General features: G+C 40.4%; 6 protein-coding genes and 2 pseudogenes across 7 annotated transcripts; 3 read left to right on the forward strand and 5 right to left on the reverse strand.

Moving 5' to 3' along the window:
* Positions 1 to 11,113: 11,113 nt before the first annotated feature.
* LOC129779501 (uncharacterized) lies at positions 11,114 to 12,893 on the reverse strand. The gene is made up of 6 exons (XM_055787004.1): positions 12,669 to 12,893; positions 12,488 to 12,603; positions 12,157 to 12,419; positions 11,818 to 12,096; positions 11,509 to 11,761; positions 11,114 to 11,448 (listed from the first exon to the last, which is right to left on the reverse strand). Exons 1-6 carry the CDS (start codon positions 12,710 to 12,712, stop codon positions 11,276 to 11,278), a joined length of 1,128 nt encoding a protein of 375 aa, XP_055642979.1. The 5' UTR covers positions 12,713 to 12,893; the 3' UTR covers positions 11,114 to 11,275.
* Positions 12,894 to 16,550: 3,657 nt separating this feature from the next.
* Positions 16,551 to 16,632, reverse strand: LOC129780852 (U4 spliceosomal RNA; annotated as a pseudogene).
* Positions 16,633 to 20,951: 4,319 nt separating this feature from the next.
* LOC129779498 (enolase) lies at positions 20,952 to 29,595 on the reverse strand. The gene is made up of 3 exons (XM_055787001.1): positions 29,439 to 29,595; positions 22,599 to 22,872; positions 20,952 to 22,397 (listed from the first exon to the last, which is right to left on the reverse strand). The coding sequence occupies exons 2-3, from the start codon at positions 22,863 to 22,865 to the stop codon at positions 21,363 to 21,365; spliced, it is 1,302 nt and encodes a 433-aa protein (XP_055642976.1). The 5' UTR covers positions 22,866 to 22,872; positions 29,439 to 29,595; the 3' UTR covers positions 20,952 to 21,362.
* Positions 29,596 to 39,294: 9,699 nt separating this feature from the next.
* On the reverse strand, positions 39,295 to 70,914 carry LOC129779493 (structural maintenance of chromosomes protein 4). The gene is made up of 6 exons (XM_055786985.1): positions 70,615 to 70,914; positions 69,937 to 70,555; positions 68,603 to 69,877; positions 55,053 to 56,127; positions 39,835 to 40,434; positions 39,295 to 39,779 (listed from the first exon to the last, which is right to left on the reverse strand). The coding sequence occupies exons 1-6, from the start codon at positions 70,727 to 70,729 to the stop codon at positions 39,423 to 39,425; spliced, it is 4,041 nt and encodes a 1,346-aa protein (XP_055642960.1). The 5' UTR covers positions 70,730 to 70,914; the 3' UTR covers positions 39,295 to 39,422.
* LOC129779503 (plasminogen receptor (KT)) lies at positions 45,202 to 54,998 on the forward strand. 2 transcript variants are annotated; one of them, XR_008743683.1, is made up of 4 exons: positions 45,202 to 45,486; positions 45,558 to 45,798; positions 45,866 to 46,223; positions 53,880 to 54,998. XR_008743683.1 is itself a non-coding variant. In XM_055787010.1 (3 exons), the coding sequence occupies exons 1-3, from the start codon at positions 45,403 to 45,405 to the stop codon at positions 45,997 to 45,999; spliced, it is 459 nt and encodes a 152-aa protein (XP_055642985.1). In that variant the 5' UTR covers positions 45,202 to 45,402; the 3' UTR covers positions 46,000 to 46,484. The 2 variants fall into 2 exon arrangements, 1 of the variants encoding a protein (XP_055642985.1); XM_055787010.1 differs by lacking the exon at positions 53,880 to 54,998 and having other exon boundaries at positions 45,866 to 46,484.
* Positions 70,915 to 74,454: 3,540 nt separating the features above from the next.
* On the reverse strand, positions 74,455 to 75,132 carry LOC129773637 (succinate--CoA ligase [GDP-forming] subunit beta, mitochondrial-like; annotated as a pseudogene).
* Positions 75,133 to 82,319: 7,187 nt separating this feature from the next.
* On the forward strand, positions 82,320 to 85,057 carry LOC129779494 (probable ATP-dependent RNA helicase DDX23). The gene is made up of 3 exons (XM_055786986.1): positions 82,320 to 82,429; positions 82,490 to 82,520; positions 82,577 to 85,057. The coding sequence occupies exon 3, from the start codon at positions 82,580 to 82,582 to the stop codon at positions 84,968 to 84,970; it is 2,391 nt and encodes a 796-aa protein (XP_055642961.1). The 5' UTR covers positions 82,320 to 82,429; positions 82,490 to 82,520; positions 82,577 to 82,579; the 3' UTR covers positions 84,971 to 85,057.
* Positions 85,058 to 141,754: 56,697 nt separating this feature from the next.
* LOC129778888 (uncharacterized) lies at positions 141,755 to 143,624 on the forward strand. Its single transcript, XM_055786042.1, has one exon. It carries the CDS (start codon positions 142,028 to 142,030, stop codon positions 142,784 to 142,786), a length of 759 nt encoding a protein of 252 aa, XP_055642017.1. The 5' UTR covers positions 141,755 to 142,027; the 3' UTR covers positions 142,787 to 143,624.
* Positions 143,625 to 144,179: the final 555 nt, after the last annotated feature.

Below are 144,179 nucleotides of genomic sequence, written 5' to 3' on the forward strand. Positions count from 1 at the left end.
CATTCGTTCGTCTCGTTGGACTCGCCCCTCTGGCTGAGTTTGCCGATTTGTCTCTATCCTGTGAGTGTGTACCGCTAGTGAATAAAACGCGCGGACCCCAAAAAAATATCTTAATTTATTTCAAACCGTAAACCCGTGTGGTTGTACGGCATCAGCATCGTGGACGTAACAAAGGAGGACAAGTTAAGGGAAAGGCAAAGACCCACTCGAACCGTGCAGGTGTGCAGTTCTTCGTAGGTGTATCCGCCAATTGCTCCGCAAGGGTAGCTAAGCCGAGCGCGTTAGTACCAGTGCACCAGTCTACCTAGCCGGCGTTATATAGTTTCGGCCGCCGAAGTGTTCGAGTTGGCTGGTAAAGCTGCTCGCGACGATAAGAAAAACCGCATACAGAACCGACACTGAGTGGTGATAATGCGACGTGCCATTGAATGTAATTTACTGAACAACATGTCACAAGCTGGATGGGAAGAAATTTTCCAACTGTGAAAGCTGTGGCGAGTGACAAACGCAATAGCTAAACAGGAAGGTTTAACCGAACAAGATAGGAATATCGAGTGATAACAAAAACACAACACCAAAGGTTCTTTTCAGAACCATCAACATGTTCATAAAGAGTAAACAGTAAACTAATCCATTTTTCAGGTAGATAGGTAGGTATTCACGTAGGAGAAGAAAATAAAACAATATATTTAAAATATATATTTAACAAAAGCTGTCCCCTTTGTATAGTCCTACGTCACTCCGGTTATGTCCCCGACATTACCCACCCGTCTTTTTTTATCCGAATTACTTTATTGAAGATCAATGTTTATTTACTTCACGTTTACTGCAGAACTTTCAATATGAACGTGAACGTGAACAAAATCATTCTATTCACCACGATTTTTTTAGTTGTTTGTTCGCAATGTAGTTCACCGTGAAATGATCGTACTATTCCACCACCTGTTCAAGTTCACGTTCACGGGAACTCTAAACCAGGCTTTAGATCGAAGCGCAGCGAAAGCAAAGCGAACTGGATTGCTCAACAGTCCGATGCCGAATGAAAGTTTGCCTCAGCGAGATCCACTGTTTATACTCTAGGCAAGTATTCCCCTTCATTCTTCTACCTTTTCCTTTGTTCACGGAGACTTTAAATCCTACGATTTCCCCTCCTTTGGTCGTCGATAAGTTGCTCTTTATTGACAGCTCTGTTCGGGAAAGCACACAAATGGACAGAACAAATGTATGGGAAAATGGAAACGCTTAAAGTTTTCATGAATTTTAACCATCTACAAACCAGGGGAATCTAATGTATAGCATATTAAACAAATCTTACGGAATTTCCGGTTGGCTTAGTATGTAAAGCGCCGAAATCCGTTCGTGACAAAAATAGTTATTAACTTTATTTCATAAAAACGTGACCTGTTTTCTGATTTGGCACCCTTAATGAAAGACGTAGTTCTACGTCAAAAATCAGCTAAGCTTCTTGTTGACCATATTGCCGAGCCCTTCGTTCAACTCCTACCTTCAAATTTAGCCACTTCGTCTACTTCATTAGACTTCCAACAGTTTTTGGATCCGCTCGATGATGACCCAATATTCCTCGATTGGGCAGAATTCTGGTGTGTTGAGATGATTCCTTTCCTTTGGCACCACTCCATGGCTTTTGTTCCGTAAATACAGGATATCAAGTCCGGCCAAAGCAACACAGACAAAAAAAAAGATTTCGAATCATAACTTGAGCATTTCTTAACCCTTTCCCGTACAACATCGAGTCTCACTCGTGGGTACTTGAACAATATAGAGCGCTAGAACGCTTAGCAGGCTAGTGAAATCACTTGATGTGTGACGTATTAAATAATACGGGAAGGGGTTAATAGATCACAAAGATGTTTGCATCAATTGATAGGAAATATTCCTACGCATCTATCACAATGCAAAGCATTTTATTTTTCTTGAGATAAGCAATTGAATAATTATGAAATATCAAGCATTATTCAAATGCTTGACGTGCTTATGGTTTCCCTAACACGGACTTCTAAACCAATGTGTCTGTGATGGTCGGCATCTATATAAATGTGAGGCGAATGAACTTTAAGAGTTTGAAGCCTCTATAAGTCAACAACGAACGAACGATCTATATGAATGGAAACGGTACGCCAAATGTGTTGCAAGGAAAGAATCGTCCAATTTCAGCCGTCTTTATTTTGTTGTATTCGTCTCTGCCCGTGGATCAATGTTATGTAGAGAAAAATCGGAAAACTCTGAAGGAAAGTCGAAAAATTCAGAAAATTGGTTCCCATATGTTTTACAATTACATCGTGATAAGCGTTGCTCCTGCATCCGTCGTAGGTGGTACCGTGGTGAGCGCTGGTATCTTATGTTATTGATGAATGACAGTTTAGAACGCAGTTTGACCATCATCAGGTAGTGGTCTGAATCGATGTTAGCGCCACGATAGGTTATGACGTCGATGATATCCGAAAAGTGCCGATCGTTAATCAAAACGTGATCAATTTGTGTTTTTGTTTGCTGAGATGATCCCCTGGTGTAACGGTATTGGAGGCTATGCTGGAAGAAGGTGCTACGCATGGTCATGTTCTTGGAGACAGCGAAGTCGATAAGTCTTAGGCCGTTTTCGTTGGTTCGTGGATGGACGCTGAACCTACGAATTACCGGTCTGAGCTCCTCCTCTTAGCCGACCTGAGCGTTCAAATCACCGTTGACGGTTTTTCTGTCGTGTTTTAGGCAGCGATCGTATTCACGCTGCGCGTAAAATTGGGGCTGTGGACGTTGATAATGCTGATGTTAAAGAAGTGGCCTTCCATTCTCAGTCTACATTCTTTGGTTGATCGGCCACCAACGAATCACCCGTTTCTGTATCTTCCCCAGCACGATAGAAGCTGAACCTAGTTCGTGTATGTTGCCACAGCTCTGGTTGATGGTATAACCATAATGAAACGATCGCGCCGTCGCACCTTTCTAGCACACCTCCTGCAGCGATGTTGAAATTGCGAGCTCTCAATATTTCCGAAAGAATTCAGATACTCGCAAAAAAGTTGAGAGGTTTCAGGCCACATATACAGAGAGCCTGCCAAACCAGACAGGATAGAAAGGGGCAATATGGACCCCCTAAGAACGAAACGTCCTAAATCATGTAGGAACATTTCTAAATTATGCTACATGTTAAAACCTCATGATTTGAAACCTTATTGATCGATGTACATTGTATGAACATGCTTTAAAAAAGATTTTTGTGGAAAATCTACACTTATAAAACTGTGTCCAAACACCTCGCTCGCTGGGCTCCTCTCTTTCTTGTTCCTACCGGATTCGATGCGAACACCATCTTTGCAACGCTGCTCTCCGGCAATCTTGCAACATCCCCTGTCCATCGCACTCGTCCAGCATTGGTGACTTTCTGGATGCTGGGTTCGCCGTAGAGTTGCGCCAGTTCGTGGTTCATTCTCCTTGTACACACTTCGTTTTCCTGTACACCACCGTATATTGTTCTGAGCACTCGGCGTTCGAAAACACCAAGCGCATGCTTCGTGCCCATAGAGAACAACCGGTCAAAATAGGGATTTGTATATGGTACACTTCGTACGGGGTCGGAGTTTGTTGGAACTCAAAGATTTGCGGAGCCCATAGTAGGCACGACTTCCATTGACTATACGTCTTCAAATTCCACGGCTGTTGTTGTCAGTTGTTATGAACGAGCCAAGGTAGACAAATACCTCTACCACCTCGAGCTCGTCGCCGTCGATCACCACACTACTATCAAGAAGAACTCTGTTGCGATCAGTGCCTCCTGCTAGCATGTATTTAGTCTTAGACGCATTGATCACAAGCCCAATCAGCCCTGCTTCGTGTTTCAGTCGGGTACACAAGTCGGCTACCGTCGCATGTATTCTTCCGATTATGTCCACGTCGTCGGCGAAGCAGATAAACTGACAAGACTTGTTGAAAATCGTGTCTCGCATGTTGAAGCCCGCTTTCCGCATAACACCTTCCAGCGCCATGTTGAAGAGCAGACAGGATAGTCCATCGCCTTGCCGAAGTCCCCTGTGAGTCTCAAATGATTCCGACAGCTCACCTGAAATCCGCACACTGCATCGCACACCGTTCATCGTTGCCTCAATGAATCTTGTCTGCTTTCGTGGAAAGCCGTGTTCGTCCATGTTCCTCCACAGCAGTCGTCGGTCGATTGTATCATGCGGCCTTGAAGTCAACGAAGATGTGGTGTGTAGGGATCTGGTAAATATTCACTTAGTGGTATCGATAGCATTGGTTCTGTGGGGTCGGCCGTTTGCCACTGGCAAACGTCCGAGCATCACGGAGCCGTCGAAAGCACGTCTTACCTGTAGAACTGCTGATGAAAAGGAGGCAGAGCCAGAACGATGCAAGGGAGACGTAAGGCGTCGTTCGGTTGTGTGCTGCCTCGAGCATTGGTGTATGTCAACTGACGTGCACACAGTTGAACTCATGGTAGACCCTCGTCGGGTTGTCTTGCTTAAACCCCACAGTAAGCACATCAGGTGACAACTTTCGTGCACACAGTTGAACTGATAGTAGACCCTCATCGGGTTGTCTTGCCTATGCCCCACAGGTTCCATCCTCAGTGAATCCTAATTCTAACTCTTCCCACTAAGCACTACACCTTCCATGATATTCGCTAGGGAACCACGCTATAGAGGCGACCCTTAGTACGATCTTCGGGTGGTGAATGTCATACTAACAATACTACCATGGTGACTGTAAGGATGCTGCCAGCGTCGTTATTGGTCATTAAAAGTTCGGATCACTGAAACTTGCACAATGAGAATGGTTTGCTACTCCCAAGCGCCATTAGGTGTGTTCTTTGTGCAATTCTGCTGGTTCAGGTCAATCACGGAGAGCAACTACGAATTGTACAGTCTACCCAAGCTCAAGCTCGATAGCATTGGTTCCATCCATCGCCGTAGAGGAGCTGAATTGTATCCCACAGTAGCAGCACAGGGTATCCTGTGGACGATTCTATAATCGTTATTCCGTGCTCAGCACCCAGCGCTCAGCTGAATTTATAGCGCTCATCTGCCTTTCTCCCCGCATTGCTAGGATTTTGGAATTTTTGGTCTGCACCTTTTGAATGAAGATGATAATTTTTAGTTTACTTCCTTCTCCTATCGTTGAAAGATAGTTACTGGAATCACTGATGTCTCATCGACGTTGAATTGCCTTACTGGTGGAATGTTGTATTTCTGCTGTACATCGTCCAGTAAATCGTAAAGCTCCCGACTGCAACGCGATTGAATCCTTGTGCCCTGGTGGCAGAAGTTGCTTTTGGTGTCGGAAGTGAGAATTGTGGGTGGTGCTTTCCAAAACCAGCCAACTTATCTATTCCGGCCAATTGCTTTTGGCTATTGAAAGGGTGATAAATATAATTTGTTCCGGCCAAATCATACGCCAGCTTCGGATTTCTTTCGTCGTAACACCGTAAAACAGTTGTTCCATAGAGAGAATATAATATGACATGGAAACGGACAACATGCGACACTAAAGGCTGACAGTCGTGCTATTCTGCTCCCTGAGTAAGGAAGGGTGATACCTTCTTGAAACGGCGGGTGGGGTAATAGTGTGATTGCCCCTGTCCCGGTAATAACTTGACTAGTCTTCGGGTACGTTCGATGCTCGTCTAGGCTCAGGCACTAGGTACTAGGCATCAGATGTCACATTCCTGACTTGCGCTGATCCGGCTCTGAACACGGTCCCCATGAAGGACCGTGGCAACCCCTGCATGGCCTCACTGCTTGCATAGATAACCATGGGATCACAAAAAGGCGACTATGTACAACGAGCGGAGATAGCGGCCCGGAGTTGGGATCCAACCAAAATGGAGACAACTAACAAAACCAACGAAGAACGAAGAAACAGTATGATGGATACAGGAGACCAAGCCAACGCGTTCGCTGGTAGTAAAAAGCTGCTGCGATCGCCAATACTGAAACAAGTGGTAACACCAGGTCCTAGTGGCAGTAAAGGAGGAATACCCGAGACCCAGCAAAGTCGAGGGATCAATCCCCTGTTCCTGCCAAAGTCCAGCGGTAGTTTAACCCAGGAAGGAGGGTTGACTGGAGAAAGCATTCTGAACACGATCATGATAAGGGTCAAAGAACTAGACACATTCGTGCAGGACAAACCCAACGTGCATAAAGAAATCAAGACCAGGCTGTCGGGTATAAGATCCCTCTTGGGACGAGCTATGAAGGAGCACGATGGACTCGTCGAAAGGACGAAAACTGTCGAGAAAACACTCGCAGAAGCGTTGCAAAAAGCTGCAGCTGGACAGGTGACGCCAAAGATTCCTCGAAACCGTTCGGAAAAAAGAAAAAACGATTCACCAGCAGAAGAAGAAATGCTCAAAAAACGCAAGGACGACCACGACAACGACGATCAAGGCGATAGTGCCGCCCAGGGCGACAGCGACGACCAGAGCGGCACCGATAGCAAACGAAACGACTGGAGCACGGTCACGAGAAGAAACAAGAAAAAATTAGTGAACGAGCAAAACGAGAGGGAGAGAAAAGAGAAAACGGAGAAAAAAAAGAAGAAAGAGGATGAAAAGAAACAGGGGCCAAATGACAAGAAGCCCAATCCTCGGCGGGCGAGAGGCAAAGGCGATGCACTCATCGTCGAAGCCAAGGGCGACGTATCATATGCTGACCTCTTCAAAAAAATGCGAGAGGACCCTGGCCTCTAGAAACTGGAGGAGAGCGTGGTGAAGTCTAGGCGCACCCAGAATGGCGAAATGCTGTTCGAGCTGAAATCAGGAGCTCTGCATTTAAGGATCTTGTCGAAAGGGCTCTCGGTGACGGAGCGAACGTAAGGGCCTTATCCTCCGAGTCATCGATTGAATGCAGGAACCTCAGTCTGTTCACTACCGAGATGGACGTGCGTCAGAAGTTGGAGGAGGAAAACATCGTGGGCAAAGTTCCGATGAAAATCCGATTAAGAAATGCGTATCGCGGGACGCAGACCGCAACGATTCGTCTCCCAACGGACGCAGCGAACAAGTTGCTGAAGCTAGAGAGCATAAACGTCTGCTGGGCTGTGGGTCGTTTTAGAATCGTTCCGCCTGTTCCAAAGCAATTGGAGCGATGTTTCAAGTGTTTAAACTTCGGCCATCTGGCGAAAGGCTGCTTGGGGCCAGATAGATCCAAACTGTGCAGGAAATGCGGAATAGAGGGACACTTTGCCAGCGACTGCAAGGGAAAGCCAAGGTGTATGCTCTGCGAGGACAGTAATGACCATACGACGGGAGGCTTTAATTGCCCTGTGTACAAACAGGCGAGGGCAAGCAAACAGTGATGGAGATAATCCAAATAAATCTCAACCATTGTGACACCGCACAGTAACTGTTGTGGCAGTCAACGACAGAAACAAAATGTGATGTCGCAATTATCGCGGAGCCGTATCGCATTCCCCCCGGTAACGGTAATTGGGTGACGGATAAAGTGGGAATGGCCGCCATCCAGGTCATGGGCCGATATCCCATTCAGGAGGTAGTCTCGAGGACTCGCGAGGGTTTCGTGATCACAAAGATCAACGGAATTTTCATCTGCAGTTGCTACGCATCTCCCAGATGGACGATGGACCAGTTCCACTATATGCTGGATATCCTCACCGAGGAGCTCGCCGAACGAAAACCAGTCGTTATAGGAGGGGATTTCAATGCTTGGGCAGGAGATTGGGGAAGCAGATGCACCAACGCGAGAGGGACTTGCTTACTAGAAGCTCTGGCCAAGCTGGATGTTACCCTGTGCAACGAGGGTACCACTAGTACCTTCCGTCGAGATGGCCGAGAATCCATCATCGACTTGACTTTCTGCAGTCCGTCGTTAATGACAAAAATGAGATGGAGGGTATGCGAAGGATACACCCACAGTGATCATCAAGCCATTCGTTATACCATTGGCCAACGACACTCCGTGGCAGTACGAATAACTAGGACATGCCCGCGCAGGTGGAAGACAAAAATCTTTGACAAGGATCTTTTCATCTAAGCACTACGCGTGGAGAGTGGCGTCTTGAACATGAACGCGGATGAACTGACGGAAACGCTAACCAAAGCATGCGATATAACAATGCCAAGAAAAAGGGAACCCAGGTATAAGCGACCTCCAGCCTACTGGTGGAGTGAGACACTTGGCGTGCTCCGGGCCAACTGCCTCAGCGCCAGAAGACGCTTCCAACGGTCAAGCATAGACACCAGAGAAGAGCGGAGAGTGGAATTTAGAGAGGCTAGATCCACTCTTAAACGGGCGATTAAGCGGAGCAAATCTAATTGCTTCAGGGAGTTATGTCGGGACGTGGACGTCAATCCATGGGGCAATGCTTACCGAGTGGTGATGGCGAAGCTCAGGGGCCCAACGACACCTTCCGAAATGTGTCCCGAAAAATTAAAAACTATTGTGGAAGGGTTATTTCCGCAGCACGACCCAACGACCTGGCCACCCATGCCATATGGAGAGGATGAGGATAACAACGAACGCAGAGAGGTGACGAACGACGAGCTAGTTGCAGCTATGAAACGCCTCAAAACGAAGAAAGCGCCTGGCCCAGATGGAATCCCCAACGTAGCTTTGAAAGCGGCAGTCCTAGCATTCCCTGATATGTTCAGGACAGCAATGCAGAAGTGTCTAGACGAATGCTACTTTCCGGATCGATGGAAGGTACAAAAGCTAGTACTACTGCCCAAACCAGGAAAGACGCCGGGTGATCCAGCATCGTATAGACCCATATGCCTGTTGGACACTCTGGGGAAACTTTTGGAGAGAATCATCCTCAATAGGCTGACGGAATGCACGGAGGGAGTTCGTGGACTGTCCGATAGTCAATTCGGATTTCGGAAAGGGAGATCCACGGTAGATGCCATTCGCATAGTGGTCGAAAGAGCAAACAGAGCATCCAAACAGAAGCTAATAGGAAAACGATACTGCGCAGTGATAACGATCGACGTTAAGAACGCGTTCAATAGTGCCAGCTGGGAGGCCATCGCGACTGCGCTCCACACGATGAGAGTCCCTGAATACCTGTGTAGAATACTGAGAAGCTACTTCGAGAACCGTGTGCTGGTGTACGAGACAAACATGGGCCAGGCGCAGTTTAAAACTACGGCTGGAGTTCCGCAGGGCTCTATCCTGGGTCCATCGCTCTGGAACAGCATGTACGATGGCGTACTAAAACTGAATCTGCCCAGAGGTGTGGAAATCATTGGCTTCGCGGATGACATTGTTATTCTCGTGACCGGAGAATCCTTGGAACGGGTCGAAATGCTCGCGACCGAATCGATAGACATGATCGGAAGGTGGATGCAAAGTGTGAAACTGCAGATAGCCCACCACAAGACGGAAATATTGATTGTCAGCAACCACAGGGCGGTGCAACGTGCAGAAATCACCATCGGAGAGCAATTGATAACTTCGAAGCGAGATTTAAAATACTTGGGGGTGCAGATCGATGATCGACTGAACTTCAACAGTCACGTCGACTACGCTTGTAAAAAAGCAACGAAGACAATCAATGCACTGACACGAATCATGCCCAACAACTTTGGCCCAAGCAGCAGCAAGAGGCACCTTTTGGCTAGTGTCTCCTCATCGACATTACGATACGGGGGTCCAGCCTGGATCGCGGCGTTAGAAACTCAGCGGAACACGAGGAGGCTGAATAGTACGTACCGGCTCATGGCGATGCGAGTCGCGAGTGCGTACAGAACCATATCAACAGAAGCGGTCTGCGTCATAGCCAGGTTGGTCCCTATCAACATCATCTTGGCAGAAGACAGCGAGTGCTATATGAGGAGGGGAACCAGAGGAATCCGGAAGCTAATGAGGGCAGAGTCGATGGCTAGGTGGCAGCAAGAGTGGAGTGCGACTCAAAACGGTAGATGGACGTACAGGCTCATACCGACACTAATGGGCTGGGTAAACAGTTAACATGGAGAGGTGAATTTTCACCTAACGCAGTTTTTGTCTGGGCATGGCTGCTTCAGGCAGTATCTGCACCGTTTTGGACATGCAAGATCGCCTCTTTGTCCGGAGTGTGGAGATGTGGAGGAAACACCGGAACACGTCGTATTTGTATGTCCAAGATTCAGGCAGCGAGGGGCTGCCTACCCTTCATGCTGGGAACATCGTAGAGGAAATGTGTCGTGACGAGGGCACCTGGAACGCAGTAAACAGTGCAATCGTCCACATCATGTCCGAGCTACAGCGGAAGTGGAGGGCCGACCAGCGTGCGGATAACGTCAAGTTGGAGGGCAATTCCTAATCGGTACACGTCTCGACGGGTAAGCGGAATCTGGCAAGAAGGATTGACAAATTGCTGGCAATGCCTCATGGTGGATTGTAAAGAAGAATACTGCGAGGACTTCGACGAAGCGAGCGCCTAGGAAGGCGTCACCAAATCGGTGTGTGCCTCACGACAGTTGCTGTGACGGAGTGCGCGTCATGTTGGAGGGCACTACCTAATCGGCGCTCCGTTGGGAAGCGAAATCCTGCGAGGGTGGCTGTGACGGGGCGCGCGTCAAGTTGGAGGGCGCTTCCTAATCGGTGCACGTCTCGACAGGTAACCGGATACTGCCGCGGAGAACAGCAAAAATGCCTGCCTGGCAACGCCTGATCGTGGCCTGGATGGAGAAACACCGCGAAGGATGAAGCCGTGATCAAAATGGTGTATACCCCACGAGAGTAGCTGTGACGGAGTGCGCGTCATGTTGGAGGGCACTACCTAATCGGCGCTCCGTTGGGAAGAGAAATCCTGCGAGGGTGACTGTGACGGGGCGCGCGTTAAGTTGGAGGGCGCTTCCTAATCGGTGCACGTCTCGACGGGTAAATGGATGCCTGCAAAATGGTCATAAGCGCAGTGGAGAGCAACGAATGGTGAATAAGAATATAGAGAAAAAGGGAAGGATCAACGCTAGCTTGCGTTGAAAACTCGTGAAGTGCATGAGCACAGCCGCCCCCTGAAGTAGTCGCCTAGATGTGGTCCCGGGGGGAATGAGGCTACGAGTAGAGGGGTTGGTTTTTGTGGGTGCGATCTCCACTCGACGTCTAGGTTATGAGTTTTGAATGAGTGAATGAGTTTTCAATAATTTCAAATTCACAAAAATTCCACATTTTATTGTTCGCACAAAATGAAACTAAAACGTGTATAAAAATCACAATCTTTGTTGCCACTTTTGGTCTTGAAAAATTTACTAATACCATTCTGGAATACGAGAAAAAAAAAACCAGGTAACTATGCCGATATGTACTCAAAGGGGTAATCTGGAGTGTTTCCTTCTGCACACGCAAATTGACTTTAAAAATTTAGCTAGCATAATCGAGGCATACAAAACAATCGGCGCCGAAAGGATAACCGCATAGGAGATCAACTGATTGAACCGTTGTGTTGCCCAAAGCACCGTATACTTCAGGGTGGACCCATCTGAAAAAGGAATTTCCCTTACATTCGTTGCATTCACATGAACATATGAATATCATTTACCAATAACTGCGTAACCGTAACCGATATCGGGTTCCCCCATCCTGTAGGAACACGTGGGCACCACTATTTCCAGCAGTTCCTGTGTATCCTGATGATAGTGCAAATCGAAGCTGTGTACTTTATATGCTGTTTTCTTGTCACTGCTAAGTGGCTTATAAGTAGCGGTTCGTAAGTGTTTTCGATGTATGCGGACATAACGGGAAGCGTGCAAGTGGCCAGAGAATATAATGTGGGGTCTAAGTCTTCCAATTGCCTGGAACAAATTTTTTTAGACGGTATAAAACGCGCAAATTTCGTGTTTCAACTCACATTGTAAGTGAAGGAACCCGGTATACTCAGGAATGGCATGTGACTCAGAAATATTCTTATATACTGATCCGATACTTCCTTTCCTTTTTCTTTCACCAACCGAGGGTCATTCATGACCATTTCGTGGGTAATCCTATTGACATTGTAAAACGTAATGTTTTCATTCACAACCCACGCGGGTTTCTCCCGAAAATACTGCCGGAATCGTCTTACTTTTGAAGGCATCACTTCTTCTCCATACTCTCCGCCGATATCATTGTCGCCCGGTATGTAAATGGTCTATCGCATATAATGACATCAGATGATCATCAATGTGAGTTATAACGATAACTAACTCACCTTAGCTGTTGTATGTGTTGGAAAAATGGTACCGAAACGGGCGTAATATTCCTCAAAATGGTCCTCGTTCGTAGTCATCCCATCGTCCATCAAATCCCCGAGGAAGCATATTATATCCGGTCGGACATGCTCGACGGCTTTCTCATAGTACCACGCTAGATATCGATCCGAGTCGTAATTCGCTAATCTCGCATAGAAATGCCCGTCGTGAGATTTGCCCAGAATCTGTGGATCACTTACTAGCAGGATTCGAAGACAATTGTCTGTGGAGAACAAAAATATGTTGTTATGAGTAACTATCTTATCTACCAACAACCAAAAGCTAGCTTACCATTTTTGCAATATATGTTTGACCATTTGAGTTTCTGCAGAACGTAGATCAAAATCTCGTTGAACAAAACAAGAAGAAATAATCCAACGAAATATATACGCCAAATTGGATGCAATCTGAAAGCAACCAACTCAAAAATAAGAATGATTCATAGAATCCCTAAACATAAGAGCCAAAATACCTCATAAATTTCTTCCTTAATTTGGTAAATGAGCTTCGTGCCATTGTGCCTAAACATGAACGTTACATTTTGCAAGAAAACAACAAATCACAAATGTGATATGATATAATGAAAAGAATTTGCAATCACTTTAATTTCACACCAAAACGCATTGCATCTATTCTGCGATAGAATACCACAATATTATCGGTAACGGTAAATAAACAAACGAAATCAACACAACCGAAATGACAATGTGTGTCAGTAAGTAGGTGACAAATGGAGAACAAAACAACACTGTCACGATTTCAAGTATTGCAGGTAGGGTACAAGAGGTATGCTGCTAGTATTCGTGCACAATTTTGAATTTGCGCAATAATATTGTTTTCAAAGCACAAAACCGGAGTTCTATAGTGCGACTAGTGAAGCTTCACTAGCGAAGCAAGTGAAGTATTTTTTTTCAAATCACAAACTTAATGTTGTTTTCTGGGGCGAAAGAGTAGATAAGAATTTTCTTCCTGATATATAAATTTTCTAATTCAATAGAATGATTCGCATACTTGCACAACAAGTGCGTCAACAGCATGCTGAAATACAATATTTATGTGATCATTCTTTCTTGGATATTTATAGAAAGGATTTAGCTCAGATCGATTGGGCACCTCACACGATCCAAATTATTGACAATAAGTGTTTTCAAAGTCGTGACAGCTAGACTTTCGACATCCGATCTAACCTCAATCAATATTTTGTCACCTTACACGGTCAATATCGGCCTCAGCCCGAGACAACGAAAGTATCCACGATGGCTAGTGGCGACATTCGAGTTTGGGTCCCAAACTATTCTCCATCAGATTAGAAGGCTAAAAGTCAATTTTGAATTGGTAAAATTTAAATGAAAATATCTACTTGATATTATTTAATTACTTGAAGCGCGTAGTCCTAACCCTAAATTAACCTATTTCCTCCGAATTTTCAGATATTACTACTAAAAATTTTTTATTATAATATAACGCCAATTTCAGACACAATTTTTGTATGGGATTTTCTCACCACTTGCAGAAAAAAGTGATTTGCAGTTATATTTATATTTATAAGTTATATATTATGCGCAAGCAAATGTTTTTATTCCATAAATAAGACTATGGCAGTAGAACCCCGATTATCCGCGAGCGGGTGATCCGCCGTGTGGAATTTTTGCGACTGCGAGTTCCATAGTAAATCAATAGGCCTTTCCGGAGTCCATTAGTGAGTAGTAGACCTATGCTCTTTTGTTCTGGTCATGGCTTTTACATTATTTAGCCACTGATATACACGACCTTATAGATGGGTAGTTTCATTTTTTCTGTATTGATAAAACATAGTTTGTATGTTGTAACATCTTGTTTTCGTGTTTGTATCTCTTTTTTTGTCCTTTAATGGGTCATCCACGATTTTCGTTATTCGCGGTGAGTTTGCCCGACTATTCCGCAGATAATCGGGGTTCTACTTACCTTGAATTAACACATGATGTGTTTTCCGCCTGTGATTTTCCCAAATCTTCTCATTTTCCAAATTCCCTAGCGGTGTGTGAAGAAACCCACAACTTAGGCTAAAGTAGCGGCTTGCTAGCACAAAAAAAATGACCGAGTTCAGAATACTTAAACGTTATTACGCTTCATCCACATCAAATAGGTACTTTATTTCGAGGTTTTAAATTGTATGCGAAAAGTACCGTATTTTGCCATTAAAAAGTGTCCGTTTTCCAAACAAATAGTTTTCATTTATGCTTCCTAGAATTTCAGAACTCGCAGAACTTTTTTGCAATCGCAAAAAAGACTAAGAAAAATTGAATGTCCGCAAACTTACAGGCAAGCTTGCAAATCTGGCAACTCAGTCTCGAAGTCCGTGAGGTAAAACGTCTATATCATGGATTTATATGAAATCTATATATATAAAATTGGATTTCTGTCTGTCTGTCTGATTCTTATGGACTCGGAAACTACTACTACTAATGGACTCGGAATCGACATGAAAATTGGTATGTAGGGGTTTTTGGGGCCGGGGAAGGTTTTCGTGATAGTTTGAGAAACCTCCCCACTCTCTAAGAGGTGGTTGCCATACAAATGAAACACAAATTCCAAACAAACGAAACCAAATTTGGCATGTGAAGGTTTTAGGGTGCAATAAATGTTTTTACGGTGGCTAGATACTCCGCCCCCCTCTCTAAGGGGGGGCTGGCATACAAACGAAACACAAATTTCTACATTACTCGAGAATTAATCAAGCAAATGCAACCAAATTAGGCATCTGGAGGTTTTAGGGCGCAATAAATGTTTCTATGGTGGTTAGACACTCTACCCCCTCTCTAAAGGGGGGCTGACATACAAATGAAACACAAATTTCTGCATTACTCGAGAATTAATCAAGCAAACGGAACCAAATTTGGCATGTGGAGGTTTTAGGATGCAATAAATGTTTCTACGGTGGTTCGACACTCCTCCCCCTATTTTAGGGTGGGCTGTCATACAAATGAAACACAAATTTCTGCATAGCTCAAAAACTAATCAAGCAAATTGAGCCAAATTTGACATGTTAAGATTTTAGGGGGGCACGAAACGTTTCTATGGTGAATAGACACTCCTCCTCCCTCTCTAAGGGGAGAAAAGGGGAGGGGTGTGTCTTTATTCTATCATGTTTATTTATTTATTTTCTGTATCAAACATCTATTCCATGTAACGGAGAAACATGTTATTTGGAAGTGGTTGAAATTTTGAACGAGAATTGTGTCTGAAAATAATCTGATATTATAATGATGAGTCTAGGGGGGTCTCCGTAGCCACATTGGTTGCGCGTTCGCTTAGTAAGCGATCGATCGTGAGTTCAAAACTCAGGGCCCTCATTGACCATCTTTGTGTTGTTACAGAATAGCTACGTCCACGCAACAATCATCAGCGAAGGAGATCGATCCACGGTCGAAATAAGATCGATTCATCCATACAACTGCTCTGCTCTGCCAGACACATCGGGCTACTGTTCTATAAATAACTCAACAATGATCAAAACAACTGTCTCCGCTGTCCGGTGGTCCAACTGGATAATGGAAGAACAGAAAGAATACCCTTACGCCTAAATGGCTACTGTGTGAATGTACCATATGTAATGGTATAGAAGGAATACTGGCGAATGGCAACTGTGTAATGTGCTAATTATAGATATGATAACCATGTGACATGTACACGATTTAAATTCGCCTCTGTTACAGCTAAAATGCTAATGAGCCTTAAATAAATAAATGGGATAAAAAAAAATAATGATGAGTTTTGGTAGAAGTACTAGGATTTTCTTAGTATAAGGTAAATTCAACGGGGTCGATTAGAAGATCAATCAATGAACAGTTCTGCGATTGCACTCATGAACTTGCGCTTAGTAAGAAAACGTGAATGTTTGTAGGTATTGATAACAAAAAACAAATTTTGGGCGGGACGAAGTTTGCCGGGTCAGCTAGTGTCACGATATTGATGATGGAAAATCAGAAAATCCGGATTTCTGCACCGTCGGCTGTGTTCAGTTCTCATTATGCTCTCAAATGTCATCATATTTTCAATAATATTGACCGTGTAAGGTCCGCTTATGGAAAATCGTTTAACACAATTTGTGAATGGATTAACCGGAATAACTTCTTCATTTTGAAGACATTTGACTTACTGTGAAGACATTTGATTTTGTGAAGACATGAAATATGTGAAGACATTTCAGTATGATAGCGTATGTGAATTTTTGAGAGATATTATTTTCATAAAGTTCTATTGTCCGGAAAGATAGTCAATAGAAGTAGGGCTTTTGTATCAGTGTCATTCGATCGCTTTTTTATCAGTGTCACTTGTTTACTTTTGTTCTCAGTAATCAACAGAGACTTTTGCCTCGGGTTTTTTTAGTGTTCAACCAGCAATAATCACACCTCTGATAAACCTCAATGGTTATGGTATCGCCACTGCGCAAAGCTAATCTCGGGGTCATTCATTCGCTTTTCTTCAAAACCAAGCAGAAAATCCACAAGTATATAGAATGAATTCAACACAAGGCACTTTTAATGTCTCTAGAAGACATTAGTTCATATGCACTAGAACATTTAAATGATTGTGACATTGTATTTTTATAAATTTGGACCCATATTATACAATAGATTAACTTAGATCTTTCAAACGACCACTTCACAAAACGAAGGTTTTCCGGTTACACACCGATTCAATAATCAGTTTTATGGATAAAGTTTGAGCTACAACCAAAACTTCAAAGCTGAAGTAAACAAATTGAGTTATCACAGTTCCGTTTTTGTGGAAAAACCGGGGCGATATTCACACAAAAAACGGTATATCAGGCTAATTATCATTTTTAAACTCATGAAATTTAGTTCGCAGCTGTGAAATATATTCTTTGTCCACATTTATTGAAATAAACTTCAAAATTAATATAAACATTGAATAAGCTATCAAACTTTGTCCAAATGTATGCGTTGAATTCCAGTTTTTTCTATACCGTTCGAATATCTGATCTCGTAGAGACGGTATTTTTTATGCTATGATGGCCTTAAAATATTCTAGCAGATCGATCGAGCTCGCCCCGGCTCGGAGGTTGTTCCTGATACTGTTCTGCACGAGAACAGTTGGGATCCTCCAGTCGTTCGCACCAAACCAGGATAGTTTTGCCACCGGTGGGAGGTTGGAAATCGCCACCCACTGCAAGATCGTGTTGCTAAGGGCGGTCAGGTGGGTCTCTCCCCTACCGCTGGTTTTCGACAGAAAACTGGCGACGATCGTCGAGTCTATGATTAGATCGAATTGAGGTTCTCCAATTTCAGTGCAGACAGAGGCAGCTGGTGCTGGTGTTGGCAGGAGGCCGGAGACAGTCCGTAGTGCCTTGTTATATATAGGTGCCAGAGTTTTTGGGAGCTTGTCTCCAGCCAAACACGTCAGTTCGAGACCATAGGTGAGGCGGCAGCTGATGATAGCCTTGGCCAACCATAGCCGGATCTTTCTGTTGTTGCTCCGGTGCGGTTTGGAAATAATTTTCAACAGATTCAATCGGGTGGCACAATTCTTAACTTCCTTAAAATGGCGGAGGAAGCTAAGTTTTTGGTCAAAAAACACTCCGAGAATCTTTAGCGTTTTTTGGCGAGGGATGTTGTTTTTGTACAGCTGGACCCTGGAGTTGGGACCCTGATGTCTGTTGCTAAAATTCTAAATCCTCTCTCGACCGCCCACCGGCCGATAGGATTGGTAGCTATCAGTATCCTGATGCTTGGAATCCTATGGGTGTCACCCCCTGCCATCAGAAGAATGTCGTCCGCGTAGACAAACACAAAGACTCCCCCAGGCAGGACTTGGAACAGGCTATTCATGGCTACGAGAAAGAGGGTGACGACAAGAACAGAATCTTGAGGTACTCCCGTTTCCTCGTGGCAAACTCGGGAGCTGATGTTACCAATTTTGACCTCAGAGGTTCGGTGTGTGGCGAAGTTCTTGATGAAGTGCCGTAATTTACCATGTACCCCCCAATCTGCCAGAGTTTTCAGCACTAACGGAATCCATGTTCTTTTGTATGGCTTTTCCAGATTCAATGCTACCATCTCCATGTGCTGACGGTTTCTGTTGGCTTCGGCTATCACGTCTTCGAGGGTCGCGAAGAAGTTGTGGGTGTCCTGGTCGGAAGGCGAACTGTCGATAGTCCAATTTCCTATTTTCGGCTAGAAAGGTGACCAGGCGTCTGTTCTCCCTTCTTTCCAGGATCTTGGATGAACCGGAGATTAACGAAATCGGACGGTAGCCCTGTACGTTGTTGCTGCTTTGGCCGACCTTAGGTATGGGTATTACTAGGCTGTGTCTCCAACCATCGGGGAATTCGTGTATGTCAAAGGTCGTTAAATATGCTGAGAAACTGAGAAACCGTCCCAGCAGGGACAGCTGTTTCAGCATCTTATAGCCGATACCGTCAGGGCCAGTTGACTCACCTTTGACGGAACGTAGGGCGACGGAATGTGCTCCCTTGGCCGAGTGGTTAGCGTCATAACTAACATGCCGGGTGTTCGAGTTCGATTCCCGTTCTGGTCGGGGGAATTTTTCGTCAAAGAAATTTCCTCCGATTTGCACTGTGATCACGCGTATTCTAGAACTTGCCACCCAGAAAGCATTCAAGGCGTGTTATTTGGCATAGAAATCTCAACGAAGTACTAATAAAAATGACGCAAGTAATACTACGTTGAGACGGCGAAGTTCCCCTAGGAACGTTAGTGCCATTGAAGAAGAAGAAGAAGAAGAAGGGCGACGGAAAGTTCCTCGATGGTGAAGTTCCGGTTGAGAGGATCATTAGGGCGACTCACAGGGACCACAAAGTTGCTGACCGAAGTGATTTCCGCTCCCTGTCGACGGATGAACTCGGGCTCATATTCGGAGATCGAGGACAGTCCCGCGAAATATTCCACGAGCGTGTTAGAAGTATCTGCCGGATCACTGAGGGTAATACCATCCACTCGAAGATTGGGATTGTGTGCTCCTCTCTTCCCTTTTAGTGCGTTTACTCTGTGCTAAAAATCCGCAGAGGACTGATGTTCGTTGGTAGACTCCAGAAAACCGGTCCAACTGTCCAACTTGACCTTCCGTGTTAACCGCCGTACCCTGATGTGTTGCGTTCGGTACCTGTTCATGCCAGCTTCCTTCATCGGGTCTCCGATTGGTAGTCGTTTGGCCGCACGCAGAAACTTCCTCCGCTTCTTAATCTCCCTTTTGATGTCCTCGGACCACCAATGCAGCGTTTTTTCCCCGGAGTGGTTTTCGTTCTTGGGATGGAGGCTTCGGCCGCCTCCATAATGATTTTGTTGGAAGTGGTAATGATGATTGGGTTGTCTCTAGATAGCAAGAAGTTGGAGGATGTTTGAAAAGCTGTCCAGTCAGCTCTTCCGAGGATTTATCTGCAAGTCATGAGCGGCGGCGGACCGTTGAAGCTGATGGTTATCGGGTGATGGACAGCTACATTCATTCATATTCATGAATTAAAAACAGAATGTCTTAAGGTGAAGGTGGAAGCTAGCTACAAATGGCACTCATTTCATTCATCTCCCTCCTTTACCCCTCGCTCAAAAATCAAAAATTTTGCGAAACAGTGTGAAGAAAATGATCGTTTTCATACACTTCCCATCAAGTAATATCAACCAAACTCTAATCGATTACTCACAAGATATTAAATTTTCATCTGCTATCGCACTGTATAGTGAAAAACGTCGGAAAACTCGAGCTAGTGCTCTGAAAGTTAAATTTTCATTTTTCAATCTTCGGCAATGGTTTTGTTTGTATTGATGAAAGCATCGTTATTTTTTCGTCACTGATGTCAGACAACATCATCGCAACAGCTTTAAAAACCACTCAATAAAATGTTATTCCTGAGTCATAGCGTTATAAAATCAATAGAATAAAATTATGTTGATATCAATACATTTATTATTTTTACGTTTATTGGGTCTATAATGTAAGTTTTAGCAACTTTAACATAGGTTAAGCAAATTGTATTGCAGAGCTAGGAACACTGCCACGGCTACCTATGCTTTCAAAAACAGTAAACGGAAAAGTATTACATTCAATCAAAATGCCTCAGCCAACGAAGAGAAGGGTTAAGACTCTCCAACGTGAATATGTGAAAACAAAACGATCAACGAAGGAAAATATCAACATCGAGTTACCCCAATTCGCATGTGTTATAAATTTGCTCATGTTACGCTCGCGTATAATCAGAATTTTACTTCATATGCAAATGCACCTTCTATATATATTTATATTTGCAATTGTTCATCGGAACATATCGTGCATACATTTTACTTTAGTATTGAATTTTTTTTTCAAATGTATTCAAAGACTCGTGTCAATAAAGCGCCACACAGTCTGATAGGTGAATTGATCTTTTTACGTGTGCTTTGCTCTTCTCTCACAAACACTATTACCCAAGTTTTACATGTGGGTTTACCTATACTACTACAATGGCTAGCTTCCACCTTCACCTTAAGCTGTGCTGCTCAGCTCATGAATTGTGGACCAGGGTTTGGATCAAATCTTCATTTTATCGATTTTATAATTTTCCTAAAGCAGATTCTCTAAATATTCCTTTATTTTAAAATTTGAAACTCCATTAGAATTCAATCAAATAGACAAAGGGTACATCAAGACGTGGATGAAACTTAAGGGATATACCGTAATATTTCGAGGCATAAAGCAAGTTCAGAGAAATCTCGATCTGTAGTGTGATATCGCTACGCACTGAAAGAGTTTCCTTTTTCCGTTGTGTATTTATCAATAATCATGTATTTCATTCTTACTTCTATTCAGTATCATTCGTTCAATTTAACAGTAACGATCATAATGAATTTAGACAAAATTCTCCCATAGATGCTTCTCGAGCATTATCAAAAAACGGAGGTACTTGGGGTGTGTTGTTTCTTGACAGAATACCTGGATTTTCGCTAAAAACCCAATTACGAAAGCTTCCGAGAACGCGTGCGGAGCATAATACAGTACACACTATCATTTGATATTTGTTAGGCGGTAATGTCTACTATAAGGTAGGTCGATTTTTAGTGTTTATTTTTTTTTATAACTTTTACATATTTATGACAGTTAGAGAGTGACAGACTACAAACTACGCGCGCGAATGGTATGTGCTAAGTTTGTTCAACTTTTATTATCGGGTTTCTTACTGCGGGTGGCGGAAGTTCTTACCGGCATACTTGGCATCGGCGCCAAGCTCTTCCTCGATGCGCAGAATTTGGTTGTACTTGGCCAGACGCTCCGATCGGCACGGGGCACCCGTCTTGATTTGTCCAGTGCTCAGACCAACAACCAGATCAGCAATGAAGGTGTCCTCGGTCTCACCAGAACGATGCGATACCATGGTTCCCCAGCCGTTCTTCTTGGCCAGCAAGTGAGCGTTGATGGACTCGGTAACGGTACCGATTTGGTTGACCTTCAGCAGCAGACAGTTGCAAGCCTTCTTCTCGACGGCGGTGGCAATACGCTTCGGGTTGGTCACAGTCAGATCGTCACCGACGATTTGAATCTTAGTGCTGGCGGTCATCTTTGCCCACGCATCCCAATGATCCTGATCGAAGGGATCTTCAATACTGATGATTGGGAAACCATTGATGAATGATTGGTACAGTTCCTGCAGGGCATCCGGAGCCAGCCAAGCGCTCTTGTCCGAGTTGGGGTTCTTGAAGTCCAGATCGTACTTGCCATCTTTGTGGAATTCAGAAGCAGCGACATCCATGCCAATCTCAACCTTACCGGTGTAGCCAGCCTTCGCAATAGCGTCCTGGATCAGGTTCAGGGCTTCCTTGTTTTCCAGAATATTGGGAGCGAAACCACCCTCATCTCCGACAGCGGTGGCATCCAATCCAAACTTGGCTTTGATGACGCTCTTCAGGTTGTGGTATACCTCCGAGCCGATCTTCATGGCTTCAGTGAAGGATGAAGCGCCGGTTGGCAGAATCATGAACTCCTGCATGGCCAACTTGTTGCCGGCGTGGCTGCCACCGTTGATGACATTAAATGCAGGCACTGGCAGAATGATGTTATCATTTCCGGCCAACTCAGCGATGTGCTTGTACAGTGGGACGGCTTTCTTGGCGGCACCGGCCTTGCAAACGGCCAACGAAACACCGAGAATGGCGTTGGCACCCAGCTTCGACTTGTTCTCGGTACCGTCCAACTTCAGCATCAACTCATCGATCTGAAAAGGAAATTGTTCTTTCAGTATTTTCATAGTTCATCGCGCTGAGGTTAATGACTTGCACTATTATCCAATCGTCTTACTTCATCGATCGAGAAGGAAGCGAATGTTAAAAATAACATCTCGACATTGCATCGTGAAGCACCACAAGTATGACTAAGGCGACAGCAGCAAATCAAAAATTCTATTAATAGCACTCACCTCCTTCTGTTGGGTAACACACAAGCCGGAGTTCAGCACAGCCGGAGCGATGGTTTTGTTGATGTTCTCCACGGCCTTCAGGACACCCTTGCCCAGCCAGTCACCCTTGACGCCATCACGCATCTCCAGCGCCTCATGGACACCGGTGGAGGCTCCTGATGGGACGGCGGCACGAAACAGTCCCAAGTCGGTGACCAGATCGACCTCGACGGTTGGGTTACCGCGGGAATCGAAGATCTGACGGGCCTTGATGCTCTTGAATGGCATTTTGGATCTGGAGGGGTCGAAACGGAAATATATGCTATAATCAGTTGAAGAATAACAGATTGTTTCGAGCTGTAATCGAGAGGTCAATTGGCGTCACGGTGTATATTATTCTCTTATCAGCTTCGATCGTTACATGTTACTATTTCATTTGTCGGACGTCAAAACAGAGGTAATGATGTTTATGCTTACATCAATCCGCGAATCATCGAAAGTTATTTTCAATCGGCGGCTGCTATCAACGAAAGTGGAGAGGGCAATGATGGTGATTTTTGATGGGAGCTGTTTTTCAAAATAATATGTTTCGTTCACTCATTTAATATGACAATCAAGGTACTTGTTCTTTACAAACAATTACAACCTTTTCTAAATTTATCAGTGTCATATTATTTCCAATCGAAATTATTCAACAACCATAATGCTGATGATAAGCTATCAAGTTATTTTTTCGATTTCAACAATTGAAATTTTTAATTCATTGTATGATTATAAAATTATGTACATTGAAACCATTTCACGCGGAATTGTTTGCTTGTGGTCATCACCTCAGTCTGGGGACATATACTGTCACTGCTCAAATGAGCAGTGTCAAAATTGCGCGCACTTATCTGTAAGCGCGATACGCTTGCCTTCCAAATAGGAGATAACATTTCTCCGAAGGAGCGTAGAAAGACAAAAATGAAACAAGATCTACGACCTCGAATGGAAAGAACATGTAAAAGGATCGCAGAATCACTCCCACGTTGTATGTAAAATAGCAAAGGGATGGGAACAATAAAAATCTAATTGCTGCTTTACGATCTTAGCGTACGAAACCGCTAGACCGCTAGACGAAAAAGTAATAAATATGTTCTAGGAAGGATCGGCCGCTTATCGGCCCGGGTAGATTATCGGTGGAGAAGGATGTGGAAAGGGAACATGTAAATTCCCTCATGCTTTAGGATGTAGATTTCTTAGGTTAAGCAGCGTATATATAAGCCAGAAAATCACTGAATAAAGCACTTGCATTCGGTGTGTCCCGTTGGACACACTGGAATTAGGAAAACGACTTCGCCTCGTTAATTTCTTTTTCCGAAACCCTTAGAAATCTTGCACCCACAAGAGTTCAAGCGAGTACGTACGACGCAGTAGTCCTCAAGTCTACCTCGACGTGTCCGTCTTGATCTCTTTCCCCTTCGGTCTCGCAAGATTTCTCTCTTCACCCCCTTCGCCCCTCGATTTTGGACGCCACATATACCAACTATTTTATGAAGAAATACAAAATTGCCGACTTAACAGCAGAGATTAAGCAGGCACCGATTAATGCATCTCGACGAACATCGCGGTAATCTACCGGAACATTATTTTGTGATGGCTGCTGAACATAAGCTTATTCCGTCTTTTATCACAGGATGCAAAATAAAGCTGGGGCATCTCGATCATGCTGAAGCAGTTGAATAAAGGGTGTGCGAGCTGCATGAATTCGAGATTATTCGGTATCAATGAATCAAGCCAGTAATCATTATTAATGTCGATCAAGGACCAGACGAGAACTAACTTCTGCACATATTTGGCCAATGTTCTTCTGGACTGATGATTGATTTACAGAATGTACGGCAACAACCATAGTTTCCATCTGCCACTGGAACGAAGTCAGTTCATATTTACAAACCATGACCATAATAAACACAACCACGCTTACACTTTTTGCGTTTGACAGATCGAATTCGAGGTTACGACTATGACATTTTTACCCCGGTAAGAATGGCTCCTTTTGCCCCGGAAGTTGAGAGATAACAAATTTATTTTTTATTGAAATGAATGCGTACGATTTAAATTAGTTCATACAGTAAGTTGAAGGAAAATGATTATTCTATTTGTATTTATGGGTGGAGCCATGCAAACATATAGAAGCTGAGGTTATTTCGTTAATTTTCGCCTGTGCGTTCTTATATAGATTGCAGTTCTAAGAAGCTCAGCCAGTATTTATCTGTTTTCCAATAAAAAATATTTAAGGTTCTGGCTGATAATATGTGAGATATCTGCAGTATCTGTATAAAACAAAGTTCTGTAGTTAAATATTTGTAAAAGATGGAAATAAGCAAAATAATCAGATGGGCACTCTTGCCCCGGGTTCCCATAGTTGCTATAAATGCTCAAGGACGCAGTGCTTCCAACCGAATTGAACGTCTAATGGCTCCTCTTTCCCGGGAGTTAGAAGGTACAATACTTCTTCGCAATCAGGAAGGATTCCACATGGATGAAAACTCAAAACTGTTTTTGAGAGAAATTCGCGTAAACTTGTCTTCATTGTGAAGCCTACAAAAAAGCTACAATTTGCAGATAATGCCGTAATGTTTCTGATTTTTGGATGAATGTGAAACAATGTTTGAACCTTTAATTCGCAGTTTTCGGACAGAAGAGAGAAATTTTTATCAAAAACCAACGAAATAGACACGCCCTTTTTATCTCCACCGATAAATTTGGAAGGGACCAGATATGTCGATTGCCCGATAATCTCGATGTGTTCGAAAATGACTTAGAAACAGATCCGTGAATCATCGTGTGGTTTCCAGGGTTTCACAACCGTTAGTGATTCAGTTGTTCCACTAGTCATTTTATAATGTCCAAGTAGAACAAATCATTCAGATGTGTTATATAATCAAGCATTGATGATACATCTGAGGAACCTAAATCGAACATGGGAGCTGATACTAAAACTAGGATTGCGCGGTCTTCATAAAAAGATCGATTTTGTCGAATCGATTTTCCAAACAGCGTAACGAATCGATCCTTGCCGAATCGATCTTTGAAAAATCAAAACCTTTTTTTTTTCAACTTATCTGCTTAGTCTCGTCGCGGAATCGACTTTTTTTTATTATATTCATATCAACGGGTACAATAATAACCCTAATAATGCTTATTAACTAGAGGAACTAAATTTAACAATGAATATTAAAATTAATTGCTGTCAAAAGAGTGTGTAAGTGCGTAGGTGTAGCGGTTTTTGAGAGAAGGACGAGACAGTCCGAAGTCGACATAGGTTTACTGTAGCCATAGTTAGTGCGTGAGAATTGTATTAGAATGAAAATGCGTGTCCGTAGGTTTCGTCGTTGAATATTCAAATTCAAATGCGACGATCCTATAATGTTTCAAGTCCGATGAAATAGCACCGATGCTCATAACTTGGAAGCTTTTGAGGATTATTCCAAGGTAGATGTCTTAAAGCGAACCTCACAAACATTCGCTGAACGGACTCCACACGTAATAGCTCGAGCAATAAAAGAAGTGTAAACAGTCAAATTTTTGGATGTGGATTGATTGGAAATAAATCCATGTTGGTGTTCAACTATGTAGCCTTTGCAGGCATGAGAGATGCAATCCATAGTCTATAGGAATGTCGTCTTTTCTTAAAACAGGGAACACAAATTACATATTTCTATTCAAACATCAAAAGCATTTTGTTTTGTTCCTCAGCATGAAGGCAAAAAAATTGAAAGTCCAAGTAAAAATATTTTAATGGCCGTCAGGGAATCGTTTTGTTGAATAAATTAATTGAAAAAGCATTATTAAAAATTCAACAACTGGTATCTGCTCAGAACTTAGCTAACAATCTATCTATCTATCTATATACACCCATACCTCGCTATACGGCCGTTCTTTATACGGCATTTCGCTATAACGGCCCTCTTCAATTAAGGCATGTTTTCGATTTACGATCTAAAATGTTTCGCTATAACGGCTAAAAAACTATTTTCGACGTCGATATACAACTGATTCTTTATACGGCTTTTCGCTTTGCGGCCAAGTTTCATGGAACGTATCTAGGCCGTAAAGCGAGGTATGGGTGTACATAAAAATGGATTTCTGTCTGTCTGTCTGATTCTTATGGACTCCGAAACTACTGAACCGATCGATATGAAAATTGGTATGTGGGGTTTTTTGGGGCCGGGGAAGGTTTTCATGATAGTTTGAGACCCCTCCCCCCTCTCTAAGGGGGGGGGGGCTTCCATACAAATGAAACACAAATTTCTGCATTACTCGAGAATTAATCAAGCAAATGAAACCAAATTAAGCATATGGAGGTTTTAGGGTGCAATAAATGTTTCTATGGTGGTTTAATACTACAGGAGCGATAATTTTACTGTTTTTGATTTTAAAATTATTAAGTAAACTGCTATTTCATCATTTCGAAACATATTTTGAGACAGTTCTTGTATAACAATTTAAAAAAAATGTTCGAATTTATATGGATTCGGTCGATGGTTTATTACTTTTTTTTTTGCATTTTTTCTTTACCTACCACTACTTGAACAAAGCAGGGAGGAGACTACCTTCTTTTTCTACGTACTTAGACAGAATGCAAACTACACGATTATACGAACTATAAGATTTACTCGAGTACAAAAGATCGATCCAAAAAATCGAAATGGAATCTTCTGAAAATCGATCCGAGCGAATCGAATCGATGGGCGGGACTAAATGGGCCATTATTGAACCAATAACACTTTTTTTCCAAGAATTGTTTTGGAAATACTCTTATTAAGTATGTCCATGAAAACGATATTCAAATATATCCATATCCATACTTATCATGATCGTCAGTGTAACCCCTCCAAGAGTGGCATCCGGCGCGGACCGAGCCACCCCCCCCCTCGTCCAACGTACACTACGTCACTGGTTTGGCCCATGAGTGTGTGTGCGCCGTGCTTGCTTACTTCTTCTTTAGTTTGGGGAGTAGACAATCCATTAAGGGCATCTTACAGGCCAAGAATTATATTAAAAGGTACCAAGGTGTAAACGCCATTCATCGGGAATGCACTCTAGAACACAAAGTGCTTCATATCAACATAATCAAATGAGAATATTTCAGAAAGCTTAACCTGTTGTAAAAAAATCTTCAACAAGGTTGATTTCTTGTTTACTGATGAAAAAGCTCCCAAATTCAGTTTCCCCCAGATTTGAGGTCAAATGCGCTACCTCACTTTTCAATCGAATGAGCTAAGCTTTTCAGAATAATTCTCATCTAAGGGCGCAAAATTGAAAAAAAATATTGTTCTTCCATGTTCTACCAGTTCAGTGTTCCAGTGCAAATTGGTAGAATCTTCATTGGCGAAGCAATCACTTGGTTTGAACGGGAGTCAAAATAGGCTTTCAAAACAATATGTGCGAGTGAGACCGAATCATACAAAAATAAAAACAAACTAATTAAATGTGCCACGTGAGTCACATCAAATTAAAAGCTAAGTATCAAGAAAAATTTGAAAATTATGATAATTGTTGCAACACTTGCACCCGTTATTCCTTATTAATATTCTTCCCCTTCATTCAGAGAATTCATAGAAAAAGCTACTCTCCCATTCTTGCCCTTGTTGACATGAACGAAAAGGATGAAAAATAAATCTACCCGTGACCTTCTGTACGCAATGTCACCTTGTTTTTCTTGAGAAAACATTTACGGTTGACATACATTGTAATTGAAGATAGGAGATCGTTTCATCTGCTGTTAGCAAAACCTACAAACAAGTAAAACAACTATCAACAAAAGCTGTGCCTGATTATATTTCAATGTAATATACGCTGATTCCAGTTTCACTTTCACCACCCCGCGTGGTGAGAAGAGCAGGGAAACCATGCGCCATGTGATACTATAAGCAGAATTTCCTTACAATGTCAGAACGTTATATATAGAAGCGAGGCACTGTATATTAACATCCGCAACATTTCGGAATTGATATCAATCTCAAATTCTGATTAGTATGCATTTTTGTACTCATTGCATTGAGTTTAATCATCTTAAGGATTTTTTCATTACGTTGTCATTTTTCCATACACGTACGAAAATAAGCAAATGTTACGAATACTTCCGCATTATTTTTCTCCAGAATAGGAATACTAGTGCTTGTGTTTTACAATTGTTCGGCATTTGAAGTCCTTATGGTTTTGTTTGGCAAAGAAAGTGTCCATCTCAACACCCCTTCCGCATCATTCCCTGTCCCTGTCCATGAAGAATATGGTTTGTCCTCTAGCTGAGTTTAGAGGTCAAATTTAAAGTATTTATGTGATCTCTTGGGTCTATGGAGCGCCTGTTAAAGAAAATTCAATGGTTCCGATATAGTAAACCGTTACTAGATTGTACTGACAATTACATTCTTAAAACATCGCAATTATATAATCGAAAGATAGAGTGAATCCTCCATTTTTTCCGCGAACAATTGCTCATACCAGCGAAAATGTGTCAGTGCTGGATTGCTAATTTCCCGGTTCATGTTTAGCATGTGCAATAAAACATACAAAAAAAAACGCCACCAGTGCGATAAACTGATTGCAAACCTCTGGCAACTCGATAAAAGGTATTTTTCATTCACCAAATTATATTCAAGAACAAAAATTTGCACTATATGCGTTTGAGTCCCTGATAGCCTGAAAACGCCTTCAATAATCACCAACAATTGAATTGCTTCGTTTTCTCGCGCACATTTCGAGATTTCAATCGCTCACTGAGATAAGAGAACGTTAAGCTATCACACATTTGCCCGTTATCCATTGCGCTAGCCGGCAACAGCTCAGGAATGGATGCAATTTGCAAACACTTACTTTTGGATTGTTTCACTTAACCGACTGCGAACTACCTTTCAGCACGAGCTCACTGGATAAACTGATGGATGAAATTTTCGCTCGGCAGCGAAGCCCCAATCGCGGGCTGGATGGCGGATGCGCGGAGACCCCCTTGATCAACAGAAATCGTCGCGACCTTGCTAGAGGTGAACAGAGTGGAACTCGGAACCGGCGTAATTTTGCTCACCACTGTGACAACTGGGCGCGAGCAGTGAGCTGATTGTGAGAGATGTGAGTCGTTTTTTGTATCGGTGGTTATTATTTCGCCATGTTTGAATAAAATTGCGCGAATATGACGGCACTTCCTTCTTCTCGTTTGTGTATTATTAACAAGTTCACAGGTTTCTAAAACTCGCATGGATAAGAACTAATAAGTATACTTTCATAATCCGAAACTATGACGTTAGTAGAACAACAGCTCACAATTGTCTTTTATGAAAATCATTCATACTTCAATTGTCTCAGTCATGCCGAACTGAGTAACATAGTTATGAGTCAATCGAACCTACTGCTCTTAGTTAGAGGCTGTCCACATACCACGTGGACAGAAAAAGCATGATTTTAGATACCCCCTCCCCCTCCGTGGACAAGCGTGGACATTCCCCCTGTTGTCCACGTGGACATTTCTCCAGTTTTCGGAAGAAAATCAAGAGAATTCTATATTTTTCGCTTAAATTTAATTTTGAGTTAGTTTCAATTTTCTATTACATGTTTTTATCAAAAGGAATAATAGCCTTATTAATAGTAACGATTTGTTTTAAATTCACCGATGTTGATATCATCGCGCTGTTCAAATCGTCTAAATCTTGTAAAGTATTGCTAGTTTCGGATCGTTCAATACACCCGTCACATTGTCACTCAAACGAATTAGCAGTATAGTATCCAATTTCTGTTGCTGTTCATTTAACTGATCCGAAGATTTAGTATAACCTTAGTTTACTATTCGCGTTTGTATTTGCATTGACTGCATTAAACTTTGTGCTTCGTTTATGGGAAGGGATAATGACAATGGATTGATGGATTGAACACACTTAGGAAATAAAAATTATTTATTAAAATTTACTTCTCCGTATCGAATATGTTTTCTATGTAATTTCAAATTATATTAATTTTCGAGTGGTAAAAAATGTTAAAGGAAGGTTATCTCTAATAATGATTTTATATTGTAATGATCAATTTTAGCGGTAATATCATAGTAGTTAAGTAGTCCGAGTCAGGACTACGTGTTTCGAGTAATCAAATAACACCAAGTCAAAATTTTCATTCTAAATTGAAAGTAATATGTCTCAGAATGCGGATGTCGCAACTAGTTGGTAGTAGCTCATAATGCAGATTTTGTTCCAGTCCTACTAGACCCAGAGAACCTACTTCGGGGTTATATTCAATTGCCCAATATTGTTTTAACTCAACATTATTGTGAATGATTTGCTCTTCACAATTTGCTACAAATATATATTTTTGTGCTCCCGTGGCCTAGTGTTATCGTCACACATTATCATGATAGGGGTTCGAGTTTGATTCCCGTTCTGCCCGGGGCCTTTTTCATCAAAGAAATTTCTTCCGAATTCACTGAGGTCACGCGCATTCTAGAGCTTTACACTCCCGAATACATTCAAGGCGTGTTATTCGGCAAAAATATCTCAACTAAGTACTACTAATCAAAATAACGCACGTAATACCTGCGTTGAAAAGCCCAAAGTTCCACTGGGAACGTTAAAGCTATCCAAGTCAAGTCATGCATTTTCGTTGCGTTAATGAAACGAATCGTAGATTGAAATACGTTCTTTCAAATATTTTTCGATTAAATAAACCCTTATTCCAGAATCCGGTTGGATTTCAAGTTAGCACAATATTGCGTTCTTTCATCTGATCGAGTCAAATCCAGCCGGGTTGTGCAAATATTGCTACCTTGAATTGCAGTATGTAAAAGTTGATTTCGTTCGGATTGCGATCTGTCAAATCCGATCGGGCTCCAGAATATGGGTTAATATGTAGTCCATACATTGTAGCGTTTTTCGTACCCATGCTGCACCAGGTGCTCATGAGCGGTTTCAGACATCTGTAGCGAATTCATTAATTCATGTGTCGTGTACCGAGGATTAATCTTGATGAGTGTCTCAATTTGATTGACATCAATAGCAGCATAGTAATAAAATTCGGCTCTGTTACAGCTAAATGCTAATGAGCCTGAAATAAACAAACGGAATCAAAAAATTAAAAAAATAACAGCATGGAAGAAGAAGCGTATTAAAAAAATTACCAGATAGCAATAAAGAAAAACATCATTGCAAGAAACAAATACGGCCCGTGCACCCATGGAAGATTTTGTTGTTCGTTTCAATTTTCGAAAAGCCTTGGGAGCTCTCGGTAAATAAATACGAAGCCGTTTTATCATCAAGAGCAGAAGCTAAATCGAAACCTGCACATATGTCGTGATTTTTAATACTACAAAAGTTCCAACATTCTTTGTGTTTTTTTTTTTTTTTTTTTTTTTTTTATTATAGTGACTTTCAACACATTTCGGCTGGTTCGTCACTTTTACTTCCATTTTTGGAAGAATGTCGGGAGTGAGAATTGAAGTCGTGATCTCTGCGTGAGAGGTATGGATGTTACCACTACGCCAGATCGCCTCCACTATTCTTTGTGTCTTTATCCTGACGGAATACATGGTCCTCTATTACCGATTGGAATAAATTGATCGATGCCAGTTCATGCGCGTTCCTTTCAGATTATACATCTCCGGGAATAAATCCGGCCATATAAAAAAATATGGAAGTTTGACCGGGCAGCACTCTCAGGCAACTCAGTCTTTTTATTGTAGAATAAAGAGTACTCAGGGTGGGCGTAAAGTTAAAAATGTCTTGTAAATAGAGAGAGTCAAGTAGAGTCAAAATTTAATGAGATCAAATTTTGACTATAAATATGAATGTTTTTCTTAAAAATTAATTTTACGTGTCCTCAGAGATTTGGTTCACTATGACTGAACAATTTAATGATTAAATCATATAATTTATCCTGTACGCAGTTGACGTGAATTTTAGACTGTAGAATTTCCTCCACTAAACCTATAGTGGAAAAGCGGTCAAAATGAACACCCTAAGGAATATGCCCATTTACTGCGTCCACATACTGCTACAATTTCCGTTCTTCGAAGAATATTAAAGCTTAATTAACTGTTGTTCAAGATATCAAACGGTTTTTATCGTCACGATAGGTTCTGACGTCGATGATATCAGAAAAGTGCCGACCAACGATCAAAACGTGGTCAATTTGTGTTTCTGATTGCTGATCTGAAATGATATTGGTCCTGTGCTGAAAAAAAATGCTATGTATGGCCATGTTCTTGGAGACAGCGGAGTCGATAAGACTTAGGCCGTTTTCGTTGGTTCACGGATGGGCGCTGAACCTACTAATTACCGGTCTGAACCAGGGTTGCCATAGTAAAATCTGTGTTTTTGGTCTCAAAAAATCTTTCTATCTGTGTTTCTTATAAGAAAATCTGTATCGAAATCTGTATGAACTCTTGCGGTCGTTTGTCTGCTTTCAGCCACCACAAAGAAGAATACTAATATTATAATTTATGCAACAATGTATCAGTTCACACTTTTTCTAAACGAATTTTAATGCTTTGTGAACCTATTCGCGAACCAAAACGGTGCTACTATAAACGGTACTCAGTAGATACAAAAGTTGTCATCCATGCTTGAGGAAAGGATTAATGGAAAAACTCCATGTTTTGCGCACTGTGTAGATGAAAAGAGCATTGTTCTGTTTGTTCAAACAAAAAATAAAAAGGTGAAAGATACGAAACAAATTATTTTTGTGATACATGCGAAAGAAGAATTATATCAAACATTTTTCTAACATAAACATAAAAACATTGTTTAGTAAATACTGATCAGAAATTTGCAGAAAATAAAGGAATCTTGCTCATCTTTCATGATTTCACAAAGTTATATATCACTGTTTTTTCATGTAAAAATAATTGCGACCAGAACGACAGACATGTCGAAATTTAATACGACCGCAAATGGTTAAATTTATAAGTTCAATCTTGAAGTATAATCTTAGCTTTAGTATCATTGATTGGCACATTTATTATGAATTTGACGAAGTTGATGGTATCCACGTAAAAATTCGTATTTAGTTGGAAAAAGATAAACAGTGTTATTTATAATTTGCAAAGCAAACCGAAGACGCAGACTTTTGCATCTTATTGCCTTAGATTGAACATGCGAAAGTAGTACTGCACGCCTCATATGAAGGGTAAAATGACTCTCATCCATACTGACACGAATTCTATATGAATAAAATTGGTGATTTGGGAAAAATATTATTGAGATCAAGCCATGACTAATACTGGATCGTTATTTTGAAAAATCTGTAAATCTGTATGAAAACCAAAAAAATCTGTAATCTGTATCTACAGATTCTTGGTTTCAAAAAGTCTGAAAAATCTGTATAAATACAGATTATTCTGTAGATATGGTAACCCTGGTCTGAAATACTCCTCTTGGCCGACCTGGGCTTCTTTCAAATCATCGATGCCGATTTTGACTTCGTGTTTTGGGCATCGATCGTATTAACGCTCTAGCTGCGCGTTGAATTATTTTCTATCGTCATCGGTGCTAGTTAGATGGGGGCTGTGGACGTTGATAATGCTGATGTTGAAGATACGGCCTCGCATCCTCGCTCGCTGAGCTGCTCTCCTTCTTGTTTCTACCGGACTCGATGCGAACACCATCGAACCTTTCTAACACATCTCCTGCAGTGCTACGATATTAAAACTGCGAGTTCTCAATATTTCCGAAAGAATTCGGGTACATGCAAGAAAGTTGATAGACTTGCTGTTCCATGTTCCGAGTTTCCGATCTCTAGTTCGTGTTTTTTGAATTTTCCTGTGCGTTCCATTTTTACGGATGGCTTGCAGGGCCTGCACCAACTCCCTGTCTGACCGGAGGGCCTTCGTGCACAGCTCTTTTTAGAGTCGCCGCAGGCACGACAGTGATCAGCCGCCCTTGACATGGGGAACAGTCGCACCTCCATGGTGAACAGACGTTCGGATAGACCTCCTTCGCTGTCAGCATACGACCAAGATCCCGCCAGGGCTGGTTACCCGATCTTCATTATGGTTACTCGTATCCCAGCCGACACCGCGGAGATGTAGGTATATGAGTTACTGGACAAGAAGCTAAGGACTACGAATGGAATCTATTTTATGCCTGCAGGTACGCGAAATACCAATGGTACGCTTGGTCCAATCGTTTATCAACCATTAAATACTATATACATGCTAGCAGGAGGGACTTATCGCAACAAAATTCTTCTTGGTAGTAGAGTTGTGATCGACGGCGATGTTTACCATCCATTGTATCATCATTTGTTCATCTATTTTTGAGCAATAAAACAAAAATTGAACGGAGAAAAAATATTCATAAATAGAATAGTTAAGAGCTGATGAAGTGAGAGGGTTCAAAAAAGTTGTACCATGGTGTACATGATTCCAGCCCTTCTGGTTGTCTGAAACAAATTCTGAATCAGTTAAGATGCCGCTATCGCATGAACCTCGGACAAGTCAAAAACATCTTTTTTAACAAAATGACCGCCGTTTGAAACACAAAATGTGGTTCAAAACGTTTTTTCTTACTATTCCCGGTTTTTTTTAAATAGTAAAACTTAAAAAATATTACATTTTAGAGGTTTATGCGATAGCGAGACGCCTGTAGATTGTGTCCATATAAATTCGACATGAATCGGTTCAGTAGAACTTCAGATATCATGTACGCCTGTTTGAAAAAACTAGTTTTGAGAAAAACGCGTTTGAAGTTCATTGTTATTGCCATACCAGGTTAGATGCCGCATCACTAAAAGGCATTAGCCCTGCTGCTTGTTTTTTTTAAAGCTGGGAAAAAACAATAACTTTTTTCGTGTTTTTCCGGAAGATTAGGCATAGAAACATCCTTTTGTGAAGGAAAGTGAAAATTGTCCAAAAGTAACATGGGACAACTATGCGTAGAACGGCAGCATAGTCAATGGAAGTTGCACTTACTGTGGGCTCTGCAAATCCTTAAAGTCTAACAATCTCCAACCTCGTACGAAGTGTACCATGTACAAATTTCTAATTCTTTATGGGCATCGACAATGCTCGAAGATGACTCCGAAGCACTCGGTGCTTGACTAGGACTTGACAAGAGTGCTCCGAGCAATATATGGCGGTGTACATAAAAATGAAGTATGAAGAAGAAGAGTGAACCACGAACTGGCGTAACTCTACGGCGAACCCAACATCCAGAAAGTAACTCAGGCTGTGCGAGTGCGATGTGCAGGGCATGTTGCAAGGTTGCCGGTCAGCAGCAGGACTTGACAAGAATCAGTGCGGTCGGGAAATTGAGAACTGCAGCTACGAACCGAGTTCATTGGCGAAACAATGTTGTGAATAAGATATAATATCTTCATGTGGTGTAGCATCATCTATAGTGGAAGTGGGGGTAAAACGGACATGTAAGAAGAACTTAAATTATATCCTTGGAAACTCATGTTTCCCAAAACGGTTCTCCTTTATATAAAAATGGAGTTATGTCTGTCTGTCTTTCTGACTTGAAAACTACTCAACCAATCGGCGTGAAAATTTGTATGTAAGAGTTTTGGGACCGGGGAAGGTTTTTATGATAGTTTGAGACCCCTCCTCCCTCTCCAAGGGGGGGAGGAGTGTTCCATCCAAATGAAACACAAATTTCTGCATAACTCGAGAATTAAGCAAGGTTCCAGGGGACAAGAATTTTTTTTCATTGTGTTTCCTCCCCCCTCTCTATGGGAGCTGGCATACAAATGAAATACAAATTTCTCTTCTTCTTGAATGGCGTTAACGTTCCCTTTGGAACTTTTGCCGTCTCAACGTATGCATTAACTAGCGTCATTTATTAATACTTAGTTGAGATTTCTTAGGCCAAATAACACGCCTTGAATGTATGAATGAATGTGTCCACCGTACAACATATAGAGGCAGTATTACGTAGTCCGGATAAGATAGAATCACTCATGGATATTCGATACATCCATCGGTTAAAAATTAGGGCTAGACTTTACCCTAAGACAAGATCAGACAACTGGCTTCTTACTCTTCTTCGACTTACAAAAACAAAGCCATGACATGAAGATGCCAGAGTTGCCAAATATTATAAAATTTCGATTTTTTAAAATTTCTGTTTTTATTAATCGTAACATTTGGTTGGTGCGAATTTAATGATTTTGCATAATTTCAGTAAGGCAATCTCAAAAAGGATAAAGGATAAAATAAGTCTTTTAAATACCCATACCCCTATAATATAATAATGATATCCATAACAACTCGTCCAAGATTGTCTGGAGAATCTTTTCTCGTTGATCCGTGCAAAACAACGGCTCTCAACTCCATTGTAATTCAGAAACAACTTGAAAATCGTGACTCTTTCGCAATACATGACCGTAGTACCGAATGCTTCGCATACAGCCGATACACAAGAACATCTTGTTGGATTAATGGACTTGCTATCAAAGCGGCGAGAAGAATGTTCAGCCCAGAAATTGATGGACAGTGAAGCAGCATCGATATCATATCGAAATGTGGATGACATGAATATTGAATTCGACTATGAGTATACTGTCGATGAAGCGAAAACTTTCCTTGACAGAACAGAACGAAATTCGTAGCTCTTTACATCATCAAAATAAGTCAGCGGGAAAGAACATGTGTTCGGTAATGGTTTGCCGGCAATGGTCCGGTCTAAAACTCACGATTTTTATTTACGAGCTAGAGCTAACAACTCTGCCATCTGCATAGTGAATGATGAGACTTTCCATTTCTTCTTAGCAATGGAAATTATATTCCGAAATATGAAATCGCATTAGGGACCTAACGAAGCTTAATTGACAAATGAGTGTTTTGCCGTTCACTTTACTCCATTGTGAAAAAACATAAACTAGCATATAATTCCTTCACATTTCCTTTAAACTAAATATCGTAATATTCATTAAATTCACCATTTCTAAATTAAATACAATCCAACGCTATTTTATTTTCGTTGGCAACACTGAAAAAGTCGGCTTTGTTTACAAAATTTATCGAAATCAGCCAATCAGAAATCAGAACGACTGACAGAAATTTGGTCCGTAAAAGACCCCCTATTGTCTGATCTTATCTTAGACATTACCATGAGCATCAGCATTTTGTTTTTTTTAACAAAAGTTAGAAATGGTGTTTACATCTGATGCTTTTGTTCAGAAGTATTGATCATTAGCCAAGAGCAACTTTTCCAAGATCATGTGCCCAATTATGTATATTTAGTCAAATGTAACTTGGAACAAGAATATGAAATCGCTAATATGGGATTATATAGGGTTGGGGGAAAAGAAATGTTGTATTTCTGATCGAAATTTGACGCTTTATTCAACATACTTAAAATTATCCAATTTAAGTCAAACATGCGCCGTTTTGTTCGCAAACTTATTGCCATTTAAAAGGCAACTTCATTAAATCGATCAAACCAACGCTGTGCTGTGCGAATCGTTACAGTATCGGGTCCATAAACTACACGATTTTTTTCGGCTGCCTTCGTTGCAGTTTTACCTCGCTGGTAGTAAAAACGTTAAATATGGCGAATTTCTTGCTTGGTGGACTCCATCTTTGACGCGCTATAACTTGAGACTGAAAAGGACAATCACAACACTGTCAAAACGACCCTTGTAGCCGTATAGTATGACCCGATGCGATAAGTACACAACACAAGATATGTTTAAGTGTTGCCATATATTGACAATATGTATACGACATTTCTTTTTCCCCAACCCAATATTATAATATAGTAGAAAATTTTGAGTTATTGATTACATTAGGTTGAGTGTTTTGTAAGCTACATTCCACATTAATCAAATCTAGAAAATCACGCGTGCAGCAGGAATAATTTATTGAAATTGTTTTGAACGCTCAATGAAAACCTCTTATAGCACCAAACTTCAAACTCGCTTTTCTTGAAATCATAATAATGTCACATGGTCCGGTCTGACTTAACACCTACCATATATAGTTCTGAATCATATTTCGGACACTCTAATAATAATAATTACATTAAATGCGTAATGCCCTGACGATATAACTGAAGGGTTACTCTAAAGAATCAATTGTGATATAACTTTCAGTTATATCATCATGGCATTAAGAATTTCAAATTATTATCACAGAGTGTCCGAAATAAGATTCAGGATCTTTAGCGCAGGAGAAACATTCCTAGATCCATGCCTGAAGAGCTGGTGGAGTTCGAGTAATGCCACTCTTAAACAGTGCAATATTCTGCGCATGTTCCATATAGAGACCCATTCTCATTAAACGCAATGTAACATAATACTTTCGCTGATGTTAGCAATGTCGATGCTTGGTAGCATTTGCAGTAAAGTATGCTTGATTGTACCGTAAATGTAGAACGCCATAATCTCTATCTAAAGTAATAATTTCGTTAAATGTGAACAGCTCTTAATTCATCGCAACTCATTGATCCGATCTAGTCATTCGATCTATCGTTTGCGAATGTTCGGTTCAATCGCAAACACGCGGAAGCAACTCAGTCTCCGTCGATAGCCACATCTGTTGGCGCATTGACACCGTTGCGCGTTCCTTTTTTCAACCTTTAACTCGATCTAAGATTAGATAAATCATCGGCCGAATTTAACATACGACATTTTCACTTTCCTACTTTACGTGGCGTTCGGTGTGATTCGTGGCAATTACGGTTAAGGAATTCCACATTACGTATGAATTGAATCATGTCCGTGAGGCTTTTCTTTCTTATTTAAGATCAATAGATTGTTCGTTACATATTCTTATGAGAATCAAATTTAGTCAAAAGTAAATCCTATAGCTAGCAACAAATAATATTAATAATCGTCAGTTCAATAGTAGTCACACAAATAGATCTAGATTTTTGTTTTGCTTCAGATCGCATCAACAGACACTTCCATGGGTTGGGGTGAAGTAATAGAAGATTGTTCCAGCACATTTCCACCGACATTTTCCTTCTGTGAATCGCTCTGCAGACCGCTTTCATCTTTCGAAGCGTCTATCTTCGACGGTTGCTCAATTTCGGGTTCCGAGGTGAGACTTAGATTGGGATTGAATGTAAACTGGTCTGGTTGCTGAGATCCGGTGATGTGGAATTTGGGCGGATCATTCTTGATCGTTACGGAGTTGGTACAATCGGTCACTTTGTAAATGCCAACCAAGTAGTCCGAAAGTTCGAACATATTGGATCGTAGCGAAATAATGATGAACTGGGCATTCTTCGTTCGTTCCTGAAAATAAATCCGAAATTAAATTTGTAAATTGAAGAACACCTAATAATCTTACCTTTATGTAATGCGCTACGATGGACACATTTTTGAAATCCAACGCCGCGTCGATTTCATCCATCACGTACAGAGGCGATGGTTTGTAGTAATGCAAGGCAAAAACGAGTGCCAACGACGAGAGCGTCTTCTCGCCTCCGGACAGATTGGAAATCATTTTCCACGATTTCTTCGGCGGGCGAACACTGAATACTATGCCCTCATTGAAAGGATCCATAGAGTCAACAAGTTCCAACTCGGCATCGCCACCGAGTGTAATCATTTGGTACATTTCCTTCAGCTTCTTGGTGATGATATGGAAACCCTGCATAAACTCGGTGAAACGCTTCTTCCGCACGTCGTCATACAACTGACGCATTTCATTACGTTTGGCGGTGATTTCCTCCAGAACGGCTACCCGTTGCAAGTAGGCTTCCTGTTTTTTCAGGAATTCTTCGATCACGGACAGATTCGGTTTGCTCGAGTTGAGTTTTTCCTCTTGGATCGATATTTGGTACTGCAGGTCGGCCAATTTATAGCTGTCCAATTCCTCCTCTGTGTATTCTTTCAACGGGTCGGGTGCCGGTTCGCCGGGGATCTCGTGCAGTTTCAGTGGTTTTAGCTATATTGTGTGAAAATGGAAAGCATCAACTTGACTGGTTATGCTAATGAAGTTTGTAAAAGTATACGATCGATTATTTTTATTCATCTTCGTTTATAATTACTACAGTAAAATCCATTTATTATGACTCTGCTCATATTAACCTAGTGTCTACTATTACGTAATTACTCAACGAAGTTTGTTTTTCATATAAAATTCTTTGTAAAAAAGTCGGATATAAAAAAAAACGTTGAAAAACATTTGAAGACATGTTGTTTGAAACTCCTAAACTCGTAAACAAACTCCTAACATAACTCCTAAATATGTATTTTTATCATAATAATGTAGTTGGAAAAGTTGTTGAAAATTATAAGCGAATTCATAAAATTCCACAAACATTACGGTATAACACGACAAACATATTAAAAAGCCTATTACTTTAAAAAGACAATAAATTAGAAATATTTTTTTGATCTCGAAAATGGCTGCATTTAGAAGGAGGTTGACGAAGAGTTTTTTTGTTTTTAATCATATCAGGATTCATAATTTGCGGCTAGAAATGACATACAAAATTTCGAAGTTTCGAAAATTCATAAAAATTCGATGTTCCACAAAGTTTGTCAAAAATAGTTTTGCCATATTGGACTATTTTTTTGAATTTTCTAAATGACTTCTATTTTATATGAAAAAATAAAAAAAAAATTAGAAAATACATATATTTGAAAAAAAATAATAAAAAGACAACAAATTAGAAATGTTTTTCTCGAGAATAGCTGCATTAAGAAGGAGCAAATTCAACCTTTCTTTAATCGCTCGCATGGCCGTTCGTGGGTTTTCCTTTACTTCCCGGATGATTAGCGTGTCCGTTTTTTGCATCAGTCTTACGTTTCGGTCCTCTTTCCGGTCGATCTGCCACGATCTGCCGAGCATCTGATGCCTCCGAACGAACAGCTGGACTGCACCACGGCCTACCCCATACTTTTTAGCAATGTATCGTTGAGAATCCTTACGTTGGAAGTCACGCACAATCAAATTTCGGATCTGCATTGAGATTTTCTTTCCACCCATTTTTCCGAAAGCTTCCCCAACGTTAAAATACGTTACTATGCACGAAAATTATGCTTGTGTTAAATGTAAACAACCAGCTATCAAAACCGAGGGGTGTATCGATGAAGAAAACACTGTAAAACAAATCTACGCAACTGGATTTTCTATGTCATACTCTAAAAGTACCCATTTAGGAACAGAAGTAATTTTTTTGTTCTTCTAAAAAAATTGTAAGGGGTTGTATCTAGGACACGACCGCATATTTTCGACGTAGAACTGATATTATGCAATCCACTTGTTCACCACTTCGAATATTATTTCAGAATGTATCGAAATTTTTGTAATAGATATGTTCTTCGTTACAAATGAATTTTATGAACGTCTTTTTACGTTTGTTATGATGCCTAGAACTACCAAAATATGTGAACGGAAGAATTGTCAAATGATTATTGTATTCTATATTTCTCTCTGAAATTATTGCACATCTCATGTTTCCGCAGTTCTCGAAGGAGGGGAGATAGCGGGAGGGAAATATTTACGGTAACGAATCTCTGCTGAGGCAAATATTCAGCCTTTTTCCCAGCAGTTAACATTGCTTGTTTTTTGTCATCAATGCATTGAACTGACGTTATGGTGAAGCAGGTGTATAAGGTTGTGCACCAAAAAGCTATTTGGGGAATACCAAGTTATTCATTAAATTATATTAAGTTATTAATTTATTTGGACTCGCGTGCCAGTCGCAAAACTGCTTTCAACTAGGATTGCATTTGCGCTAATCTTGATGCAGTGCTACTCTTTTCGAGTTTGTTGAGATTAACAGATAGAGTTTATTTCGTTTATTTAGTCACCAAGAAAGTAAATGCCGTTTTGAAAATTTGTATGTGATTTGGTTTCGCTTGTAGCGGAACTTTCTCCACTAAGGATGATAGCTGCGCTTACCACGAGCATGTATTGTTCTGCGAGCACAAGAATGACTCATCAAACAATTATCGTCAAATGATTTCACAATAAAAAACATTTCAGAGCGACCAAACTGGTAGAATGGTTATTTAAAAATTTTCGTAGTATTATAAAATAAAATCCGCTGTTATAAACAAGCGGCTTGAATTAAACTACAGCGTAGTTCTACGTTAACAACGCAGTCGTGTCTTGGACACAACCTCCTATAATTTTTTCGCCTGCTTTGTCATGGCTCGGATGGTTGTGTTAATTGCAATGCCAGATGCACTTCAAGTGAAATATTCGCTAGCGTTCACAACTCGAGGGGAAACATAAAACAAAAAATTAGCAAAATAAGTGACCTTTGTTGTTTGGGGCACAGAAAGATTCTAAGAATTATCCTCAGAGGAAATGCAATACTTATACGCTAGCGACAACTTACTATGCGAGGGTGAAAATTACTTCGCAAATATTGTTTTTTTGCTATGCCCCTTCGTTGTTTCTATCCTAGCGGCTGCATAAGTTGCCCGTTATTGACAGCTCTGTTCGGGAAAGCACACAAATGGACAGAACAAATATATGGAGAAATGCGAGTGATTCCAATTTTCATCAATTTAAACAGACTATGGGATTGTAATGTATAACATATCAAACAAATCTTGGAAAGTTTCCGATTCGATTGGTATGCAAATCGTTAAAATCCGTTCGCACCAAAAATAGTTATTAACGTTAATTTTATTTCATAAAAACGTGACCTGTTTTCTGATTTGGCACCCTTAATGTAAGACATAGTCCTACGTCAAAAAACTTATTGTTTGTTCCCAGCTTTGAAAAAAACAACATCAAGCCCAATTGTCCCGTGTTGATAGTCTAGGCAAAACTGTCTCACCATGTATTTTTTGTAGATCCATAATAAATGAATCGGTTGAAGTACGAGAATTTCATATCATGCTTTCAGCAGGGCTAATGCACTCATTTCCGATTTGGAAGAACGAACTAATTCTGAAACAAATAAAAAATCCACCTTGTTAACGAATGCGGTTTATATCTTTCAAATCAAAAATATTCATGACCTTTTTAAAACGAGGGTTCTCGTCTTTTTCTCCATCCACATTAATTATGATTACTGGCTTGATTATTCCTTGATACCGAATAATTCGAAATCAGGCAGCTCGCACACCCTTTTCAAATCGAGCCTACGAAAAATACGTTCGAAAAATAGTGCCTTCCTGAACGAACTGCAACGTATATTGGACCACTGTATTAAACTCCTTCAGCGATAATAGTCGGCTTATGTTTAGCAGCCATGACAAAATCATGATCCAGCAGATTAACGCGATTTTCGAGATGCATTAATCGGTGTCTGCTTACTGGCTGCTGATAACCCCATTACAACAAGTGCTTTATCATCTTGGCTCAGGAAAGATACCTTATTCGTCCTAGAATCGAAGCTAGCTGCTCCCACATTTTGACCCTGTATTCATTTCGAGTCATGCGGAAGGCTCTCCACTGCTCTCTAATGCCTTTCTCCTCGATTTTATGGCAGTGTTCACCTAGGGGAATCTCCATCGAGCTGACCAACTACAAGGTGTAGAACGGCATCTCGTTTAGAGCTGTATTGATGAGACCTTCTTCTTGACTTATGTTTGCTGGGGTGGCGTACCAGTTGAGACGTTTCAGAAGTTTTTCGAAACATGCTTAGTAGACTAGTTCAAAACTTTTCTTGTTTTGATCAGGTGTGAAAATTTTAAAAAAATGCTTGAAAATCTCTATGTGGAATGAAATTCAAATTTCAATATATCGTAGCATGCTGAATAGATTATTCGAATTGATTTAGGACAAAAGAGGCCTATGCTTTATGAACATACTGTAATTCGTATGAAAATAATGCTAATTTTGTAAAATTTAGTTCTATAGTTATTGAATATAGTGTGTTTGTGACTCTAATTATCCGGCCGACTTGAGCGCAAAATTCGAATTCTCTGAACATCACAAATAGTGATCGATGCAGACCGTTGTCGGAGAGACATTACATGAATTGCCAAAAAAAAAAGCTCGGAAAATAATGGAATGTCATCGATATTGAATAACATGTTCTTTCAACAATTCACTTATCTGGAGCCACAGAAATTCTTCGCGTCATGAACACATTTTAATGGTGCACAGCTACCCCGCTAAATGGAACACATCTTCTTCAATGGCACTAACGTTCATGAAGGAACTTCGCTGTCTCAACGTAGTATTACTTTTGTCAATTTTTATTATTAGTATTTGGTTGATAATTATATGTCAAATAACACGCTCTAATGATAGTCTGAGTGTCATTTTCGAGCATACAGTGTAAATCGAAAGAAACTTCTTTGCCCCCGATCAGATCGGGAATTGAACCATGACATATTCGAGTATACTAACCACTGAATCACGGCAGCCGCGGCCACTCTGCATGTTCCTTCTTGAATGGCGTTAACGTTCCCTGTGGCACTTTTGCCGTCTCAACGTATGCATTAACTAGTGTCATTTATTAATACTAAGTTGAGATTTCTTAAGCCAAATAACACACCTTGAATGTATTCTGAGGGGCAAGCTCTAGAACACGCGTGGCCACAGTGCAAGTCGAACGAAATTTCTCTGACGAAAAATCTCCCGGCCAGAACGGGAATCGAACCCGAACACCCGGCATGATAATGTGAGACGCTAACCACTCGGCCACGGGTGCACTCTGCATGTTCCAAAACGAGCGAATCAAACAGAGATTGTAAACAAACGTTCAGAATGCAATGGAGAGAGAGCGGAAGTCTGAGTCTGCGCAGACCACGTGAACCATGTGTTGCCGTGCACATAATTGAATTTTTGGAGGGTTAGCAGCTTTCTCTGTAGTATGTTTATCTAACATAGTCTCGTCATAACGTAATAACAAGCGAGCTCAGTTCTGCGGATTTCCGTACGGTTTCAAGGTGTTTTGTGATAGTGATAAGGAAAAATTGTCCAAAATCGACACGCACAATGGGTAGCTTTTTCTCGCATCCCACTGGAACGGAAGTGCTGAAGAAGAATCAGGAGTACATTTCGGAAATGAACAAAATTAAAGTATGCCGAACCGATCGAAACAAAAAAAGGAGACACTTCGTATTCCAATAGTATTTCTGAATTGTTTTCAGATGGAACGTTGGATCCAAATGCATTACCAGATCAAAGAAAGGGAATCTGCGATGGAGATTTCCCGAGCACGGGAACTTTTCTACTGGATTGCGTCATTCTATTGTGTTTCTACGGTTGGCTTGATTGGTCGCTTCAATATCACCCGACGGCCAGGAGCGCTAACACCAATTGTGCCGTTAACATTCCTAGTGGCTTACTATGCGGATCTTGCTTACGGGACGAAAGTTCATCGAATCATTGGTTGGTTCCGATCGAAGCGGAAGTGTATACCGAAACGAAGATAATCGCATTAATGTTTTTGTTTCAGCCGAGGCGGAAATGATAATGCAGCACGAGCCAGAACTGCTGGAGTGGCCCAGTGGGTTGCCCACAGTGTCGGAAATAGACTCTGCTCGATTGGAGAACGATGATAAGATTCGTCTGCATCCACACCAAATGTAAAAAGGGAGAGAGGACTTGAGTGCTCAAACAAAAACATAAGAATGGCTTATGTGTATACTAATGACACATTCATGTTATAGCACAACATACACGAGTGTCGTGCTGCCAACAGTATTGAAAATCGATTTTAATAATAGCGAAAGAGTTAGGGGTTTACACGTTTATTCGATAAGCGACAGGACGGGGGGAGAATTTACTATGCATGACGCAATAATGTTTATATCGTAAGTAACACGGAAACACATCATCAATGTTATTCAGTATTTTTCGGGAGTTGATGTTCAGAACTAAAACATAGATTTGGATATTTCAAATGGAATTTGGATGGACAATACAAAATATATCATGAGAGACTTGAACTTAGGTAATTTGTTGCAATTTTAAATGCTCACACGGGTTTTAGGAAGCGAGTTTTTTTTTCTAACATTCTCTGTATCTCTAATTGTTCTATTGTGATTCACTAAACTTCAAATATTCCATTGTAATTATGGTTCTATGACTTAAAGAAAACTATCCCTTCTCATACCGTTTCCACACTCTGACGAATTATGTCTTAAGATTATAGCCTTACATTTGCTTCACCTTTTTCACATTTAATCAGCAGGAGAATGCCTTTTATAAACTAGAACAAGAAGTACGGAAATCGAAATTTCGATCGATTGATCATCCGAAATTTAATATAGATGTAATTGGTGTGAGAATGTCCCGAAAAATAAGATAATGGAGAATCGGAGACCGTATATTGAAATGAATCGATTGAAGCCGGCAAGAAAAGTAAATATTCCGGGGAATCAAGTTTTCGATGTACCCTTACAGAGGTTTCCCCGTAGACTTTATGTTTTGAGCCCAATTATTAAGAACAGTTCCCATTGTTACGGAGAAGAAAAATAACAAAAAAATTTTGAAATTGAATTGTGTCAGGACTGCATTATTCAAAACCGTTATCATATGCATGGTTTGCCATCTAGTTCGGCCACAAGTTATTATCGTCGTGATAAAACAGAGAGACAGGTATAAAGCTTAGATCTTTTCAAAAAGAACAATTTCGAATGCATATGATTTTCAACCATTCTTTCAATCAAAACAAATATTCAAGGATGCAACAAAGCTTGGATTTAAAAAATGGACAATTTTCGGTTGGCGATAAAAAAACTACAAAAGGTGATGTATTGGGATGAATTTCCCATAAAACATAGTTTAATTGACCATGTTGCAAAAATATTTCGACGCATACGGCCATCCGGAAGTTTATCGGATCTTCCGCCAATGCTATCGAAAACATATTTGTTGGTATGTTTTTTAATTCTTTCTTAGCTTTATCTATTAGTTTCATTGTTTTTTTTTTTGCCACGAAATTGTTGGAGTAGACCCTCCGCTTCAGGTTTGCCCAGAAATTATCGATGGGATGCAGCTGGGGGACGTTTAGAGGGCGAAGGGCGAGTCCAGCAAAAATACCACAACCTCGTCCGGGTGATATTTTTGAATGAAGGAAACAATTTCCGGCAGGCACTTTATGCTATAAATCTCCCCGTTAACCACAAGTCCCGAACGGAAGAAGAGCGGCTTTGACATCCCCTTCTCGCTGATGGTCAGCCATAGGAACACCTTCTTTGGGAACATGGTTTGGGATACTTCACGTCGGAACTTAACTCCTTGGTGGGGGACGTAAAGTTGCTGGTTTCCTGCGAGTCGTTGCCAGTGTTAAATTGTTCATGACGACCGCGACGTTCCGCTTCGCCGGAAAAATTTTCTTCTCCGTCAGCCATTGTTTCTTGGTCACAGCTTGCTGTTCCGACACAGCCGGTCTTGACTCACGTTTACGCATGATGATGTCCATGTCCTATGTATTTTTTCACTGTTCTCATTCTTCTCCAGAAGTGTAAGGATGTTATAGATACCGGAACGGGCGTATCCGGCGGACTCAAAGTAGGGTAACACGGGGTGATTTGGTCATATGGGGTGATTTGGACCACCCCTTTATCTCAAAAATTACGGCTCAACTTGGATTTTCTATAATGTCATTTCCTTCTATTGTTGAACCGTATGTACCTAAAGTAAAAACACTTTGGTAAAACTTCACAAGTAGAGAGAAACGGTAGCATAAATACATCAAGTACTTCGAGCGTCAAAAAATGTGAGTTTTCCGATCGTGGTTTTAAGGTTTTTCCCGCTGATTAAACAAACTTTTCGTGTATTGTGCAGTAAAGTTCTGTTCGCCTACAGAAGAGGAAGAATTTGATGTAGCGAAACTATAAGTTTGATAACAATAAATGAAATTAATTGCATTTTAATTTTTGCGTGTTGTGTGGGGTGACATGGACACGTTTCTGTGGGGTGAATTGGTCCTACAGGTTTGAGACTTTTCTTTGGTCTAATTGATTCCAGATGACGCTGAATTACAAGAAGAGGATAGACAGACAACGTTGGAAGAAGGAGGAGCTTGAAAGAGCAACGCAGGCCATCGAGAAAGGATTTTCTTTGACCAAGCATCAAAAGTGTTTGAAAATGCTCGACCAACAGTGAAAAGATTCATGCAGAATTCGAGATGGTGTCAATCCAACTTTTCTGGTCTGGAATCTGGCCAAGACACCTGGTATCGATCCCAATTGTAACATTATCCCAAAATACTTTACATAAACATAAGTATGTTTTTTCGATGAAACACACACTGGTCCAAATCACCCCGCATCAAATTTTAATGTCTAAAAATCATCTCTTTTATTTTAATATATATTTGGTAGATTGAAGCTTTATATAATGATTAAACATTATTGATTGAGAGAAAACAAGTGTAGCTCAGTATACAATGTGACATTTTTTATTTAGACCGTATTGGTTTGGAAATATTAGGCGCTTTGCTTAGGTGGTCCAAATTCCCCCCTTTTCCCCTACTTGGCGATATCCACTTTCTTCACAACGGGATGGAGCTCCAATATGTTTTTACCAAGGATTGCAATGGCTTTCCTGTTCCCATCATAAATTCCGCGGTTCAACTGATAGCGCACTCAATTTTTGTTTTTGATGAAGTTATGGGTTACTGGTAAGATTTGTCCGTTTTTTTAATGCTAGCTTAATATATTTTTTTTTTGAAAAAAATGTCTACATTTCATCGTTATTACGACATTAAGTCGTTATTACGAAGAAATTCTTTCACTTTAGGCGTCGTGCACATATTACGTAACGCTAAAAATCCGGATTTTGGATCCCCTTCCCCCCTCCCCCCTACGTAATGCAATTTCTTATTTCTTCAATACACAATAAGTAACGCAACCTTGGCCCACCTGCCTCCCTTCCTTTGAATCACATACTTTTAGGATAATCCAACAGCATTCCGGCTCTCGAGTTGACGCTGATGGATTTTGGAGGTGACTGTGTACAATTATTTCGCTTTTCTCCTCTTGCATGATGAACATCTCGGAACTATGTTAGTATCAAGCTGCAAAAAATGAACCGTGCCGAAGTGTATACAAAACGCTGTCAAAAATTTGCATAATCGACCACTGGGAACACTGCTATCGCCAGTCTCATTTCCCAAATGTCCCAAATGTGCCAAATAATTAGCGTATAGTCGCAGCCCTGATATATGTGAATAGCTCCCAACGTAGCGGAAATGGACCTTCTTGGCTCATTAGACAAATGTCATTCTCTCGGATGCCTTCGTAGCCAAACGGTTACACATCCACTTACTAAGCGAACGATCATTAATTCAACCCCAGGCCCCCCATAGACCATCTGCTAATTGGCCTTTATCGATGAAAGTTTCAATATTCTCTGCAATAGAAAATCAATCAAGCGATTCTCTGGCCTGATGTCAGTATTGCGTGTCAGTGTCCACAAACCAATTTCTCGACTTCAGTATTGATTCTTTTGATGAATGTTGAGTCGGATCCGGCCGCAGATATCACGTTTTTGACGATGTCTACGCGGTCTCTTTTCTGCGTGAAATACAGGTAACAGGTAAATGTTCTCTGTCAGCTTTCCGATGTTCAATTCGTGGTTACTGACTAAACTGCCCATGTTTGCATAGGAGACGTAATCACCAACACCATTAGTGTTGGGAAAACGCAATTTTGTTGTTTTTTTCACCTACAAGCTTAACCATGCAAATTTTCAATGAAATTATATGTCTAGTTGAAAGATATTATCGGCAAAAAGAGGGCCTAGGAAATTTTGCGAATTAAAACATATTTTTTTCATTTGGAAAACGCTTACGTCTATTTATGCGGACAATCAATCGTTTCATCAACATTTGTTCGCATGTCTAGACGTAATCACCAGGTTGCTCTTTCTGTAGCGTTAGCATTTACATTTCCGATAATAGTCAAAACGTCTCCGTCGGTAGTTTCAGTTGTTATCGGATAAAACCAAAAAGGTTTGGAAGAAATTTAGTCAAATGTCTGGAAAAGGTGCTCTTGATTTGTTGCGAGTCTATGATAGTAATATTTTCTGGGATATGATAAGAACAGCAGGTTCGTGTTTTTCAATTAATTGGATTCGTAAAGGCAATCTGCAATGTTGGTAATTTTAGCAACATGATTTACCGATGTCACGATCAATCAATCGCAATTGTACTACTGATCTGATTGTTTCATTATCTACTTGAAGATTCAAATGCGGGAATTTAAAACATTAAAAAACACAATTACTTCTCTTTATTCATCGTGTACAGAAAATAATAATTATATGAGCAGCGTTTCAATGGTTTCTTATGTTCATCTTTTAAGAAACACTAAGTAATAAGACACTATCGTGACAGACATGTTTGGACTCTACAAAGAATGTGATTCAAATGTAGATTTAGCTTATAGCACATAATACTGACAATTGTTGATTTTCGAACGATGTATGAAAGCTGTATGGAACTACGTCTGTTATGCGGACAAACAGTGATTTTTCGGAAACGTCTTTTCAAAATTACTCAAATGTTTTCGAACAAAAAATGTTTGTTTGCATGTTGAGCAAACGTATTACATTGCGTACAATGCGAAACAGCGAAAAAGTCGATTTTGTTCATTTTGTCGTTTACGTGTCCTATACAAACATAGGCAGTGTAGTATATGTCAAACGACGTTAAACTCAAACATAGATGCATGCATACATGATACATGAGAAAGAAAACGAACTCATATTAGGAAATCACTTCAATATGCATTGAAGTCCATTTGACGGGGAAGAATGAAATAGTTGAGTCATAGAGTGAGATAGCAACTAATGAATGACCGAATGACTATTGAGTCATGATGCTGACAGAGAAACTGCTGGATAAAGCCAAAACTCATTTCTAATCATAGTCCGCTGACTATCTCAGTTGAAATTGACTTTGCCGACCCTTGCTGATAACTTTGATTCGGCGGATCCTTCATGCATCTGTAGGACACAACCAATTTCTTGATCCGTGTGTTCTGGATTGGCATATCTAACGATTCGATGGTGACGTGATTGGCACCCATCAACTTCGCAACGTTGAGAATTACGGCTTGCTCGATGGTCGTGTTCATTAACAGAAAGTCCTAGAAAAACTTGCGATAACCAGCCACTCATTTTGTAGTCAGTCGGGAACTTGAATGCTGAGTCCTTCAGCAGTCTGATTTTCTAAATGCTCAGAGAGGTCTGCGGCTATTATATGATCACAATTCCTAAACTCTATGAGCGTTTTCAGTCGGAGAGACTGACTTGGTTTGATCGATAAGGGATTCTATTAGCAGTTTCGCACGGCCTTATCGTATTCTCAGTGCTTCGATGACCCGTGGAACTAAGGCTCTCATGCATCGTCCTTTAAACAGTGTTGAAAGCGAATGGCGTAGCAAAGATTGCCCCAAAAACTGGTATTTGGCTGCTCAATATTCCTTCTCCAATTCCAAATCGAGAGCTTTTCTACCAAGCTCGAGCTGCTTTGTAAGCCGCTGCCTTGTGGGTGGATAGGGCGGTGACTGATACCGATTTCGTTTGAGACACACCCAATAACAATTCTCTACCGAACTGCTCATTCCTGCACAGATGTGCACTTATTGCATTTATTGCAGCACATAAAATCATCGATCAAAATCGGACGGAAGTTTTTATAGTTCATTACTTTTGAGGATTGCAAACGTTCATCCGTGTTGAATCTTTTGAATGACCGTTTCATTTCATCACTTCACTCCAGAGACCCAAAAACACTCGTCAGCTCATTGCCGAACAGCGTTACCCATTGAAAACCTATGTTTTAATATTGTTTAAAGCCATTTAAATTCATTAAATTTCAAAATTATGAAAGTAACATCACCTGCCTAACCCTCATGTATCCGCGCGCAAAATCATAACTTTTTTTAACTCAAGGCACGTGCAGGTGAGATTGGAATTTACGAAACAACACATGAACTGGAAAGCGGAGTGGGATGAGGTGATGTTTATCCGATGAAAAGAAGTTCAATTTTGATGGCCCTGACCACTGCGCGTATTATTGGCATGATCTCCGATAACATACTCAGGTGAAATTGAGTCGGAACTTTGGAGGAGACACTCTCATGGTATGGGCTATTTTTTCAAAGAGAGGAAAGGCGTCTATAGCATCAATTTCGACAAGAATGAATCAGAAAACATATTTGGAGCTGCTGGACAGTGGACTGATACCGTTTACCGAAGACGTAATGGACGACGGCTTTGTCATGGTTTTCCAAGAGAAACATTCTGGTTTTGAACTGGTCTGTTCGGACTTAAACCCTATTGAGAACCTTTGGAGGATTCTGGCGAGGCAAAGTTTACAGTGTTTACAAAGTTTAAAGTGGCGGACGACAATTTAAAACAGTTCGTGAACTGCAGACATTTGTTGGAGATGAGTGGAATAAATAAATTGATTCAATGCCAAACCGAATTCATGAAACGGAAAACCTATCAAATATTAAATTGATCAGTTCCATGTTTTAATCTATTTTTGAGACTAAAATATGAGTTGCGCTTATAAGAATTTCCACTCCGAAAATTGATTTCCATGATTAAAAATAACTATTGACAACTGGACTGGGACATTCAATAGCAAAATTTACTTGATATTCAAACTCTTATAGAGGCTATATTTAAAAAATCTAATTTATAACACCCAAGCAGATGAAATATATGAGTGCGCTTATAGGAATGGCATGCACAACATAAAAATTATGCTTTTGTTATCCCAAAAATAGGCACGAGTTTTTCGGCCAATATCGGCTATCCTGATTTCTTCCTGATTTTTATTTTCATACCTTATTTTCATATTTTTGAAAATTATAGTTGGCAACCCTGGCGGGGTCTTACATTTTTCTGTAACAAGGATTCAAGTTGACTCAAATGAGGATATCTGAGGAACAGACTTAACCCATTAGCGACCAAGCAGTACAAATATTTTATTGACACATGCAGTTTGATTTTGGTTAATGGCGCGACCTTCAATGCTCAGGAATATTTTTTCCCAATTTTCCATTTTCCAGGAAATGACCGTTTGGAAAAACGCACATTTTCCATAACGAATGGTATACAACCTACATCACAATGTGTGTTGTTTTGTCAAATTAATACTGAAGAAAGTCACATATTTTTGTGTGCTATTAGGTATTGTTATTGAAATTGACAACACCTTTCGCACATGCATGTTATTATAATTTATATAATTTATAATTTATTGCCAAAAAAGTTATAAAAAATTAATGAAAGCTAATACATAAAGCTATCATTTGGTGCGAAAACATTACTGTATGGTTGCTTTCCAAAGACATGAAAAACTATCGAATTTCTGGCCAGAACTGGTCATTGATGGGCTAATATTAAACGTTTTATAATTATATGTTTAGTTAACTTGATTATCATCATTTCGTTAAATTCGCTTATAAATTTCTCACAATTTATTTGCCTTTTACTTTTTTCAGGTATTTTTTACTTCTCCCAGCCACAGACCCGATTCCGATTATGATTTCCGATTCATATCCGATTGTAGAATATTTATAAGGGTGCACCTTTACTCTACAAGTATAAATTAATGAATAAATGAAATGAAACACTGACACTGTGGGCCATGACAATATCACCTCGCTATCGTTGAAATGATGATTTTCAGTAGTAATGATATTCTATGGAATTGCGGCCATCTTACTAACCCCCTCCACTATCTAAATCACCTTTGTTTCTAAACATTAGGCCACATGAACACAAAAAAGTCAGACACAAAAGTCAGCTTTACTTTACGTCAATCAAGCAGTCGAGCAGTTTAAGCAGTTGTTTAGGTTAGATTGTGCTGTCTTAGTAATATTTATATTTTGGATTTTTAGGCGTTATTGGTATTTATTTAAAGAAAGAGATTTAATTGAACGAACAAACTTCAGATTTTTTTTCTTCGACTTCATTCAATTTTACTAGTTATTTAACACAGCTTCCTCAAAACAGAATTATTGATTCTTGGTCTGCGAGACCGTATGCGCGATTATAGGGGGATAATGAAAATTTATCAGAAATTGGACGAACTCCGCTGGAGCAATTGGATTTTTTTTCAGCTTCAGGCAAAAGGCAAGGGACAAGGAGAACAAAAATTGGTATCAGGAACAAAGTGAACAGAAGTTGGCATCAGAAGTGTTAGTTCTGTTAGTTTCAAATTCTCGCGTAACACAAGAAAAAAGGAATACCAAATATTGAATAATCCTATGGAAACAATCCGGCAATGACAGATGATAACTTTTTCATGAGTAATTGAATTGCATAACTTCATCTCCTCATCTATCAAAGTAATCTTTAAAACTCATATCGTTGAAACTAAATCGAAACATTCCACATTTACGAGTGTTCCCCGAATTCTATCCATTCTAAAAGTAACGAAATACCATTATACAATAAGATTTGTGCATTGATCAGTAATGTTTTCAAACATTATCAATATTTCAAGTTAGTAAACATTTTTGATAACTTATTACCAAAGGACGATGTATTTGAAACGAACAAAACATATTAATGTTGAATTAAAACAATGAATCGTAAACGATGTTATACCATGTTATACCACAGTTGAAAAAATGTCAAAAGTATCAATTCATGTTATGAAAGAAACTTACCTTGTTCTTCCAATGTGGTATCGTGTCCTTCACCTCTCCCAACTTCTTCTCGATCGATTGCAGAATCTGCTCGAACTCCAACCGCTTCATTTTGCCCTCTGCTTCCTTCTTTTGGATTGCAACAATTTGCTTCTTGATAGCGGACGAACCTTCGTGAGCTTTCTCAATCTCCAGCTTGAGCGTGTCGACCTCCGTCTTCAGGGCGCTGGCTTCCTCGTCCAATTTTTCTCGCTCATCGTTGCCCTTTCGGATGGCTTCTTGTGCCGCGACTACCTCCTCCTCCATGCTCTTGATTTTATCCTCCGACTTCTTAACGTTCCGTTCGGATGTTTTGATCTCCACCGTCAGCTTCGAAATGTTTGTGGTCAACTTGTCAATCTGTTTACCCATGTTGGCAATTTTGGTCTGCAAATCCTTAACCTTGGTGTTGGTGATTTCGTTGATTTGCGCAGTAATCTTGTCGACCTTCTTCTGAATGACATTGGCCGCGTCACTGGAAGTTTTGTGCTCTTCTTGGCATTTTTTTACGGTTTCTTCGAGTGCCCGCACCTTCTCCGGATCGGAATGTGTTTGCGACACTCGTGCCTCCTGTCGTTCGACCTGATCCTTCAACCGAGGTAACTGTTCCGCCAAACTGTGCACATCCATTCGCAATCGTTTGGCTTCATTCTCCTGATGCTTGAGCTGCGACGAGAGCTTCTGGATTTCATGCTCCAGCTCGCCCTGCTGCTCCTGCAGATAGTTGATCTGGGACTGAATCTCCTCGGCCTTCACTTGCAGCTGCTCCACTTCCTTGCTGGAGCCGGACGTATCGGAAGCGGATGTTTTCGTCTGTACCTTGGTACCCATTCGACCACGCTGCATCGAGCGACCCCCACCGGACATTGTGCCTGATGTTTCGATAACGTCACCATTCAGCGTTACCACGCGGAAACGTTTTGGGCCGTACGCGATTCGCTGACCCTGGTCCAGATTGTCGGCAACTAGTGTGTCCCGCAGTGCGAAGTAGAACGCTGGTAGAACTCGTTCGTCCTCAACTCGTACCAGATCGAATAGGCGGGGAACGTTTTCCGGTCTGGAAAAGAAGGGCATCAATACATTGCGCGACAGTATATAATTTTTAAAAATATAAACAAAATACTGTTGTTGTTGCGGGAACAACAAAGACTTGTTTCCAAAGCGAATCGAAGTTTTTGATGTTGTAAACTCTACAATGTAGAGTGTGGTTATATTTTTATAGAATTAGCATTTGGTTCCGTCAGTTTTTGATTTGTACATTTAATTGAATTCTTTTCTATTATTTATTTAGGGAAATTCGTGTACTTTGTTTAATAATTTCTGTGTTTACATGTGAGTGCTGTAACAATAGTAAAGTGTGTTTCAATTAGAATTTGATCGCTTATTTTTATTCACTGCAGCGCCACTAATTATCACGCCGAGAAACTTTTGACAGCGTTTTGATTCGGATGGTGTTATTCAATAGAAAGTTCCATCAAGATTGAAGGACGCATTCAAAAGTTATCGATGATAGAACGCTAAAGGCAGGAAAGAAGTCTGCACATTCACGTTGAGAACCCGACGTGGTCAGGAGGATAGATCGCAAAAATTCCTAAAATTTCCAAAGTCAACTGTAAATACCGTACTCAAACCGGGCACCCGGAGACCCTTACGTTGGATCGGGCGAAACCTATCAGCCGTAGAGATGGAACATATGATCGGAATCTACGAGCAAAGCTGATTCGAGCAAGTTCACGACGAGCCACAGTACAGCTCGGCGAATTTATGTGCGAGAAGCTTTGCGGTCCTATCAAGCCAGTTAACACCCCAACAGAACGCTGAAACAAAACCTGGTTGCTAAAACCCGTGCAAAAAACAGCAGCGAGCATCGTCAAAAGAAAAATCCGACTTTCCTGAAGCAATTGTGAATAGTCTCAGATATAACCTTTTCGGTCCAAGAAAATGAATGTTAGAAAAGAAAAAACCGTCATATCCTCCATTTCTTGCAGTCTTCGTTTCACTAATTGAAAGCGATAGCACTGTTCCAGGTTCATGATTATGCCCATGTTCAACTGCTGAACTATTGAAGTAAAGTTCGATGAGAAAATTGTAAACTTATCGATTTGAGCTTTTTTTTTTAATTAAATCGTTTATTTTTACAGGCTCAGTTACATAAGTTTAAAGGAGCGAAACTCCTATCTGTATTGTTACAAGTATATATAATCATTTTTCATTAATTCTAGTGTTAATGAAGTAGAGAACCGATTACTCGCGGTTTGCTCGAGTTTAGAAGGGTGACATTTTTTTCAGGAAAAGGAAGGGATATAAGGATATGTTGACAATGTTCACACTCACATTCGCACTCACATTCATCATACTCAATTCTTAAACCTATCTTATATCTAATATGTATTTACATTTCACCTTATTCTATTGTTAGTAAGAAGGGATTTAATTTCTCGCGAAGGAAAAGGAAAAGGAAAATATAAGGATATAAGGACAATCACACACGAAGATCGATAACTTTTAAGAAGACGTATATTTGGGACATGTAATCAAGGTCTAACCGAGCCAACACATCTCTCACCGGCACATTGGGCTGTTTTCCTCTGGCCCGAAGAGAGTTTTCTAAATTCGATCTGGCAACAAGATACACCTCGCACGACCAAATAACGTGTTCGATGTCGTGGTAACCTTGGCCACAAGCACAGATATTGCCATCGGCAAGATTAAAACGAAAGAGTAGCGCGTCTAACGAACAGTGATTGGACATGAGTAGAGAGAAGGTGCGAATAAAGTCCCGACTCAAGTCCATACTTTTGAACCATGGTTTGAGGCTAACCTTAGGGATAATCGAGTGAAGCCACCGACCCAATTCATCTTCGTTCCACTTACGTTGCCAGTAAACTAGGTATTTTTACGGACTAAAGCATAAAATTCATTGAAGGCGATTTGACGCTGATAAATATCGCCTTCAATTGCACCTACCTTTGCCAATGAGTCAGCCCTCTCATTACCCAGAATTGAGCAATGTGAGGGGACCCAGACAAAGGTAATGACATAACAGCGTCTGGTTAAAGCACTCAAAATTTCTCGTATTCTCTCAAGGAAGTACGGCGAGTGCCTTTCCGGCCTCACTGAACGGATAGCTTCGACAGAGCTAAGACTATCCGTTACAATGTAATAGTGTTCAACAGGTCGTGAGGCGACGCTGTCCAGCGCCCAGTGTATTGCTGCCAATTCAGCAATATACACTGAGCAAGGATTCTGAAGACTGTGGGAGGTGCTAAAAAATTCGTTGAACACTCCAAATCCTGTGGACTCATTCATAGAGGACCCATCAGTAAAGCACATATTATCACAATTGATACGCCCATATTTTGCATTGAAGATCGTAGGAACGATCCCCGATCGATGATAATCTGGAATTCCATGGATTTTCTCCTTCAAGAACAGATCAAAATGTACAGAGGAATTGATGTAGTCAGGAAAACAAACACGGTTGGGAATATACGAAGAAGGATCAGCCTGCATGGAGATGAATTCATGATATGAAGTCATGAATCCAGAATGAAAATTTAGCCCGATCAGCTGCTCAAAATTTCCGATCACCAATGGGTGCATGACCTTACACCGGATGAAGAACCGAAGAGATAATAAATTGAAGCGATCTTTTAGTGGGAGCAGGCCTGCCAAAACCTCGAGACTCATGGTATGCGTTGAGGGCATACATCCCAACGCGATACAAGACAATCATTCATCCCCTTGCCCGTGCGGAACCCATATTGTGTATCTGAGAGTAGGCCATTCGTTTCAACCCATCGATCAAGGCGAAACAAGATCATTTTCTCCAATAATTTCCGTATACAAGACAGCATTGCTATTGGGCGGTACGAATTGAAGTCGGACGCGGGTTTTCCGGGTTTTTGAATAGCTATAACTCGTACTTATCTCCAATCATCTGGAACAATATTATTCTCCAGAAACCGATTGAATAAATTCAACAAGCGATGTTTCGCCACATCAGGGAGGCTTTTCAGCAAGTTGAACTTAATTCTATCCGATCCCGGAGCAGAATTGTTACATAAAAGCAGAGCAAGAGAGAATTCTACCATCGAAAACTCGGAATCAAGATCGCACCTACCTTGTGGTATATCTCGAACAATTTTTTGCACAGGAGCGGAATCAGGACAAACCTTCCGTGCAAAATTAAAAATCCATCGATGTGTTGGATATTCTTCGCTTTCATTCGTTGAAGAGCGATTTCTCATGTTTCGAGCCACTTTCCATAATTTTTTTCATTGACGTTTCTCGTGACAAATCTCCCACGAAATTTCGCCAATAAGCACGTTTTTTCCCTTTGATTAAGTTTTTAAATTGATCTTCATGGGCTAAATACGTTTGAAAATTTTCAGGGGTACCACGTTTCCGAAAAGCTTTAAATGCATTCAATTTTGCTACATAAAGCTTGGAACACTGGCTATCCCACCATAGATTGGGAGGCCTTCGGCGAATAGTGGAACCTGGGGTGGGTTTCGTTTGAGCGCGAACTGCGCTGTCATAGATCAAACGAGAAAGGAAGTTATACTCCTCCAATGGAGGTAATCCATCTCTGAAATTGATGGCTAGAGCAATCGCGTCCACATATTTTTTCCAGTCAATGTGTCTTGTGAGGTCATATGCCATGTTTATAGATTCAGAAGAATTCGACCCAATGGTGATGGAAATTTTGATTGGCAAGTGATCACTACCGTTGGGGTCCTGGATTACATTCCACTTGCAATCTAACGATAGTGAATTCGAGCAAAGCGAGAGGTCAAGAGCACTTGGGTTAGCAGGAGGTTTAGGTACACGTGTTGTTTCCCCAGTATTCAAAACGGCCATATTGAAGCTGTTACAAAGGTCGTAGATCAACGATGAACGATTGTCGTCGTACTGTTCCCCCCAGGCAGTTCCGTGAGAGTTGAAGTCTCCCAAGATCAATCGTGGCTCAGGAAGGAGTGAGCACATGTCAACAAGTTGCTTGCGGCTAACCGCAGCTCTCGGAGGCCAATACAAGCTGACAATACAGAGGTCTTTGCCTCTGATGTTTGCATGACAAGCAACAGCTTCGATCCCTCCAATAGGTGGAAGGTCAATTCGAAAAAATGAGTGGTACTTATTGATCCCCAATAGCACCCCTCCGTATCTGTCATCACGGTCCAAGCGTATAATATTAAAATCGTGGAAAGAGAGATCATCTCGCGAAGAAAGCCAAGTTTCGGACAGAGCAAAAACATCACAATTGGAGTTATGAATTAAAAATTTGAATGTATCCAATTTAGGGATAAGACTACGACAATTCCACTGTAAAACAGTGATATCTCCGACCTCTCTATTTAAATTAGACATCAAGAGAGATAATCATTGCAAGGAGGGGCCATGTTTGCATCAATTGTTGCAAAATTGTCTTTAATACTGGAAGCATTGAGATAACAATGGTTCTGATGGAGTCGGAAACATTAAGACACGTGAAGATTTGATCCACAAGGCCAGTCAACTTTATAAATCCCGATTGGGAAATTGAACTGGACGGAAAAACAGGGACAGTTGGGGTTTTTGATGTCCCCTCGAGTGCTGGGTCGTTCAAAGATGAACTATTCCCACGGAAGCCAGGAGGAACCTGATTTTGCTTGTCCGCTGCACTCGATTTTTTAGGCAAGCTAACAGGGGGTATCACCGGGGGGACTTGTTCTTGAATTTTGGTCACATTTTTGCGCCGGGGATTCCCTTTGAAAATAAGCGGTGTGCCCCCGCTAGCTGTGTCCGCTTCCATTTCATCAACTGGCAACGTAGAGAAAACATTGTGTGTGGAGATTGGTTGTTGTTGTTGCTGGGGCAGTGGAGAAGCGCCCTTTAAAATTTCCGCAAATGTGCGTTTCGAGCGTTCCTTTAAAGAGCGCTTCTGTTTCTCCCAGCGACTCTTGTAAGTTTCACCAGCTGAGAGTACATGTGGAGCTCCTCCGCAATATGGACACTTATGCTCAGTCGCACTGCAGGATTCGCCCACATGTTGCTCTCCGCAAGTGGCACAGCGCTCCTAGTTGGCACAATAAGCTGAAGTGTGGCCAACTGACTTGCATTTTTGGCAAGTCATGGGCTTTGGCACGAAGAGTCGCATAGGCAGCCTCAATTTATCCACCATGACGTAGTCAGGGAGGGCGGAACCAGCAAAAGTTACTCGAAACGAGTCGGACGGCGTGAATTTAGTCTCTCCCCCTTCTTGGGAGACTTTCCCTAGTTGGCGGCAGTCCAAGATTTTAACACTCACCAAAGGGAGTTTTTTAAATTTTCCAAATCCTTCTTTTATCATTTTACACGTCAGACCCGTTTCAGTTACCACCCCCGAGATTTCTACGTCATGGGACGGCACGTAGACACGATACTCTAGGGTGAACCTCTGGTCGATCACAATACCGTTTGCATGTTTCCGGTCATTCACGATAACACGCAGTTTGTTCGGTCTAACTTTTAAAACTTCGATCACGGAGGAGTAGTATCTTGTCAGATCTTTCGTGATCTGAATAACATTCAGCGCTTTTCCGTTTGGTTTGGGCCGGAAGAAAACAACCCAGGGACCAGTTCCAGGTGCATCTTCTGGATAAACCTTGACACGGGGAGAGGATACAACAGAAGAGGAAGACGAGGACGAGGTTTGAACTGGCTCGGAAATATCAGAAGAAGGAAGTGAAATCGATGGTGGGAGAGGAGAAGTGGGAGTTTTGGGGAGTTCAGGGAGGAGGGAGGAGGCAATTTTTTTCGATGGGGGCTTGGTAGGATGAGCAGATTCATCCCCAGACGAACTACATTCTGTAGGAGGGACTCGTTTATGTTTTTTCCCATTTACTTTTTTTGAATTGGTTTCAGAGTCGGAGGTCTCCATTTCTGGAGATCCCTCATCATTCTCCATTATATTAAATGTTCTAACTAATTTTATAATCTTATATCTATATTTATTTTATATGTACCTCGTAGCACCAAATCGAACGGCAGACCACGTTGATACAGACGAGATGGTGTATCGGTCAATAATGCGATGAATCGGTATACCTCGGTGATAATACGGCAATGCAAGGTAAACAATGCCGATAATCCGACACCAGCAAAAGGTCACAGCGTCCGCTGTAGCAGCCTTTGTTCTCCGCTGATTGTGGCACTGTTATTCCGCTTCTCCACAGCACGGATCACACGCGACATTCACAAACCCGCTTGGGTGAAAACAAAAGCACTCCACCAGTCACGAATCCAATAACGGTATTGTTGTAACGGTACAACAGACGCAAAAAACTCTACGTCTGGATGCCTCGGCAGCTGGTTAATGAATGAAGTTGAGAATGCCAACATGCATTGGTGGGCCAAAAAATCCACTCCCATTTCAAAGCAAAGTGTTCCTATATTAAAAGTTTTTTTTCTATCTTTTCGGTGTTCCAGTCAATACTACGTAAAAATAGGTAATTAGTAGACCATTTTGCCATTTCAGTATCGTTGATTTGTTTTTCGGAAAACAAGAAGTGGATTATATCTGTGATATAACCGCAAGGTGAACGTAGGACTAACGTTGGAATGGTAACCATTCGCTCAAAGTTGCATCTGAATCAATTCTCAATGATGTTCTGTTCTAGGTTTGAGGAATTTTAACCTGAACGTCATTCGTCCCTCAATGAATGAATAAATGAATGATCATTTTGAAAGTACGCTGAAAGTTTTTCTTGTTAGTGAATGATGGACGAGCATGAGTATAAAAATGGAATTATTTATACAGGAATACACATCGAATTCAACTTTTTTGAACTTGTTGGTGGTCTTGAATAGAACCGAGACGCCTTGATTTTACGACCGTGTCCGGGAACACATTCCGTTCGCCAAAAATGCAAACGAGTAAGAAAGTTCCCACAGCTGGCTTGGATCTGCTGATGATTTCCCCCAGATGCTTTGATTTTACGTTCGAGTTCGGGAACACATTCAGATCACCAATAGGTTGCCTTCAAAGCAATTTTTGAGATATTGAAACAAGTTTTTGGATCAATAAATAACAAAATCAAATGAAGTGGTTATCATACCATTTCGTTCAACCGGCAAAGAGCTATTAACGCTTTAAATCTTGTAACTCCGGCGCAATGCTCTCGTTTTCGAAACTTTAAACACCCCAGTATAGAAATGAAAGACGTAGTCCTACGTCAAAACAAAATATGACTATTGTTCCTAAATGGTTAATTTTAGGGTATGATATTAAAAATCCACTGCATGGTTTTCTAAAAAGAAAATAATGAAAACAAATAATTAATAGTCAATAAGACCCCCTTTGGTCACGATAACCAACTGACAAAGCTTTGGTATACTCTCCACGAGGTTCTGGAGGTGTTGAGGGTCCAGCTCGTCCAAAGCCTTCTTCAACGCAGCGAAATAGTTTTGCTTGTTCATAATATCAGTTTTGCTGAACCTTTGTTGTCCATAATCGCGCATAAATTCTCAATAGGACTCAAGTCGGGGCTTTAGGGTGGCCGCACCATTGGTTTGATCCAGGCCGATCGGAAGAATGGTGTTGTTTTCTTTGCAGTATGCTTTGGGTCATTATTTTGCTGGAAGATGTATTAGGTGTACCGGTGAGTTTCTTCGGTTTTACAACAGATGGCGTAACTTGATTATTATTCCAGTGAATCAAATTTCCAGACATTCGTTGGAAAGCTACTGTCATTGCGCGTCTTTTTCAGTATATGTCAAAAAGTTGAAGCGTATAATTTTTTGCCACTTCGAATGTGTCGAATTTCGTACCAACGAAAGTGTTTTTGCGGGAAGTGTTACTTCATTACTTCAATATGGAGAAAAAAGCTGCGGAAAGTCATCGCATTTTGGTGGAAGTTTATGGTGACCATGCTCCAACTGAGCGAACGTGTCAGACGTGGTTTGCACGGTTTAAAAGTGGTAATTTTGACTTGGAAGACGAAGAATGTTCCGGACCGCCAAAAAGTTTGAAAATGAAGAATTGGAGGCTTTACTCGATCATGATCCGTCACAAACGCAACAAGAACTTGCAGATACACTTGGAGTTGCTCAACAAACCAATGGGAATGATCCGAAAGATAGGACATTGGGTGCCGTATGAATTGAAGCCACGAGACCTCGAACAACGTTCTTTCACGTGCGAACAACTGCACCAACGACATAAAAGAAACGGCATCGAATCGTTACTGGCGATGAAAAGTGGGTCCATTACAACAATCCTAAACATCGGGCAACGTATGGATACCCCGGCCATGCATCAACATCGACAGCCGCGCGGAATATTCACGACCAGAAGGTTATGCTGTCTTTTTGGTGGGACCAGCTGGGTGTGGTGTACTATGAGCTACTGAACCGAATGAAACCATTACGAAGGACCTCTACCGATGACAATTGATGCGTTTGAGCCGTGCACTGAGGAAAAACGGCCACAATACGAGCAAAGGCACGATAAAGTTATTCTGCAGCACAATGCTCTGCCGCATGTCGCGAAACCGCGAAAATTGGAAACGCTGAAATGGCAGGTCCTATCCCACCCGCCGTATTCTCCAAACATTGCTCCGTCCAATTACTACATTCAAAGTTAATTTTTAGCACATGTTATGGCATCCCGATTTATTACATTGAATGAGCTGAAAAATAACAGAAAATGTTATGCTCCCCAAAACGTGTATATCAGTTTGCCCAATACACGGCCCAGACAGAGAAAGATATATTCTAGTTCATGTTCTTCTTATCCTCTTAGAAAACACTTTCCAACTTCATGGTATGATGAGGTGTAATATTATCACGCTTCTTTATAACAGCACTGGCAGCTATTTGGATAGCGTGGTCGAAACAGCTTTGAAATAGCTTTGCATTCCAGCCGGCCTTGGTTCGGTCCCCATTGACGTCGTATGGATTTTTTTTTTTGGCACAATCCCAAATTAAATGCGAAAAGAAAACAGAAATAGATGTCTGCTCGCATACATACGAACCATTTTTAAGCTTTTAAAACAGCTCATTATTTGCGCATTTGACCCTCCAGCACACGAAATGGCATCATTTCTACCAAAGATGAAATGTTTTCTGCCAACGCTAGTTTGGGTGTACCCTTTTCGATCGATGCAACATGGCCTGGTTGACCAGCACTTCTACAATTTTGATGAAGTTAAAAATTGGATCGATTCGTGGTTAGTCGACAAACCGGACGATAATGTCCGCAAAGAGATCCGTGAATTGCCAGAAAGATGGGAAAACGTTGCGACTAGCGATGGGCAATACTTTGAATAATAAATTTGTAACCATTTTTGCAGAATAGAGCATTATTTTTTGAAAAAAAAGAAGAATCTTACCGGTACTCCTATTAAAATGAAGACATATACAATCGGACGATTCCTCCCTCGAGTTTCGCGCTTACCAACACATTTGGCGATCCACTTTTAATTATATAGTTAAAAGATATAGGAGTGCGTTTTTTACCCTGAAAATCTATTTCCACTTTCGAACAATAATCAATATCGTTAGCGCAAACTAACCCTAACATACCAAATTTGGTTTTTGACGTAGAACTACGTCTTTCATTAAGAGTGCCAAATCAGAAAACAGGTGACGTTTTTATGAAATAAAGTTAACGTTAATAACTATTTTTGCCGCGAACGGATTTTGGCGATTTACATACTAAACGAATAAAAAAATCCCTAAGATTTGATGATTTGATATGATATACATTACAATCCATTGGTTTGTAAATGGTTAAAATCCATGAAAAGGCGTTTCCATTTTCCCATACATTTGTTCTGTCCATTTGTGTGCTCTCCCGAACAGAGCTGTCAATAACTAGCAACTTATCGACGACCAACGAAGGGGAAATCGTAGGATTTGAAGTCTCCGTGAACAAAGGAAAAGTAGAAGAATGAAGGGGAATACTCGCCTAGAGTATAAACAGTGGATCTCGCTGAGGCAAACTTTCATTCGGCATCGAACTGTTGAGCAATCCAGTTCACTTTGCTTTCGCTGCGCTTCGATCTAAGATTGGACCCCACCAGTGGTAATCCAACTTGGATATCGTCGTTTGGTTTTTCTGTTCATTCTTCGCGTTATTCGTATCGTGTGTTTTTCTTTTCGCGTCATAAATTGGACGCTTCGCGTAGTGTGTGCAAGAAGAAGAGGAAGGCAGATTCAAGCACTGCAAAAAAACCAACGCATTGCCAGGGGCAATGAAATTTCGAGGCAAGTGTCATCTAATGATGCACGCGATGTTGGTGCAGTGAAAAGCACTCGCACTGAACCGAGCCTTCCCGAGTGTGAAATCATTCACCTCTTCCCATCAAATGCTCATTGTTTTTGCATGAAATGATCTTTAACAGCAACACGTTTCGATACGCAACTAAAAGCACAAAACAGCCACGCGCAACCGAAAAGACAAAGTGTCCCATCGCAAAGCATGGAAACAAAAGGAAATTGAACGGTGAACGGCATGAATTTGAGTTATTTTCTAGGGGAAACTTTTTTTATGCGGTCCCTGTCTACCGCATAAAAAAAGCTTTTTTCCAAAATGTATACCGAACACGATTTTTTCAAGCTACTGGAGAAGTTTTGCACGATTTTTTTTGTGCGGTCCCTATCCCCCGCACAAAAAAAGCTTTGCCTGTATATATATAGAAGATACAGTGGAATCTGTTTATAATGACATCGAAGAGACGTCATACAAAGCGTTTTGTAAAAAAAACCGTTTTTATGTAAATATGTACCTATGCATGTAAAGAAGTCGGGGGTCTTTGCAGCCTAACTGGTTGCGTGTTCGCTACTAGGCAAACAATCATGAGCTCATAACTCAGAACCCTCAACTGACCATCTTTGTCTGTTATTCTCATTGTTGAATTGCTGGTAACCCCAAATCACCTTCAAACATGTAACGTACAGTTATGGAAGAAAATCGATTGTTTCTATCCATTACGAAAATTAACGTTCATTATTAGGTGTTGCTCGCTACAAACTATTCGTTGAAGGAATTATAATTGGAGGTGAACTTAATGTAAGAATCATTATATATTATTGTGAATTATAATTAACTAAAATAAATTTGTAGCTTCAAGCAAACTCCACAACATTCCACGAGTTTCCCTTTGGGAACCATCCGAAAATTATAAAGTTTCTCCAACACTCATATCAAGAGTCCCGCTGTGTATGGTCCAACTGTGAACATTCGAACAATAGGAATATTCTTGCGCCAAAAAAAGGAGACATGTGTATCGCTAATGCGGGCGCTACACGATTCGTCCAACGTTTCACTCTAATGTTGGACTCAAACATTTGACTTCGATGAATCGACAAATGTTTTGACGAATGTGTTGCTACACGGTGAAGTGAATGTTCGATTCAATGCAATCGGTCCAAACAATCGGCGAGTATTTGGATCGAATGTTTATTGTTTTTATTTACCATCAAAAACGTTAGGAAACTGGATGACGATGCGAGTATTGAAATTGCTGCCGTAGCAATTGTACTGATATCGGGCTGTAAATTAAAAATGCTTGAAATCAACATTATTTTGCCGAACATTTTGAATTTTATGAATCAATTTCATAGTTCCTTCATCTAAAACTTGTAAACAAACCAATCAAACCAAACCAATTGACTCGTGCCACTCGCGTTGGAAGGTAATCCACAACGAACGGATTACCTACCAACGCGAATATTCGACACTCGACATTGGATGTTCGTAGCTCGTCAGTCGACTACACGATGCGTCGAATCATCGAGCGTCCAACATTCGAGGGTGTTCGTCGCATCGTGTAGCGCTAGCTTAAGATAGGAATACTCTTACGCCTTAATGGCTACTGTGTGATATACAACATGAGATAAAACTGTACACGAATAAATTCGGTTCTGTTACAGATGGATTGCTAAATGAGCCTAATAAAATAAACGGATGGGATAAAAAAATGTAAAGAAGTCATTATATTCGACTTTTTTACAAAGAATTTTATATGAAGGGCTCAAAATGAAGGGGTGTAAGTGACATCACCGATTTCTCTACATCGACTCTCTCTTTTAATCATAGCTTAGCTGCAAATTCTTCCCAGTTGTATTTGACGAAGTGGAAAATAGAACAGAACCTCATCTATCGGATTCTAAAGCAAACTTAAACTGGAACGTTTCTGCAGTTGAACTAAAGAAATCGATCAAGTCACTTACACTCCTTTCTTTCTGAGCCCCTCATATGAAAAGCAATGTGAAAAAATAAAGAAAAATAGTACCCTTCTCCAGTGAAAACTCCCAACAAACAAGTTAAATGTATACATCTTGTTTCAAATACACCTTTCTAATAACATATTCAATGCCTAAAACATTTAAAAAAAATACTGAACAGCGCTAGAATATCAAAAAGCGTTTTTTTAAATAATTTTATGTTGGTCTCATTTGTCGTTCATCAAATGTATATCCTTTTTTTTTTTAATCTCAAAATAAATGAAGGCAGAGCAATGCATTGCTCGCCAATGAATGAAATAGAAACATTAAATTGTACTCACGTTTGAATCGTCCGGTGGCAATACTGCGCGTATTGTTGAATCTTTTCCAGCGCAATGAACGAAGCTCGGCCGATGTCATACTTTTTCAAGAAATCAATGCAAGCCTGGGCAGTGTTAACCGTTTCCACCACAATGAAGTCCAAATTTCCACAGCATGTCGAAATGGCCACGTCATACTTCGCATCGATTCCTCCCAAATTACCCAACCGACCTAGAATCCCGGGAATGCGACCTTCGTTTTTCTGCTTCATCAGCGCATCGAGAACCTTCCCCTGGGACCGAGTCGCTTGCATCGCATTCATCGATTCTTGCAGCTTTCCCTGAATCGTTCGCAGTTGATTGCGCAGTTCTTTTTCCTCGGTGACATTCGTATGCAACTTGCCTTGGGCAGTTTGCAGATTATCGCGGAGCTGTGGAAGGGCTTGTTCCAGCTCTTCAAGACGGACTTTTTTCTCTTCGTACGATTTATTTGAATCCTCATAGGAATACTTCAACGTCTCGAGTTTTCGCTTTTCGGTCGTCTCGTTGTGTTGGCATATTTTTAACTCTGACTCCGCCAGCGCAAGGGCAGACTTGGAATCATCCACAGCCTTCTTCAAATCGATCAATTCTGTTTGGAGTTTCTCCTTTTCTTCCAGCAGAACTTTTGTTTCATCTTTGAGTGTTGCCAAATTCTCCGCTAACTTTATCTCGATGTCTGCCTTCTGTTTGGTCAGTGTTTCAATCTTTTTCTCAGATTCGGCGATTTCTTTGGCATTCTTTTCGGGGATCTCTTGTAGTTCGAGCAACTTTTTCTTTTCCGTCTCGATCTGAGTCATCGTTTTCCTGCGACGCTCGTTGGTGGCCTTCATGTTGGCTTGTACCTTTGTGTATTTATCGAGTGATGTCTTCAGGGCATTCTCCTTATCATCCTTCTTCTTGACAAGCCCATCGTACTGTTTAATCTCCTCTTTAACCTGATTTTCCATCTCAATGCGCTCTTTCTTCAGTGCTTCGTAAGTGTCGTCATGTTTGCTTAAAATTCCACCTGCTTGTTCTCGTTCTTTGTCCAATTCTGTGATTTTCTTCTTCTGCTCGCTGATATATTTTTGGATTTGCTGGTTTTTAGTTCTGGTCAGAGAGTTCTCCAGCTTGAGATACTCGACGGCTTCGTTCATAGGTTTCTCCAAATCCTTCATCTCACGTTCAGCAAGTTTACAGCGATTATGCTTTTCGGTTCGTTCCTCGTTGAGCATTTCCACCCGCTCATTAATCTTAACCAGTGGCTGCTTGTATCTGAAACGAATTGGGAATGTTAATATGTGACTTCGCATTCGGATCGAAAATCACCACACCTGGTGGTCCCAACAATATCCTCCAAATACTCCAGCAATCCGCAGTCATTTTCCGTTAGCGCCTTGGGTTTCATCATTGAGATAGACTCAACTTCCCCCTGAAGAATCAGGAACCGATTATGGTCCAAATCGATTCCATGCTGTTTCAGCAGTTTCGAAACCTCCTTGAAGTGAACCTTTTTGTTGTCAATCGTATAGTAGGAGGAATTGTCACGGAAAGCGGTACGCGCCACAACAAATTCCGAATTAGGAACGACCGTGAAAGATCCGTCATCTTTGTCGACAATCTGCTTGAAATGCACCCCCACCGTGCACTTATTGGTGTTCGGGTGCTTCGAAGAACTATGAAGCAGCACGGACAGTTTCTTCGAGCGGATCTTTTGGGCGCGATAACCGAACACAAACAGCATAGAATCGATTACGTTGCTTTTCCCGCTTCCATTGGGTCCAATGATGGCGGAGAAGCGCTGGTGGAAGGGTCCCAGCGATACATGGCCAGCGTAGCTTTTGAAGTTGTAATTGGAAATGTTGGTGATCATCAGCCGCGGTCCCTTGCATTCCGTGGAACAGTAAGGCGGAACGGGTGGTGGGATGTATATTCCTCCGACACGGGTGCCCCCTGAAAATGTTACCAATGTACATTTCAATTACCAATCAATCAATCTCACAAAAAGCTACCTTCTTCGTCCTCGGACAAATTGGTGTCATCTTGTCCGTCCACTTCCATCGCTTCCTGAGGCGGTTGTGGTGGGGGCTCTGCGGCCCCTCCAGAACGACGTTTATTTTTACTCATTTCTAGCGAGATTCTTACTCGTGCTCCAGTTTTCTCGCTGTATGGTGTAGAAAACAAAATATTTCTTGCATCTAGTTCAATATTCCAATCACGAATTTCACACAACACACCGGCCGTTACAATAATGCAATTGTTTACAAACCATCACTGCGCGAAGCTTCGGCAACGGTTTTGAAGGCTAGCGTTTGTGTTTGGCGTTTGAAATTTACTGTCATTTGACAGTATAAATAACGTAGATGAAAATTCTAGAGGGCGGATACAAAAAATTGAGCTTCAAGTGTGGGGGTGCTCATTACACTGTTTGACCGAAGCCAAATATTTGAATACTTTTGACAGATAAAATTTGATCAACGTGTACTGTATATATTCTACACAAAACACGACCAGCAAATATTCAGTTATTGGATGCCTAAAATACGTGTTCGATCTGTTCGTTAAACCTGTCGGTGCATGGTTAGGTTACCTTCAATATTTTAGTCGAATTTTTCCCATGTTCGATGTTTGACATTGTTTGCCACTGTTGATAATTGAAAAGTAGTAAACATAATAGTACAGTAAGTTACATGTAACTCGATATCTAGCTAATTTAAGGCAAGGCGCAAATTGAGAAGCGTATAGCGCTCGTAAACAAATACGAGACTACCAACACGACTCATACGAGCCACAAACGTAGCGTGGTGGAGCGCATATTCAGTCGCAGTTTGGTGTAAATAACGTGCCACTCGCATACAACGTCTGATTCACACAGATTTGCGCGATATATTTATTTACTAACACAATCACCTGACCGGTACGACCAGCACGAGAAACTGTGGTTCAGCCACAGCGTCACGCGAGTCGTGTCTCACGAGCACTCCACACTCTCGCGTCATCTGGCCAATTTGCGCCGTTTTATCTGTTTTCCTTAGGGTGCTCATACACTGTTTGACCGATGCCAAGTATTTGACTCTTTTTGACAGATAAAATTTGGTCAACGTGTACTGATCAAATATATTCTACACAAAACACGACAAGCAAATATTCAATTATTGGATGCCTAAAATATTTTTTCAGTCTGTTCTTCGAACCTGTCGGTACATGGTTAGGTTATCTTGGATATTTCAGTTGATTTTTTTTCCATGTTCGGTGTTTGATATTGTTTACTACTGTTTAAAATTGAAGAGTGGCAAACAAAATAGTGTTTGTACAAATATCAAATCAAACCTTATCTGTCAAAAAATATCAAATATTTGACCTCCGGGCAAACAGTGTACGGCCACCTTTAGTCACAAAAACAGGCGCTATATCGCGGCAGGTTACTCGCGCTATACGCGTCTCAATTTGCGTCTGGCCTTACAGACCTGTAATGCGACACGCTTAGACTGAGGACATAGTAAACGCGTAGTGGTGCGATGCGATGCGGAGCGCGATGAATTGGAGCTCATCACGTGCTGTAACATATTAGGCCAGGCGCAAATTGAGACGCCTATAGCGCGAGCATCTTGGCGCGATCTAGCGCCTGTTTTTGTGGCTAATGAAAACAGATAGAAGGGCGCAAATTGACCAGATGACGCGAGGTGGTGGAGCGCTAGTGAGACACGATTCGCGTGACGCTGTGGCTGAACCACGGTTTCTCGTGCTGGTCGTGACGGTTGTGGTGGTTGTGTTGGTGAACAACCATATACCGCCGTGAGTCTGACACTGTATGTTTGTACCGGTCGGGTGGTTGTGTTAGTAAATAAATATATCGCACAACTCTGTGTGAATCAGATATTGTATGTGAGTGGCACGTTTTTTACACCAAACTGCGACTCAATATGCGCTCCTCCACGCTACGCTTGTGGCTCGTATGAGTCGTGTTGGTAGTCTCGTGTTCGCTTACGAGCGCTATACGTTTCTCAATTTACGCCTAGCCTTAATCACTTCAGATCACGGGTTTTTTTAATGTTTTATTCCACTCCATTCCACATGTAAACAATCCAGCACAAGAATGCCAGATATGATAACACATCTTAATTCTGAAAAAAGTTGAATTGTGAGATATTTAATTTGATAATAAATTGTAAAAAAGCTCCAACAGAAAATCTAATTTAAAAGTACAGCAAATGAAATATTTTTTTCAGTGGAATTTGGTTACTTTTCCTCTCAACAACTCAATTTTTATTCTTGTTCGATGAGTTCGGTTGTGAAGATATTTATAGATCAATCGTCTGGCGACCATCACTTGCGTTAATTCGCAGCAAAACACTCCACACACAGTTTCGCCGCATTAAAATCGCGTTCGCATCGTGTTTACTATGTCATTCGTTTACTATGGTCAAGGCGGTTTGCATTTGATTTCCGCATTCGTGAACGATTGAGCTTTCCCGCAAACGAGCCCGCACCCGCCTCCGCATCGCATCGCGTTCACTATGTCCTCGATCTTATTTGGACATTTTTGCCTCTAGTTGGACTTTTTTTTTAAACATACAGTTTGGGACTCAAATTATGGCCCCAGATTGAAAGTCGTCAACAGACGTCGATGCTGTACTACTGTCATCAGGAATGTCCACTAACAGGTCACAATCGCCTCTAATGCGGCACTGAGTGGTGCCTCGTTATGTCGAATTAGATGTAACTTACTGTATTTGTACAATTTTCAAACCAAACTTTATCAGTCAAAAATGTCAAAAATTTGACCTTCGGACAACCAGGTACGGCCACCTACAACACCCACGTCACGTTCACGTTCACGTTCACGTTACGTTACTGTGGGAGATAGGATTGGTATTATGAAAGCAGTAATTGTAAATTATATATGTTATATAGAAAATTCGTTCTTTTTGGCACTGATTAATTATGAATAATAACGAGTGCTTCATGTGTTCTGAAGCTTTGGTTCATTTTTTTATAGCTCTGAGATGTTAGAGCAATCTTATACTCTCCGTAATAGCGAATAGAAATATAGGAGCATACGATGCTGCTAAAACTATAACGTTAGGGAAAATGCGGATAGGGAGTATGGACAGAACATACTCTCCTCTCTTCTGTTTAGCATATATGAGAGACTGTGAAAAATTGGAGAGTTTACAAACTCTTAGCGATGTGTTATGTATGCAATGTAATTTTATGGTTATTATCTGGATTATTGTTGTGGCAAGCGGTTGATTTTAGTCGACCGGGAGTGGTTACGACAGTTACGTAAATTATTCTCGCACGTTATATACACATTCACATTCACCAGCAACAGCAAGTTCGCCGTTGGCAAAATAAGTCCAAGAGAATAGTTGACGGAACGGTGACGGGACGTTGTATGTTTAGTGAACATCAAAGTGCCAAAAAAAACGTAACGTCAACGTAAAGGAACCAAACATCAAATATTCACTCATATTCCGGAATCCGATCAGAGTTCAACATTAATCGAAATCGACTTTTGCATTCTTGGTATCTATGACTCGAATCCAATCGATTTAGCGAACCAGTAAACGAAGCTCAAAACCCTCAACGCGAATAGCTTCACGAAAATGGATGAATTTGTTTGACGTCACAGCAATGTTGCCACTTTTGCATATGTCGATTGGGTTTGAATCTTGGATGGATTTTTAAAATGCAGAAGTCGATACGATCGCATTGTGAAATGCAATCAAATTTTAAATCCGATTAGTTTTCGGAATATGAGTGATTATCACCCTTATATCGGTTCACGATCAGGTTTGAGGTTAGTACAATGTTGCATTCTTAACCCGAACGAGATCGACTTGTGCATTCTAAAATCCATCCAAGATTGAAACCCAATCTGATTCCTTCAATATTTTCTGAGCTGCCTACACGTTAGTCCCTCCAGTACTTTGAGTCCAATCGTTTTGAAAGCATTACCAATTCCGTTAGCAATGGTGGCACAGTTTACAGTCTCATGGAAAACATTTACCAGAATCGGTTTTACGTTTTGATCCGAGGTTAAAATTTGGAATACCTTCAATACTTGCTCTTCCTTCACATTACCGCCCACATATAGGAAATTTGCCGGGTTGCCTCCGTTCAATTTGATAAAGTTCCTTATTGCCATTACCAAGCCATTACCAATTACCAATATAGTTGAGATTGTATTGCTTTCTTCCACCTCCTTCGGGTCGGCATCTTCGTGAACGTCCATCGCGAAAATCTCTCTCAGTCGAAACTCGACGTTATCAAAATTCAACTTGGCATAAACGGAAATTATTCGTCCGTCATCGGTTTCCACCAGTGGGTTAATCTCAATTCGTGTCGCAACTTATTTCACGAACAGTTAATATTTCAATTTCACCGGCGGCCTTTCCCGCTAGTGTTCCTTTGAACTCTAGGAAATGGGTAACATTCCCGCGTCTGAAAGAAAAAATAGAAAAAACAATAAACAACATTCACCTTTTGGTCGATACTCACTGCTCGAAGATATGGACGCCTCCCATGAAGTCATTAGTGATCTTTGCCTTGGCCGCCGGCGTGAATCTTTGCCTTCACAACATATTCACGAACATCTGAAAGATTCAATTATCAAATACATGTGTTGCGCTCGCAAATATATAAAGGAGATATGAACTTACTGAAATCCTTTAAAATGTCCTCAAAAAAATAACAGCTTCACGAATATGGATAAATCATTTTGACGTTTGGTTCAAGCCAAGGTTATGTAGCCACTTTTGTGTATGTCGATTGGGTTTGAATCTCGGACGGATTGTAGAATTTATAAGTCGATCAAGTTCGGGTTGCAAAATGTGAAAATCGATCCCGATCGGATTGTGAAATCCAATCGCCGATCGTGAACCGGACTATAGGATGTCAGAGGCTTTGCGTTTTCCGACACTGGTATTTTGAGTGTACAAGAAATGGATTAATTTCAGTGCAAATTGAAGGAATTAGTTATTAAAGGTTTCGTTTATAGATGTATATTTTTCATGTCAGCTTTATTTCCCACAGTATGTAATAGCTAAAATGGAGAGTCTCTAAATTTATTTCTTTATCTTCAAACCAATCGGGTTGCCACAAAAAACTGAAGTTATATTTGAAAATTAGTTTTTTACATACTAATTCTGTAGAATCTTTTCAATAAATGGACTTAACTGAAGCGATTTCTTTAAGGCTTTGTTCTCACTGCAGCGGGGCGTCAGCGTGGCTTGGGCGGGGCGTGTGACGCTTACGATTAACCGTTTGTGTTCTTACCGATGTGTTCACACCAGGCTGACGTGTCGTGAGCGCAGTTGTGGGCTGTGGCTAGCGTGCAAACGAAAACACTTCACGCCGGCGATATTTGTACTTCACCACCTCTCTCTTGCATATGTTTATTTGTAGTAGTGACATAATTTAATTTTTTTTGGTTTTCTTTTTATTTTTTACATTTTTAACCCTCCGAGTTTTTAGCCGAATACGTCCAACGATGTTGGAATATTTAAAAAAAAACAATTTTCATTCTTTCAATCAAAAACACACATTGACAATTTTCATAAAAAGTCGTAGACGCGCCGCTGGCACGGTGCAATGTTACAGCAGAATGTTAGCAGAAGTGCGGAATGTATTAGAAGATCTTGACGTGTCAAAAGGAGCAGGAGTCGATGGTTTACCACCACTTTTATTCAAAAACTGTGTTACATCTCTAGTGGAGCCTTTGACACTACTGTTTAATCGATCCGTGCAAGAGAAAACGTTTCCGGCTATGTGGAAAACTGCTTCTATGATCCCCATTCATAAAGCTGGAAGCTTGCAACGAGTCGAGAACTACCGCGGCATCTCGATACTCTGTTGCTTAGGAAAAGTTCTAGAATCCCTTATTCATAAAGTTTTACTGGCTGCAGCAACACCGTCGATTTCTGAATACCAGCATGGATTTGTTCCTCGTCGCTCCACAACATCCAACTTGATGTGCTACACAAGCAGCTTGTTCCAGGAAATGGAACGTCGGAATCAAGTCGATTCTATTTATGTCGACTTCTCGAAGGCCTTTGACACTGTACCGCATGCCTTCGCAGTTGAGAAGCTGAAGTACATGGCTTTCCAAACTGGATCACGGACTGGTTACTATCTTTTCTGACGGGCCGGAAGGCGTTCGTACAACTCAACTCTGCACGATCGGAATTATTTGAAATAGCGTCCGGTGTTCCACAGGGAAGCGTACTGGGTCCTCTTATCTTTGTTCTCTTTATAAATGATCTATGCCCCCGATTGTCATCCGGGAAGCTATTATATGCAGACGACCTAAAAATATTCAGAGTAATCAAGTCAACACTGGATTGTACTGCGCTACAAACGGATATTAACATCACTTCGCAATGGTGCTCCGATAATGGTATGCATTTGAACATCACTAAATGCAAGGTAATCACGTTCACCCGTGGTATGTCGCCGATCAATCACGTCTACTAAATTAACACAACTCCTCTAGAACGTGTTCAGTCCATCCGCGACCTGGGCGTTGTCAGTGACTCCAAGCTGACGTTCAACGAACATATCGCCACCATAACAGCCAAAGCGTTTTCTGTTCTCGGATTCATCCGCCGAAACGCATCGCAGTTTACCGACATCTATGCCCTGAAAGCGCTTTTCTGTACGTTAGTGCGCAGTACTCTGGAATATGCCTCGCCGATCTGGTCACCCTATCACGTTGCTCAAGTGATCAGCATTGAACGTGTACAGAGGCAATTCGTGCGCTTCGCCCTCCGTAACCTTCCCTGGAACGACCCGGCTAATCTCCCTGATTATGCGGCTCGCTGCCAACTTATAGACCTTCAGTTACTATCAGCACGAAGAACCCAGACACAACGGCTGTTCATATTCGACCTTTTGAAAAACAACATCGATTGTCCAGACCTACTTGAAAAAGTTTCGTTTTACGTTCCTCAACGTCAACTTAGACAATTGCCTTTAATTATCGTTCCTAGACATAGAACAAGTTATGGGTTCAACAGCCCATTCAGCAGCTGCCTAAGGGCGTTCAACAATGTTAGTAGCAGTTTCGACTTTAATATGGCTAAAAATGATTTTAAAAACCGAATAATGAACGTAGTTTAAGTTTAAGATCTGTGCGACTAGGTCGAAGATTAATAATAATAATAATAATAATAATAATAAGGTTAGTTAAGCCTGGTGCACGTGTCTCGTAGTTCCCATTGCGACCTTCAGCCTCTGCCCAGGAACTCCGATCCCTACCTTCACGAGGTACTAGCTGAGATGCGAGCAACCCTTGGAAAGATCGGGTAACCAACCCCGGTGGGACCTTGGGTCGTATGCAAACAGGGAAGGGGGACTAGTGTAGCGTCTGTTCTCCATGTTAGGAGCGGCCCACAACAGCGTCTGTATTCCAGGTTAGGAACGGCTGAGATACCGTCCTTCAGGCAGGTTGAGGACTCTAAGAAGCAACCTGTGCCAACCCGTGTTTTCCCGGGAAAAGGAAAACTACCAATAATGCAATTGAGAAATCGGAGAATTATAGTAATGCGATCGCCTGAGGAGGGCCCCCGGACTGGAGCTGGTCCTGGAACGGGCATACATGCGAGCGGCCAGCGGCTAGAGGAAGTGGTGCAAGAGCGGACCCCTAGTCATCGGGCTCAGCCCGTAAACCGAACGCTAAACAGAACCCGCAGCACAAGAAATCACAATGGCAATGCTGCACCTGCAAATGATGCTGCGATTGGACGACGTCAGTCGCTCACATTGACAGGCCGCCAACGGCAACGAATCATGTGGACGAGAGAGATGAATGAATTCGTGATTCGTTGCTATTATGTCTGCACAAGATTGGAGACGGACATGTCCGGCAGACCAAGAATGCTGGAAATGTTCAACGAGCAGTTCCCACGATTTGCCGGCCAACTAGATCGGAATAAGCTCTACACACGGAGACGAGCGATTTTGTCACACAACATGCTGTCCCCGGCTGAAATAGAGGCCATCAAGTTGGAAGTGCAACGAGAACTGCGTAGAGAGAGTGGAAGATCGAGCGATATGTCGAGAAGGAGCTCTGCTAGGCTGAGTGCATCGTTCGCTAGTGAAAGGCGCGAATCTATTGCACCACCACCGGATCCAGTGGATGAGCCTAGAGGACAAGAGCCGGCAGAGGATCAACAACGAGGTCAATTAAAGAACGAATTGGCTTTCCACATGGATGCAGCAGTGACCCAGTTTTACGGAACGGACCCCTTAACCCGACACAAGATTCCGAAGTTGCAGTATTCCCACCGACTAACGAGTGCCGTCCAAGTACTCGACCAGGAAGTACTACCTGTGTACCTGGAAGTGGTAGAGAATCTAGAGGAGCTGCAATTTATCGTTTATTGTGGAACTGTAGCTGTTGTACGGACGTTAGGAATGCGCACCTTTCACCAAGACGATAGACAGAACCGCGTACTCTCCAAAAAACCGAAACCTGCTTGGATGAGACGCCTGGAAGGTCGTATCCAAACGCTCCGAGTAAAAATCGGTCGACTAACGCAGTACAAGAGGGGAAGTCGATCGCGAAAGCTGATTCGTGGAGTTGCTGAAATTGTGAAGCCGGCAGAGCTCTCTGATCTTAATGAAAACCGCATCATTGAGATCCTCGACACCCATGTACAACGGTTGAGTGCTCTATCAAAAAGGTTAAGACGTTATACGGAATGTACGAAAAGGCATGCGGATAATCGTATGTTCAGTATGAACGAAAGGGAGTTCTACAGCCGCATCAAAAAGAAACGCAATAATTACGATGGTGGTCTTCCTGAGATTGACGAAGTTACCCAGTTTTGGTCAGGCTTATGGGAGAACCCTATTCAACACCGAAGTAACAGGATGTGGCTGGCAGAAGAAGAGGAATATGGAAACGGACTTGAAGCAATGCCTGCCGTTATGGTAACCGCCCATGATATCAACGAAGCCATTCGATATTCCAGGAATTGGGCTGCGCCAGGACCAGATTTCGTGCACAATTTCTGGTACAAAAAGTTTTCTTCAACTCATGGGCGAATGGCAGAGTGCTTCAATAAGGTATTAGAAAATCCCCAAACAACACCGGAGTTCGTGACCAGGGGAATTACTCATCTGATGCCAAAGGATCAAGACACAGCGAATGCGGCGAAGTACAGGCCAATAACATGTCTAACGAGCCTGTACAAGCTACTTACGTCGGTGATTAATAAAAAGATACAAAACCATTGCGAAGTTAACGAAATATTAACAGAAGAACAGAAAGGCTGTAAACAGAACACGCGGGGCTGCAAAGATCAAGTCGTTATCGATGCAGTCATCGTCGGACAAGCAAGCCGAAACAGAAGGAACCTGAGTATGGCGTACATTGACTATAAAAAAGCATACGACTCAGTACCGCATACGTACCTGATAAAGGTACTAAAAATGTACAAGATACATGATGGCGTCATCAGGTTTATGGAACACGCAATGGTAAACTGGAGCACCTCGCTTAGTATCACCGACGGAACAACTATGTTGAGATCCAGAACTCTCAATATTCGCAGGGGAATATTCCAAGGTGACACATTCAGTCCTTTGTGGTTTTGCCTTGCGATGAACCCCTTGAGCAGAGCACTCAACCGAAGCAGCCATGGCTACCATATCAACAGAACAACGACAATAAACCATACCTTCTATATGGACGACTTGAAACTGTTTGCGGAATCAACAGAAGCGCTACATAGTCTTCTACAGTGTGTTAGCGACTTTAGTTCCGATGTGCGGATGGAACTCGGAATCGAAAAGTGTAAGGCAGTACAGCTCCACCGTGGACGATTGGTGGAGACTGAAGGATTCCGCATTAACGAGAGTGAAGTGATTCAAGATTTGGTGGAAGGCGAATCCTATAAGTACCTGGGATTTCTGCAATTGAAAGGGATTTGTCACACAAAAATCAAGAAGGAACTCCAGGAACAATTCTTGATCAGAATCAACCAGGTTTTGAAAACAAACCTCTGCGGCGGCAAAAAAATCAAAGCCGTCAATACGTTTGCCGTTCCTTTACTCACGTACAGTTTCGGGGTGCTGAAGTGGACGAAAACCGATTTAGAAACAATAGAAAGAGCAATGAGAGTGACGTTCACAAAGCACCGTATGCACCATCCAAAGTCGTCCATAGAAAGATTCACCTTGCCACGTGTTGAAGGAGGAAGAGGTGTCACTGACATTAGAGCGCTTTGCAGTTCCCAGATCCAGCAGTTGCGGAGTTACTTCGTGGAAAGTCAGACCCGTCACGATATCTATCGCGCTGTCTGTGAAGCGGACCGTGGATTCAGTGCCCTGCATCTGGCGCAGGAGCAGTACGAACTTAGCTGCAATTTGCAGACCATAGAAGAAAAAACAACATCATGGAAGCAAAAGGAACTTCATGGGGCACACCCCCATCGTTTAGAGCAAGCGCATATTGACAAAGTATTATCGAACACGTGGCTGGTGCGAGGTGAACTCTTTTCTGAAACAGAAGGGTTTATGGTAGCCATCCAGGACCGGATAATAGCGACCAAAAACTACCGGAAGTACATCTTGCACGAAAACGTTGTTGACTGTTGCAGAAAGTGCAATAAAGTAGGAGAGACGATAGAACACGTCATAGCCGGCTGTGGAGCGCTAGCCGAATCAGCTTATCTCAATCGTCACAACTCGGTTGCCAAGATTGTTCATCAACAGCTAGCATCAAAACGCAACTTGGTAAATCAGTTGGTACCCTACTACAAGTATATTCCGGATCCGGTTTTGGAAAATAGCTGCTACAAGTTGTACTGGGATCGCGAGATTATTACGGATGTCCGAATACCAGCTAATCGCCCTGATATTGTGGTCTACGATAAAAATAAGAAAGAAGTGCTGATAATAGACATTGCAGTACCGTTAGACCACAATCTACAATCTACGTTTGCTGCCAAGATAACCAAGTATCACGACTTGGCAGAAGAACTAAAACAAATGTGGCATTTGAAAGGCATCCGTATTATACCAGTAGTGATCTCTGCTACTGGTTTAGTTCCACACTCTCTCACGCAGTCATTGGAGGAGCTGCAAGTAACAGAGCAGCTTGCGGTTATGCAGAAAGCGGTGATTCTTGGAACGTGTAACATAGTGCGACGGTTCCTGAATCACCATAATTAGAACACGATGATTGTGCAGACACTATTATAAAGAGAAAAAAAGAAAAAAAAAAAAAAAAAAAAAAAAAGATACCACAGAGCCTAATCCCCCTTTGGCATTTAAGAAGCCCGGGGGTAGGTGAATATTCCAGCTCAATGCTGAGAAGTGCCATAACTCTATATAATAATAATAATAATAAGAATCAAGGCAATGTTGTCACTTCTGCGTATATCGATTGGGTTTGAATCTCGGACGGATTGTAGAATCTAGAAGTCGATCTTGTTCGGGTTGCAGAATGAAAATTCGATCTCGATCGAATTGTGAAATCCAATCGCCGATCGTGTACCGGAATAGGGGTGTATAAAATCTATACCAATTCATACATTTTAGTTAATTATCTTTCAATACTAAAGCAAGGATTTGATTCACACACAACAGTAGTGTTGGTGTTATCTCACCACACAGTTTATCGCTGCTCAATTTTCGAATTGAGTGCATTTTTCCTTCCGTGCATTGTGCCCTTCAGAAGCGAGAACAAACGAACGCGGAATGTCATGTGAAGTTTCATGTTTGTTATTGTTCTAGGAAAACATACGACGAACGTTTTCCGCAATTACTTCTGTAATTTGTATTTTTATTAACTAAAACTTGATTTGCATCGAAATAGTGAGTTCAACATCGGATTCATAGTAAATTTACTAATTGAGTTTGCTGTTTTCTTCGTAGGAAAAGTGTCGAATCCCGGAACCTAGCAAAGGTTTGTAAATGTTTAGTTTCCATCACACTGCAAAAAAAAAAATTTACTTCTTCCAGGCGATGGCCGGCGACAAAAAGCGTCGCTCCCGATCAAGGGAACGCCTGGAACCGGACCGTGATCGAGCCCGTGATCGTTACCGCGAGCGGGAATATGAGCGTGACAAAGACCGAGAACGTGAGAGGGAACCGCCGCGGGAAAGAGATCGTGAACGGGACCAACGGGAGCGGGATCGTGACCTGAGAAGACCCAGATCGAAGGAACGTGAACGAGATGACAGGCGGAAGAGGGAGGAGACCAACAAGAAGGAAGATTCCGATGTGGAAGAAGTTAAAGCTGAAGCGAAAAAAGAGATACCCGCCAAAAAGGAACCACTTTCGCTGGAGGAATTGCTTGCCAAGAAGAAGGCGGAGGAGCAAGCTAGGAGTAAACCTGTGTTTATCTCCAAAGAGCAGAGGGCGGTTGAAGCATTGAAGCGGCGACAGGAGGAAGTGGCAGCGATGAAAGCTGCTGCTTCTACTGCTATTCCTAAATTTGGCGATGTTCCGGTAACAACGCTGTTGAACAGGGAGAAGAGAGATCCTTTGGAGAAGTATGACAGGAGGCAACGAGAGCGAGAGCATGAACGAGCAAGGGAAAGGGATCGCGATGGTAAGGAAAAAGAACGAGAGGATGATAAGAGACGGTCGGCTGTTACCGATGATCCTACCATGAAAGATAAAGAAAAAGAACAGGAGGCTATCCGGGAGAGATACTTAGGTATTATTAAGAAGAAGAGGCGTGTTAGAAGATTGAACGACAGAAAGTTTGTTTTCGATTGGGATGCCGCCGAAGATACGTCCGTGGATTACAATAATCTGTACAAAGATCGACACCATGTTCAATTCTTTGGTCGAGGAAACATCGCGGGAATCGATATCAAAGAACAAAAGAGGAAGCAGAGCAAGTTCTATGGGGATCTCCTCGAGAAACGTCGTACGGATGCTGAGAAGGAACAAGAGAAGGTTCGTCTGAAGAAAGTTAAAAAGAAGGAAGATAAACAAAAATGGGATGATCGCCATTGGTCGGAGAAAGATTGTGATGAAATGACCGAACGAGATTGGAGAATTTTCCGGGAAGATTATAATATCACCATCAAAGGTGGAAAAATTCCCAATCCCATCCGGAACTGGGTTGAATCCGGATTTCCGAAGGAGATCTTGGAGATCATTGATAAGGTTGGATATAAAGAACCAACTCCGATTCAGAGGCAAGCCATTACGATTGGGTTACAAAATCGCGACATTATTGGCATCGCCGAAACAGGTTCTGGAAAAACACTCGCTTTTCTCATTCCACTGCTCAATTGGATTCAATCGTTGCCGAAAATTGACCGTTTGGAGACTGCCGATCAAGGTCCTTATGCTATTATCCTGGCACCTACTCGAGAGCTGGCTCAACAAATTGAAGAGGAGACCCAGAAATTCGGTCAACCTTTGGGGATACGAACCGTTGTTGTGGTTGGTGGTTTATCTCGAGAAGAGCAAGGCTTCCGGCTGCGATTAGGTTGTGAGATAGTAATCGCCACTCCTGGTCGTTTGATTGACGTTTTGGAAAATCGCTATTTGGTTCTCAATCAGTGCACTTACATTGTAATGGATGAAGCAGATCGAATGATTGATATGGGCTTCGAACCTGATGTGCAAAAAATCCTTGAATACATGCCGGTGACTAATTTGAAACCGGATACCGAGGAAGCGGAAGATGCCTCCAAGCTGATGGAGAACTTCAACACAAAGAAAAAGTACAGACAGACGGTGATGTTTACGGCTACTATGCCTCCGGCAGTGGAACGGCTTGCCCGAACCTATCTGCGACGTCCGGCCACGGTGTACATTGGTTCCGTAGGCAAGCCAACCGAACGAACCGAGCAAATCGTACACATCATGACTGAAAATGAGAAACGCAAGAAGCTTATGGAGATCCTATCGCGCGGAGTCGAGCCTCCCTGCATCATTTTCGTCAACCAGAAGAAGGGTGCGGATGTGCTGGCGAAGGGCCTGGAGAAGCTGGGTTACAACGCGTGTACTCTTCACGGTGGCAAGGGCCAAGAACAGCGAGAATATGCACTGGCTTCGCTCAAGAATGGGTCGAAGGATATTTTGGTTGCGACGGACGTTGCTGGTCGTGGTATCGATATCAAGGATGTGTCGCTCGTCATCAACTACGATATGGCGAAATCGATCGAGGATTACACCCATCGTATCGGTCGAACGGGTCGTGCGGGAAAAACTGGTTGCGCTATTTCGTTCTGTACTAAGGACGATAGTCATCTGTTCTATGACTTGAAGCAAGTCATATCGGCTAGTCCGGTGTCCGTCTGTCCGCCGGAGCTCATGAATCATCCGGAGGCGCAACATAAGCCGGGAACTGTCGTGACTAAAAAACGCAGGGAGGAGAAAATATTCGCCTAAAATATGGCAAATGATACGATTGATGTATTAATTATGGAACATTGAAAGTTATCAATAAATGATGTAAACCTTAGAACCATTATTCCATCTCATTGTTTTCGTATTCTTTTCAATTTATTTATTTATTTACTATGACTCTACATCCCATTGAGATTAGATCTAATTCACTACTCTTCTCCAACAAACCCGATCCATGGCTGCAGTTCTCCAACTCACGGCTGCACCGATTCTTGCCAAGTCCTGCTCCACCTGGTCCAACCACCTCGCTCGCTGGGCTCCTCTCCTTTTTGTTCCTACCGGATTCGATGCGAACACCATCTTTGCAGGGCTGCTGTCCGGCAATCTTGCAACATGCCCTGCCCATCGCACTCGTCCAGCCTAGGCGACTTTCTGGATGCTGGGTTCGCCGTAGAGTTGCGCCAGTTCGTGGTTCATTCTCCTTTTCCATACTCCGTTTTCCTGTGCACCACCGTATATCGTTCTGAGCACTCGGCGTTCGAAAACACCAAGCCCTTGTGAGTCCTCTTCAAGCATTGTCCATGCTTCGTGGCCATAGAGAGCAACCGGTCGAATTAGGGATTTGAACATGGTACACTTCGTACGGGGTTGAAGTTTGTTGGACCTCAAAGATTTGCGGAGCCCATTGTAGGCACGACTTCCATTGACTATGCGTCTTCGAATTTCACGGCTGTTGTTGTTGTCAGTTGTTATCAACGAGCCAAGGTAGACAAATTCCTCTACCACCTCGAGCTCCTCGCCGTCGATCACAACACTACTACTAAGAAGAACTCTGTTGCGATCAGTCCCTCATGCTAGCATGTATTTAGTCTTAGATGCATTGATCCCAAGCCCAATCAGCCCTGCTTTGTGCTTCAGTCGGGTATACAAGTCGGCTACCGTCGCATGTGTTCTTCCGATTGTGTCCATGTCGTCGGCGAAGCAGATAAACTGACTAGACTTGTTGAAAATCGTGCCTCGCATGTTGAAGCCCGCTCTCCGCATAACACCTTCCAGCGCCACGTTGAAGAGCAGACAGGAGAATCCATCGCCTTGTCGAAGTCCCCTGTGAGTCTCAAATGATTCCGCCAGCTCACCTGAGATCCGCACACTGCACCGCACACCGTTCATCGTTGCCTGAATTAGTCTTGTCAGCTTTCGGGGAAAGCCGTGTTCGTCCATGATCCTCCATAGCTGTCGTCGGTCGGTTATATCATATGCGGCCTTGAAGTCGACGAAGATGTGGTGTGTAGGGACCTGATACTCGCGGCACTTTTGGAGGATCTGCCGCAGTGTAAAAATATGGTCCGTCGTCGAGCAACCGGGCATGGATCCGGCCTGTTAACTTCCTACAAATCTACTTACTATTGGCGATAGGCGGCGGAAGAGGATCTGAGACAGAATTTTGTAGACACCATTTAGAATTGTAATGGCACGATAGTTCCCACAAACCAGCTTGTCGCCTTTTTTATAGATGGGGCAGATTACCCCGTCCTTCCACTCCTCCGGTAGCTGTTCTGTGTCCCAGATCCTGACTATCAACCGGTGCATACACTTTACATACAGTTTTCCCGGATCTCCGTTGAAGAGCTCCGCTACGAGGCCATCCTTACCAGCTGCTTTGTGGTTTTTGACCTGATTAATGGCCTCCTTAACTTCACTCATCGTCGGGGGTGGTACGTCGTCGTTGTTCACTGCACCGGTGTAGTCCTCCTCAACGTCGTCTTGGTCTCCTGTCTGCGCGCTATTCAGGTGTTCATCGTAGTGCTGCCTCCACCTTTCGATCACCTCGCGTTCGTTCGTCAAGATGCCTCCTTCCTTGTTTCTGCACATTTCGGCCCTTTGTGCGAGGCGTTTATTTCTTGAAGAACTTTCGCGATTCTCGCGAACGATAAAGCAGCTCTATCTCCTCACACTTTTTCTCTTCCCGGCGGTGCTTTTTTCCCGAAAGAGATGTGTTTGCTGCCTTCACTTCAGTCTGTATCGTTCCACGTTTTATAGAGTCGCTCGTTGAAGCATGGCAACGCGTGTTGCATCCTCTTCGTTCAGGAGCGCTCGGCACTCGTCGTCAAACCATTCGTTCCGTTGTCCTCGTTGTTCATACCTGATGACGGTCTCTGTAGTGCTGCTGATTGCTGCTTTCAATGTGTTTCAGCATTCATCGAGGGGAGTAGCATCCAGTTCGTCCACCCCCGGTAACGCAGCCTCAAGACGCTGCGAATATGTTGCAGCAACGTTTGTCGTAGGTGGTACCGTGGTGAGCGCTGGTGTCTTATGTTATTGACGACTGATAGTTTAGAATGCAGTTTGACAGTCACCGGGTATTGGTCTGAATTGATGTTAGCGCCACGATAGGTTCTGACGTCGATGATATCCGAGAAGTGCCGACCGTCGATCAAAACGTGGTCAATTTGTGTTTTTTTTGCTGTGGTGATCTCCAGGTGTAAAAGTGGAAACAGAATGCCACGTTGTGCGTTGCTTCTCATCAGCTGTCATTGCTTGCCTTTTGTACTAAAACATTCGCCCGACGCAGTCTGTTGATTTGCAATCACAATCTAGTATTCGCGTCACCACTTTTTATGTAAACAAAAACAAAATAAGGTTCCTATGTAAATCTTGTTGTATCCACGGATCAGTTGAATGTTTTGAAAAACAACACATTGACATATCCGCGCTAGCGGCATCGAGCTTCGTTTACTAGTTTAGAGGAGCGTGAAAGAATAGCTGATTTCACACGTTTTCAAAATTAAAATTATGATAGAAAATTAGCTATTCTATATCAAACTAGTATTCTATTTAAATGAAAAACATTTTTGTTTGCAGGTGGTGAAAAAGACTCATACGAAAATTGTTTATGAAGACATCTTCAATTTTTTCATCATATTATGATGAAAAAATTCAGCAACAATGTTGGAATTGTTTAGCCATTTGGTTGAATGAAAGTTAGAAACACGTGTTTCAAGTAATCAAATAACACGATGTGAAAATTTTCATTCAAATTTTAGAATTTAAAAACCGGCTAATCTGATAGAGATTACATTATGGCCCTAATTTGAAGTTGCCACCAGACGTGGACACCATGTCACTTTCATCGCGAATTCGGCGCAAGCAGTTTAGAACAAATGTTAGCGTTTAGTACAACGATGCTAATGACGCAACGCATTATTGTGTTCGACTAAATAAAAACACATATATTTAAAATGAAGTGTCAAAGCACAATTGTCGCAACGCGACGCATAGCGCGGTATTCTGGTCCCACCTCAACGATATTGGAGGCTGTGCTGGAAGAAGGTGCTACGTATGGCCATGTTCTTGGAGGCAGCGAAGTCGATAAGTCTCAGGCCGTTTTCGTTAGTTCGCTGATGGGCGCTCAACCTACCAATTACCGGTCTGAACTCCTCCTCTTGGCCGACCTGAGCGTTCAGATCATCGATAACGAGTTTGATGTCGTGATTTGGGCAGCGATCGTATTCACGCTCTAGCTGCGCATGAAATTCTTCTTTATCGTCATCGGTGCTAGCTAGATGGGGGCTGTGGATCTTGATAATGTTGATATTGAAGAAGTGGCCTCGCATCCTCAATCTACACATTCTTTCATCGATCGGCCACCAACCAATCACCCGTTTTTGCATCTCCCCCAACACGATGAAAGCTGTACCCAGCTCGTGTGTGTTGCCGCAGCTCTGGTGGATGGTATACCCACCTTGGAACGATCGCACCATTGAACCTTTCCAGCACACCTCCTGCAGCGCTACGATGTTGAAATTGCGGGCTCTCAATATTTTCGAAATAATTAGGGTACTCGAAAAAAAATTGAGAGACTTGCAGTTCCATGTCTCCGATTTTCCTGTCTCGAATTTCTTTGTGAATTTTCCTGTGCGTTTTATTTTTACGGATGGCTTGCAGGGCCTGCACCAACCCTCTGCCTCACCGGAGGATCGTCGTGCACAGATCTTTTTAGAGTCCCCGCTGGCACGTAGACCCCCCGCTGGCACGCCCCTGACGTGATCAGACGTTGACGGGATCAGACCCTGACGGGATCAGACGCTGTTTAGAGCCGCACCTCCATGATGAACAGACGCTCGGATAGTCCCCTTTCCCTGTCAGCATACGACCAAGATCCTACCGGGGTTGGTTACCCGATCTTCACTATGGTTACTTATACCCCAGTCGACACAACGGGGAGATAGGGATAGGAGTTACTGGACAAGAAGCTAAGGACCAGGAATAGGGTCTATTTTATGCCTACAAGAACGCGAAGTATCGATGGTACGCTTAGTCCAGTCATTCACCAATCAACCAACCTTCTTTTCAATGATTGGTCTAGAACAGCAATACTCAACAAGCGGCGTAATTTATTTGATATACATTTATTTCATATACACACTATTTTGTATGTGCAACAACAAGGAAAATAAGACGGCGCCAGTGGTTGTATGGTTAGCGTAACAGCCTCACAATCCGATCGGCCTGGGTTCAATCCCAGCTGGCGTCGTTGGGATTTTCTGAGGCGAAAAATCTCTGGTTACGTCTTCCTTCGGAGCGGAAGTAAAAGAAGTTGGCCCGGCTCATGAGTTGTTGAGTCTGATAGGTAGGAGCAGGTGGAGTCGCCTCCCTGATGTCGGTGATTGGCACTAAAGTGGCGGAAATAGGCCGACGAAAAATAAGCGAAGATAAAAAAAAAAAAAAAACAAGGAAAATCTAAGAAATCATATCCCATTTCGACGTTTAATCACGTCATTTAGTAATGGTGCTAAATCAGACAACAGGACACGTTTCTATGAAATGGTCCGATTTGATTCTTTATTTTTAGTTCATTCGCAGTTCATTCGCCTCTTATATTATGAAATGGAAATATCAAATACAGCGTTCGTTCTATGGAAAATGTGGATAGAGTGTTTATAGTGTACAAAAACAAAGCATTCGCGATTCACGATTCATCACTCATCAATCTAACGACCAGACGGCAACGAGGTTTTTCAAATTACTTTTTTCAAAGCCGAGAGTTTAGTTTAGTTTCTCGAATTGGCATTTTTCAAGGTCAAGCACAAATAAACGCGCACGCATAAACGCACAAGAACACACGAACACGTGTGCACACACACATACATACATACACACACACATACATAAACACACGCACGCATGCAAGAACACAAATGACGCACATGCGGCCTGATCCGCACTGCAAACAAAAACTTTTTTTTTTCAATACAGTTCGGACTCGATTATATATAATAGCAATTTCACTTTCAACGTTAATTTTCGAATCCAATACATAATCGAATCACAAAAAAAGCTGTTTTTATATTAATGTTTCACATTCATACATTAATGAAAAAATTGTTTTCTTGAGATTCGATTATGTATAGTATTTGAAAATAATTGTTGAATAAAATGGTCGACTATATATAATCGAGTCCGACCTGTTTATAATACTTTTTTAGGTGCTTTGCTCAAAATTGCACGATTTGCTCGAAACGATTACATTTGTCGCGTAAAAAACGAATACGGTGTGTTAAAAAAATGCTTGAAAGTCCATCGAAGTCAAAATGGGTTAGCAGATGATGCATGTCATCGGATGGCCATGAAAGCACCATAAATATTGTACTTTTTTTTTGCTACGGTTTTTAAGAGGGTAGTACACTATGGGAACTTGAAAAAATTGAAAAAAATGTTCTGATCTAAAATTATCTTTGGGATGTCTGCTTTACTGTAGTTTTTGTCCCAGGTTTGTCCGATGCTCCGTTCCAAAGTTATAAGCCGATTAGTGGACCTAAGTCTTTGCGTAAGTAGTGCGGATCCAAACGCGTTTTTTTCGAAACCATGTTTTGCAAACTGGTGGGAGTTCTACCTCCGGAGCGGTCCATCTGATTTTGATGAAATAGTTTTTCCCAGATTCTCCATTCCTGTCACCGTATGATATTTTGAAAAATAAAATTTTGGTGAATGTTTTTGTCTCGATTTTTGAAAACGCAAACGCATTTTTTTTTTACAAAAAAAGTTGCTATTTCGTTAAAAATCAATATTTCGACAAAATTATCGACAGGAACTATATTTAAGATTACGTAAAAAAATCATTGGTTGAAATCGGTCTACTAGAAAAACTTGTAGAACTCCCACCAGTTTACAAGGTTTTAGATGCAAGGGTTCAACAACCGGTTGCAGCTATTCAGAGGACAGTCCAATTGACACCAATTTATTTTTTGTTTGTTAAGTAATATTTACCTAATAAAGTGATATTAAATTAATCATGTTCATGTGTTCATAGTGTACTACCCCCTTAATGGGCAGCGTGTGTAAATGTTTTTGCCTTAGAATGCATTCTCAAAATATGTGCAAAGTAAGCTCGTACTGAAGGGCAGAAACACAGTAGAAGAAATATATTTAAATAGGACGACCGCGTTAGTTTTCAGAATCACAGGTACGAATTGTTTTTTTATTAATTCGTTTGTTTTTACAGGCTCAGTTACATAAGTTTTGAGGAGCCGAATTCTTAACTATATTTTTATAACTATATATAAACAATTTCCTAATTCTATGGTTAGCAATTCTATGGAAAACCGATTACTCCTTGTTGAATCGAGTTTAGAAGGGTGACATTTTTTTTAGGACAAGGATGGGATATAAGGAGATTTTAAAAATGTTGATGATCAAACTCAATTCTTAAATCTATTCGTATATCTATAGTATATTTACATTTCAACTTATTCTACTGTTTATAGCAAGGGGACCAATCACTCGCAAAGGAAGAAAAGGAGGGTATGAGGATATAGGGACAATCACACACGAAGATCGATAGCTTTAAGGAAAACATCGGGGGGTCTCCGTAGTCACATTGGTTGCGCGTTCGCTTAGTAAGCGATCGATCGTGAGTTCAAAACTCAGGGCCCTCATTGACCATCTTTGTGTTGTTACAGAATAACTACGTCCACGCAACAATCATCAGCGATGGAGATCGATCCACGGTCGAAATAAGATCGATTTATTCATACAACTGCTCTGCTCTGCAAGACACATCGGGCTACTGTTCTATAAATAACTCAACAATGATCAATCATCTGTCTCCGCTGTCCGGTCTAACTGGATAATGGAAGAACAGAACGAAAACTCTTACGCCTATATGGCAACTGTGTAAATGTGTAACATATGCAGTGGTATACAAGGGAATACTCTAACGCCGAAAACATGGCAACTGTGTAATGTGCTAATTATAGATATGATAAACATGTGACATGTACACGATTGAAATTCGGCTCTGTTATAGCTAAAATGCTAATGAGCCTAAAATAAACAAAAGGGATAAAAAAAAGGAAAACATATACAGTCTATCGCAAAATTGAGTGTACAAATGCTGCTTGACGATACTTTTCATTTATTTGGTATGAAATATTTTGAATACATTGATTCTTTTGATGTATATTTCACATATTCAACTAGCTGTACGTGCAATGAATTTCCGAGAAAAGTTTTCAGCTAATTGTTTATTCCTAAAAATTAAAAACAATCTCTATTCTAGGCATCGCAAAATTGAGTGTACACCTTAAATTTCTCCTAAGAATTAGTCTTGTAAGTAAGTTTCTTTTCGAATTAGCGTACTTTTTTCATCAGTGATTGGTGTCAACACTTAACCATCGCCTGGGCAGTGTTGGTTTTGTGATGTATGGTTCATTGGCGGCTTCTAGATCTGGAACCATGGAGTTCGATTTCGCCGATGGACAAAATGGCCTAATTGATCTTCCTGAAATGTAACCTGCAGTCTCCTGTTTTGAAATTGGGTCTCCCTCGTGATTACTACTTTCAACAGAATAATGACCCGAAGCAAACTGACCTCATCGTGCTGAAATACCTGCTCTATAATGTCCCATTCAACTCAAAACACCTCCGCAATCACCGGACTTCAACACTATTGAGTATCTATGGTGGGAAATCAAGAACCATCTGAAGAATAAAAATCCAGGGGACAAAGCGGAAGTGACGATGACGGAAATCTGGGACGCACTTCCGTCTACGGTGTTAAGAAATCTTGACACGGCGCTTACAGAAAGTGCTGAACGCCAAAGGGGGACCATACCAGATATTAGGGGATTAATTTTTGTTATCTGTTTATTTTTTTGAACTGATTTTAATTTTCTGTCACTACATGAGAATAAAATGGATCAATTTTACGATGAATATGAGTCGCTTTTAATTATTTACTTTTTTACCCCGAAAAACTCAAAAATAACAAAGCCGCATGAGGTGTATACTTAATTTTGCGATAGACTGTATTTGGGACATGTAATCAAGGCCTTACCGAGCCAACTTATCTCTCTACGTACGAATTGTTGATTTCAGGAGTTTTCATCATACAGACTACGAAATAAATATGTAATCACCTCGGGCCGCCCCGTGTCTAGCACGTGGAGAACATTCGCGATGCCTACTGAGTGTGCAACGTGTATTGGCAATAAGGACACAAATCTTGTTCATTGTATTCGCGAGAACAAGACTGAATCATGAATACCCAATTTTCAACTGATCCTACAAAACCACTCAAATACATTGTTCCATTTCAGGTCCACCAAAACTTTTGACTATAAAGTTATTTTAATTCTACGCTTTCTAAATTGATATTCGAAATATTCAAAAGGGAATTAATTTTTAGAATTTTTTGCTGGAAGAGAGCTTCTATGAACTTAGGAGCGTGTTCGGATTCATTGGTGTAATGAAGATGATTTTTGAAATAGGGTAACACGGGGTGAGCTGGACATACGGGGTGATTTGGACCACCCCTTTATCTCAAAAAGTACGGCTCAACTTGAATTTTTTATAATGTCATTTTCTTTTATTATTGAACCGTATGTAACTAACGTAAAAAAAACTTTGGTAAAATTCGACAGGTGGAAGGAAACAGTAGCATGAACACAACAAGCACTTTGATTGTCAAAAAATGTGAATTTTCCGATCGTGGTTTTAAGGTTTTTCCCGCTGATTAAACAAACTTTTCGTGTATTGTGCAGTAAAGTTCTGTTCGTCTACAGAAGAGGAACAATTTGATGCAGCGAAACTGAAAAATTTGATAACTATAAAAGAAATGAATTGCATTTTAATTTTTGTATGTTGTGTGGGGTGACATGGACACGTTTCTGTGGGGTGAATTGGTCCTACAGGTTTGAGGCTTTTCTTTGATCTAATTGATTCCAGATGTCACGGAATTACAAAAAGAGGATGGACAGACAACATTGGAAGAAGGGGGACATCGAAAGAGCAACTCATGCCATCAAGAACGAATTTTCTTTGACCAACAACGAAAGTGTTTGAAAATGCTCGAACAACAGTGAAAAGATTCATGCAGAATTCGAGAAGGTGTCAATCCAATTTTTCTTGTCTGGAATCTGGCCAAGAAGCCTGGTAAGGATCCCAAAACACTATTACATTATCCGGAAATACTTTACATAAACATAAGTATGTTTTTTTCAATGAAACACACACTGGACCAAATCACCCCACAGACGGTCCAAATCACCCCGCATCAAATTTTAATGTCCAAAAATCATCTCTTTTATTTTATGATATATTTGGTAGTTTGAAGCTTGGTATAATGATTAAACATTATTGATTGAGAGAAAACAAGTGTAGCTCAGTATACAATGTGACATTTTTGATTCAGACCGTATTGGTTTGGAAATATTAAGTGATGTGCTTAGGTGGTCCAAATTCCCCCCTTTTTTATTTAAGATGATGATGGCCCACCTCATACCCCTACAAAGGTTTGAGCAGGACGATTTATCTTATAGATAATATTTATTTTCAAACATATCAAGAAGCCAGTATTATAAAAACAAAAACAAAGCTAACTGGCTCTGTTGCAGGCATAAATGTCTATCAATAGAACATTAAAAAAAATAGGCATAAACTGCGAAAAAACAAACAATGTTCCTATCCATATTGACATTGACATAGTCATAGTCTCAATTTCAGGCCTAAAATTTTCCAAGGCATGTCAAGAAAATTTCCAACCCGGGAAGATCCTTGACTGATTGGGAATTGAACCCAATATCCAAAAGTTTCAACTTAGAACATAAAAGAGATCTGCTACAATCAGAAATAATCGATACCACCATCTGATGAAAGATAGTTTACAACAATTCTGAATGAGCTATCCCAATTCCAGTTTCCACTTCAGACCCTACATAAAATTTCATTGTGTGTCAGTTTTCTGCCAGTGTTCATTATTAACATTAGTCCAGGCCCACCAAACGCGCGCGAGGCTCAAACTTTCGTAGACAACGCTCGATTTTCTTTTTTTTAATAATCTACAATACTATAAAAAAACATCATCATCATCAGTACGAACATGGCAGTTTGAGATACCTGTAAATTTTTTTAAAATTTCAATAATTAGTAAACATAAATAAATTAATTTACAAAAATTTTTCGAAACCCTGTTTATTTAACTGATTTAACGTGGGAAATACACATTCGCTTAAACTCTGCCATTGTTGCCGCTCGTTTTATTTCCCTGGGCATCGAATTGAAAAAATGTGTTCCTTTGTATAGCAACGAGTTCTGCGACCTACTGAATATAAAGTTAGGTGTTCTTGCATCATCCGCGTTTCTAGTATTGTATCTATGAACATCACTTCCTGTTTCAATTCGATCACACAAATATCGAGGCAGCATACCGTTTAAAATTTTAAAGATGAACACCATTGTCGAATAGTAAATTCTTTGCTTCACAGATAGCCACTGTAGCGCGTCAAACATCAAATTAGAGGAAGTGTATCTACTACATCTTAAAATCAAACGCATAATTTTATTTTGTAAACGCTGCAATCTCGTTAATTGTGTATTGTTTGCAAGGAATAGGATCGACGAGCAAAAGTCTATGTGCGGTGAGATCAATGATTTATACAATTTAATTTTACTGTTCACCGTCAGTTCTTTTTTCAAACGACACAAAACGCCGTACTTCTTGGCAATCTTCTTGATGACATTATTAATGTGAGACTTGAATGTTAAATTGTCATCAATGATAACTCCTGGGTATTTGATTTCATTCACGCGTTCTAATGTCTCACCATCTATTTCAAAATTTACGTCAATACTGGAGTTTGTTGAAAAAATTAGCATGTATTTTGTTTTGCCAACATTCAATTTCAATTGTTTGAATTTAAGCCACTGAGCCAGAGAATGCAAATCTTCGTTTATGTGTTCCTCGGTTTCTTTTATATTCTTAGCTGCGATGAACAGGACAGTATCATTCGCGAACAAATTAATGTCACAATATCGTCAAACCCGTCGCAGATCATTTATATATAAAATAAACAAAATGGGCCCTAAGACACTTCCCTGTGGCACCCCGAGTGAGTTGCCGATGGGATCGGAAAAAGAATCATTAAAACGAGTCTTTTGAGTCCTGTCGCACAAATAGCTCTCGAACCATTTGTACGACATTCCTACTATTCCATTGCGCTCTAATGTTTGTAACAATAAGGGCCTAGAAATTGTTTCAAAAGCGCGTTTAAGATCCAGAAATACCGCAAATATAGTCTCTTTCGCCTCGATATTCTGTTTCCATTTTGCTAATACCAGATTCAGCGCGGTTTCACAAGAGTGTCCCTCTCGATATCCCGACTGTTCCGGTATTAGCAAATTGTTGTTATTTACAAAATGCATCAGCTGGACTTTCACAACAAGTTCTAACATTTTTTCTAATATGTGCAACATGTTAATAGGGCGGTACTCTTCGGCTTTATCCGTCCCATTAACTTTGGGGATCGGAATCACAAGGGATTCCTTCCAAACCGTTGGCACGTGCCCAGTTCGTAGAGATTCATTTATTAGGTCCAGTAGATCGTGTCCAATGACATGAAAGCAATCTTGTATCACTTTTGCGTTGACATTATCGATACCAGCCGATTTGCTGTTGTGATTTTGCTGTTGACGCCACTTCCCCACCACACATCCGATTCGGACACCGACTCTTCCGTCCTGGGTGTTTCTATTTTTCTAACGGCTGGGGTGCAAATCAACTTTTCCGCCCCGAGTGCGAATACTCCACTTGACGCCACTGCTGTATCCTCAGTGTAGTCATGAAATTCACACGCGTGTTTCAATCCAGTGAAAATTACTGTGTCCAGGGCTCGATGTATTCTATTCGGTACCTAGGCTATCGAATTTTTAGTAATTTGTTGAAACATTGTTCATAATACATGGTTATGCAGCGTTTGATACGTCCATTTCTTCCGATATCAATTTTCCAATTTACACTGGAAACACTTTTCTTCCTATGACTGAATATTTAACCGCTTTAAGGGGGGACCCCTGTCTGGAAGGTCGAAAAATGATGAATCTTCGTGATTTTTTTTCGGATGTTAGGAATAAAGTGAAGTGTTCGGGTATTTTGGTTATTGTTGAAGGTATATTTGAAGATGTTTTTTCCATTGTTTGAGTGCACGAATAATGATTATTACGCTGTTTAGAGCTGGATGCGTAGATGTTGTCTGAAAAAGATACCTTACTGGTGGTATCGGTTCTGAAGAAACGGGGGGTCGTAGAACGAATTCCAATGAATATTTTGAATCCTTAGGACAATACCTAAAGTGTTACATAGAGGTTTTTTAAAATTCGAAAAATTTCCAAAATGGCGGCCATTTTTGTTAAAAATACGTCATTTTTCATAAAAAATCGCTGTTTAAAAATTCATAAAAAATCGAAAAAATGAAATATCAAAAAACGGCTATGTAACACTTTAGATAATTCATTTCTACATTTTTAGATGCCAATTTCAGCCAAATCGGTCGAGTAGATCCTGAGATATCGATACCACCAGTTGAAAAAACATGGTTTCGAGAAAAACGCGTTTAAAGTTTTTTTCAAGTTTTCGGTCAGCAATGCGTTGCAATAAATGAAGTAGATTATATTGAAATGAGTTTCTTTTTTTCTTTAAGTAGCTGAATACCTGTCCGTTACAAATTTATGAAAAAAAAAAACAAAATGGCGGATGCAAAATGGCGAATGAAAAATGGCGGATCAGAAACGGAAAACATATGTTTGAGGAATATTAATGTATTTGTAACACAAAATAATACACTTTTAGAAATGATCAACTTTTAGTTAGCTATTCCGGCTCCATACACTTCGCCTTCGGCCTCCAGGAAGCTGTCCGCAGCACTTTTTCTGGCCGCAGCAATCATTTGTCGAGCAATCTTACTGCTCTCGTATTTCTTCACTTCTGCCTTGGAAATTCTTTTTTTGTTCAGTTGCAAATATAACGCATGGCAGCTCGGTCCAATCAGCATTCCCATTAATTTCATCATTTTCAAAACAGAAATATAGCCATCGTTAAACAAACTAACTGCTGTATAACTAGCGAAGTCAACAGTGTGTTTGCCACTATGCTTGGATTTTGGAGCGATTGACCAAATAACTGAATTGAGGCTTTCATTATTGTTCTGCGTAAACCCCCCTTCGCATCGTTGCAATAAATTGTCTGCCGAAAGGTCCTCATAGACTGGTCGAATTGCGTCCTGCACATCTTTCGGCAAAGGTTCGTGGTGATCATAATCCTTCAATGTGTTCAATTCGTTTGCTTTCAGATATGAGCACTAGGCACTATCACATAAGTCATGTTGTCAATTTTTTCGCTTTAAGGATACACGGTGTGGTCTCGCAATTCTTGAGCCTTTCGTATCGCGATACACACTTTTCGGACTCATGTTTAGGCAAAATTTGTAAAACTGTCTATTTTTATACCTGTCAAACACAAGCGAGTGAACAACTGAACAACAACAAACAGCATAACCAACACCAATTTAGAAAGCTCCCTACACAAATACAAATACAATTCCAACAAAACAAATATATTTATGTACAGAAAAAACTAAAATTACCATCTTTCACTAATCGGCAAAACAGCTGATACTTCACCCTTCTACATCCTCCATTATTTATAACTGTGTATGTGTGTTTCTGTATTTTTTTTTTTTTTTTTTTTTTTTTTTTTTTAAGAGGTGAGGAACGCTCTACCAGCCTTACCTGGGAAGGGTTAACCCAGACGTCGAGTGGGGATCGCACCCACAAAAACCAAGCCCTCTACTCGTTGCCTTATTCCCCCTGGGACCACATCTAGGCGACTACTTCAGGGGGCGGCTGTGCTCATGCACTTCTCGAGTTTTCAACGCTAACTAGCGTTGTCCTTCCCTTTTTCTCAATATTTTTTTCTTTCCATTCGTTATTAATTCCACTGCGCTGATGTCCTCTTCGCAGGCATTTTGAATTTACCCGTCGAGACGTGAACCGATTAGGAATTGCCCTCCTACTTGACGCGCAACCCGTCACAGCCACCCTCGCGGGGTTTCTCACCTGTCGAGACGTGAACCGATTAGGAAGCGCCCTCCAACTTGACGCGCGCCCCGTCACAGTCACCCTCGCAGGATTTCTCTTCCCAACGGAGCGCCGATTAGGCAGTGCCCTCCAACCTGACGCGCACTCCGTCACAGCTACTCTCGTGGGGTATTCACCATTTTGATCGTGGCTTCATCCTTGATGCTCGTTCCTTCGAAATGTTCGCGGTGTTCCTCCATCCAGGCCACGATCAGGCGTTGTCAGGTAGGCCTTTTGCTGTTCTCCGCGGCAGTATCCGTTTACCTGTCGAGACGTGCACCGATTAGGAAGCGCCCTCCAACTTGACGCGCGCCCCGTCACAGTCACCCTCGCAGGATTTCTCTTCCCAGCGGAGAGCCGATTAGGTGGTGCCCTCCAACACAACGCGCACCCCGTCACAGCTACTCTCGTGAGGTACCATCTCTTGCAACAGCCGTCGCCGTTGTTCACCTTTCACCGTCGGACGTTGTCAGCACATGTGTGTTTCTGTATGTGTATGTGTATGTGTATAAGTCTGCATGTGTATGTGTATGTGTGTATTTGTATGTGTGTGTATGTTTGTGTATGTGTGCGTATGTATGTATGTGTTCGAGAGAGTATGAGAGCAACCAAAAAGCTAGCAAAACGGCTACTGCTACTTTTCTTGAGGTCACCTCATACTTTTGGCTGTAATTTTCCAACGAAATCAAATATCGAAAAATCCTTTTAGGACAACATTTCTGAGGGCATAAGCTTCCCAAAAATGCAAAAAAAGAAAATTCGATTTTTTCGATTTTCCAGACCGGGGTCCCCCCTTAAGGGAGGATCTCGACTTTCAGAGCAGAAAGCATGGGTTTTTGGTGTTGTATTAGGTCATTTGAGATTTAGCCAAATATTCGAATCTCTCGTGGCACGTTTAGGGTATGTTTGAAAATGTTGTCCGCGCCTCGGGATCCCGGCCAATTCAACACGTTAGCGGTTCCAGAGAGAACGACTAGAACAATTCTTGGGACCTTCCTTAACCCCCACAGTTCTTTGTGTTCCACGGCCAATGGTCCAATTCTCAGATTTGGTGGAATTGCGACATCGATAATGGTGATTTGTCGGTCGCTCTTGTTGTAAACAATTTTATCTGGACGATTGTGGTGGATCAAGAGGTCGGTCAGAACAGGGCGATCCCAGTCGTAACAGGAATAAATCGCACCAGAAAACAACTGCAACAGAAACGACCACTCAGGGAAAGTGTAGTAGGCTAGAAATATTGTAGCTCGGGATAAACATGGTAACTATAAATGCCTTACAGAAAAAAAGCGCAATTTATATTATAAATTAACCCTTGGCGGTCGAAATTATTTTCCGTTAAAAAAGATCCTTATGTCTTTCTACGTTTATAATATTTTGTTTATACCGGGTACCGTTACCTATTAGTCATAGAAATTTCGTATACATTCGTGAAAAAGTACACTAGACATTAAAATTCGTTTGGAAAAAATGTAAACTATTACATTGTTGAATAAGGTATTTAATATAATTCCTTACTGTGGTGGCTGAGAGCAGACAAACGACCACGAAGGGTTAGTATTTTGTTTCCGTTTATCGAAATTTATTCTGAGGTAAATGTAATGGGGGTGCAGTCCCCATTGAACGTGGATAAGGAATCGAGGCGGCCCAAGCCGCAAGATGACACGATCCGAGTACACCGCCGACCCTCCGTAGGAAGCGGGGGCGTATCGCTCGCAAACCTGTGTTCCACTGATTGCCCGGTTAGTTTGAAACCTAGGATACGATACTTTAGCAAGGTCCGACCGAGCTTAGGGGAAGGGGGGGGTTGTTGGTACGGCATACGTTTGTCTGATGCATTAGGTTTGTCCAGCACAAAATCATAATCAATACATACTCGCGCACGATATCATAGACCGTCTCCTAACCATGCTGTTTTTCCAGAGCCACAATATTTCTTTTATTTTATTGTCGTCAATCTAAATTGTAGACCGATACATTCTTAGTACTACTTAAAACTACTTACTTAAAACTAAAAATCTAAAGAGAGCTGGCTGGATAATTTATCCGTTTAATTTAAAAGACGATTTTAACAAGTTACAGAATCAATTTTGTTTTATTTATTTATTTATTTCGTCAAACCAGCGTAGACTAAATATGCTGCCCAAATATTACAGTGAAATTTAACGATATCTTATTCTATTCAGATAGTCTTTGAGCATTGACCTTGACATGGTTACATCAATTGTTTCACTGTGTTCGTTACAGAGGCTCATCATACGATTAATAGAACTATATTTGGCATAATTCGATCTTCGATAATCTATGTAAAAAATGTTAGGGTTTCTCAGGTTCCTAATCGGTGCGTAAAAATTTAGGTTTCCTAATATTTCTTCTGAGTCCACTCGTTGTGATATGATATCAATAATAAATAGGATCATGGCAGAGTTCCGACGTTCTTTTATGCTTTTAATATTGATTAGCATACAGCGTGCTTCATATGGAGGTAGATGATATGATGACCAGCCTAGTTTACGAAGTGCAGATAACAAAAATTGTTTTTGTACAGATTCAATTCTGTCTTCGTGTGAAGTTATGTAGGGGGACCATACAATACTACAGTATTCGAGAATTGATCTGACGTATGTAATATACAATGTTTTTATTGTGTACGGATCGTGGAAATGGTAACTAAAGCGTTTAATGAAGCTCAACATATTATTTGCTCTATGGATGATTGTATTATAATGATCCACGAAGGTTAGTTTCGAATCTAAGATCACACCTAAATCTCTTACTCGTTGACATCTACTGATGGGTTGATTACCCAGTATAACACCATTGTTCAATGGTGTTCTTCTTCTTGTAAGAGTAATCAAAGTGCATTTCCTAACATTGAGCTGTAATAAACTCTTAGTGCACCAATTATAAACTATGTCAACTTCATTTTTGAATGTTTGAGAGTTTTCTTCATTCTTTATTTCCATATACAGTTTCATATCATCTGCGTAGATAAGTGCCTTAACACTGTTAAGAAAAACCGCAAACGTCATTAACAAATAAAATGAACAAAAGTGGCCCCAAATGAGAGCCTTGAGGAACTCCGGATGTAACAAATATTGGTTTTGAAATTTCCCCTTTAAATCTTACCATTTGGGTGCGGTCGGTCAAATATGATTCTATCCATTTCAATAGCTTGACTTCTATCCCTATTTTTTGAAGTTTAAGAAGGAGTAAGGGTATATCAACACGATCGAAAGCCTTACTAAAGTCAGTGTATAGAGCTTCAACTTGATTACCATTATCCATTGCATTCAAAGTGAATGTGACAAATTCCAGCAAATTTGTTGTTGTTGATCGTCCTTTGAAAAAACCGTGTTGCTTATTCGTAATTCGTGTCTTTAGTTGTTGAAAAAGTTTTTGGTTTATTATGGCTTCAAAGAGTTTTGGAATGCAAGAAATGATTGCTACTCCACGATAATTTCTTACATCGGATCTATTACCGGATTTGAATATTGGTACAAGAAAAGAGTTTTTCTATATTTTTGGGAATCTTTCTGATTCCAATGACGTATTGAAAAGCCATAAAAGTGGATGAGTTAATTCAGATGCCAAATTTTTTATAAAAACCGGTGGAATTCCGTCAGGACCTGGCCCTTCCGAGACATCGAGCTTATTTAATGCGTCAAAAATTTCAATGTAAGTTAGTTTTCTCCAACATCACATGGAAATTCTGGAAGAAATGCAAAGAAGTCACGATCTCGGTCCTCCTCAGCTGTTACAATATAAACTTCTTGAAAAAATGTTGCAAAGAGGTTGCAAATTTTTTCTGGGTCATTCCCCACGGTATCGTCAAGGTGCGTGATGCGTGATGAAAACCATAGCTTTTTAATTTTGTTTTTATGTAATTAAAGAAACTTTTCGGGTTAGATTTTATGTCCGACTCTGTTTTTAAGCTGTAATCTTCAAAAGCGCTTTTAACAGTTGAGTTGAGCTGTTCGCAAATGTTCAGATATTTTTGGAGATTAGCGTCAGATTTGTATTCCTTATAAAATTTATGTGCCTTCTGTTTTTTATTTTTTAGATTCTTTATGCTTTGATTAAACCAAATCGGATATTTTGTGTTCATATTTCTCCTTTTTCGTCTTGTTGGTATCTCCTGCTCTATAATTACACCTAATTGATTGGTAATTTGCTTTAGTGTAATCAGAGCCTTCCTCAAATTCATAATCAAATGGTTTTTGAGTGTTATCTATAAATATAGAATATTCGATAGCTGTGTGGAAAGCTTCATTTTTCCAAAGTGGAGTTAATGATTCGGTCACACAAAAATCTTCGGTCATATTTGTCAACAAGAAATCCAAGAAGCATTTCTGTCGATTCTGAACATTGTTTATTTGATTCAACCCAAGACCGGCTATTTTATCAAAAATAAATTGCAGAGTCTTATTATTACCAACAAACTGGAAGCAAGATAAATTCATTTTCAAAATCAGTGATAAAGTCCGCATTTCGTTGATTGAAATCTCCGTATATATGGATTTTTGATTCTGGTGCAAAGGAAGATAAAATATTTTCAGCACCTTCAAAGAATTTCTCATAACAACTAAGTTGAGCACGATCAGGGGGGAAGTAAACAGATGCAAATATATGTATCTCTCCCGCAATAAGTGCTTTGACCCACACTTGCTCAAACTCGTCGAATTCTGTTGTTGGAACATGTTCTGAATTTATTAATGAATATTAATGAATTAATAGCAATAAGGACGTCGCCTCTCGATTTTTTATGGGATTTGTGAAGATTACGGTTATCTCTGAAGACATTAAAAAGATTTCCGTATACTTCCTCGCTTCTAACACTATCATCCCATCCCATTCCAAGAGTTGGCGCTGTTTCCGAAACCAGGAAACCCACCTGGATATCCAGCATCGTATAGGCCTATTTGTTTGCTGGATACTTTAGGAAAGCTCTTGGAGAGGATTATTCTCAACAGATTGGTGAAATGCAGTTTGGGTTCCGGAGAGGAAAGTCGACAGTGAACGCTATTCGGACAGTTATCGGAAAAGCTCGGGTCTCGTTTAAACAAAAACTATGAGGTGATCGTTACTGCGCGGTGGTTTTAATCGACGTAAAGAACGCCTTCAATAGTGCCAGCTGGGAGCCCATCGCCGCTACACAAGTTCCACAAGGTTCCATCCTAGGTCCTACTCTTTGGAACACGATGTACGACGGTGTCGCTAAAACTACCCAGAGGTGTGGATATCGTGGGATTCGCGGACGACATCGTAATAACGGTAATCGGCGAGACGCTCCAGGAGGTGGAAATGTTGGCGACTGAGGCAGTAGACATAATCGGTAGTTGGATGGACAGCGTAAAGCTCCAGATTGCACATCACAAAGCCGAGGTGCTGTTAGTGAGCAATCGTAAGGCAGTGCTGCGGGCAGAGATATTGGTCGGAGAACATACCATCGTTTTGAAGCAGGCAGTGAAATACCTCGGAGTCACGATCGACGAGCGTTTAAATTTCAACCAGCACGTCGACTATGCATGTGTGAAGGCGTCAAAGGCCATCAACGTGGTGGCGAGGATCATGCCAAATAGCTTTGGTCCAAGCAGCAGCAAGAGACACCTCTTGGCAAGTGTATCTTCGTTAATTCTTAGGTACAGTGGCCCCGCCTGGTTGGCGACTCTGGATACCCACCGATATCGAAGGGAGCTAAATAGTACATCCCGACTCATGGCCATGCGAGTCGTAAGCGCGTACAGGATCATTTCGTATGCGAAGCTGTGTGTGTGATCGCCGGGATGATTCCCATCTGTATCACTCTGGAGGAGGGCAACAAGTGCTACAAGCGGCGGGAAACCAGAAGTATCCGAAAATTGATAAGAGTGGAGTAGATGGACAAATGGCAGCATGAATGGGATATGGCAGAAAACGGTAGATGAACGTACAGGCTGATACCGGTAATTCGACCTGGTTAAACAAGAAGCATGGTGAGATTAACTTCTACTTGACGCAGTTTCTGTCCGACTGTCGATCAAAACGTGAGCAATTTGTGTTTCCGTTTGCTAGGGCGATCTCCAGGTGTGTTGGAGGCTGTGCTGGAAGTCTTGGGTCATTTTCGTTGACTCGCGGATGGGCGCTGAACCTATCTATTACCGATCTGAAATCCTCCTTTTAGCGACCTGAGTGTTCAAATCACCGATGAAGATTTTGATGTCGGGTTTTGGACCACGATCGTATTCACGGATTCACGTATTCATTAATGCTGATGTTGAAGAAGTGGCCTCGCACCCTCAGTCTGTACATACGAAACATTTTTATATGCCATTCTCGTTAAATATTATACACAGAGTACACGTGCCGTTTACTTATTTCACAAAAGGTATGACAAATCGATAATTGATGCTTTCTCCACGCATGAAAACTGGACTGCCCGACTAAGATGCGTTTCCAAAACATAAATGCTGATATTTTCAAACAATGCAAGATTTATAACTAAATATTATATAAATGATCAGTCACGTTGGAAATATGGCATTCGGCGCTTTCCGTGAACTTTGCACAACCGGGACGAATTTCGAGGTAATTTTCCCCGAAATCACGACAACCGAAATGCCGAGCACAAACAAATGCCGCAAGAAAGTATCGCTAGCATCAAAAGTGGCGCTTAGCAGAGTAATTATAGCCCTTAAACGGTTCCTACCCGCCCTCTTCTTTTCTTGAAGCCGAAATGCCACATGAAAGGTGGGAAAATAGGCGAATATGCCGAAACCCGCACGCAAGGACGCAGGATTCGCTAACCACTCGAGAGAAGATTACCGCCTGTGCCTTCCCACAAACTCCTTTTATTGGCACCTTCTTTTCTTCGATTGTTTCCCTGGGCTGGTCTGATTCAATTACTCAAGTTGTTTTGTTTTGGTAGATTATTTCTCATACCGGATCGACTTTCGCTGCGGAAGATTTAGGTGAGAAAAATGCTGCTAATTTATAACTATTTTAAGGATCGCTGGTATAAGCTTTGTGTTGCGTGCGTCGCTAGCGTAAAGGCCTGCCGAGCTCACCTATAATTATTTTCTCGTTGATTACATTTCTCCGCACGGATCGCTCACATATGGGCATCGGAAGCTAAAACAATAGCCAGATTGTCTGCTAACGATCGTTAAGACAAGACAACCTGTCTGATGGGTAAAACATGTGGGAAGTTAACATAGTGAGAGGTGATGTCATATAAAGACGATATTGTGGTATTGTGCTTTGAAAATGCGAAACTTTTGACTATTGGGACCTAGTCCTAATTCCGCTTGTAAATTTTATTGCATATAGTTTTTTTCTGTTTCTTATTTCAGTTTATCGGAATGTAGACATTCGGTTTTCATATGATCGTGCATAAAACTGGAAACAAGGTGATGTATAAAAATGGAAATTATGAGTGGAAGCAGCATCATCTGATTATACTATTTTGCCTATATAAAATTACATTAATTCAGCCGCGCTGCAAAAGTCAGCGAGATTCTTTTTCTTATCGACGAGTCGTTTCATTTCTGCCTCGTGGGCAAACGCACACTTAGTCATCAACGAGATTGAGCTTTATGCTGCACCAGACAAGATCGGAGTATTGACCGATTCTGTTGCACTGGTGCGACTTTTTATGCTACGATTGATGGCTGAGTTTAGTTAATATCAGGAGATGCAACCATGATCCGAACGAAAAAACGTGTCTGCATTTTTGCTACCGTAGTTTTAAAAAATCGTAAGGATCCACGGAAACCTTTTTTTAGCTTCCATAGGGATGGGTGATATAAACGAAAAAAGTCGAGACGAATGTTCATGTTTATGCATGATGGCAAACCGGCCTTGATTTTTAAATATTCTATAACAATTTTGGCAGAGCATAGCGATCAGAATTTTTTAAATGAACCATTCAACAATGATGAACATGAATCACACTGACAACATAAATACAGAACAGGACGTTCAAACCACCAGAAAGCTTCCCCAATATCAAACCATTTCCTCTCCAACCAATGATGAGCATGCAACTATCAATTTTACGGAATGCGTGTGAGGTGTGATGATTTCTGACCAGTAATAACTCGAGTAAAGTGTATCTCTTCGGCACACGAGCGGATGTCGCGCCCAAGCTTTGTGTGGCACAGAGGTAGGTAGTATTTTGTTTTAATTTTCGACGATTTTCGCCACAAACGGAATGCTTGTTTACAAACCTGTAATTTCTCAAGGCGCCTGGTTTGGCAGTAATGCTTGTTTGGATAAATTGCAAAAGTATCAACAGCTTCGTAACATAAATTGGAACCATTAGGAACCGACCATGCAGGTGGCAAACACAAATTATATACATTTCATTTGTTCTTTGCAATGTGTAATGTTGCACACTGGGCGTCGAACAACATAACTGTAGCATATTTGTTATGTTTTACTGTTCTATCAACCGAATGTGCGAAGTGGACATTTCTCCCAATTGTGAATGCTTTTATTAATTGTGCTTATTTTTTTTTTCCAAAATGCCATCTCAATCGGTCATCTGTGTAATGATTACATTCCGAATTTGAGAATGATACGAATTTTTATCGTGAAGTTATGACTAAAAGTGAGAAAAGTCTTCGCGCGATGGTGTGTTTATTTTACAATTTGCATTTGCATTTCAGCAATTCGAAATGAAATCGACAAATGACAAAACATGAGTATTTTTGATTCGAATGAATGTTTGTATTCCGTTTGGGTTGGAGGAAAAATGAGTTTTCCACAGTAATTGGGAATTTTTTGACTCAAGTGTAACTTTTGAAAAGGGCGTATCGATTTTAGTAAGAGAAATCTTTGATAATTTGGGTAGAATTTTCTCAAAAAGGTCTAGTTTAGATAGCTTACCATCAACACGAGTGAACAGTCAGAAGTGCAACGAAGTACTTCAGAATCATTCACTGCTGTTTTGACGTAGGACTACATCTTTCATTAAGGGTGCCAAATCATAAAACAGGTCACGTTTTCAAGAAATAAAGTTAACGTTAATAACTATTTTTGCTGCGAACGGATTTTAACGATTTGCATACCAATCGAATCGGAAATTTTCCAAGATTTGTTTGATATGCATTACATTACAATCCCATAGTCTGTATATCGTTTAAATTGATGAAAATTGGAAGCATTCGCCTTTTCCCATACATTTGTTCTATCCATTTGTGTTGTTTCCCGAACAGAGCTGTCAATAACGGGCAATTTATGCAGCCACTAGAATAGAAACAACGAAGGGGGATAGCGAAAAGAGAATATTTGCTAAGTAAACTACACCCTTGCATAGTAAGTAAGCTGTCGCTAGCGTATAAGTATTGCATCTCCTCTGAGGAAAATTCTCAGAATCTTTCTGTGTCCGAAACAACAAAATTCTGCTCGTGCAAATGATTATAGGTCGCTTCTAGCCATCAGTGTTTGGCTTTGTGTGTGTTGCTTGTTTTCGTTGCGCGAAACTTTTCCTGTACATGTGAATATCGCACCTTCGATACTTTTAGTTGCCATTTGTATTTGCTCTCGTGCGCATCGGCTCTGTTCTGATGCAACAAGCTCCTAGCTTTGTTGGCGGTTTTGAGAGGCGAGAAACGATTTTTCATAAATGGTCGTTCTCGCGATGTTTCATTTTTATCCCTGAAACTGTGTACTTAAGATTCTGGACTGGTCAGCTTGCTTACCAGATCAAAACCCTATCATAAATTTATGAGGAGTGATAGTACGAATAGTAGTTTCAGCTTAGAAGCAGTATGAGAGATTTGAAGAGCCTAAACGAGTGGATCCTCTGCGTAGAACGAGATACATACTACAACATGGAGCAGTTTGGTCGAAACCACCCCGAATGGATTATTTGAACTGATTACTGAACTGAATATATACAGTGATATAAACCCGTAGTCGTACCCCACTATGCAGATCTCTTTTTCCTTTTTTTTTTTGAAAGTTGAAAACAAGCTTTTGGAACATTCTATTTAGATAAAGTCATAGTGTCATATGAGAGTGAAAAGGTTTGCTATCTGTTTTCAGAATAACATTTTATTTTCTTTCTTTATCAAAGAGATTTTCAGCCGAAGGCTGGTTCATCTCTAAAAATAACACTTTGTATTTCACTAAAAATGGCCAATGTATGAGCGAATGCCTGAAAATTGACTCAAACTCACATTCGTACGGTGGTTGAAATTTCAACTTTATTTCGAGATCGTTGATCAATTTCAGAATTCCATCGTTAGTATGGTAACCCTTGTTCATTGTAACTGTCTTTAGCCACTTTTAGCCATTATCTACGAGTTTTTTGGTGTATTCGGGAGGAATATTCATCCATTTATTCATCAAGTGGTTTTCAAAATCGTTATTTTTAGAAATTTGATGGTTTCTTGTTTTCCTATCCTGATTATTCCCATAGTTTTTGACCGGGATTGATGTCGGGAGATTGTGGAGGAGTATCAATAACTTTTGAGCAACTGTAATTCAACCATGTGCGAGCCAAAGCACAAGGCACATGAACTTGTGCTTTGGATAATTGTCTTGGTAAAGCTTGAATCCTCGATTCCATCCAATTTTGTTGACCGTTTGCTTCATATTTTCCTTCAGGATGTTCAAGTAAACATTCTGATACATTACACCATCGAAAAGTAGCTGAAGACATTTATAATGAACAAGGGTTACCATACTAACGATGGAATTCTGAAATTGATCAACGCTATCGAAATCGAGTTCAAATTTCAACCACCGTACGAATATGAGTTTCAGTCAATTTTCATACATTTGCTCATACATTCTCCATTTTCAGGAAAATACAAACCATTATCATCATTACAGATAGCAAACCTTTTCACTCTCATATGACACTATGACTTTATCTAAAAAGAATGTTCCGAAAGCTTGTTTTCAACTTTCAAAAGAAGGAAAAAGAGATCTGCATAGTGGAGTACGACTACGGGTTTGTATCACTGTACTTCAACTCAACCGACTTCTTACATATTTCTGGAAACTCAGAAAAAATTAGTGGTTTTACAGTTATGAAACGCAGTGTAGGAAAGAGGCGCTTTTAATATGCTTGTCGTGTTACACCAGTGGTTTTCAACCTTTTTTGCTCCATTCCCCCTTTACGAAAATTAATCCCTGCGCTTTCCCTCCTATCAGTATTTCAGAAGAATGTCTGTAGCATATTAGTAAAATAATAAAGGAATACAAACGGTTTTCAAGCAACAAATTTGATATATGATATATAAAAAGATATATGAAATCTGTCAAGTCAGTATGGCACCTACTCCTGTTCTAGAGAACGTCGTAAAAGAGCACACCTCATGTCGTCTTCGATATCCACTCTGTTACGGCGTTGTTCCCATCAGCAGCAGTGTAGGAAATCCATATTCACATAAATACTACGCAAAAGACAACAACACTCGTAACGCTTATTCCGCATACCAGAATAAGAATCGATCATTTGAAAATGGATGAGGTTGTTCTGAAATCGATCCGAAACTTTCGTCTCTGCCAGTCGGAAGGGTTTTCAAACCATGTCCAGATCTTGTTTTTAGATATACGGAAAATATGTTTCAAGTTTAACTTGTTCTTAAAAGTCCTGACGAATGCTGTACAATTTCCTTCTCTATGGTCCTCTGTACTGTTTCGTCGTCTGTTCCATCATCATTCACTGACGAAAGACTTTTGAACATTGCGAAGTTGTTCAATTAAACATTACATTTCAGATTTCGAAAAGTTTGCCGCAATTCTGTGTGATCATTGCCATCATCAAACCGAAGTAAATGTGCAATATTCCCTTGCACAATTCCCCTTTTTAATGATCAAATTCACCACTAGGGGGTGTTATACCGTCATGTTCATGAAATTTTATGAATTTGCTTATAATTTCTAACAACTTTTCCAAATGCATCATTATGTTTAAAATATATGTTTAGAAGTTATCAATTAAAGAATGCATCATGTGTATCTGAAATGGTATAAAATGCAAAACACGACTCTCAATATTATTGATGGAATAAGTCGTACATCGGTTTAACAATTATCCTAATATTGCGATGTGCGGTGTTATAAACGTTCTACGTATTTACGTTCTACGTTAACGAGTTGACGATTTAGTCGATTTGCATGCCTGCATGCATGAAATTCCCTAAGATTTGTTTAAACAACGCTTGTTTAAACAAGGCTACACATTACAATCCCCTGGCGTGTAAATGATTTAAATTGATAAAAAACTTGAAGCGTTCTCATCTTCACATGCATTTGTTTCTTTACTTTTGCGTGCTTACCTAATAAGGAGCAAATTAGGCAATCGCGATGATATAAACAATGAAAGAAATATTCGCTAGGCTAGTTAATCTCTGCTGAGGTAAATTTGCAATCTGGTTCTACACTCGCAGCAACGAACATCACTTGTTCTGACTTGTTTTGTTTTGTCTCTGTTTCTTCTTGGGCTGAGGACACGAGCAAATTGCAATTATTGCATCGTTATGGCGTCAAGGTTCTGCGCCACATAATTATATGCAGAATCATCAAGTTAGGTCATTGTCGGTTGGCCAAGAAAATTAATATTGTTCTGAAGTGTTGTGTGTGTGTGTGTGTTTGGTTTCGCGGCCAGTAGTGAAACTCTCCACCAGTCTTGCTAATGATCATTATCATAGGACTATTCATGGAGAAGTATATACTATGTCTATGTCATTAATGCCATGCCCTGAAAAATCACCCCGAAAAACAACTGCAACAGAAACAACCGCTCAGAAAAAGTGTAATTTCACAAGTAGGCTAGAAATATTGTGGCGGGGATAAAACATTATGGGTATAGAGCCTTACAGAAAAAAGCGCATTTTCTATTAAAAATATTTTTTTTCGTTTTCGTTTTCGTTTTTCGAAAATTATTCGGAAGGCAATGTAATGGGGACAAAGTTCCCATTTACCCAGAGTAAAGAATCGACGTGGGCCAAGCCGTCAAGATGATGCGATCCGTGTTAACCGTCGACTCACCTTCGGAAGCGGCAGTCTCTCGCACGCAAACCTGTGTTTCACTGATTGCCCGTTTAGTTTGAAACATAGGATACGATCCTTTAGCATGATCCAACCGAGCTTAAGCGAGCGTCGTATGGCATTCGTTTTCCCGGTTAATTTTTGTTTCGGAATATATCATTCACTAGCTGACCCGGCAAACTTCGTCCCGTCCAAAATTTATTTTTCGTTATCACATTCACGTTTTTTACTAAGCGCACGTTGATGGGTCCAATCGCAGAGCTGTTCATTAATTGATTTTCTAATCTATTCTTTAAAATTACCTTTTACTATAAAATTGCTGGTACTTCTACCAAAAACTCGTCATTATAATATCAGATTATTTTCAGACACAATTCACGTTCAAGATTTTTCAACCACTTGCGAATAACATGTTTCTCCGTTACATGGAATAAATGTATGATATAGAAAATATGATAGAATAAAGACAACCCTAAATCGGACAATTTCTTTCTCGAGTTTTGCTCTTATCAACACATTCGGTGAACCATTTTTATTTATATAGATGGAAGAAGATATAGGAGTGCGTTTTATCACACTATCAGCCCCCCGTTTGCTTGATTAGTTGATTAGATTAATTTTCGAGTAATGCAGAAATTTGGGCTTCATTTGTATACAAAATTTTTCTTCCCAACGATCCTACGATAGGTAGATCGCGTAATTTCGAGCAATCGCGTAAAATCAAAACACAATTGAAAAAAATTGCGTCAAAAAATCCAGTGTAAACATGAACATTCAACTGCCTCTCGCTCGGTACAGCGTGAATGTGTGGAATCGATCAGCACATCAGCAGAACTAAGCAAAATACGCATATTTCTTTACACAGAATGTTTGCACAGAGCTGCGTGAACGATTGAATATTTTACAACCACAAAAACTAAGTATTATTCAATTTGACAGCATGACTGGGAGAGCATAGAATACTTGTGTCGATCAACCAATCAGAATACGAGATTTTCGTTTAGATGATGCTACACTTTTATCATTTATCCAATAGTTTGATTCAAAAAACATTTAATTTTCTCTACTATAATTAGTGCATAGGAATATTTTCAGTTGATTAATGCAAAAATCTCTGCGATCTAATGAAATATGACCGAGCAATAAACGTTTGAAGCTTTCATTTATCATTGACGAATCTACATTAGATTTTCAACCAGATAGCGTAGCGAGTAAAATGATAATGTTTTGTTTTTTTTTGGTTTGAAATTCGTTAAATTTTTAAGAAAAATCAATTTTTGTTCTTCAAATTTCCCGGTTTCTAGTATTCTTTCTACACTGAAAGGTTAGAAAATCATAATTTTACATTGTTTCGTTCATAACGAAGGATGGATTGATGTTGTAATTTACATTTGGTTCATTAGACAAACAGTGGAAAGCATTTGTTGTGCTTCAAATACTTCAGATCCTTCTCGTATCGGCCAAACGGAATCCCATGCGTAATCAATGATATCAACCAACTTAATATGATATTGATTGCATCGCCATTATCTGAAAATCATCCAGAAATTTCGAAAATCTATTTCGAAGATTATCTATGATATTTGTTCAATCACGTGTTGAAATCATGTACAAAAATCTAACTTTCTTAACATTCACAGACGATATTTAGTGGTTGAAATGAATTTGAATAGCAATAAAAGGAATAATCAAGACCGAATCTTGCTTTTAGGTGCGTAGAAAAAACGAACATCATCACTTTTGTGGCTCTGAGATCTAATGTAGGTGTCGCATGAACTGAAACAGCTTTGCGTAGATTCTTCAATTACATGTCTCATTATTTCCTACACCTTTCTACTTTTAAAATTGATGCAAGTGAAGATTGAACACGAAAATGTTCGAATACAGGAAAAAACTTCGTTATTCATTTATTTCATAGTAACAATTATAAAAATTTTACTGAATTACGTATTGAGTGTATAGAGTCACAGCACGCATTTTCTGTCAGGATAGATTTTTTTGTTTACATCATAACATCACCGGAACGAGCATGTTGCCAATCGATCCTGCTCGCTGGCAATGGAAATATAAATCTGTCCATTCGTGTGGTGACTAAACTGCCATTCGCACACCCGTGTTATCGAGTTGAGTGCAACATTTTCAACGTTTCGGCACAAAAAATTTTGCTTGCAACATAAAATTTCACACGATATCTTTGACCAATAGAATTATCCGTATCGAACTTCGCCGAGCAAAAAAAAATGTAACTTGTTCTTAATGACGCTGTAAACAACCTAAATGACAGATCGCGCTCGAAATTGAAATTGAGACCAATCAGCTTGGAAAAAAAAATCAACGGGAAAATTTTAAATTACAAATTCTTCCCATACTCTCCAGACACTACTTCTTTGGGTCACTATTTACACCAGTCCATGGTGTCGGTCCGATCTTGGAGTCGATCTTGTGACGAAATGAAAAAAATGGCTTTATAGCTTCGAAACAACAATTGTGGCTACCGATGGAGCATACCTTGAATGAAGCAGCGATAAGCGATAAGTCTCCTGGAGGCTTAGGAGAGTTCCTTAAAAAAATCATTAGAAAATAAATTGTTAGATAGCCAAACTGCAGATGGTCTGCACTACATCCATTTAGAAATAAAATGCCCAGGCTACGTTTACAAAGTTATTGGAGTTTATCGTCCACATTCGTTTGATTATAACGACTATCACAATATTTTAGAGGGTTGGTTATCAACTGCTACACAATCGAAACCATCACTTATCGTCGGTGGTTGTAATGTTCCAACAAATCTACAGAACAATAACGTGGTAATAAAGTACATCGTGAGGTGACTAAACTGCCATTCGCACACCCGTGTTATCGAGTTGAGTGCAACATTTTCAACGTTTCGGCAAAAAGAATTTGGTTTGCAACACAAAATTTCACACGATATCTTTGACCATAGAATGATCCGTATCGAACTTCGACGAGCAAAAAAAAATATAACTTGTTCTTAATGACGCTGTAAACAAACTAAATGACAGATCGCGCTCAAAATTGACATTGAGACCAACCAGCTTGAAAAAAAAATTTCAACGGGAAAATTTTAAATTACAAATTCTCCGCATACTTTCCAGACACTACTTCTTTGGGCTCTATTTGCACCAGTCCATGGTGTCGGTCCTCCTGAAGAGTCGGTCATGTGACGAAATAAAAAATGACTTTATAGCTGAATTGCCTCAAAACAACAATTTGTATTTGTATTTCTTTGTATTTGCCAACAGATGATTTCCATTCCAATGACATTAGTACTTAAACTAACTTAAACTAACAACACAAATTTTAAAACTGACAACACCGTAAGCTAACAAAAAAATCGTCTAAATTCGCGCTTATTCGATTCTTGTGATACATTGAAATCAAACACAAGGTAACACTTATTGAAAACACGACACATACTCCGCACTGGTTCATGTAGGCCATAGTTCGTTCTAGCATGAGGTATGATGAGAAATGAGTGTGATCGTAGATGACGACGACGGGTATTAATGTGCAGCATACTGAGCAGTATAGGACAATCGATATTGCCCTGCAAGAGATTTGCAACGAAGCATGCTTTCGTTACCTTGCGTCTCGCGTCCAATTGTTCCGGGTTGATGAGCTTACATCGGCTTGTGTAGCTTGGCAAATTCAAAGGATCCCTCCAGCTGAGGTGACGAAGTGCAAACCTGATGAATTTCCTTTGAACAGATTCAATGCGTTGTGTTCCATTTTGGTAGTGCGGTGACCAAGCAATGGATGAGTATTCCAGGATAGGACGCACAATTGAACAATATAAGGCTTTTAGGCAGTAAACGTTCTTAATTTTTTTGGCAAAGCGAAAAAGAAACCCCAATTGCGAAGTAGCTTTAGATACAGCATATGTGACGTGATCTTTAAAACTCATTTTAGCGTCGATCAGAATCCCTAAGTCCTTGACTATTGATTCGCGTTTGAGTTGTACGCCTGCCAATGTGTAGTCAAAGCAGAAGAGTGTGTGTTTACGCCCGAATGAAATAACGGAGCACTTCGACACGTTAAGCGACATACGGTTCTTAGACACCATTCGGCAAAAGCTTCCAATTGTTGTTGCAGGAATAATGCGTCTCGCGGTTGCTGTATCACGTAGTAGAGCTTCAGGTCATCGGCATACGAGAGTTTCAGACATTTCATAGTGAAGTTGACATCGTTCATGTACAGCAGGAACAAAAATGGTCCTAGGTGACTGCCCTGCGGAACACCAGACCAAACCGGAAACGGTGATGAAACATGATCTCCAATTTTGACTGACATGCTACGACCAGTGAGATACGATCGGATCCAGATGACCATTTGGTTACTCATTCCAAGTTTGTCAAATTTAGCTACTGCTATTCGATGATTCATCTTATCAAACGCTGCGGATAAGTCGGTGTAGATAGCATCTACTTGTAGTCCATTCTCAATTTGATGTATCACGAACGAGGTGAAGTACGTCAAGTTAGTGGTCGTGGAACGCTTAGGCATAAATCCGTGTTGTTCCAATGAGATATACTGTGAACACCTTTGCATTAACGCCTGAAGCACGATCAGCTCAAGCAACTTCGAGGTGGCACATAATGCAGCAATACCTCGATAGTTCGAAACGCTCCGTTTGCATCCTTTCTTATATACTGGAAAAACATACGACTCTTTTCAGCATCTCGGGAATACACCGGATGATAAGGACAGATTGAACAGTGTCGCTAGAGGTGACGCAAGTGTGTCTACACAACCTTTCAAGACGAGTGATGGAATGCCGTCCGGACCACATCCTGTGGAGGTTTTCATGTTCTTAGTTGCTGCAATTACCATATCGTCAGTGATAACAAAATCCAGTTCAGAAGCAAGAAGTCGAGGTACGTTTCTGGTAGAAGCAGCAACATCCTGCGGATCGATGTGTTCATTGACAAACACATTACTGAACTGAGAGCGAAACAGGTCAGCGATGTCGGTAGTCGTATCAGCTTCCAATAAACCGTTGGTCAACATAGATGGTAGACCGGATTCCTTACGTTGGTCTTTGACGTAACGCCAAAATCCTTTAGGATTTACCTTAAGGCGTCTCGGCAGACGGTCTTGATAAGCACTGAAGAGACGATTATTGAGCTGTTTATACTCAGCATTCGTCTTTAGATATTTCGCTCTTGTTGAGTCCGTTCGTTGCTTGCTGAACTGTCTTAAAGCAGACTGCTTCACTCTTTTAAGATACTTCAGGGCACCATTTGACCAGGCAGGCTTGGTATCCTCACGTTTCGTCTTCAATGGAACAAACTGATCGATTGCATACAGCAGAATACTCGACATGATCGATGCAGCGAGGTTAGCGTCACAGCCTTGAAAAACATCTATCCACTCGATTTGTGCGAGGAAATTGTTCATCGCGGTAAAATCAGTTTTACTGAAATCGTACGAAACACTTTCAGAAGCATCGTGAAATTGTCGGAAAGGTTTCAACAATTGTGGCTACCGATGGAGCATACTTTAAATGAAGCGATAAGCGATAAGCGATAAGTCTTCTGGAGGCTTAGGAGGTTTTCGTAAAATAATCATTAGAAAACAAATTGTTAGATAGCCAAACTGTAGATGGTCTGCACTACATCCATTTTGAAATAAAATGCCAAGGCTACATTTACAAAGTTATTGGTGTTTATCGTCCACCGTTTGATTCTAACGACTATCACAATATTTTAGAGGGTTGGTTATCAACTGCTACACAATCGAAACCATTACTTATCGTCAGTGATTGTAATGTTCCAACAAATCTACAGAACAGTAACGTGGTAATAAAGTACATCAATTTATTAGAATCTTATGGTTATGCATGTACAAATACGCTTCCAACTCATCCCTAAAGTAATCATACTTTAGATCATTTTATATGTCCGATCAATCTTGCTGCGAACCTACAAAATAAATCTATTTTTAGCGATCTCAGTGACCACCTTCCCATAATTTCATCTATTCCTTTGAATAATGTAAAAAGCCAACAAATGTTGAAAATGAACATTGTTGATCATGCCAAACTCGAGAATCAGTTTGCAATTTTTTGAATGATTTTTAAGTTACTGATGATATTGATGTTACTCTAGACACTCTTATAACTACATATAATAACCTGTTGGCTGAATGTACAAAAACGGTTGAAAAATTGTTACAGTAAAAGGAGAGAATCGTCCATGGATGACCTATAGTCTTTGAAAGTTAATACAAATAAAAAAACAAGTATCTAGAAAAAGTGAAAATCAGTCCCAACCAGTATCTTAGAATATCAACAAATATTCACGAGTAACGAATATGATTTTGTTTCTGTGTAAATGACTTTTTTTCAGCTTGAAACACACTGCCCTCGTTATATTGATGACAATAGCAAACGAGTTCATTTTGTTCATATCGGTGATGCATGAACAAATTTGCTATAATGAATGAATGCTGCATTGAGTGGGGTTCATAACTTCGCTGTTATTTATACTTTGAATATCAAAAGCAACAAATTGATGAATATCAATATCACATTCGAAACGATATTCGATCTGGATGCATTTGAGTCAAAATTCAAAAATAAAAAAAAATAGTCAGGCTGGACCATTTAGAGAACAAAAACAGAGTTCGATGAAACGAACTTAGCAAGAAATCGCGCAGGATTTCATTTGGCGAGGCGGTAACAACGGCGTATGCAGAACGGATGCAACGAGTGGTTGTAGCTACCGTCAAGTGATTTGCGACATCGGGAACCGCTCATATTCATTTGGCTAAAATTAAATTCAGTTCCGAAGTCTTCAGTATTCAAAACGAAAATGACACTGGGTGGAAAAATAAACTTCAAAACAAAGGATCATTTGCTACAGGGTACATTTATCACAAGGTAACCTGTTCTCGAAGTGTGTAGGACACGATTCACTTATACATACATCTTAGCTTTGACGAAAAGCAGCGATCGCAAAGCAATTCATAACAAGTGGTTTTTTGTTGTTGCAAAGATTACGTGTTTCGCTATTTTTTTTTTTTTTGAAAATACGTTAGATAGAGAAGTTAGTGAACCATTAACGTTAAAGGCTTTCCGGAATTAGTACCCTGAATGTGTTGTTTTTGTGAAACTTGTCTTCATACGGCGGCTCCACTGCGAAGCAATATATATATATATATATATATATATATATATATATATATATATATATATATATAAGTTAAAGAAGTTAGGCCTTTGGGAAGGTTTTTAAAAAAATTATAAACGAACTACCTCACTTGAACATCGAATTATGACTGACTTTATTCCTTACTAATTAGCCTGAGCTGAGTTCCCTAACGCGGCGTACGGTTATGCTGATTCTCCAGTTTGGTTCCGGTGAGCTCGATCGTGGTGGACTTCGACCTGGCCAAAGCGCTGAGCCTTAGGATTGTGTATCGAACGATAGGTCGATGTTTCGATGGGTCGTTGGTATCGATGATGTTGACGGTGCAAATATTCAGGTCGATGCGCCGTCAATGATGATGCGCTGTTTGTTCATGTGTCGCCCGGAGAACTGATGCGTTAGCTCTATTGGAAGTGGGTCACCGCTGTTGTTCGGTGGTTAGTTGATCTGTTCGTGTAGTACATGGGGATGTGGGTGTTAACTACTCTCTCCCTAATGAAGATTCGTCTCGAATCTTAAGTTGTTTTCTTCGGAGGTACAATTCGATGAGGCTGCTAGAATTGAAACCGCTGTTGTTGATTGTTGCATAGATGAACTTCTGCGAGTATCGTTGAAGTTGTTTGTGCTGGGTTTTCTAGTGATTTGTCTTGTTGGGTTTGATCTGAGGAGAGGGAAGATGTCATGCTTTTTGTGTTAGCATAGGGTTTTACCTCTGTTGATACATTTCGTGGTGTGGTGTATACTCCAATATGTTTCTTCAGGCTCATGATTGCCAATCCTATGATCATGGCTGCGAGTGGAATCAGGAATCCAATCGTAGTATGTTGCAGTGTTATGTGGTCTCTTTGCAGTTTATGGATGTGGTCTCGGTTTTCAATTCTAAGCAGGTTTACTTGTTGCAGATCAGGTTGGTTGAAGATTACTGTTGGCTGAAAGTTCACTCCAATTGTTGAAATAGTTCTGATCTCGTGATGATTAATTGTCCTCTTGTCGTCGTATTTGCTTCCATTGATTGAAACAGAGCAGTTTGGATATTTGATCAGTAGAGTTCCCGTTATCTGTCTCGATTTGATGTTGCAATTTGAATCCAGAAGAACGGATTTATCAGCGTTTCTCACGATCAGCGTGTGGTCGTCGATAGGCTTAATGTCCATTCCGATGCGATGTTCCTCGTAGGGGCAAGATGCGTTGATTCCTCTTAATGCGTTGTCGATACAACCGTCGCCTGTTAAATTCGTGAGCTCCTGTCTTTGGCAAATTCTATAATTTTCAACAATTGTACATTCGTTATTTATTCCTAGTGTCAGTGTTTTACTCAGAACAGCTGAGTTGTAGGGTGTCGATATAATTCTGTTTTTTCTTGGTAATGTTTCAAATCTAATATATTGGAACTTTTCTGACATAAATATTGGGATCTTGATCACAAATATTATTTTTGTACTTTCATGATGTGTTTCTATACTAAGAAATTCATAAATTTGGTCAATATTGTTAATGTGAATATTTTGTTCTTCTAACTTTTCTAGTACAAACTCTGTTTCATTATTGTTTAATATTGCCCTAGATAAAATCCCTATTTTCGATAGTTGTACAATTTCAAAAATGTCTCTTAGTTGGTTGTTTAGTAGATCTAGATTGAAAAATAGATCGTGAACTATTCCTTTTAAATGATTTTCATATTCTGTGTTTACGTTATTGGCAATTCTCGATATTCTTCTTAAAACCTCAATTTGGTTTTCATTTACGTGGCTAATTAAATTGTTAATTTTAGCTTCGAATTCCTGATTGATTCTGATTTGTCGGTTGTTGTTGTCAATAAGTGTGTTGGTTTTGGTTTTTGAATTTTCTATCGTTTGTCGGATTAATTGTAAATCGTCGTCGTCTAAATTGCCGGTCAATGATTTGATAAACGTTCCTAATGGGTTTAAGAGTCCTCGTTTCTGTCGGTGTATGGGTTTCAACTGTTTGTAATTGTCGGAAATTTGTTTCATCCTAATGTCCAATGTTTTAAGGTATGGTTTCGTGAAATTTTGTCGTTCGAACTGGTGTAACGTATACTGGAGGTTGGTGAAACTACTTTCGAACTTTTCCAAATCCACGATGTGGAGATGGAAATGTTGAGATGTGATAATCTTCGCTTCTCTCTCGCTAAATGCTATTATTCCATCATGTCGTGAGAGGTCTGTTATCGTCACTTCTGCTGTAACATCAAGGGCTAATCTGGAATAGAGAAATATGTGAGTACTACTTTGGGTTTCGAGACGTCATTTTCTTTGACGTCTTATTTTTGTTTTATGTATCGTTCTTCCATTCTGATCTTGGAAGGTTTTTGTGTTATCTCTTGCGATTTGATATCGTTTATACTTATCCTTTGTTTTACTTTTGACCCCTTGGCGCGCGACGTATACAGTTTCGTCCACTTCCAGTGATGGGTCAGCTTCCTTGTTTTTGTTGTGGTGCTGTAAATCTTGTTTTTGTTTTTTAATGAGAGCTAATGTTGCTTCATTGTATATTTCATTCCTTTTCCTAACAATTTCTTCAATGTTACTCGGTCTCACCTCTCCCTCTTTTATTCCAAAGAATACTTCTTTGGGTCGCATCTTGGTTGAAGAGTGAATAGTGTCGTTATAAAGTGCTACAGTGACTCTAAACAACTCTTTCTTACTTAATCCCTCATGTTTCGATCTACAACAGCGAAACATTTCTGCAATTGTTGAGTGAAATCGTTCAACGATTCCATTCACTTCGCTTTTATTAGATGGTGTGAAATATGTTTCAATTCCTAGTTCTTCTAACATGCCTCTTACTTCAACAGACTTTAGTGCTGGTTCATTGTCACTGACCAAAAGTCTGGGTATCCCATATGTTGAGAAGAATTTTGTCAGTCCTGAACGGACGTCAGGAATCGATCTCGATTTAATTGGAAAAAGCATTCCGAACTTCGATAATTTGTCTACCACGGATATGAACGTGTTTGGTTGACATATGAATATATCAACATGAACTATGTCTAGCGGCTTTTTAGGTATTGGAGTTTGGGCTAGGTTCAATTTATAAGGATGTCGCTCATATTTAGCAGTTTTACACGTATTGCACAATGTGACGTGTGTTCTAACTTTCCTTTTCATGTTCGGGAAGTAGAATTTCTGGCTGATAGCCATCAGATTTTCTTCGATGCCTCTGTGAGCTCTTGTATGTGTTGTATTTATGACTTCATTCTGTTCTTCTTCAGTTTTTAAGTCAATTAAGAACTTTTGTGAAATAACTACTTTAAACGTTTTGACGCGAGAAAAATAGTTTTTATACACAATTTGAAGGGTGTTGATGAGATTTTCTGGGCAGTAAATGCAATTTACTCTTTTAGGATCCATGAATTCTTTGAATATTCTTAGTAATATTGGTACACCAAAATTCACTTTTGTAAACGTGTGTCTTAGGACTTTGGGAAAAACTTGTTCTCCGGTGGTCTCACTCTCAGTTCCATCTATTTTCAAAATGATCTGATTGGAAAAAGTGTTTACCGGTTTTTCGGTACATGCGATAAATTCCGAGTCATCGGTGTCTGCCGAATGTTGCGTAGCAGCGTCTGATGAAGAATCATTTTGTTCTTCATTCAGATTTAAATTTTGGGGAATTCTAGAGAGGCCATCGGCAACGACATTTTGTTTTCCGGCACGATATCTTATATCGTAGGAATAGTCCATTAAAGCAATCATCCATCTGGCAATTTTACTTGATGGATCTTTCAAGTTCACGGCGCAAGTAAGCGGCTTGTGATCTGTGTATAAAATGAATTTATTTCCGAAAAGGTACGGTCGGAAATATTTGGTTGCCCAATAAATAGCTAGTAACTCCTTCTCAATAGTGGAGTACTTTTCTTCGGTTTGACTGAGTGTTCTCGATGCAAAAGCAACAGGTTTATCTCTTCCGATTGGACCTTGTGAGAGAACAGCTCCTATTGCGTATTTGGATGCATCTGTTGTCAATATGAAGGTTTTTTCGAAATCTGGGTGTATTAGAATAGCGCTGCTAGAAAGTATCTGTTTGCACTTGTTGAATGCTTTTAGAAATTCTGGAGTATGTTCTACTTTCTCATTCTTCCGAAGACATTGTGTTAGCGGTTTCGTTATCCGGCTGAAATCCTTTATGAATTTTCTATAGTATCCCAGTGTTCCTAAGAAGGATTTAATGTCCTTCTCGGTTTTGGGAATTGGCCAATTTTGGATAACTTCAATTTTTTCTGGGTTTGGTTTTACACCTTCTTCATTCACCACGTGACCGAGGAAGGAGACCTCTTTCTTCAAAAATTCACTTTTGTCGAGCTGTATTTTTAAGTTGGCTTTTTTAAGAGCAGCGAAAATTTTATTTAAGTTGTTGCAGTGTTCTTGTAAACTGCTGCTGAATACAATGATATCGTCCATATACACTAGGCAGATAAATCCGGCTAGGCCTACCAGCACAGCATTCATTGTTCTCTGAAATGTTGCCGGGGCGTTTTTCAGCCCGAATGGCATTCTTAGATATTCGTAGTGGCCGTTCTCAGTTGAAAATGCAGTTTTTTGAATATCGTCTTTTTCCATCAGAATTTGGTGGAATCCCGAAGCTAAATCTAGGGTTGTAAAATATTTACTTCTCCCTAATTTATCTAGGATATCCGTGATATTCGGTATGGGGAATTTATCATCCACAGTTTTAGCATTGAGCTTTCTGTAATCAACGACGATTCTCCATTTTTGAATACCTGCAGCATCCGCTTTCTTCGGAACGACCCAAATGGGTGAATTCCATGGTGACGTAGAAGGACGAATTATGTTTTCATCAAGCATTTTCTGAATTTGTTTGCCGACTTCCTCTTTATGGCAATGAGGATACCTATAGCTTTTCTGATACACAGGTATCTCATCATGGGTCAAAATTTTATGTTTCACAACATTAGTAGCTGTAAGGGGTTCGTTGTCGAGGTGAAAAATATCTTGATTTTCCTCAATGACATTGATCAAACTATTTTTCTCTTCTCTGTTTAAATGATCCAGACGAAGTTGGTCCATAAGTTTTCTGAATCTGTCAGGACGAGCTTCCAAAAAATTGAATTCGTTTTGCTCAACCAAGCATTCAAAGTTATTAAGAGTGATCTCAAGTGGATAATCTAATGAAAGTGTTTGATTCTCAGTTGAACTGTTCTTGAGACTGACAATGGCTTTATGACCTACTGCTTGGTATAAACCAGCACATATGAAAAGGTTTGTATTGATTTCGAGATCATCTTCTAGTAAAAAATCACCTGATTGCTCGGAAACTGGTATCTCTATATTATGAATGGTTTCTCTTGAAATTTCCTTTGAGAAAGGTTCTGGATGTTTTCTGAGCATCTGAAGTTTTGTTCCTAATATGGTTATGGAATTGTCATCTGTTTCAATCTTCGCTTTAAGTTCCTGAAGCGTTTCATACCCAATAAGGCCGTGGAAAAAATTATGAAAATCAAAAATATGAAATTTGAACGATTTATCAGTTAAGTCGGGAAATGGATTGAAGTCGACATATCGTTCAATTTTGTGAGTGCCTGAGATGTTGGAGACAACAGTTGGTGTAGGCAGCGCAAAGGATTTTTTCACAAATCGGGGGCATAAATAATTTTTGTTAGCTCCCGTATCTATCAATAATTTCAATCCAAACCCTTGACGTGTGGGAATTTCCATGTAAGGGATGAAATTTTTTGAGTTTACCTGGGGAAATGGGATGTGCTTTCCAGTTGAAAATTTAGGTTATCGACTGCTTCGCTAGAAGTTTCTTGTTCGTAGGTCTCATTGGAAGTTTCTTGCTCATTTTCTAAATGTATTTCTGAATGGTCTTCTTCGTATGAATAATTATCCATTGGCGTTGGGTAGTAATCGTGGTGATAACTTGCCAAGGGATAACATTGATACTCGTATTGATACTCTTGAGCGTTTTGTTGAGTTTGTTCAATATTTCTTAATTCCGTTATCCGTGCTGGTCTCGGTGGGACAGCAGGAAAGAATTGGCTTCCTGCATTATAATTATGCGGTGGTCTATTAACGTAATTTACATATTTAGAGCGAATGGATTTATCAGCATTCATTGGACTCGGTAATGCTTTCCGAAGTTGTCCATTGTTGGTATTATTGCCCTGAGGTGGAGCTGGAAAACGAGGCGTAAAGTTTGGTCTGGTTGGAATACTTTCATGCTGATATGATTGATATGGTTGACGGGGAATAAATGGTCGATGATTAAACATCGGTTGACGAGTTTGTAATTGAGGATAAAAATGTATTGGTTTGGGTAAACGTGGTGTTAAAGTCGGTTTACTTAAGCCCGTACGACTTTGATAGTTACGTTCTTCTACCGCAGCATCAAATGCTTGTTTTATATTTCTGGGTTGACGTGCACGCACGTTCCCTCCAATCGGCTCTTTCAGCCCTGCTAGGAAAACCTGTAGAGCATTTTCCTTATGCGTCGAGTTTCTATCATTTTTAATATTCTCTTCTCTTGGAGAAATATTAGTATTATTAATTAGTAAGGATAGAAGATTTTGTACTTGTCCAAAAAATTGTTCAACTGATCCGTTTTGCTGAAGTTGAAACAGCTCGCGGGTAAGTGTGACTGAGTCACGTTTATCATTATAATAAGCGATGAGATTTGCTTTAATCTCATCCCAGTTGAGAGAAGTTCCATAAGTTTCTAGGACTTGGTCCGCTTCATTAATTATTTTGCTTCTTATAGCTTGAAGCCAAATTTGCTCGAAAGGTGTATTTTTAATAGGTTCCATGAATGGCATAAAATGTTCGACGGACCTAATGAAACTATGCAACTTAACGGGATTGCCGTCGAATGGTTGCAGTTCTCTCACCGCTTGGGGTGTTTGGAGAGATTTCGTAATCTTTTCAGCCTGTTCGAATATTCTGTTTGTTTCTTCAATTCGATTCATGTTCTGTCTAGGGGGTAGTAAAGGATTCGGTTGAGGTGGAGGAGGAGGTATTGGGTTAGGAGAATTGTTCATTTCCGTGTTCATTTCTCGATTTCTTAAATTATAGGGATGGAAACGGTCCATCAAATCCTATATCTCGGGGGTGAAGAAATTTGATTAGTTTTTCTTTAGAATTTTCTTAAATCTAAACGCGATATTTTATATGGCGATTGTTTCTTACAATCTAAACGCGGCTGGCTACACACGGCGCAGATATTCTCTCTGCTGTGTAGACACTGTGCTTTCGACCGGGGGAAATCTTATTGTACCGATCGCATCTACCACAGATATTCACTCTGCTATGCGATCAGTCTCCTACGCGGTGTGAGATTAGCACTTCACCGTTGGATGGTCTGATAAGAACTTTCCGCACTAGTGGAACTACAGATATGCTCTCTGTTTGTTACACACTAGTTACTCGCTACGCGAGGTGGTCTACTTGCACATACGTTTAATTTCTTTTGATAATGATATTATTAATATTTATGCAGATATCAATTCTGCCACATTGGGTGTTTTAACTTTAGTTATATAGAAGGTATAAGATAATAATTGTGGAGAATTACTTACATGGAGAATAAAACTAATATTCGCAGAGTGGTTCTTCCCGATAGCACCTTCATTGATTGATCTGATAAATTTCTTCTTTGAAACAAACATTAGTAATGTTCAAGTCTTTTTCGAAGCACACGTATTGTCTTTTGTATTTGGGCCTCTTTTTCTCGTTATTCAGTTAAACTTCACTTTGCACTAGATTATTTCTATTTTCTGTTAATCCGATATTGTTCTGCACTTAATCAATTCGATCACTATTTCATATCTATTTCGAAACACTTGAGCGGTAATCGCATCCTACCGACTGCGCCAGTTAAAGAAGTTAGGCCTTTGGGAAGGTTTTTAAAAAAATTATAAACGAACTACCTCACTTGAACATCGAATTATGACTGACTTTATTCCTTACTAATTAGCCTGAGCTGAGTTCCCTAACGCGGCGTACGGTTATGCTGATTCTCCAGTTTGGTTCCGGTGAGCTCGATCGTGGTGGACTTCGACCTGGCCAAAGCGCTGAGCCTTAGGATTGTGTATCGAACGATAGGTCGATGTTTCGATGGGTCGTTGGTATCGATGATGTTGACGGTGCAAATATTCAGGTCGATGCGCCGTCAATGATGATGCGCTGTTTGTTCATGTGTCGCCCGGAGAACTGATGCGTTAGCTCTATTGGAAGTGGGTCACCGCTGTTGTTCGGTGGTTAGTTGATCTGTTCGTGTAGTACATGGGGATGTGGGTGTTAACTTATATATATATATATATATATATATATATATATATATATTATATATATATATATATATATATATATATATATATATATATAAAATATTCCCATTTTCAGACAACTCTATGGTTCGATAAGTGGCACCCGGCTCGAGTCCAACTCGCATTATGAAAACATATCCCACAAATTATCATTTCATCGGTTCCCGATGGATATAACCATTTGGAAGAAATGGCTTCTATTCTTCGGACAGGATCTAAACAGCAATACTAAAAACATGTACATTTGCTCGCTTCACTTCAGTCCAGATTTTTCGTGCGTATCGATGGCTTGGAAGAACAATATCGTCGAAAACTGATACCAACAGGTATCAGATTATACAATTAGTACACAGAACAGTTTATTTTTAGCTGTTCCTACTGTCGGAAAGGCCAACGATTCTCATGCTTTGGGAAATCGAAACCGGGCGGCTCGCTGAAAGGTCTTGATTGAAATCAAGCAAGAGTTGAATCCAGTAAAAAACATCCGTAACATCGTCCCAGCTTTCCAATGAGACGATACAAGATTATCCCGAGAGGGATATTCCGTTAAAGGAAATCGGGAGCAGCATCAGCAACATCTCTAATGAAAAACCTAGCGATTCAGCCGGCTTAATTCAAGCACTGATATCGAGGTATCGAAGAGCTACTGAGGGCTTCAGGAAGCTAAAATCCGAATTACCGAACCACAATTTCCCCTATGTTTTGATTAGGTTTTGAATCTAGATAGATCATTTTAACGCTGCAATGAAAAAATATATATATTAAGCTAAAATACAATAGATTTAAACTTATTTAGACAAATTTATTATACCGCTCCATGATACTTGCAAAGCTAACACGTCACAGCATCACTGTTACTGATGCACTAGTCAGTCCAGACACTGGTTGTCTGGATCTGTCATTTTGATTTTCAAAGCCACAGGGTCAAAGCCACTAAAGGATCTTCGTCAAGAGCAGAATGTGATGAGGTATATCAGCTTTAGTAAACAGAACATTGTAAGTTGTCATTCACCTATGACCACTTTGCCCCCAAACATGAAAATAATGTCTATCAGATTGAATAAACTAAATTTCACGGGAAATTCCTTAGATACCGTGCGCACAGAACTACGGCCGAATAGCTATCGAGAGAGTAATTTCTGTTTTTATTTATATTTTGACTTGCGACAGCTCTACTGAAGTATAGGGTCAAAAGTCATTAAATTCTTCAAACATAATGTGACTATCAATACGGCATATATCGTCAATAGTTATACTACCAAACAAGCAGGTGACCACTTTGCCCCCCCCTGACCAATTTTCCCCCACTACCCCAACAATTGACAAGTTTCTGACAGACGGATCAAGATGTTGACAGATTTTTTTGCGTGTCGAATGAAACTCCATATACACCATATAGAGTAAAGGACCTATATTGCTTCCTTGAGGAACTCTCATGCTAATTGAGCGTAAGTCACTGCGAACACCGTTAAACATAACGAACTGTTTTCGATCAGATAGGTAGCTTTTCATCAAATCATTAGCAACTCCTCTCATACCATATCTTGCAAGTTTTTTCAGCAAAATTTCAAGATCTAATGTGGCAAAAGCTTCTTTAAGATCGATAAATAAGCCACCTACGATCTTTTCCTGATCAATGTTACAGATCAATTCATCAACGAGTTCTATAATATCAGTCATTGTTCCACAGCCTTTCCGGAAACCATATTGATATTTATGCATAGCATTGCTAGTACGCAAGAAGTGTACAAGCCGTGAAGTTAAGGGGGTAGTACACTATGAAAACTCGGGGTCCACCCACGACCTCTTCCAGTTGGCACGGTTGACTGCGGCGATCAACGGATGACTCTACCCGGTACACCACTTCCATTCGCGGAACTACAATGGAGAAGACAAATTTCGACAAACTAATCAAATGAGGAAGTCGATTAACGTGTTGACTCGCTCACGGCTCAATCCAGAAGAACTCGTCACTCGTCGCGTATCCACCATCAGGACTCTTCGCCCCGTCATGGCTGTCGTTTTAGGTTTTCGCCGAGGAGAGTCATTTCACAAATGACAGCTGATGTAGGGATAGGACTGTGAAGTTTAATTTAGGGAACAAAAAGGATAAGGAAAAAGACCGAGAACTGTGAGATTCAGCTTACCATCACCGTCATGATTACATCCTCGTTATCCTAGTGGATTGTGTTCCTAGCAACAGGATACAACAGTCCAAGCAAGTGACGTGCTAATAATCACGTCACCGATTCTGCTCTCTCTGAATCGTTACAACTTTACTGTAGTTTTTGTCCCAGATTTGTCCGATGCTCCGTTCCAAAGTTACAAGTGCGGATCCAAAAAAATGAAACGCGTTTTTCTCAAAACTAAGTATTGTAAACTGGGTTGAGTTCTACCTCCAGAACGGTCCATCCGATTTTGATGAAACAAGGTTTCCCAGATTCTCCACTAAATTTCCTGTCATCGTACGTAGGTCTGAAAAACAAAATTTTGGTGAATGTTCTTGTCTCGATTTTTGAGGTAAAACGCAAAAAACAAAAAATGTCACCATTAAGTCAAAAATCAATATTTTGAAAAAATCCTACGTACGATGACAGGAAATATATCCAAGATTACGTAAAAAAAATCATTGGTAGAAATCGGTCCACTAGAAAAACTTGTAGAGCTCCGACCAGTTTACAAGGTTCAAGGTTCTGCAAGGGTTCAACAAACCAGTTGCGTCTATTCAGGGGACAGTCACATTGACACCAATATATGTTTTGTTTATTAAGTAATATATACCTAATAAAACTGTGATATCAGATTGATCATAGTAATTTATTTTCTCGTTGAGAAAAATCACGAAAATAACATACTTTTTCTGATGTTCATAATGTTCACAGTTTCTCCAAAATTTTGTTGAGAACAGTTCGAAGGATCGCAGGAGTCTCCGTATTTCAACACTGGTGTAACTTTGGCAATTTTCGAAGCGTTTGGATAATATTTTGATATTTTTAAAATAATCTTAGAAAACTTTTCTATATTGTTTTTATTAGTTCAGCTGGAAAATTATCATAGCCATTCACGCTAGCGGGTCTCAAAAAAAATGACCCGCTTATACATTTTGAAGGTTTGAGATAGTCGAAATTATTTGTTGGTAATTTACTAGCCAAATTATTGCCAATACTGAATAAGAAGCAATTGAATACTTCAGCAACATCTTAATCAGAAACTATGGTTCTTCCATCAATTTTTAATTTGATTCTATAAAATATTCCCAATATATATATATATAAAATATTCCCATTTTCAGACAACTCTATGGTTCGATAAGTGGCACCCGGCTCGAGTCCAACTCGCATTATGAAAACATATCCCACAAATTATCATTTCATCGGTTCCCGGTGGATATAACCATTTGGAAGAAATGGCTTCTATTCTTCGGACAGGATCTAAACAGCAATACTAAAAACATGTACATTTGCTCGCTTCACTTCAGTCCAGATTTTTCGTGCGTATCGATGGCTTGGAAGAACAATATCGTCGAAAACTGATACCAACAGGTAAATTTAAACAAATCCAGATTATACAATTAGTACACAGAACAGTTTATTTTTAGCTATTCCTACTGTCGGAAAGGCCAACGATTCTCATGCTTTGGGAAATCGAAACCGAAATTTAGTGGAGAATCTGGGAAACCTTGTTTCATCAAAATCGGATGGACCGTTCTGGAGGTAGAACTCAACCCAGTTTACAATACTTAGTTTTGAGAAAAACGCGTTTCATTTTTTTGAATCCGCACTTGTAACTTTGGAACGGAGCATCGGACAAATCTGGGACAAAAACTACAGTAAAGTTGTAACGATTCAGAGAGAGCAGAATCGGTGACGTGATTATTAGCACGTCACTTGCTTGGACTGTTGTATCCTGTTGCTAGGAACACAATCCACTAGGATAACGAGGATGTAATCATGATGGTGATGGTAAGCTGAATCCCACAGTTCTCGGTCTTTTTCCTTATCCTTTTTGTTCCAACTGGAAGAGGTCGTGGGTGGACCCCGAGTTTTCATAGTGTACTACCCCCTTAACTTCACGGCTTGTAAACTTCTTGCGTACTAGCAATGCTATGCATAAATATCAATATGGTTTCCGGGAAGGCTGTGGAACAATGACTGCTATTAGGCTTCATAATTTGTGGCTAAAAATGATTGTTAACAAACAAACATTCGAAGTTTCGAAAATTCCTAAAAATTCGATGTTCCACAAAGTTCGTCAAAAAAAAATTTACCATCTTGGGCCCATTTTTTAAATTTTCTGCATGACTTCTATTTTGTATGAAAAAATTAAAAAAAAAATTAAAAAATATGTATTTTGGATATTGCAAATTGAATTTTTATTTTGTAAATAAAAAAAAGAGTACTAATTTGTTTTCTCAGTGTACATTTTTTTCATATACAACCATCAATACTCTATAACTCTTTCTAAGACACTATTTCGGTACGACTCATAGTTTTTGAGATATAAATTATCAAAGATTTCTCTTACTAAAATCGATACGCCCTTTTCAAAAGTTACGCTTAAGTCAAAAAATTCCCAATTGCTGTGAAAAACTCATATTTCCTCCAACCCAAACGGAATACACACTTTCATTAGAATCAAGAATACATGTTTCAAATCTGCATTTTTAGGACGATTTCATTTGGAATTGCTGATTTGGAAAAGTTGTTGGAAAATATAAGCAGATTCATAAAATTTCACGAACATGACGGTATAACACGACAAACATATTAAAAGGGATTATTTACTACTGTATATAATCGAGTCTGCGCTTTATTAGTAAGTGTTCTCTACTAGTGGGCTCCCTATGATCCTTTTGATGTGGAGGTGAGTGGAGGGTATAAAAAAATATTAAAAAAAGTTTTATGTTTCAAATGAATGCCTATCAAAAAAACAGTAAAGTCATACTTGTACACCTTATCAAATTACGGAACCCTAATTTTTGGATGTCAATCATAATATGTATGATAGAATAGTACTAATAATAGTAAAACGAAAATTAAATCAATGAATACATAATTGAACATTTCACTGTTCAACGATCTTTACATCCAAAATGTACAGCCTGTATGAATAACAAAAATATGCCAAATTGAAACTCTCCAATACACTTCCGAAATCCTCATTTCGTAATTTCCGGTGCGATAGAGAAACAACATATCTGCTGGAAAGCACAAGCAGAATCTTGGATACAGCAGACAAAACGCGCCGCCACGTTCTGCAAACACCCACCAAACAGATTTTAAATGAGTGTTTTCACGAATCGGAGTTCAAACAATCCCATTAACTGTACGTGTAATTAAACAAAGTCCAATTTTTTCTTCCGATTTAAGCACCTCTGCATCAGCGCGCTTTCCACAGCGAATCCAATTCTGTCGGATGCTTTCGCTATTTCTCACTTCGACCATCATCTTCGCAGCTTCCAGTGCGGAAAAGAGCGAAAATTGTTTTTTCCCGATTAACGCCGCTTCCGATGTTTGCAACATATGAAACACCCCATGTACAAGCGTATACACACATCGGGCTTTGTTCTAATTGGACTGCCAATGGGTGAATTAATTGATACAGCAATCTTTGATACTCCCCCTCCCTCTGTCGATCCCTCCCAGACTCGCGTATCGCGTTCCTATAACAATCATTAAATAGGTGTTTGCGGCATGCCAAAAGAAATTGTTCATCCCATTTATACAATTTACATTACCGGAACACTGATGCGTATAAATGTTTCCACTTTTTTTATCTCCCGGAAGTGTTATGCGAATGTTTAAAATGTTGATGTTAAGACTAAGTAGACGAGTTTTCTGTTTGATCATGAGAAAAACTGGTAACGGTCTGCAAACGATTAACGAGCACGAGCTTTTGGTTTAATCGTAATACTTACAAAGCGCTCAATTGCACCATGTGGTTCCATATGGTATGCAAGCGCGTGGCATGTTTCGAACGTGGACTAAGTCTTTCGTTGCTTTTGTGCTTCCGTCTCTCTGGAGTTGTTAACTCGTAGTTCTCGTAGTAGTTGTTTATGTGATTCCGATATAAGTAAGTTATAGATAAATTGAATGTTGTTCTTTATGTTTCAAGATATTCGATCACCTGTTACAATACGTCAAATTTGGCATTAGTGTTGAATAGTTTGACGTCATTTTTTTTTGTCATCCAAACATTTTTCGTTTGTTTTTAATAATGTCAAACATTCTTTTTTACCAAGGTATTGATGAAATAGAATTGCACTCATGTTAAACGTGAGCTGATATTGAAAAACCTTAACGTTTCCTCAATTACCTTAATTCAGGCATTCATACAAATTAATTCAAAACATCACGGGTCGTCCATTGTATAGCCCTGATACTATAATGTTTCCTTATTACCTCAAATGAATAAAATAGTATAGTCACGTTGTCACACCTGAGCAGGTGGTTGAATCTCTTTTGAAGTACCAAAAAAGCTTCGAGAGTTGTGTGTATCTGCAGTAAATATATCTTCAGGAACAATATTTCGAAAAACAATATGTAATTTTTGTTATCACGTACTTATTTTTAATGTATCTCGTAAGTGGAGATTTTTCTAACCAACTATTTCGCACATGAATTAAAACAAGCGTGACACCAAGGTGAAATGTTCCTCAATGTTTTCCGCGGTCAATCGATAGTTTGGAAATAGCTATTGACTGGTGGAAAAAGCTAGTGCGCCCTTTAAAAAGAACTGTTCAGGGCGGATACGGATACTGGAGCAGATCTACTGATTATAAGCATTCCTTTGGTAACGATACCTCTTTATCTCCTAACCAGCAGCAGTCTTCGCTGCAGAAATTCGATGACATCTTCGAATGTGTACGAAGCTATTCTACTACTACTGAAGAAAACAACTGTGAAGTTAGCACAAAGTAGACACCATAACATAACATAAAATCGGATTCTAAACAAAACATAAACATGGGATGAACAGGATTTAAGAACAGTTATCTTCTCAACATATGGCACAAACAATCAGCTAGTGTTCAAACACGATTAGTGCTGAAAGATAACGATAATGGAACTATTGCACAAACCTGATCGCAGCGTGATCATTGTTTCCGCGCATTTATCATCGGAAAGAAGTTCCGTATCTTCCAGCGGCCACCTTCCGCTTTTCTCCTTTCTTCTCAATAATACGCGATATTGTTTTGGTGCATTTCGTTCAGTAATCGTTTGAGCGGTGCGATCGGTAAAAGCATAAACATGGTTTCATTCAAGTCCACCAAACATGCGTATCCGATTGCCGAACCTGTTTCCCCAAACGTGAAAAAAAAGGAAAAATTGAGTCAATTCCAATTATATGTACACTCGAAACAGACCCGAACCAATTCGGTTGAATTCAAGTACATCCACTTGAAGGCTTGAAGTTGTATTGAATGAACCTCTTTTGAAGTTGATAATGCACCGCAAACTGGGCCGATAAATACTGGCGCAATTAAAATGTTATTCAAATTATTGACCGCACACTGGAAATAACCTTTCACGGCTCACAATTACAAACATGGGGCGAACAGTACAGGTGTGTTGCACCGCGGAGTGGCGCTAGACTCGTGGTGCAGCGAGCGGCGTCGAAAAAATTGTGGTAAATTCGGACTATATTCGACCTGTTTTTTATCATACCGAGGAAAACAATTATGAACTGTGGTGAGTCAAATATTTTTCTTTTGCGGATAAATCACTCGAAACCAGTGCATTGGAACAATCGCTTTGTAACGAGATTTCACTTTTAACCTTTTTCTTGGAGATCGATCGAGGATCTGACAAAAAATCCTAGTTAAGTTGTTCCAATTTTAAATTTTGTGCTTCATAACATATCCGTATGGAATGTTTATGTTTCTGCTAGTTATAATGTAACAAAAACTCAGTAAAGTCGATCAAATGGTTATCTCTGAAGCATGTTAGTTGTGAGGTTTCCCTGTCATAGGAGGCGACTAATCGGGTGACAACACGAGTAAGGAAAAAATTTTACTCCGACGCCGACTTCCAGTTAAATGATCCAATAAAATCAGAATATTCAACTCATTAAACAAAATTTTATTTCATAATCTTTTAAATTCCTACTCTCGGGGGTCTTCGTAGCCACTTGGTTACGCGTTCGCTTACTAAGCGATCGGTCGTGAGTTCAAACTCAGGACCCTCAATTCACCATCTTTGTGTTGTTATAGAATAACTACGTCCACGCAAACATCATCAGCGATGGAGATCGATCCACGGTCGAAAATAGATCGATTCATCCATACAACTGCTCTGCTCTGCAAGAAACATCGGGCTGCTGTTCTATAAATAACCCAGCAATGATCACTATCAACTGTCTCCGCTGTCCGGTCTGCTGAACAATGGAAGAACAGAAAGAATACCCTTACGCCGAAATGGCTACTACTGTGTAATTTACCATAATGTAATGGAACAGAAAACTTAACGCCTAAATGGCTACTAATAACTACTGTGTAATTTACAGTTTATAGAAACATAAACATATGTACATGTACACGATTAAAACCCGGCTCTGTTACAGCTAAAATGCTAATGAGCCTAATAAATAAATAAATGGGATAAAAAAAATAAATTCCTACTCACGTCCGAACCGTTTGTTTGGGTGTTGGTCAACCACAGCTCTCTACTTTCTTTATTATTGTATATTGCATTACAATTTAGATTAGTTGAAATTTAGAGTGTATTCGAACATCTATCAAATGAGTATATTGTATAGACACTTTAGATAACTTCAATTATTCGTGTATTCAGCATTCGGTGGGATAAACATACTGCTGTCAAAGTAGTTGTTGAAATAAAGTTTCTTTTCCGATTTCGACTCCCAAACAAGTCACACGCTTTTTTATAATACTCCGGAGAATTTGATTAAGCATTATTTAGTAGTTTCTCACGGTGATCCGGAACACATTATTTATAAGCGACAAGATAACGGTTAGCATGATTGCTGAAACGCTCGAGAAGAGCATTGTGTATATGGTCGTGAAAAGCAGCATCCCGCTGATATTTTTACCACAACTAGCTTTCATGGCTTTAAACGGGGAAATGGCAAGACAACTTGGAATTTATCTTTAAAGCCTGAGCATCAGTTGCACGGTGATTGAGTTGAGCTTGAGCTTGGGTAGACTGTACATTAGAATGACGCATGGGATTAGCAAACCATTCTCATTGTGCAAGATTCGATGATGCGAACTTCAAATAGCCAATAACGACGCCGACCGTGTCACCAGGGAAGGGAAGGAATGTTAGTATAAAAATCGCTGCCTGAAGGCCAGAAGAGTCGCCTCTATAGTGTGGTGTGGTTCTAGCGATTATCAAGGAAGGGATAGTTGCGATTATCACGGAAGGCTGTCCTCTGCTTTGAAAATTGTGAAGATCTGTGAGCTCAATGAAGGAGGATTTGGCTGAAGCAATCCTGTTTTTACGAGCATTATACATTTTATTTAAATTAGTTTATTTTTAAATGCTCTTAACTATATTTTTACTAATATACATCAACATTTTTCTCTAAGGGTAATAAGTTAGGAAACCGATTACTTACAGTCGACTCGAGTTTAGAAGAATGACATAATTTCTTTAGGAAAAGGAGTTCTAAATTTTTATGTTGATGTTTATTTTCATTGTCTAATCACAGAAAATCGTAAATTAAACGTTCTAATGAAACACCTGGTTTCGGGTTATTTCATTTTTTAACAGGAATCGGAGTCGGGCACTCACGAGCCGCTCATTTGAGCCGGTTCGTCAGAAAGAGCGTACGATCACCGGTTCTTTAGAAATTAGCCGCGGCTCTCAAAAGAATTGTGTTGTTTTGGGGATAAATATTTAGCGGAGCCTGAGAATAAGCGACCCTTTGCTTTGGTGAAAAGAAGTAAAAACTATCTATCCGCGGCTCTACGAAATTGTTTTGAAAAGACTATGTACTCCGGTGACTTCAGTACCATGTGAGCGATTTTTTTTTCGAAAGCAGGATAAGTCTTGAGTGAAGGACGTAGTAGACTTTCGTTAGATAACATTGAAATGATAATGTTTATAAACAAAATATGTAATGAAGATTATTATAATGGAAATTTATCAGAGTAAACCTTCATTAAAATAAGTACGGTGGTTAGAAACTCCACCCCCCTTTCTGAGGGGGACTGTCATACAAATGAACTAATCAAGCAAATGAAACCAAATTTGGCATGTGGAGGTTTTAGGGTGCTATGAATGAGTCTATAGTGGTTAGATACTCCTCCCCCTCTCGTAGGGGGGACTGCCATACAAATGAAGCATATATTTTTGCATAATTCAAGAACTAATCAAGCAAACGGAACCAAATTTAGGGGGCATAAAACATTTCTAAGGTGGTTTTTGGGGGTAAGAAATATTTTTATGGTGGTTTGATACTCTTTTCCTCTATCTAAAGAGGAAAGGGAGGATGCTGAACAACTCGAGAACTCATCAAACAGATGGAATCTAACTTAGCATACAGAGGTTTTAGGGATCGATAAACGTTTCTATGGTAGTTCGACACTCCTCCCCCTTCTCTAAAAGGAGAGCCCCATACAAATGAAACACACATTACTACATAACTCGAGAACTAATCAAGTAAATGGAACCAAATTTGGGATGTGAGGGTTTCTGGGTACGAGAAATGTTTCTATGATGGTATGACACCCCTTCCCTTCCTCTGGAAAGGAGAGGGGGTCTCATAAAAATAATGCACATATTCCAACCAAACTGTAACCATATATTGTTACAATTAGAACCTCGCGTAAAAAAATAAACGAAAATTTGGTTTTTACAATTTGGTTTACGGGAGAGGTGGTCAAAGGCGACAAACAATTATCGACGACAGCAAAAAGGGTGGATCCCCAAACGATCGGGGAAACCCTATTAGATTTTGATTCTTCGCCATGATGGGTGGTTGGGTGGAAATAACCACTAGGTGGCTACGATGAGCAGGACTGGAATGCAGGTTGGAATGGTAGGAAAGTGGAATGGTGGAAAGGAAGAATTCGGGAAGAAGGGAAGGAGGAGGTTCGAGAAAGGAATTGGAAAGGAATTGAGCTCTCTTGGGTTTCGACCGCGGAAGCGTACACATCGATCGAAGTGATCAAGTTTTATAAAAGTTTTCGTTGTGATAATACCACGTTTTGTCAACCCATTTATTGAGTGGTGAAACCGGCTGAAAAAGCCCTGGTCGCTGACGGCAGAGGTGTCCAGCTAAGCATCAAGGAACAGCGATAAGAGTGTGCCTGCCTCGCCCTCGCCCAACCCCGTGCTGGTACGGATCACCGTAAAGTAGCTACGCAGGCCAGTTGTCACGAGTTGATCGTCACGCTCCACTCGTTCATCGTCAAGGACGACACGGAGGTTGCGACTTTCCACCGAAGACAAGACCCGGGGAAATCACCTCGTCATACGAGTCGGCCGTTCGCCGTTGCCGACCGTCATCTCGCAGATACCATTTCCGACGCCGTAGTCGATCACCACCCGCCAGCACTCGCCACCAACCCGAGTAGACGACCATTACCAAAAAAGAAGAATCCGTAAGCGAATAAACATTGTTTGTTAACCTGCAAATTACTTCCTCTCGCTAACCCAAATCCGAAAGCCTCCCCACACAGCTCACGCGACGACCCTGAGACCCGAGGACCCAAAAGAGGCCATTCGCGTCTACCCCTGCACGGTCATAGATAAGGCCAAGGGGTTTAGGCTGCGTTCCCTTCCGGAACCAGCAGAATACATCCTCGGGGGCTGAGAGCAGCCGCACCAGAAAGTAATTCGTAACAAAACATATTCCAACCAAACATGACAATTGAAAGTTTTCGGGAAACTCTGAAGGAAAATTGGAAAATTGGAAAAATTCAATTTGTATGTGTTCTACAATTACATATTGACAAGCGTTATTAGTCCATTTGATGTTTGCGGTAACGAAATTGGTCTTCGCTCGAAAGTGGGAATGGATTTTAATGTGATAAAACGCATTCCTATATCGTCTTCTATCTATATAAATAAAAATGGATCGCCTAATGTGTTGGTAAGAGCAAAACTCCAGAAAGGAATTGTTCGCTTTAGGGCTGTCTTCATTCTATCGTATTTTCTGTATCATACATTTATTCCATGTAACGGAAAAATATGTTATTTGCAAGTGGATGAAAAATCTTGCACGAGAATTGTGTCTGAAAATAATCTGATATTTTAATGTCGAGTTTTGGTAGAAGTACTGAAATTTTATAGGAAAAAATAGTTTTGAAAGGTGGATTAGAAGATCAATCAATGAACAGTTTTGTGATTGAACCCATGAACATACGCTTAGTAGGAAAACGTGGATGTGATAACGAAAAATAAATTTTGAGCGGGACGAAGTTTGCCGGGTCAGCTAGTGACAAATAGAAGGAATGCATACAGCCCTGGTAGCAACATCTAGAAGATCAATCGGACAATTTCAACTCGCACGCCACTCGACAATTGAACATTAAATTTTCAACGTTAAACGTTCAATTTTTTTTCAATCAAATGGTGACGTATCATGCTTTGCGATTGGATAGGCTTGATTACATGGCGAGTTGAGCACCGAAATTTCGTAATAAATGTAGTTGAATATTTTTCGTTGTGTGTGTATTTACGCAGACAATTTTCATACCTTCAGCCAACTGGATATCAATATTTGAGAAATAACCGTTTGGATTAAGTCTTGTAAGCGATCACCTGGTGGACATTTGAAATAAGCTGTACATTCAATGGCACAGCTTTAAAATAAAATGCATAAACAAATAATCAAAATCTGGATTAGTTACCGAAACTTATCGAAATTTATATAATTACCCAAATGATTAACGCTATATTATGACTTATAGATCGACTATACAATACTGAGCAATTTTTTTTTCTGTCGTATGTGAATGATGCTTATTTGCTAAATTTAAATTGCAACAAACTTGAATAAAGATCAACGCTTTTTCCCATAGAATCGTGTCACATCGTAGTATTTGCATCTCGGGTGAAATTAGTATTCAAACATTGAGAACTCGTTCTCTGTATATTCATTGAGTATGTTTTTTTTCTCTTTTTTATTGCTTTAGTTTATAGCGGATAATTACAATACCACATTTTTTATGCAGCGAACGCGACATTGTATCGATATCCACAACAGAAAAACACTCACAAAACTATCGCATATAATTCCGAGAAATCGACAGGGGATTAAATTTGTAAAACATCAACCAATTACATCGATACGGTCACCTTACCTTCTGATCCCGATCGCAAAGCGCCACTTGCTGCAAAGCGATATCGAAAAAGGATTATCTTCTTCGTATCATCAATGCCGAGACATTCCGATCAAGGCTAAAAAAGCAGTGGGAAAAAACCAAACCAAAACCCATGTAGAAAAACGATACTCGTGTTCAAACCTAATACGCTTAAGGGCAGACGCCGCGGTAGCAGCCTCAGGTATATAAAAAATTATAATCCACCTACGCATCGATCTGTTTGTGTTTTTTCCTTCTCCCAAACGAACGAACGAAAGGTCCGATCGCTTCAAAGAAGATTACACCTGAGCGCCGGAAAGGGACGAAGATAAACTTTCGGGAAGGCGGAGCGAAATCATCCCACGTGAGAGCGAGAGTCTTAAGGTAGCCCACGAAGCCTGCGAAAAAGGTATGAAATCGGAAAGGCTCTCTCTATGGCTATGTTCACAACATAACGCCTCTCCGGTCATCTCGCTTAGTCTCTGGGACACGGTCCGTAAATGGTCCAGCGGTGTTTTGTTTGCCTCTCGTTCTCCTCTTTCTCGATTATCACCTGTTGCGCAGATCTTCGATTCTGCGTTTTTGGATGAGCTGGATGCTCTTGATCGATCTAAGGTCCATTGTTGAAGTCAGTTGATTACGAAATCTCGACGCATTTACACGCGTTTTCACCCGAGAAGTGATTCTACCTTCTGATCTCGGAAGTGCTCTTTTTGTGGGAAATCAATCGGCGTGGTTTGATCGTATCGTGGTTGAATTGTTTATATATCGGATAGAGGAAAAAAAACAAGTTCAACATTGGATCGAAGTTTAATGACTGTTAATTGCGCTCCGGTTTGGAAGTAAAAAGTAACGCGAAGGTTTCCTCGTTACGCGCGATACATTGTTCTGGACTCGAGACCGCAAGAAAGAAGCGAGTTATTTTGATAATTGGAAAAGTGATTTTCAAGGACTTTAAAATGAGTTCAGCGTATATGCAGTACAATCCGTCAATGATGTACGGCGGAGGGCTGGAGTCATCATATAATCATTACGGTGTGACAACAACCCCCCAAACTTATGGATTCGGAACGGATGGAACTTCGTCGGAGGGATACCAGAGCCCAGGACCTGTATCCAGTCCGGAATCTTATTACACATCACCAACGGAAGGTAGCTCTCCGAGCTACAATTATGATTGCAGCGTATCCAACTCAACCGTTAATGGATATGTTGAGTCTTGCTTCAACTATACGACCAACAACTTCAATACCGCCTGCCCAACGGTTCCGAAGCTGGTCCCTACCGGTAACACCTCGGTGAGACACTGCTACCCAGGATATTCAGCAGATCAGCAAAACACCAAAAGTACTTACCTCGATCGTATGTACAGTCCGTATACAATCCCAGCCCGCAACAGCCGGCACTTGGGGACCAACGCTGCCGCGATGCTATCCAGTTCTCCAACTCCAAGCTCGATCAGCACCAGCAGTAGTGTCGAGTCCACGTGTCCGTCAGCAATTGTGTGTGAGTCTGTCCAGCAAGAAGTCCTGAAAAAACGCCGCCTCGCAGCGAACGCACGCGAACGAAGGCGTATGAACAGTTTGAACGATGCGTTCGATCGCCTCCGGGATGTGGTGCCTTCGCTCGGCAACGATCGGAAGCTGTCCAAGTTTGAGACGCTGCAAATGGCCCAAACCTATATTGCCGCGCTGAATGAGCTGCTTTCAAGGAACTGATTATGGATAAACTAATGTAGTTGTCGTTGTGCTGTATAGAATTGTGTAAATATCCAATATAATTGGTTTTAAAGTTTTACCAAATACTTTGAAGGTTACAAGAAGTGTAAACATAACGCAGGTTTGGACATCAATTAAAACTCTTTCCAACAACTTAACTCAATAAGCCATAGCCATAGGAGATGCATTCAAAACGTGCGTTCGAGTAAATAGCTGATTCATGTAAATACGGAACATGTTTTGACGCGACTTGTCGCGTACTTTCATTTGCTAGCAAACCAATTTTATCTTTTAAGCCACTTATCTACAGCCACTTTTAGGCGCGAGAAATCGGTTCGAAATGTAAATATATAATTGTTGAAAGTTCCTCGTAGCTGGTCGTCCTACCCGGGTGATACCGAATAGAGCCTTTAAGTGAAACAAAAACAAAAAATAACACAATTTCAAATGTGTTTATAGACATGTAAGAAATACTTTAACGAGCCTCGACTGCTCCCGACTTGGCTTCTGAGTGGTGATTATTGGACAATTATCGAATTATCTAGGGTGAGCACAGAGCCACGGAAGGAGGTCGGTCTTACCCGGCGTGGGGAACGTGGACTGATTCGATTAAGGTTAATTTATATGGAGCATACAAATTCAGCGTTTAAGCAACATTCGTAGAGAGCATTAGTGTTACGAAGTAGGTGATAAGCACACCACGAGGAAAAAAGATTTGAACGTAAATTATATCGCTTAAGGCACACGATTCATTCAGGTATGTTTTCGGGAGGGAAGGTTAAAGGAGTAAATGCGTGTAAATATGTGAAACGAAAATAATGGTGCAATTGTGAACTAAAGGAGAGGCATGAAAAAAATCAATCACAAATAAATTTATAGGAAAGTATTGAGTCATATAATTATTGGTTTTACTGAACTGCCCATCCGAAAGTGGTATAAGAATATGTTATGCTGGAGAAGCCAGCACTTGTTGGAAGGTGTCCTTCATGCAGCTTTCCTTTTTGCTTTGGATATATTACAGAAGAGTATTGCGATTTGGATCAATTGGGATTTTAAAAATACTTGGGATCCTTGAGCATTTGTAACTAAACAATTGATTCAATGTTTGAGAGCTTAGGGAGACTTTTTACGTATCTACAAGATGCCGCTTCTACTCTTTGATGCCTGTCAGTAAGGGTCCGACATGCCATGTTTCTATGAAATAATTCTCACAATGATAGCTTAAAAAATGTTTGATTTGTTCTTAATTACGATTTTTCATTTAATGAATAGTTCAAATTATTGAAAATTTTCATTTTGTTCTTCCCAGAGCTGCGCCTAATGTAGCGACGAGACACACTTTGTTGTCTCATTTCGTCAAATTGGGCGTTATTTCGAGATTTTATATGCGATT

Source organism: Toxorhynchites rutilus, chromosome 3, assembly GCF_029784135.1.
Source record: "Toxorhynchites rutilus septentrionalis strain SRP chromosome 3, ASM2978413v1, whole genome shotgun sequence".
In the NCBI taxonomy this organism is placed as follows: domain Eukaryota; kingdom Metazoa; phylum Arthropoda; class Insecta; order Diptera; family Culicidae; genus Toxorhynchites; species Toxorhynchites rutilus.

Coding starts and splice junctions, on each gene's coding strand:
- LOC129779501 (XM_055787004.1), bottom strand. CDS start 12,712: ATGGCACGAAGCTCATTTACCAAATTAAGGAAGAAATTTATGAG. Junction 12,604..12,668: donor TTAAGGAAGAAATTTATGAG/GTATTTTGGCTC, acceptor GGTTGCTTTCAG/ATTGCATCCAATTTGGCGTA. Junction 11,449..11,508: donor TTACGGTTACGCAGTTATTG/GTAAATGATATT, acceptor TTCCTTTTTCAG/ATGGGTCCACCCTGAAGTAT.
- LOC129779498 (XM_055787001.1), bottom strand. CDS start 22,865: ATGCCATTCAAGAGCATCAAGGCCCGTCAGATCTTCGATTCCCGCGGT. Junction 22,398..22,598: donor GTGTTACCCAACAGAAGGAG/GTGAGTGCTATT, acceptor TTTCCTTTTCAG/ATCGATGAGTTGATGCTGAA.
- LOC129779503 (XM_055787010.1), top strand. CDS start 45,403: ATGGGTAGCTTTTTCTCGCATCCCACTGGAACGGAAGTGCTGAAGAAG. Junction 45,487..45,557: donor CGGAAATGAACAAAATTAAA/GTATGCCGAACC, acceptor AATTGTTTTCAG/ATGGAACGTTGGATCCAAAT. Junction 45,799..45,865: donor GAAAGTTCATCGAATCATTG/GTTGGTTCCGAT, acceptor TTTTTGTTTCAG/CCGAGGCGGAAATGATAATG.
- LOC129779493 (XM_055786985.1), bottom strand. CDS start 70,729: ATGAGTAAAAATAAACGTCGTTCTGGAGGGGCCGCAGAGCCCCCACCA. Junction 70,556..70,614: donor TTTGTCCGAGGACGAAGAAG/GTAGCTTTTTGT, acceptor TAACATTTTCAG/GGGGCACCCGTGTCGGAGGA. Junction 39,780..39,834: donor TCGTAGCGCATTACATAAAG/GTAAGATTATTA, acceptor ATTTATTTTCAG/GAACGAACGAAGAATGCCCA.
- LOC129779494 (XM_055786986.1), top strand. CDS start 82,580: ATGGCCGGCGACAAAAAGCGTCGCTCCCGATCAAGGGAACGCCTGGAA.
- LOC129778888 (XM_055786042.1), top strand. CDS start 142,028: ATGAGTTCAGCGTATATGCAGTACAATCCGTCAATGATGTACGGCGGA.